This window comes from Lissotriton vulgaris, chromosome 9, assembly GCF_964263255.1.
Source record: "Lissotriton vulgaris chromosome 9, aLisVul1.2, whole genome shotgun sequence".
Lineage (NCBI taxonomy): Eukaryota > Metazoa > Chordata > Amphibia > Caudata > Salamandridae > Lissotriton > Lissotriton vulgaris.
In genome coordinates, this window is record NC_141697.1 from 237,223,059 (window position 1) to 237,367,237 (window position 144,179).

The 144,179-nt window shown below is 44.2% G+C and overlaps 1 protein-coding gene and 1 long non-coding RNA gene across 2 annotated transcripts; one reads left to right on the forward strand and one right to left on the reverse strand.

The window, feature by feature from the left end:
* The first annotated feature begins 7,962 nt into the window (after positions 1 to 7,962).
* On the forward strand, positions 7,963 to 68,936 carry LOC147689887 (uncharacterized). The gene is made up of 4 exons (XM_086939448.1): positions 7,963 to 8,181; positions 10,072 to 10,168; positions 54,142 to 54,197; positions 68,050 to 68,936. The coding sequence occupies exons 1-4, from the start codon at positions 7,963 to 7,965 to the stop codon at positions 68,719 to 68,721; spliced, it is 1,044 nt and encodes a 347-aa protein (XP_086795574.1). The 3' UTR covers positions 68,722 to 68,936.
* A 376-nt stretch (positions 68,937 to 69,312) lies between these two features.
* On the reverse strand, positions 69,313 to 74,031 carry LOC147689888 (uncharacterized). Its single transcript, XR_015299765.1, has 3 exons — positions 73,895 to 74,031; positions 73,404 to 73,851; positions 69,313 to 70,502 (listed from the first exon to the last, which is right to left on the reverse strand). It is a non-coding gene; the product is annotated as an uncharacterized LOC147689888 (long non-coding RNA).
* Positions 74,032 to 144,179: the final 70,148 nt, after the last annotated feature.

Below are 144,179 nucleotides of genomic sequence, written 5' to 3' on the forward strand. Positions count from 1 at the left end.
ACGGAACACTCGTTCATTATCTCAGACACATAATGAAAGTTATCATGGTGCAGATGTTTCAGAGATGCTTCAGGACTGGTCTTAGTCCACAGGGCTGCAGGTTTATATGGCTTCTGGATAGCCTTTCACATGAAATTGTCTACCATTTACCATTCAGGTCTCAATCAGCTGGGCTTACATCTAGTCTGCAAGGTCTGTAAATGCTCATCTCTAATATGGGGTATCCAGCACCTCCCAAGCAGGCCATAGCCAAAGATCTAGGAGTCTTCCCATCCATAGTGGGAGAGCAACTTTAAATCCTGAATTAACACCTCTAATCAATTGGTGCTCCAAAGCTTCTTCTGTCATGGCAGACACAGATGATAATGACAGAGGTTGGCATATGGTTTACATTTATATAAGATGCTTTTAATTTCATCAGACAAAAGGTTAAGTTAAAAGTGAAGTATTGTGAGGTTGTGAAGTTTGTTATACATTTGGATATTTAACATATTTATCTTTGTTCAGCGGGAAAATTGGTTTCTACGGTGAGCTCATGTTCACAAATGGCAGATAAATAGTCAATGAAGTCAGCCAGTCAGTCATAAACACTTTATTCAGTCCAAAGAAGCCATAAAAGTTAGCATCAAATACAGTACCATACATAACATAGTTAAAAGAGAAACATGTTATGTTATGTTATGTTAAAGTGCATTTTTATAGCGCGCGGCTACTCTAAAAGAGTGTCCCGGCGCTTTCCACAGGCAACTTACAGTGTAAAATCAACATAACAGGTAAAACAGAACCCAAAAAAGAAGGAGAAAGGAAACCCACCTAAACAGAATGATTAAAAAGCCAAGTCTTCAAATTCTTCCTGAATTGAAGCAGGTTGGGAGTGCTGCGGAGTGCCAATGGAAGCGCGTTCCACAGCTGGGAGGCCTTAAGGCTGAAAGAGCGCCCCCCAATGCGGGCCTTCCTCACGCGTGGGACCACAGCAGTGAACAGGGATTCTGAACGCAATGAGCGAGCTGGGCGATAGAAGGCTAGTCTTTTCTTCAGGTATCCTGCGCCTGAGCCAAACAGAGCCTTGTGCACCAGCGTCAAAGATTTAAAAACAATCCGCTTCCGGATTGGAAGCCAATGGAGCGTCTGCAGCAACACAGAAGCCCGTGCTCGTCTATGCAGACCAAAGATTGCCCGGGCTGCCGAGTTCTGTGCCACCTGCAGACGCTGAACCAAATAATCCGGGAGGCCTAAGAAAAGGGCGTTAGCGTAGTCTAGCCTGGATCCGATGAGCGCCTGCACCGTAATCCGTCTGTGCTCCGCAGGCAATAAGGGTAGAAACTTGCGGAGCATTCTGAGGATGCCGAAACAGGTGCCGGACAGGCCAAGGATGTGCGCTTTCAGAGAAAGTTTGTTATCAAGCTTAACACCCAAGTTCTTGGCAACCAAGGACGATTGTGCCGGAGGACACATGGCGGCCGGCCACCACTGCCGCCACTCGGGATCGAAGGCACAGCCGAAGAAAAGAACCTCCGACTTGCTGGAGTTGGCCTTCAGACAGTTTTGCTGGAACCAGCTGAAGACCCTGTCCAAGCAGTCCCGGATTCTCTCCCCATCAAATGTCTGATCTTTTTCACATGTGAAGAGGAGTTGTGTGTCATCGGCGTAGGACACGATCTGGGCTCCGTAAGCCTCAACCGCAGCCGCCAGGGGGGACATAAAGATGTTAAATAATGTCGGGCTCAACACAGAGCCCTGTGGAACCCCAACACCCAATGGCGGCATCTCGGCGGAGCTCTGGGAAACCCAGACCGTCTGGCGGCGGCCCTCCAGGAAAGATGTAAACCCTCTGAGCACCGTCCCCCTTAGGCCGATGTCATAAAGCCTGGCGAGCAGCGCCTTATGGGGAACGGTGTCGAAAGCCGCCGACAGGTCCAACATGACTAGCATGGCCTTGCCACCCCCATCCAAGGTCTCCCTGATGATCTCAGAGACCTCCACCAACGCTGTTTCCGTACTGAAATTTGGACGGAAACCGGATTGGGATGGATGGAGCAGATTGTTAGCCTCTAGGAAGTTCGACAAGACACCATGAACATGTTTCTCGGTGATCTTGGCCAGAGCCGGGAGAAGTGAAATTGGCCTATAATTGGCCAAAGCCTCGGCATCAAGACCAGGCTTTTTCAGGAGGGGGATCACCATCGCCCTTTTCCAGGCGCGTGGGACACTCCCCTCACTCAAGGAGGCATTGAGGATCGGGTTGACCAGGGGATTCACCGCTGCCGCCATCCCGGCCAAAAATTTGGCGGGGCAGGGGTCAAGTGGGGAGCCAGATTTAAGACTGGCTAACAAAGTCCGGGACATGTCACTGGAGACAGGTGGAAAGTCCTCCAGGATAGCCATAGGCATGGCCGATGTTCCAAGTCCTGCCCCAAGATCACAGCAACCCTCCTCCGTGCTTTCCGAGAAGGAGGCCTGAATAGCCTTAATCTTGTCGGTGAAGAAGGTGGCAAGATCACGCGCCCACGCATCAGGTGATACAGGCGGAGGTGAATAAGAAGTAGGAGACGTGAACTCCTTCACAATCGTGAAGATCTCCTTACAAGAGTTTGCCGATGCCTCGATCCTCCTGGCAAGGTATTCCCGCTTGGCACCAAGAACATCACGGTGATAGGCCTTCACCGCCGACCTATAGATGAGTTTGGCCTCCCCATCATATTGATGGCGCCAGGCCCGCTCAGCGACCTTACATTGGCTGCGAGCCACACGTAGCGCCTCTGTAAACCAAGGCGCAGATTGCCGTTTCGCCGAGGACCGGGGGGTTGCCTTGGGGGCAAGGTCATCTAACCTCTCAGTCAGCCATCGCTGCAGGGCCTCCGTGTCTCTTTCCGGATCCCCCGAGAGAGAACAAGGATGTTCCGTGGGCGCCTGCTCTAGCATAGCAGGCGTCACTCTGTGTAACGCTCTCGAGGCCGATCTGGGTACCATGGGGGCGCAGGTGTCGAACCGCCCATTCTCTAACACAGAGAACCCGATCAGCCTATGATCTGACCAGAGCACAGGCCACGTTTCAATGTCGACAATAGGGACAGAGGAAAACACTTGATCAAGGGTATGCCCTTTCTCATGTGTAGGCCCCGACACAATGGGTGTCAAGCCAAGCGGAGATGTAATATCCAGCAATCTTGCCCCATCCAGGTCGTCCGTGACATCAAGATGAAAATTGAAGTCGCCTGCCAGCAAGCAATGCTGTGCAGACAACGCCAGCTCCGAGATGGCTGTCTGTAGGTCCTCCCAAAAGGAGCCCACCGGGCCAGGAGGCCTGTAGACCAACAGACCCTTAAGCGCTTGGCCTGGAGACAGTCTTAGCGTGAAAGCAAGGGATTCAGAGCCCCCAATGGGGTTCGCGGGAAGAACTGAACAGGAAATGTTCTTCCTTACCACCACCGCGACTCCGCCCCCCCTGCCCTTAGCTCTGTCTTGGCGAAAGATGTTAGAGGTTGGAGGGATTGCAGAAAAGATATCCGGATTGGACGCCTCTCCCAACCAGGTTTCGGTCAGGAGTAGACAAAGAGGATTATCCCTGACCAATAGATCATAGATGTGCAGAGCATGTCTTCCTACCGACCTTGTATTAAGCAGCAGATAGAGATGCTTCGCAGGCACCTCGGTGGCCCTAAGGGCGCTACATAGCGTCCCCGTGGGCGACCAACCGCAGGCCGGACAGCGTCGTTTACCCTTGTATCGTCCAGGGAAGACTGAGCGGCACTGGCAAGAAGTAGTGCGCAAGGCGCGGAGCGTCGCCGAGGTATAATGGATCATCTTCGCCCACGCCTGACCAAGAGTCCTACGCCGCCCTGCCGCCTCCGGGACGCTGACGGGCGCAGATGGGCAGGACTCCGGCACGACTCAGGCTAAGCGAAGGCGTCCACCTGCGCGTCCCGCTGCGCGTGGGGAGCAACTTTAAATAGGCTCTCCAATGAGCCCTTGGCGCGCGCGACCGGTCCAAAATGGCGGCCGTCGCCGAACAACAATCCCCAAGCAAAGATGGCGCCTGAAATGGAACCCAGGAACCCGGACCCACCAAAGTGGTGGTGCTTTAGAGGCACAGAGGTGCACTTTTTAAATGCGGTAAGGGGAGCGGGGCGCTAGCTGCAGGCAGCAAAGTCTAAAAACAGGGGTAAATAAAGCAAGCAATAACAAAAATAGAAAACGAGGACAGCTTAAAATAACCCAGCGCTAGTGCAGCGCAGTCGCAGCAAAGTGGTAGATGGTGGAGAACGCCACCCCACGAAGGCCCGCCTTAAATAGGCTCTCCAATGAGCCCTTGGCGCGCGCGACCGGTCCAAAATGGCGGCCGTCGCCGAACAACAATCTCCAAGCAAAGATGGCGCCTGAAATGGAACCCAGGAACCCGGACCCACCAAAGTGGTGGTGCTTTAGAGGCACAGAGGTGCACTTTTTAAATGCGGTAAGGGGAGCGGGGCGCTAGCTGCAGGCAGCAAAGTCTAAAAACAGGGGTAAATAAAGCAAGCAAACAAAAGATACAGTTGAAAAGAAAAAAAGAACCTCTGATTTATTTCAGTATTTACTACGAGTCCAGAGAGCAGTTAAAATATAATTTGATATAGCTTGTGTAACTCCCTCGCTTCCCAAGCTATGTAAATAGGCGAGGGCCAAGTCGTTAGACCGAATTCCTGATGCTAGTCATACTGGGTGGAGAAATTGCCTCCTCTGTGCAGCATATAAAGTGGAGAATAATATAACGTGCCTTGTGCTCTAAAATTAAAGACCATCACACAAGCAGAGAGATAGTGATGGAAAAATGGTTTCCATCAGTGCAGGGAAGGCCACCAGAAAATGTACAGTTTTAAGCTGTAATCTAGTCAGCAAGAAGTTGTGGTATCTTGCAAACACTGTGCTGGATGCAATTTGGCACGTGACTGTTTTTGCCAGTCCTATACTGCCCCACCTCCTCTGGGCTAGTAATAAATCTGAAACACCTAAAGCTGTCAGAACATTTCTGATGTACTTAAGCCAGATATATATAGGGTCTTCCGCGCTATGTAGTTAGCCAAAAGTGACCTACAGAAGTGGGCCTCAGGGTTATTCCAGACTCTAAGCCAGAGTAACAAAGGATCTTCTATTTACCCAAGCCCAACTTCTTCACAGCAAAACAATGTTGAAGTAGCTTGCGGAACTGCCAATAACCTTCTTACTCAGCAATTTGGAGGCAGTTACTGTTGGCATAGCCCTAGACACCAGCACCAAAAGTAGCAAAAGGTAAACACTCCTGAAAATACAAAGCAGCTTTTTCACAGGTTTATGCCCCAGATTTTTTTTTAATCTAAAAACAGCATCAATAGAACTTTGAAATTGTTAAACTCTGACGGCCACTAAAAAGTTCCAATTAAAATAAATGATAATAGGCACACCTAAATAAGATAAGTGGGGAACTTTTACGGTCTCTGAGCTACCCAGAGCAAACTTCCTGGTTTTAGCTAGTTTTTGGCCACATTTCATTTGAAATAAATTCGTTCTATTTGCCTTAAGAACCAAATTAGCAAAAGAACTGTTAAAAGCGTTCAACAAGGTTTGAAGGCCATTGGCTGTTCTTGCTATGAGGACTGCATTATCTGCGGAAAGTAGTACAGGGAATTGGCAAATGATTATTTTTGGTAAGTCTTTCCCAGTACCGAAAAATGGTCCTCAATGTCATTGATATGAAAAAGAAAAAGAAAAGGAGCTAAAACTCAGCTAAAACACAGCCTTGCCTTACCCCCATAACAGATGGAATTTTTCGGAGAGATCACCTTCCTTACTATATCGAACTTTTGCTACTGTGTGCACATGGAGCCTGCGGAGCAATGTTATAATTGCAATGTAAACCCCTAATTGTGTCACAATATCCCATAGTGTAGATCAATCCACTGTGTGGAAGGCAAAGTATAATTCCATATAAGCAAGGTGAACACATCCTTGTTTGCCTCTGTAAATTTTTGGACAATAAGTGATACATTCTGTGTCTGCTCTATTGTTCCTAGGCCTCTGTGGAACCCAAATTAAACATTGAAAAGGCCCCACGTTTCCACTGCCCATTTTTCTAGTTTTGCTAAAATTACTCTGCCTAGGATCTTAACTGAACTATCAAAAAAAGAGATAAAATAATAGCAATGGGGCTATCCCTCATCCCGTCTTCTGAAAATAGGGACATTGATTGCCTTAATGAAGTCCTATACAGAAGTACCTATCTGCTTCTTGTTTCTGAGAAAAAAGAATGTTAAGACCTATGGCTTGGTGCCAAATCTTTGCTCCACCTTGAGAAATGGTGGAGATTCTTGCTTGACAGGTCTGGTCCCATTTCATCTTCCCTGAACCACCTTCGGTACCCCCTGGAGCTTGTGAAGTAGATTTCTAACCATCTGAAAATGTAGGAGTTGTTATGTTTATTTTCGATTTGATTTTGAAGGTTTTATAAAGGGCGGACATGACCCTGGCGGGTATCAGCATGCTTTACAGGGGGAAACAGAACAAAAGTATGATGTATGCGGTTATTATGTCCTATGTCCTGTTGTATGCTCATAGACATAAAATACAGAGGCATGTAAAACAAAGTAGGACAACATATGTAATATGGGTCAGATTCATTGTTCATGTAAGTTTTTTCATGAGTAGAAACTTTACATTTTTCTTGAAAGAGGCAGTAGAGGAATTCAGTATGGTTTCTGGGGGTAGTGCATTCCATATCCTTGGGGTGATTCCAGAGAAGGCCCGGTTGTATGTTTTCTATTTGGCAAATCTTTGTGGTTTCAGAAGAAGAGTGCTCGAAACTTCTGGAGGATCTGTCACCACATGAGAGCTCCAGTTTCTGGAACAGATATCTTGGGGTCTTGTGGTGAAGGGCTTTGGGAGTCATGCAAGTGAATGTTAGTTAAACTCTTGCCTCAAATGGTAGTCAATTGAGAGCTCTATGGTCAGGGGAAATATGGCAGTTTCTTTTAGTTCCCATGATGAGTCTGGCAGCTGAATTGATATTTAGTCTGAAGTTGACTATGGCTTCCAACACAATAGCTTGCAGATTAGGTAAATTAAGGTGGCACAGTTTAAGTATTATTCATTTCTTAATCTCCTGCAAACGCTCTCTAGAAATAATTTGCCCTCTTTATTTTGCCACACTGCAGCAAATACACTATGTCTGCTCTTCTAGTTTAAACCTGTGACTACAGCAATAGAAATACCGTCTTCAAAACATGTATTTGTGTACACCAGTACTATGTGAATACCAAGATGTCATTCTGAAAACAGCTGCACTAATTGTAGAATAAATGGTGAATAACTCTTTAAAAACAATGCTGTTAATGCAGAGATATGATTTTTCCATACATTCAGCCTTTAGCAATTTGACCTATTTCGCAAGACAAGTGCTAAACACAGGCCCTACGTCACAGCCTTGGCCATAAACCTTAATGCTATAGTTAAAGACAAGGAGTTTCCCAATTTGGGGTACAAATAAGGATACGGCGGCGAGGAGTGACTGTCCCATTGGAAGACAGTCCAGACATGACACAATCAACAGAGTGATTTAGCAGGCCATAAAATCATCTAAGATATGTGTCTCCAACTAGTAGCTTGTGAGCTACCAGTAGCTGTACAGCTACCTATGAGTAACTCTCCTGTGTTCAATCCAGCCTACTAATATTGAAGCATTTGGTTGGTTGAATCATCATTTCTATACTAAAATTTAAAAGCTAAATCTCAAGATGAAAATGTGCTTATTTTCAGAATTACAGTCATTTCAGATTCTCTAACTTTTTTTACCTGGTGCTGGAAACCCTACCTCAGACACTGATTTGATAACTGCTGACAATATTTGATATGGTGGTCAGTATTACGTCACTAATATTAGTAGCTCAGGATTATTTCCATTTAAACATAAGTAGCTTTTATTACAGAAAGGGTTGGAGACCGCTGATCTAAGACATGTTGGAATCCAAAATCAGAGAGTTCCGATCAGGTTTTTCATTTATCCGACAAGGTTTGGGACAAGTCATTGAATGTATCACAGAAGCCGAAAAGAAAATATTAGAAGCAAACACCACATTTAATGAAGGGAAACAAAAGGAAACTCAACTTTCCGGTAGTGAGGCTTCTCTGGAACTTAGAACTGAGGATGAGGAAGACCGGGGAAGAAGAAATAATGTTTGTTTTTTGGGGTTCCAGGAATCTGACTGGTTGGGGGATCTCCCTATCTTTTTTTAGAAACATTTAAGAGAGAGGGTTTCTGAAGGAAAGCTGTGACAGTGCTTTATCAATGAAAGAGCGCACTAAGCCCTAATCCCTAGACCTCTGACTGGTGTACAGTAATTGTTCGTATTCTGCACTACCGAGATAGGTACACATTGTTAGCAGCGCCCAATATGCCAGAGTCCATACACTATGACTCACTCCGAATTTTCTGACTTTACCATGCATGTCCAGCAGCTATGAACCCTTTGCAGAACCTCAGAATGATTGACATGTGCTATAGGTTGATATACCACCTGACCAAAAAGCCTGGATGTGCTCGAGAGCCACAAGATAATTGGGAGAGACCATCCAATGCTAGCCCCAGGGAGCGCCTTAGGGCCAGACGAGGCAGGGACATATCAACAGGGAGAGGGCTGCCTAGATCACTGCCTCCTCCAGGTTCTTACTCTGAAGAAGCCTCTGCACAGGAAGACCCTAAAAGACCCCAAAATCTGGCGAGCAAGCTTGATGTGGTAGAACTCTGCACACCACGGTCGATGGAGGAGGCTGTTGTCAATGATAAGATGTAGAATCACAAACATGATGGAGACAGCTTCATTGATCGGGTAGATACAATAAGATTACTCTTGGTACAGATAGGAAATATAGATCCCATTGGGGAGGCGATCATAAGCCCTAAACACAATCTTTGGCATGCAATGGGCTTGGAGTGGATTGATCTCCATAATCTTCCCTCTTTTTTAGTGTACTTAAGTGTTTTTGTCTTTTTTTTGTTTTTCTCTGGATGTTCTCAGTAGTCCTCAGAAAACACTTATTGTTTAAACTGTTCACAAGGGTTTGGAGGGAGGGTATGGATTATGGTGGGTTCTTTGGGGGGAAAATACCTAACCATCCTTCTCTCACTACTTATTAATGGTGTTACGCTGTTCACTTTCTTCAAATGGTTCAGGTTAGGAAGTATGGGGCGGTTGAGGGAGTTTTTGTTAAAGTTACTGTACTCTTGTGGTTTGGTTTTTCAGGGCCAAAACGAGCTCTTACATTTCTATATATTCCTGAGTCCACACTATTTGGTAAATTGGCTCATGCAGGAGAATTTATTGGCCTGATGAGCTGCATTTTGGGGAAAGTAAATGGACCTTTAACCATTTTAAAAGAGGTACAGTGCGGGGAAATGTCAAAGGGAATGAAGCAGACATGCTCCTGTAAAGAAGACCTATCTGTTGAGCGATTTTTGTCACTGTTTCAATAAATATGGGTTTAATGCTATCACACACTTGGGATTTGGAAAGGGATCCCATGGGTTTGCTATGAGGATACGCAAGCAACTCCCTCTGGTGATATCACAGACCTGGAGGGATACAGGAGGATGATACAAAATTATATCTGACACCATGACCAACCATTATGATTTGTTTGATCTGCACCCCTCCCCCTTCTCATAATACATTTATGTCCCAAATCCTTTACATTGCCATAGAAGCCCTGCGTGGCCTAATGATCAAAGGAGGCAATTTCAATGGTTTAGTAGATTATACCGGCAAACAATTGGGCCCGTCACCGTTGACAACCATACAATCTCCTCTACATGGCAGGATTTTAACAATTCCATGAGTCTGACTGACATATGGAGTTTTTGCAATCAAGACTTAGGAGGCTACACCTTCTTTGGAACGCATAGATAATTTTCCTGCATCAACCACTTTCTCACACCCACATTCAATGTTCAAGGTATCAATAATGCTGCACGCGAGAGGTTTGCCAGATCACACCTAAAAGTTAGTTTCACTACATTTGGTCCCCCCAACTCTCTATTTAACAACCTTTGAGTGTTTTCTGCCTCAGGTATCAAACATTCCTGAATACTGCATGAACAAATTTCTAGAAGAGCTGAAGCGCTTGGGCGCCAATGTGAAAGAAAAGCTCCAGGAGGCAGCACTCGGTTATCCACTCTGCAGCATTTAATGAGAGAGACGTCTCTTTACCCAAACAAATGTTCTCTTTTTGCAATGATTTATTCTGCTTGGGATGAATATTTGTGTGAATAGTTCTAGTGAAGAAAATGAACGTGGTCCATACCTGAATAACTAATAATTATGTCAGTGAGTTTGGACTACACATTTCCCAACTTAGGCAGGCTGGGCCAGGGGGCACAAAGGACTATGGGTAGGCACTCGGCCTATAGCTCTCTCATCTGCATGCTGCCACTGTTGTACAGCAAGTTCTTAGAGTCTCCACCTCAGCTGCCACTCTCCACCTCCAGTGTCGCCATTTTCTCTTTTATCACAGGCTTCACTTTATTGGAGCTGCTGGAGACACGAGAGCCTGTCACACAGGCCACTCCGTAACCATTGATCCAGAATGTGCACTACATACCAGTCATATCATCCATTGTGGTCGTGTTCAGCGCCATGCCAAGGCTGCCACGTGAGGGGTTTAGCGGTCAGCTACACTGGGCCACGGTGGGGAGCACGGGCTGCGGGTTCAGCAAAAAAAACACACAAATGTTGGAGCTTGCAGCCAAGCGAGGGGGGAAAGTAAAGCAAAACATCACAAGGCGGAAGTTCTGTCCCTCTTCTCTTCCAGTATTGGCTTGGCTCAATGGGGGCTGAGCACTGATTGGGCAAATAACTTGTCGGTTCTGAGGTCAGAATGCTGGGACTACAAAACAGTCACACAAGGTGGCAAACTCAGCTCCGCTGATGATTGCAGAGTTTTTGCCATACTCTGCGCTTTAAGCAGGGGGCGGAGTGGGCAAAACTCTGAGAACTCCGCCAGTGGAGCAGAGTTTACCACCCACCCTTAGTAAAAACACATCTTGCAAAACATAGATGATGGTTCCAAGCAAACTATATGAATAGGGGGATAAGAAAGGCAACCTAGCCTAAAGGGGGATGGAGGGAATATTTATTCACTCTGTGAAGATATAACAAATGAGTTTGTAAGGTATTATGGATCACTTTATGGTAGACTTCCTTCAGGGAGACAAAGGGGTTTCACATCTACCAGTTCTCCATGGGCATATCGAGACTCTGATGTTGAGATGATTGACAAACCCACAAACGTATAGGAGACAGTAAAGGGGATTACACCTACGTTGTTCAGTAAGTCACTTGATCCCAAAGGCTTCCCAGTAAAAAGTTTTCAATGTCAGACTTCACAGTACCAATAACCTATATTAGTAATGTTTGAAGAAATAGTGAGCCTGAGAATGTTCCCTTCAAATCTTTGCCTAGCTCACATTGTTAATACTTGAAAAGTGAGGGTCATCAAAGAAATAATATTCTTACCATCTAATTTCTTGTGTAGATAAAGAGGCCAAACTCCTGGCTAAAATACTTGCTACACTCCTGGGCATGATTATAGATACTTTAATCCATCTGTGTTGTTGAACCTGGCCCTTTCTACAGGGTTATCCCAAAACAATTTGCCTTCCTCTGCCTATTTTTCTGATCTTCTTTTTGTTGGGGTTAGAACTCTGAGCACTTTTCCACTGCTGACCAGTGCTAATGTGCACAGGCTCTCTACCCTAATAAGGCTATGATTGGTTTACACCTGTTTGCCATATTTGATTTACTTGTAAGTCCCTTGTAAAGTGGTCTACCCTATGCCCAAGAACAGTAAAATGAATGCTACTAGTGGGCCTGCAGCACTGCTTGTGCCAACCACAGAAGTAGTCTTTCAAACCTATCTCAGGCCTGCTACTGCAGAGCCTGCATGCGCCGTTTACTGCCACCTTGACTTGCATTTAAAACTGCTTCCCAAGCCTTGAACTCTCTTTTTATTACACATAGGTCACCCCTAAGGCAGGCCCACAGGGTGCTGTGTAAGTAAAAGGTAGGACATGTGCCTTTAAGAGTGGCATGTCCTGGTAGTGACAAATAGCTTATTTCATTTTTTACTGGTGTGAGGCCTACTCCTGCATTAGGCTAGCATTGGGAATTCCCTTATAAACTTTTAAGTGGTGATGTATATAGGAGACAGTAAAGGGGATCACACAGAAGTTGTTGACTAAATCACCCAACCCCAATGGTTTCTCAATCAAATGCTTTCAATGTCAGACTTCACAGTACCAATAACCTATATTGGTAATGTTTGAAGAAGCTGTAAGCATGGGAAGGTTCCCATCAAATCTTTGCCTAGCTCACATTGTTAATATCTTGAAACTTGAGGGCACAGCAGAGAATTAATATTCTTACCATCTAATTTCTTGTATAGATAAAGAGGGCAGAATCCTGGCTAAAATACTTGCTACTCTCCTGGGCATGATTATAGATGCTTTGAGCCATCCATGTTGTTGGACCTGGCCCTTTCTACAGGGTTATCCCAAAACGTTTTGCCTTCCTCCGCCTATTTTCCTCACCTTATTTTTGTTGGTGTTAGATCTCTGGGCACTTTTTCACTGCTAACCAGTGCTAATGTGCACATGCTCACTACTCTAAACAGACTATGTTGGGTTTACACCTGTTTGCCATATTTGATTTGCTTAAACTCTGTTTTTATTACACACAGGTCACCCCTAATACAGGCCCTAGGTAGCCCTCTGGGCAGGGTGAGGTGTAAGTTAAAGGCAGGACATGTGCCTTTATGACTGGCATGAGCCTAATTCGTTTTTCACTGCTGTGAGTTCTCCTCCTTTCATAGGCTTGCATTGGGAATTTCTTTATATACTTTTAAGTGGTAATTCCTTATCTGAAAGGAGTGGCGTTGCCATGTTTGGTATGTTTAAAGTAGTGGTGATAAATCCTACTTACTGGTGTAGTTGTATTAGACAATACTATTTTAAAAAATGTGCCACTTTCAGAAAGTGGATATTTCTCTGTGCTTATGACTCTTTGTGCTTTGCTGTCTGACTCCAATACACGTCAGGCTGGGTGACAGCATACTTTCTAGACAACCACCGCACAGGAAGGATTGGGTACGACAGGGGATACTTCTGCATTCATCTGCATACTTATAGTCTTCCTGGGCTGGGAGAGAGAGAGTTGGTTCACACTTAACATTTGTATAGCTTGTATCCTGTATCCTGCCCACACACAAAGGGATGATTTACCCCCTACCAATCGTCTAAAGCCAGGGCTGAGCTGAAAGCAGGGTCCTCTTCATCTGTGGACAAGAGGGCATTGTCTACAATGTGTAATGTGGCGATCTCCATGCTGCACCAACATCTGAAGCCAGACTGGTAGTCGGGCAGGCTATTGTTAGATTTTATGTGATTCGCTGCTTTTTCATTGATCTTGCTGACGAATGCTAGGTGAGTGATGGGCTGGTAGTTGGCGAGGTCATTAGAGTCTAATGTAGGTTTCTTTAGCAGTAGTGGGATTTGGTCAGTCGTGAGAGACCTGTAGGAAGAGGCATTGAGCAAGAGAGGCATATACAATGGTAAATAAGGGTAAGTAGGGGTAAGTGAGCATTCCCAGAGAAAGCTTTGATGACGCTATCATCGTTCTAAGAAGTGGCTTTTAGGGAATTCAGGATGTCAGCCAGATCTGGGAATGATAGGCCTGAGAAGGTGGCCCATGCAGGATTCCACGAGAAGGGGTGGCTATGAGAGATAAATGCAGGCTTTGTACTGTTGATGTGCAGTTGGACTTTCTGCACTTGTTTAATGAAGGAGAGATTAATGGTATTATACTTTCTCTGTGGAATGGGGAAAAGATGGATCCATCAGAGGGTTTATGCAGTGCTTGATTGTCGTGAACAGTGTTCTGCTGCTGTTGGTGGCTTCATTTATTGTATAGTACTGTGATTTGACTAATGTCTCTGCTTTTTCGACGGAGGTGCTTCCTTATCAAGAGGTCCTGTTTTTCAAACATTTTCTTTCCTGTCTGTGAATGGATCATTTACTGTCAGCTTGGCCTTAAGAATACCTGGGGGCTGATGGTTTTGGGTTGCACTTGCATGTTGTACTTGGGGTCATCGGCGTTCTTATAGCTTTCCAAATAGTTGTTGAAGTTGGTTAATAGGGTATTTGCAATGCATGTGCAGTTGATGTTGTTAGAGCTTAGTTCAAGGATTAGGTTGTCTATGTAGGGGTCTTCGAATGATCTGAAGGTTTAGTCTTCTCTTTCGTGTTGACCATGGTTTGTTGGTAGGATGTGGAGAAGGGAGATATCCATGACAAAATGGTCAGTCCAAATCAAGGGACTGGGTAGTTTGCATTTTAATTTTGGTGATAAAAAGAAGATAGGATCAATGATTTGGCCTTTGGAATGTGTTTGTTGTGTGACATCCTTACCACACTGAGTGTATTGATGAGGTAGAAGAAGGTGTCTCTTGTTTTATTTTAGCTTGCATTGTTGTGCAGGTTGAAAACGCCTAAGAAGGTGGTGTGGACTAGTTGGATGAACAAGGTGATGAGGGGGTCTGTGAATTCAGCAATGGAGTCATTGTACTGTTTGAGAAGCTTGAAGATAAGATGGAATTTGGAAGTCTGAGTTGCAGAGAGAGGGAAAAGGCATGTCAGCAGCATCATGGATTTGATTGCTACTTGCTTACCTAGTGTGCAGGACCAGGTAGACCTATAGATGACAGTGCGGCCTCCTCCCTTCTTATTTGGAAACTGTAATCTGTGGGAAGCAGGATGTCTAAGATGTGAGACCTTGTGGGGAGAACCAATTTTCTACGAAGAATAAGGCACTAACCTTGTGATAGGTGATGAGATCTGTGAGATCTGATGCAAAGAATTCCCAAAGCAGGAATTAATGAGCATGAGTTAGAATATGTGTCTTGTATATTGAGGGTGTATGTTAGTTAGTGTATGTTATGAGTTTGGGTCTATGTATGTTGTAAAGGCTATGTGAGTGTTTGGGTAGTCCCCATCTGGGTGTGACCATGGAGACTGGCTGTATGGGGTTCCTGGGTGAGGCACTTGAATGCAATATTACCTAATAGATTTAATTGAAACAGGGGTTTTAGCCCAACTCCCTTAAATGCCCTAAAATCCCAATCCGGTTATGCCCTTGTCTGTGTTTGCATTTTACTGTGGAGCCTGGGCATAGGATGCCTTCAATAGTTGATTGAAGTAGTGAGAAGGAAGGAAGTGTTGCCACGCCCTAGCAGATGGAGGATGGTAAATACAGTGATGCCATTTTCTGTTTAAATGGATGATGAGGAATGCAGTAATGTCACTTCCTGTGCAGATGGAAGATGGCACATGAAGTCCTCTTGTTTGGCTTTTTCTTTCATAGACAGTTTTGTCATGAAACCACTGATATCACTTCCTGTTCATATGGATGATGGGAAATCGAGTGATGTCACTGGTTTGCAGAGAGTTAATAGTGTACACATTCTAGTTAACTAATTATGAGGATTAATGCGCAAGATTGTGGCTGTCTTTGTCTTTATAAGACTTTGTGAGTCTTCCTAAAAAGAAGTCCAAGGCTGACAAACAAATCTGTGCGAGACAATCATTCCAGGTTAAAGCCTCATGGGTTTATCCAAAAATATGATCATTGAAGAAAGCAAAAATTAATCAATTAGGGATTAGCATGAACAACATATTCAAAGTGTCATATCCCGTTCTACCTGTGCTGCTTGTTCTCCATTATTGTCACTGTTTTCTAGTTAGGCAGGTGTCGGGCTGTTATTTGGAAATGACACGTACTTTAGTTTGAGGCACTGTTCTAAGGTCTGCTGAACTAAGCGGAAAAGCTTGTAACTTCTTTTTGAATAATGGTCTCATGCTGATTAGTGAAAAGCCTCTGTTTCCGCTGATCTCAAGATACCTGATATGCTTACTTGCTGTTTACTTGTTCAAATAATACTTAAAGGCCTCAATTTCCTGTAAAATACGTAGTAATCTCCTGGAAGGCTTCAGGGCCCAATGTGTTTGTTGAGTCAACCTTCTATTACAGCCTTTTAATTCACAGGAAATGCTCAGTAATCTTTTATGAGGTAGAGCTGTGCCCCCTATGAGTGCCGGCCTTAGGTTATGAATCCTGCCTCCTGTGACAAGAATACCCTGGATATCATTGCTTGGATCCGGGGACTTGTAACTCCTCTTGGAACTCCAACCCTTGAAGAGAGCTTCCAACAATCTTGAACCTTGAAACCCAGTTGATCAGACTGTTCCGCCATGCTCCCATTGCCTTGACCATGACCATCCTTTCACCATTTAACGCTCTAGCTTTTCTCAGACTTCAGGTTAGTGCACTAAAGGAGCTCCTTTAGTTTTGTTATCCCCTTTTCTTTTAAGGGCACCCTCAAAATAAGATCAACAGAAAAGAAACGGAGGTCTGAAGATCAATAATATGGCGGGTTAACCTTAACTCCTCATAAGTAATTTGGTACCCAAGTCACAAAAAAGCCCAGGAGACAGAACTAACAAAAGGAAGAGAACGAAAGAGTGATATGTGGTAAGATCCAAGCCCATGTGAACTGGATTGCCATCAATATGTCATTGTGATCAATCTTATCATTTGGTCATCCATCTAGCGGGATGGTATGTCTCTTGATCATAGAGACAGACTACCATTCCAACGGTAATGGGCTGGATCACACCCACAGTCACTTTAGACAGAAAATGAGCAACTAGATAGTTGATCACAAGGCAATCAAGTGCAGTGCAAAACACAAAAAAATGTGGTGAATTAAAATAGGATGATGAGGCTGAGCATGGAGAACATTTTATTAGAATACAGTCTCATCCCCTAATTAAAAGCAGAACAGTGCAAGGGGCAGTTTAAACAAATAACTGCAGAAAAACAGGCCAACATGTTTCAGACAATCAGGAAACTAATCCCCTAGCCGTTCTTCAGGGACTCTGCTCTCAAACTTGACTACTGCATATTAGTGTTGCTAACACCCAGTGAAAATATGGAGTGTGACTAAAAAGATGAAGATTACATGCAACAAGTCATGAAAAAGAGTACCGGTTGGAATGAATACAACCTACTATATACTAATCCTCCGCATCAAGGAATGCAGATGACATCTAAAAGTAATTCAATTAAATAAATATTAACAAATTAACCATAAACATTCTCTTCCTTGTTAAGTTCCTATAATTAAATACTTATTACAAAATATTCCATTTGCTCACCCAGCTCGACCGGGAACTGGACCTCACCTCACCTGGACCATGCTCAGGAAATTGAGGCCTGCTCTGTGAAGGAAAAGCAAAAAGGAGACTATAGAGTAGAGAAATAGAGAACTGCCCATCGTCAGTCAGTCCCTTTGCTTACTCAATTCTCTGTGCCCCTTTTAATGTCCCATCCTGCTCAGATAGATGTCAATTCAAGACATCCAACTGGCCTGTCCACACGAAATCCCACCACCAAAAAGCAAGGCTCACAGTTAAAAAGTGGAACTGAAGCCTGTAAATCATTCGAAAAGCAGAAACCCTAAATGTGTCGAGCAAGGGTAATCTGTATTGGCATGCATAATAAAATATGTCTTATTTTTTTATTTGAATATGTTTATTGCATTTTTTTTTATCATGATACATCCATACACATATGAGAAAATTGAACAGTTATGCGTTGGTACAATTGACGAGGCCATGGCCAATTCAGTCGCCGGTATACATGTAGGAATACATTTGTGAAGAGCAATTTAAAGCAAGTGAGCCTATGTGTTATGACAACTTCATTAGCCACCGGCATAACAAGAAATGAGTATAACAAGAAGAAAATATTAATTTGCGTGAATGGTGATGAAACAAATGTCATTCTCCAATATCCCATCAGGAATTGTTCAGTGCAGATCATAACCTTTGCCTTGGCAGTGTATCAAAGCATGTTGTGTACATTGGCAATACACTATATATCCAAAGCTTTATTACAGAAAAAAAAGAGATTAACAATTATTGAGAACAATCTGAGAAGGTGTGAAAACTAGAGACTGGGCAGTGTGTAATAGCGGAAGTGTGTGTGTGTGTGCTCGTCGTTCTCGGGCCAGGCGGGCAGGGGCAGGCACAAGTCATGTTATGTCAACAGTAGGGATCTAGTCACAAGATCCGTCAGGTGTGCAGGAGGGGGGGGAAGAGGAGGGGATTCTGGGGGGGCAACAGGGGGGGGAAGAAGGAGAGGAGAGAAGACCTCAACCCGAGCTCTGCAAGGGGGGGGGGTGTTAATGCTTAAACAATGCCGCCCTGTAGGCACACCCGGTGGTAAGCCGCCAGGGCGGCATCCCAGTCAAGAGCTATGGGATATTTGCGGAGCCCCGCTGTTTCCTCCTTATGGAGCGCTGTACTTTCCGCCCTTGCCCAATTGTCGAACGAGTTACGCCATTGTATTGGCTGTGGGGGGTGTTATTCTTCCAGAGCTTAGTAATGAGGCGCTTTGAAGTGATTAGCCCCAGGTCTCAGAATCTCTCACGAACTTTTGTCTGTTTCGTTCTCTGAACAACCCCAGCAGGCATGCTTCCCATGTAAGCGGCAGGCTGCCTCCCGTCGCTTTTGCCAGGGTGTCCGACACTGTGGCCCAGTAGAGGTGGAGGGAGGGGCATGCCAAAAGTGCATGTAAGAGTGGCGCATCTACAAGTCCACATCTGGGGCACGCTGTTGTTGTTAACCCGAAGTATCTATTGATCTTGTCGGGGGAGAGATAGGCACGGTGCACAATGTAGTATTGTATAATCTTAAAGCGGGCGTTGCGTGGTATGTGTAGTGTCTGTGCCCATTCCTTGTCTGTCCAGTCATAGCCTCTGTCAGCTGTCCACTTGTCTCGCAGCCGCTGTGACGAGAATTGCGTGTGTGCGTGTAGCACCTGGGCGAGCCAGTGTACCACGAGAGAGCCGTTCCCCATATCGTGGAGGTACTGAATTAGGAGGTGTGTTGGAGGCTCCTCCGTTAGCGCGCCCCAGTCACTCGTCAGTGTGTGTAGGAGCGTCGCATGTGTCAGAAATTGCCCAGCCGGTAGACCCGTGCTGTCCGCTAGAGCTGCAAAAGGTAGCAGGGCGCCATCTTCAAACAAGTCACCCAGGCTCTCTAAGTCCACAGCCGTCCAGTTGCTCAGCGCGTGTTCCGTTAGTGCCCCCCTTCCCAAGGTGTTCCCAGTAGTGGTAGGTTAGGGGCGTATGGATTGGTAGCACTCGTGAGTTTCAGACTCCTCACGTAGCATTTTCTCGCCACCGCGAGGAGTATTCGATCAGGGCAGCGGGTCTTAGTTAAGGGGTGAAATAGCGCCTGTATTTGCGAGTCCGTCATAATCTGGTCAACCGTGGCCGTATCTCCCAAGTTTTTACCACTAAGCCAATAGGCGACCCACTGTAGTTGCGCTGCTATGTAATAAAGTTTATGGTTGGGGACCGACAACCCACCTCACTCTGTCGCCGCGTGCAGGGTCTTCAACGCGACTCTGGGGCGCCCCTTATTTCAGATCAGGCGTCTGGTTAGGGTTTCCAGTTCACGGAAAATGCGAGTAGGGACATATATCGGGAGGTTCGTGTAATAGTATAAACCCGAGGGAGGGCGACCAATAATAAAATATGTCTTATGTAACCCGTGGCACTAATAGAGTCAGTCAGCTGTGCTCTCTTACTTGGGCATTCTAAGTTGGTTGAAAACACGTAGTGACCTGATATCTATAATCATCTTACTGAGCTCAAAAACAAATTGCAATATGGCTCTAAACTCAACCCCACCAAAGCGCTAGTTCGCAGCTGGAAAGTACTCCCTCACCTCCAACTGTAAATTATTGCCACCGGAGCTACAACAGCCTACCTGTCCGTCGTTGCACCAGGTTAATCCCGAGTCTAGGGGGAGGCAATGGACGGCTCAGGATCGGCGTTTAAATAAGACGCTGTCGGGACTGTAAGGCTGCCGCGCCCACAGCCGTGCGATACAGTATATGTAGTGCACCCAAAATAAACAAAATATACATTCATATTCTTTATCATTGTTCCCCAAGCAGGAATTGAATTTGTAGTCATTACCGTATCTCCACAGTTAAAAAGTTAAAAGCGCCAATTCCGTAAAGTCAAAATCGCTGAGCTCTCGCGTGAAGGCCCAGGACTACAAAATGACGTCATAGACCTGACGTATGTAGTTCCTGCAAACAAACTTTATCGAGATGACAAACACATTCTATGCCATCAAAGCGCCAGCTATCCAAGTTGTAAAAAGGTTTAGCAGAGGGAAAGGTCAAGTCATTGTCTTTTCTCTAACGTTAGAATACCACAAATCGGTATAAACAAAGTACATCCTGATCCCCGCCGAGCTCACAAATGACGGGGCAGAACTATAAAGTGACGTAATAGACCTGATGTTTGTATTTCCTACAATCAAACTTTATCGAGATATCAAGCACATTCTATCACACCACAGCGCCAACTCTACAAGTTATAAAAAGTTTTAACCGAGGGAAAGGTCAAGGGTACAATTGTATAAATACCTGGAGATGTCCTTATTGCATCTATATACAGGGGATGCTGATGCATTCTGGTAGATTCTTATCATTACATAGGTAGTCTCCCTTAGACAGAAAACAGCATGTAAACATTCAAAATGAATCATAATACCGATCGAACACCAAATTAGTGTGCATAGTTACAGGTAGCAAGCAACTATCAGGGATGAACATTTCATGCTCAGCCCCTTCAAAATAGATAGATGCTGATCTGTCAAGGTGGATACTCATGACTCAATGTTTATCATGTATGTCTGGAACCTAAACTATGATAGATCATGATGAAAGTTGTTCAATTGCCGTATGTCTCAATGTATAGTGTATGCTGTATGCATAATCAGTCATACCGACAGTCTGTAAATCATCTATTTGCATAGTCCAGTAAAGATACTGAGTCCACTAAACAGTAAATACCCATAAATTGGTGGACAGATGGACTCAGACCATGATTACAGATTTGGACCAAGGTATATCATCATGGAGCCCAAATGTGTCGCTATGAAGCTTGAATATCCATTTCTGCTCTTTGGTGAACAAATTCCTGGAAATGTTACTAATGTGTGACGGTATGAATGGTTTTTCTAGTACAATCCACTGACAGTCTTCTTCTCCATGATTTTTGTCTACAGAGTGTTTCGTAAGACTCGTCGGTGTCTTTTTGCATCGAAACAAACTCTTGTGTTCAAGCATGCTTATACGCTCTTTGCGTGTAGTCATACCTACATATCTTATCGAACAAGGGCAAGTCAGAAGGTAAATCAGATTATCACTATTGCAGTTTGTAAAATAATTTTGTTCCCATGGTTGATCTGTGCTTATGTCTAATGTAGTGGAGTGTTTGGTCTGTGGACAAACGGAACAGCTCCCACAGGGATGGTGTCCAACCACTGCTGGTAGATTCCAAAGGGTACCTATCATTCTTTTAGGCGTATCCTTAGGGCGTCTATGTACCAGCCGGTCACGTATGCTACTCGCCCTTTTGAAAGCAAACAGTGGTGGAGCAATTTTTTCTTTGCTGTGATTTAGGATCTGCCAATGTCGGCGAACTATCTTCTGGATGTTATTTCCTCTCGCACAGAAAGTACTCACGAAAGTCAACCGGTCCATCTGAGGTTTTGGTACTGGAGGCTCAAGTACAGCTTCACGGTTATTATTCTTGGCCCGCTTGAGCGACCGCTTGATCAATGTGTGCGGGTAATGTCTTGCCAAGAGTTGTTGGGACAGACCATTCACATGGTTCTGGAAAGTCCTTTCAGTAGAGCAATTCCTCTGCAAACTGTGAAATTGCCCGTAGGGCAAGTTGTCACAGAGAGCCTTCGGGTGTTGGCTCTCGTACTGTAATAGAGAGTTTCTAGCCAAGGGCTTACGATAAAGTTCACTCTGCAGACCTTCAGGGGTGGCATAGATAGATAAATCAAGGAACAACAGCCTTTATTGATCTCTACAGTAAATTTTAAATATTGATTCCTTGCATTGAGCCATTGATGGAACTCCAAAATCGATTCATGATCTCCTCTCCACACAACCAATACGTCATCACTGTAACTTTTCCATCATCGGATTGATGCGAAAAATGGTTTGGTAGGTGTAAGCACATGTTGTTGTTCGAATGCGTGTACGTAAAGATTCGCCAAATTCGGGGCAAAAAAACGCTGCCCTTACTGGTCCCCGATATTTGAAGATAGATGGTCTCTTCAAAACGGAAGAAGTTGTCTTTCATAGCCAGTTTAGCAAGGGACATAATGAAAGTCTTGTCTAAAGAAAAAAGACTAGTTGCATGAAGCAACACAACGTTGAGGAAAGATAAGAATTTTGGGATTACTTGAGCAGAGACTAAAGAATACGCGCTCATGATTCAAAGCAGGGGTAAGTGCTTAAGGGCCTTCTCACTGACTTGAATATCTTATACTAATTCTTGTTTGGTATATTTAATTAGGGACTCACACCTAGGGCTGATTGTAAGGTATTTATGTATAGTTGTCTGAAATTAATGTGCTCTGCTTGCAGAGTACCGATCTCGACTGAGCAGAGTACCTGGTTTGACTTAAGGAGTATTGCTTGCCACTAGAACTTGAGTGGTCTTACTAAGAAGGATTAACAGCCATTCGCCATTCTTTTAATGTGAGGTCAAGGAACATCAAAACCATCTCTCTCTCTCCAACCCACCACCCCCTCCATGGTTAGTCACTGGTATCAGCCGTCTCTTCCCTCATTAAGGATTAACCTCAAGGGGAACTGGTGGAAGATCTTCACTTTCACAGAAATTCTGTGAATTCAATCAAGTGAGTGGTCCTTGGTAAGACACAAAAAATAATTTGCAAAAGGTTTACATAAGGCATGGCTCTGAAGGAAACCCAAGTAAAGACTTAATACAAATCAGTAATATAGTCTGCTCAGTTGGAAAGGCATAAAGAATATAAGTATAACTCAATAAACAGACAAGAGCAGAATCGTCCTTCTATGGAAACCCAGAAAGAACTGTCTCTTTTCCAAAATAAAACAGCTTTTATAAGGTCCTAGGTACAGAAGTCACACACATTTCATAGTATAATGTGACATAGAAGAGTTAGACTCGCAGTTTTGCGAATACGTAAAATAATCTAGAATCGCCTACTTTGTAATGCATTTAATTGGCAAGGTTATAGCATAACTAATTAAGGAAAGAAATTAACTTTTTTTGTAACACAGCAGCTATATTGGCTTGTTCAGCTAATGAATGACATACTCAGAACATCAATAGGCAACCTTGAAAAGTTAGAAAATAAAGTAACATCCTGTACATTGTTACTTCAATAAAAAACAAATATTACATTGCAGACTTGAAGGATCCAAATTTTACAAGGCCGGACTATACTTACCAATAGTCCAAGGATATATATATATATATATATATATATATATATATATATATATATATATATATATATATATATATATATATATATATATATATATATATATATATATATATATATATATGTATATATATATATATGTATATATATATATATATATATATATATATATATATATATATATATATATAATCACGGAATAATAAGGCAGTCGGCAATTGAGAAGGCCGAATCGTTTATTGAATCAAATACAAGCCCTGACAGGGGAGCCTCGGTCTACACGACCCATGGAGGTGCGCAGAGCAGACTAACGAAACACACATGATACAAAGCATATATACGTTTTACATATTCAGGTTAACACCCTACAAGGAAGTACACAAGTTGTCCGTTAGCCAACAGGAAAACCCATTTAAGGTTCTTAGTATTTGTCAGTGTTCTAAGCTAAAAGCTATTCCGGGGGTAGGTCAGTGAGGTGCCCTTCTCGTCTATCTTAGACCCGGGGAGTACAGGAACGGGCCCTGCTAGAATGTGTGCATCCCACAAGAAGGGCAGGTGTGACCTTGGGTTTCCGTGAGCCATATTCAAAAGAGAAGAGAAGCAGACTGAGCAATGTAGCCAGGTTTCATACCCTGAGCTATACCATGTGACTTTTGCTAAATAGTACATGAATAAAGGGAAACGAAACAAAGTGGCCCTGACTATACCAATAGGTCTGAACGGACCTTCATAAACCTACCATTAAGCTAACATACAATGTTTATTTCTTTACGATTATGAAGGCGTATATGCGGTTATATGGTGCATAGTGGGACAATCATGATTATATATGATTTTATATCTCAACAGACTCCATAGTTGAGGCTACATTTTAAATTATTAATTTAATTTGAATTAAGCTGAGTATGGCCCAGTCACGCTAACTGAAACACGTTACAGTTAAGCATTATTTCCTCATTAATTAATGGGAAATGAAGTCCTGTTGCTTTGCTTTGTCTTTTAAAGATGGTTTTGGTGGGAAAACAGCGATGTCCCTTTCTGTGCAGATGGATCATGGGAGATTGAGTGTTGTCACTTTCTGTGCAAATTGGTGATGGAAAATGCAGTGATGACACTTACAGTAGAGATGCATGATGGGAAATGAGGTATTCTTGCTTTGCTTCTTCTTTAAAATAAAGTTTTGGTGGGAAACCAGTGATGTCACTTCCTGACTAAATGGATTACAGGTAGTCTAGTGATGTCACTTCCTGTGCATGTGGTTGATGTGAGATTCAGTCCTCTTACTTCACTTATTATAAAGATGATTTTTAGCAGGAAACCAATGATATCACTTCTTCTACAGATGGATGATGGAAAATCCAGTGATGTCACTTCTTGTTCAGATGGATGATGGGCAATTAAGTGATGTCACTTCCTGTGCAGATAGATGATGGAAGAACAATCTTTAGTGTATGATTACCTAAAATCATTTACAAATGTAGTACATATTACAATCATAATTTAAAAAAGTAAAAAAATCAGAAAGGATTATAAGAACAGCTGATGGCTTTTACATTGTGAATCAGTGCAATGTTAGATAAGACATAATGCAGAGTGATTAATGGGCAAACTATACAGTAATGATAGTAGAGTTATAGTAGTGTGCAACGTCAGGCTTCGTAGATCGGTGCAATGTTATTAGTACATCTACAAGGTAAGACTTAATGCAGAGTGATTAATGGGCGAGCTGTACAGTAATGATGGTAGAGTTGCAGATAGATGATGGGAAATGCAGTGCTGTCATTTCCTGTGCTGATGGATGATGGAAAAAATGTAATCCATAAGTCAATGCAAGGTTCTAAAGTGATGATGGGCCACATGTGCTTTCAAAATCTCCTGGTCACTTCTGAAACAAGGAACCAAATGTTAGTTTCCTTTATTTTACACGGACAGCATACATCATGAAATCCTATCCTGACAGTCACTGCCATAAATTGTCACATCACTCAAAACATCACCTTAATTTTCCTCTTTTGATTCATGACCGAAGGACGTGTTAACACTTTAAGCAGTTGTAACTAGTGCAACGCCTTCTCAAATGAAAGAATGGTTTTATAAATATTAATTAACACTTGCCATTGGCTAGACAAAAGGAAAGTCATGGTCCTCCTTCCACAGCATTTGTTTACCCTTGTGTAATAGCAGTCGTATTATGTTACTTATGTTATTTCATCTTTCTCACATCCATGTGCTACTAACCACCATTCTCAATGCATCATAGCACATCCTTGAGGATTTAATGAATTTAATAGTCCACAATGCACCAAAAGTCACACCTGCTGTCTCACAGGCAACTGTCTTCTCTCTTACAAGAATCCTGGGACATTTTCCCTGCAATCTTTGTGGCACCTGCGGATTCTCAGAGCATAACACCAATTTCCATCTATGTCTGACTACATCATGGATACAATACCAACACACCAATTGTAATAGCGAGGGGGTGATCTATCTAATCACATGCCTCCCATACTTTGGTACATGGTGATGCCCACATGAAAAAATAAAACATGTTTAATGGAACATAGGAGCAACATAAGATGCTGATGCTCTGCGACAAAAATTATAACAAATTTACTACAGTCAGGCCTTCACAAAAAATTATGTAATGTGGACAATTATTGAAAATTCAAGATCTCTGTACATCATTCCATCATTCATGAACTCAGTTGCTTTCACTACTAAAAGACACCTATTAGGGGCCCCAACGAAGACATTTTTCCTGGGTGTCTCCATCAAATATTTGAGATCATCTTCCTGTATCGCTTAGACTGTTATCAGAATAATCAACAACTTATGTGTATTGACATCACCTAAGCCATACTTCTGTGGTCCAGCCCTACACTACACTGAGACAATATACTATTTGATCTCTAGTACATACTCAAATCTATTTTTCACTTGCTACCTGTATGGCATGACCTTGCAAAACTATGTTTCCCATGGTCATACAGTACTTTCAGAAGGCAGAGTCCCCATTCTCTTTCTCCCCCATTACCCAATTTCCAGTCAAGTTTCTTGTTAACACCTTTTGTGTTTAATATCCCTTATAAAAAGCAATCTCAGTTCTAACATATCACCTTGCTCTTTTTATCTCCCTTTTTCTGCAATTTTTTACTCAGATATGATACCAGGGGCTACATTACCCATGAACACTTTGTCTTTCAATACTGTGCAAATGCCTTCAGAACTACGACCACCAGTCTTTTTTGAGCTTTGCCAGGTGACACACTGCATCTCCTTCACTCTCTTTCAATTCATCCATTTTTGTTTACAGCTGTCATGAAACAGACAGCCTGCCTCCTTACAACCAAGATGCAACTTTAATAACCAGGATTCAGGAATCCCTTCCTTTCCTCTCTCCTCACCCCCACCCCCGCTGTTCACTTGGCTATCTCTTAAAATCTTACAGATATGGTGGTCCTAGACACAAATTTCACACACAATGTTTGATATTATTCCAAATGAATTTTCTCAATTCTTATTCCATGTGCGAAATCAATCGTGTATTGAAAAATTTTTGGAAACAAAAAGGGAAGAAACACACAATAGCCCACAAACAGTTGTTCAGTAAGCACACAAAAGAGATATTCAATTGTTTTAAAAGTAGAGGAGAGAAGACTCTACTGTTTATTTTCAATAAAATTCCTCCTCAACATTACCATACAAAAATAAAAATATGCCGATATTTCAATTCAAAGAAGGGGTTACCAGGAAAAAGTAAAGTGCATAGTGTGAGAGGTTTTGTGCTCGTGTGAAAGAAAGAAAAGACCAAGAGGTCAAGGGGATATCAAGTTACACAATTGTCTTTGAGTCCAAGGCTGAGATAATCCTTGGTTTTGTTCAACAGGAGCCTGCCCTCAATAGTTTATGCAAAGAAAAGTCAATCTTTTTGTCTTTGCGACGGTCAAATCGCTCGGAGCTTCGTATCTTCAGAGGGGGTGAGTGGGCAGGGGCATAGGAGATGCAGGCTCAATGCAGGGGAGATTGTCGACGTTTTGACCCAAGGATACGAAGGGCAGTTTATATCCTCATGGACGGGTCTTCATCAGGACGGGAGGTGAAGGGAAGGGCTAAGTTACATTATAATCATGTAACCCCAGTAGTGTGGGCTGACACCCTTTAATGGTGTGCCATTATGTGAAAGGATCAATTCGATTTATGAAAGCCGTCCAGACGTGCTCTCGAGTACCTCGCTGTGTTGGGCGACGGATGGTGATTGATTAGTCGGTCGAAGGGTATACACGCTTTGTCTCCTCAGTAGAACTGCGTGGCCTATCAGTGGGGCTCTGTCTGTTGGCGACTGCTGGGTTACATGATTATAATGTAACTTAGCCCTTCCCTTCACCTCCCGTCCTGATGTAGGAACTGAAGGGAAGGGAAGGGCTAAGTTACATTATAATCATGTAACCCCAGTAGTGTGGGCTGACACCCTTTAATGGTGTGCCATTATGTGAAAGGATCAATTCGATTTATGAAAGCCGTCCAGACGTGCTCTCGAGTACCTCGCTGTGTTGGGCGACGGATGGTGATTGATTAGTCGGTCGAAGGGTATACACGCTTTGTCTCCTCAGTAGAACTGCGTGGCCTGTCAGTGGGGCTCTGTCTGTTGGCGACTGCTGGGTTACATGATTATAATGTAACTTAGCCCTTCCCTTCACCTCCCGTCCTGATGAAGACCCGTCCATGAGGATATAAACTGCCCTTCGTATCCTTGGGTCGAAACGTCGACAATCTCCCCTGCATTGAGCCTGCATCTCCTATGCCCCTGCCCACTCACCCCCTCTGAAGATACGAAGCTCCGAGCGATTTGACCGTCGCAAAGACAAAAAGATTGACTTTTCTTTGCATAAACTATTGAGGGCAGGCTCCTGTTGAACAAAACCAAGGACTATCTCAGCCTTGGACTCAAAGACAATTGTGTAACTTGATATCCCCTTGACCTCTTGGTCTTTTCTTTCTTTCACACGAGCACAAAACCTCTCACACTATGCACTTTACTTTTTCCTGGTAACCCCTTCTTTGAATTGAAATATCGGCATATTTTTATTTTTGTATGGTAATGTTGAGGAGGAATTTTATTGAAAATAAACAGTAGAGTCTTCTCTCCTCTACTTTTAAAACAATTGAATATCTCTTTTGTGTGCTTACTGAACACCTGTTTTTGGGCTATTGTATGTTTCTTCCCTTTTTGTTTCCAAAAATTTTTCAATACAGGATTGATTTCGCACATGGAATAAGAATTGAGAAAATTAATTTGGAATAATATCAAACATTGTGTGTGAAATTTGTGTCTAGGACCACCATATCTGTAACATTGAATAACCAGGTCCTAGGACTTGTTTTGGGTTATAACTATCTCTTAAAATCGGCAATCATTTTTAAATGTCCCAGGTTCATAAATACACACCCTTGATTGAGGAACATACACTTATTCCATGTTAATCTGTGTGTAGCATATTCATTGGATGTTGTTTCAGAAACTGGGCTAATGAGCTGTGTGCTATTTTATTTGGTTTTGTTCTACTAAATTGAACATTGTTGGCATTTTAAATCCTTGATGGCTACAGTCCTAAATATAGGAATTGAGTTGAGGCTAGGACCCAAATGGAAGTGAGTAAATCTCACCCCTTATTCTCTGATTGCTACAAGTTACAAGGACCAATTTTATTAATGTGTGCAGTTCCTACTATTCACATTCACTGTGTGGCACTGTGTGTACATAACTATTGTACTCACATGGGCATAGTTTCAGTGGTGTAACAAAACTTGAGGGGGCCCACCAGAAAAGTGCACGAATGGGGCCCCCTCTGACAACACTGAGGAGCTCTGCTGACAGGGCATGTGCCTGAAGGAGCCCCCCCGGGAGCTCGGAGCCCCACCATTGGGTGGGCTGCGGCGGCCTTTGTTACTCCCCTGCATAGTTTGGTCAGTAGGATTAGGGTGGGGTTTAAACTTCAAATTTCCCAACAATCACGCTGGCATATAATGCTGAAATATATTATATGACAAGCAGGACACATGAGAGGGGCTTTGGGGAAACAAACTTTACAACGCAGTCACCACATCGCACTACATTTACAACGCACCCATTACATCGCAACATCCTTTACAACGCATGTCACTACAACGCAAACATTACATTGAATGTCACTACAAAGCATGGCATTACAACACATGACACTACAATGCAAGCATTACTTCGCATGTCATTACAACTTATACCATTACAATGCATAGTACCCCTACACTAAACAACACTTACCCTAATGTTGCACCCCCTGGAGTTAGAATAGTAATTTGTACCACTACACTATCCAACACTTACCCTACTGTTGCACCCCCTGGAGTTAGAATAGTCTTTTTTACACCTACACTATCCAACAGTTACCTTAAATGCAATGTAATGGTATGCGTTGTAATGATATGCGTTGTAAAGGTATAATGCGATGTAATGGAATTGTAAATGTAGCTTCAAAAAATGTGTTGTAATGGCATGTAATGTAAATGTATGCGTTCTAAGGGATGTTGCAGTGTAAAAACTGCATTGTAAAGGCATGTGTTGTAAAGGTATGCGTTGTAATATCATACATTCAGGGCTTAGGGGGAAGAGGAAAGGGAGAGGAGTTCAGATTGGTAGAAGTACTACATGAGAAAAACTGAATATTTTGTAAAGAAATTAACATTTTTAGGACTGTCAAAATAGAGATGAGAGTGAGTGTGTTTCTTTGTCAGAGTGGGTATGCAAAAATCCCTGGTGAAATCCTACAAACAGCTCACCATACCTGACTGAAACACTTGTACCTAACTACCCATCAAAAAGTACTTTTATTAAGGGATTGTAACACGCCAAACACAACCCCTAAAGCTACACCCCTGCCTACTCAGTGAGTCGCTTTTATATTCCATGTGATGATCCAGGCACTTTTGTGATGTCAGAAAACTTATTTTAATGAGTACAAGATCACAAAGGCCCATATCCAAACAGCCTCCAATGGTCAGCCCAGCTTCAGCTAGACTGACCTCAACATTCTCATTCCTAGGCAATCCTCAGTAATTCCATAACACCACATCACCTACCCTCACACAATATAACCAATAAGACAATAAACAAGGGAAAAGTTCAAATCAATATTATGTTCATGTTCAGAGGTTCCTAAAATAATATTATTCAAAATGATGTAGTAATCTGAAGCAATGTTTATATTTAGTTTTTCAAGATGGAGGCTTGAGCTCTTAAGAATTTTTATATCCTCTGCAACTGATGGCTCTATCTTATTGTGCCAAATTCCCATAATGGATATCAGCATCCTGACCAAACCAGGCCACTGAAACTCCACTTAGGTGAACTGTTTTAAAGAACAAATAATTTTTCCACAAAAGTTCATAGATTTTTGTGGGAAAATTATACTGAACCCGAGGTAAAATCAGGGTCCCAAATGTAAAAAAGCAAAAACAATATTATAATTTCTAAGGTAATAGGAACTGTAAGAATAAAGTGCTTCATTTAAAAAGGGGAGGAAAGAAGAAAAAAACAGGTTCTGGTAGGGTTTTACCTTTTTTCTGTTCCTACTGCAATCTGAAAAGTAAAAACTAGAAGACAATGAAAAGGAAGGAACAGAACTAGAGAGCCCTGGATGACAAATGGACAAAATAAGACAAGGCAAATATAAAAAATGAAAAAAGGGAGGGAAGTATGGTAGTAGGGATCTGGCAGGGACAAACAAAAACAATGTAACAGGAGGGCATTACAGGTGCAGCAGGGTGGATTGATGGATAGGAGATGAGGAAGAGCAAATGAAGGTTACATGTATGCATGGAGGGAACACACTTGTGAATAGACAACCCCCCCTCTCACTTATGGAGATACGGGGTGGGAGTTCAGTAGAGAATTTCTGTTAGGTTGAGGGAATAGGAGGACCATATAATAGTCAGAGCACAGGTTCAATAAAAAAGGCTAAGGATGGTTCAGGAAAGGCTGGAAACCTAGTATATGCCATTCAAGGTGAAAATTTTGTGAAACCAGATTGTAATCAGAGCCAGTTTAATCAAGATTGATTTCCATACACATCACAAACAATCAACCATCATATGTGGGTGCTTTGTTATTGTGGGAGGCAAGTTTGCCAGCTGTTCATTGCATCAGTGTTGTCCCTTCCCTTGTGGGTTTTATCTTTGAAGCTTTATAAATTGTTCGGATTGTTGGATTTGTTCTGGCACACCACACTGAAATGGGCTTTGGGGAGCAGCCGACGATAGGGAGATATGCCCCTCTGGGAGTTTACGACATGGTGCAGCCCGGGCTTCTTTTAGATTGGGCTGTTTTGGGCTTTAAGCCCATTATATATATGTGGCCATTTTATAAAGCCAATCATCATTTTGTTGGTGGCACAGTGGCTACTAGTGCATAATCAGGAGCCTTTTGTCTGCCTTTCTTGAGGGTAGGTAGTGAAAGTTAGAAAGGAGGATTTTTGTATTACTCACCCCGGGTGCACGGGCTTTGTTACAACACCAGCGGGGCGTGCAGTAAGCAGTATGGTATCAGCAGTCATTGCTTGGCAATGGCACACAGGTAAGCAGAAGGAGCCGCTTAGTAGGAGAGCATCCTGAGAAATGCACAAGGCTTGATCACTGGGAAAGGCCCAAGGTGTTGGCCCTCACTGTTATTTATGGGTGGGGAAGGGGCGGGCCAAGTCCTGGCCGGTAGGGAAGGGGAAGGCCATGTTCACTGAAAGTGACAAGGTGCTTTCAGAAGTGGAAGCTTGCTCCAGAGTGGAGCGTAGTGATGTGAGAGAGGAAGGACATAAACCCTCTGCTGGTGTGAGGGAGGAGGAAAGGTAGCTTGAAGGGGATGAGTTGTCTGCCAGAGGGCAGCAGACAAGAGAGGGGGAGGTGGAAAACATCAAGTCTGGCCTCAACAGTCAGAGGGGGCCAGAAGGAGAAGGGTGGCGAGAGAGAGAGGGGCATATGAGGGAGCAGTGAAATGGCCCAAAGTGTCGTCATCTACAGAGGGGTGGTTAGAGAGGGCCCTCAGAGTCTGCAGTAAAGAAAGAGGGTGGGGCAGAGAAACATGTAGGGGAAAAGAAAGGAGAAGGGAGCGAGCCTGGCAGATTTGCCAGGGGGATAACAATTTTTGGAAGGACACGTTTTGACGTTAATTGTGGCAGCTCTGGAGTGAAGTGATGAGAAGGGCCTGGAGGAGGAGGGGGAGGCCAGAGTGGTGAGAGGTAGTAGGGTGGGGTAAAGCCCCCGGCAAGGAGTTATACCCAGTGCAGTTTAACTGAGAGGGGGCACCGACAAGGAGGGGCGGACAATCAGGGGGACGTGGTAGGAGAGGGTAGCTGTCTTTTGGGTATGGGTTGCAAGAACAGAACAGTGGGCAGGGCATAAAGGCTAGTTAGGATGGTCCCAAGGGAGGAAGCTGGATTTGGGTGTCAGATCAGGGCGAGGAGCAGGGAGAGATGGACCTTAACCACAGCACACTAGAACGGCCTTTTCTTTTTCAGAGACAGCAACAGGACAGACATGCAGACTTGAGAGAGTCTTATGAGGCTCAGAGACCCCAAAGAGAAGTGATGGCAAAGTCTAGGACGGCCAGCTGGATAGTGATGTGGGACAGTGACAAACCTGCCACACGAAGGTCTGGGGTGGCCTCAGTAGTGCAACAAATGGGACGGATCATTGCAGCCCCTTGGACAGGGAGCAGGGCCGTCAAACAGTGTCAGTTGGGTGTTGATATGCGAGGGCATACCATTGCACCCTGTCCTCCCTCATATAGGGCTATCAGAGTGAATCTAAGATGAACGGCAGGTGTGATAGTTGGGCCCTGCCCCCATAGGGAGAGAGGGGCTAGGCGAGGAGCAGGAACAACTGTATCATGACAAAACAAGCCTAGAAGAAGAGGAAGTAGTGGATGATGCACAGGAGGACAAGGGCATTTGGTGGGGAAGGGGTGCTCAGGGGATGTTCACATAATGCACTTGTTCATAGTTCATTGCAGGAATGCGGATGTCAGACAGAACTGGACTGAGCCAGCTTCTGGAGCCCCTCCACAACTGGTTGGGTGGCTGGATGCAAGGAAGAGGCTGACCTTGCCGCCAGAAAACCCGGCCAGGCGGGAAGGAGGCAATACATTACAAAAAGGCAAGGTGTCTGTGGGGTTGAATGCATGGGGGGTGATGACGATAGTGGGGATTTATGTCTGCAAAAAGGATGGTACATAAAAGATGCAGTGGGTGCAAGCTGACACACCAAAGTGGGGGTGAGTAAGGTACTAACGGAGGAGAAGGCTGAAGTGAAAGAAAGCAAGGAGTAGGCAGGGGTGGAAGACACAAGATCAAAGAAGAGTAAAGATATAAAGATGCGAGACTGCCATATATGGGGGTGACCAAGACGCTTGGAGCGAATTTCATGCTAGCAACCAAGGAAAGAATTTGGAAGGGGGAATACGTGGAGATGCTGAAGCTACTCCATAAGGAATTGCTGCCAAATGATGTGTCAAAAGAGGAGGAAGGTGAATTGTCTAGAAGGCCTGGGGTGCCTACAACAATAGAACATTGAACGGCTGCTTTTCTCACTTTTGCAAGCATATATTTCGAAAAATATCCAGAATGGTCTGTACCTCACTTTAAATTTATGGACATTCACAGGACACACATATCACATACCAAGGGTATGCATGAGCACTTTATGACAAGGAGTTTAGGGTAAGGGTGGGCGCATAACTCTGCTACGCGGGTGGAGTTTACGGAATTTTTGCCACCCCGTGCTCCATGTATTGAGATAAAACTCCAGATCCGCCACATTGTGGAGTTTTAATGGCACCCTCTCCTTCTTTTCACAGTTCTGGGGCCAAGGAGGGCGAGAGCTGGGGAGCTTTAGGTGAAGTAAAACTGACCTGCAACACAATTGTGGGGTGGAGTGCAGCCTGTCTCTCAGGATGCAGCAGCAACAGCCTCACTTCCGGTGTCTGCAGATTCACTTTCTGCATCGCTCTTCAGTGGCAGGAGGAGCCAAGAATGGGAGACCACTTTCTTCCTGTCAGAGGGAGTGGTGCAGCCGTGGTCTGCTCACGCCAGCTTGATGTACATGCCCAGCTCTCTGTAATCCGAGGTGGTGGAGGTAAACAAGAGGGACCTGGAGGTGCCCGATCCTGCCATGCTGCTGCTGTCACCGCCCTCACCATGGCCTTCGTATTGCTGCTATACAAATATTTCATGTCTAGTCCCTGCTCATCAAGCCACTGAAGCTAGCCAGGTCACACATAGTGGTAAGTGCAGTGCGTTATTTATGGGCTGTTTGCCAGCTAGATCAAACTGTGCAAGTATTGCCCCCGTGCTGTTTCGGATAGAGCGTAAGTAACAGATGTGGTTTGCACAGTTTATCAGACCAGCACAATTAGTTACACAACCCCCTAAAGTAGCAAAAAGTAACAATGCACTATGAGCACTTCCTAGCTGCCTTTCATGTGTGAACTCTCCAGTCAGTGCAATTAGTGCTGGTGGCTGAACGTTCACATGCAAGGCCAGTGTCTGTAGAGATGCAGAGCAATATTCTGCCCGCACATAGAACTCCACAGAATTTTGCAGAGTTTTTCTTAAACTAAAAACTTTGAGAGCTATGCCCACCCCTAATTTAGGGCAAGGATGGCATGGGACATGGAGGCAAAGTGAGGGGGAAACGGCACTGACATATCAGCAAACAATGGGGTCAGTTAAGTTCTGCAAGATAGCATTCACAACAAGTTTATTACTGTTGGTGTTTGGACCCTTTCAGCCGTGCCTGACCCAAGGGGAGATGGGTACTGCTGCCAAAAGGGAACAATGGGGACATGCTGGGACTGTCATAAAAGCTTGTGTACTACAGGTGATTGTAAGTTCCAGCACAAATGTTGGGCAAGGTATTCAGTAAGACATTCGCTTGTCCAGTGCAAGGGGCCCAGAGAAAACACACAGGGTGAACAAGCAGGACAGTTGAAGCAACACCAAGGGGGCTATAATGGACAACAGGGTAATCCAGTAGCGGGAAACAAGGAATGACGGGAACACATGCAAATGCTCATACGCCAATTTAGGGCAAGCAGCTTGACCATTGGTTAATGGGATATCATGACAAACAGGATGCAAAGTTGTTGAGCAGCTGTTTCCAAGAAGGGTTTCGCTTGGGGTACCTGGGCAGAATTACAAGATGGGCAGACAATTTGAAATCTGTGGCGACCCATAAATAAGTCATTAGGGAAAAGTTGGCAAAAGAAGTGCAGGAGGTCAGAATTGCAGGCCTGTTTGGGCAATGCACTATGCCCAATTTGATTGCTTCACTGATCCGGTGGTGCCCAAAAAAAATTTGAGCAATTTCGGCTAACACAGCACATGTCATGGCTAGAAGGGAACTTGGTTAATGACTTTATCCCAGCTAAGGTTACGTTGGCTTCATATTCCTCAGTGGTTGTGGCTATGGTATTGGTGGAACAAATCAGAAGGGGAGCTGTCATGGTGAAGCGTGACATTAAGTCAGCCTTTTGGCTGTTGTCAGTTCATCCGGAGGATTTTCAGTTGCTAGGCGTACAGTTTGAAGGTCAATGGTAAGTTGATAAGTCTTTACACATGGGATCTGCTATGTGCATGTTCCTGGGTGATATCAATAGGCTACAAACAATCAGTCCAAAAGAATGTGATTGGGATATGCTGATATACTCAGACTCATCTGGGGGGATCGGTTTAGGGCTTTACTGGCAGGGCAGGTGGTGCATAGAAGAATGTCTGGCAGCGTGGGAGCTTGGGTTTAAGGAGCATTGCTTTTCTAGAATTTGTCCCATTATTCGTGGCAGTGACTCTACGGGGGCAGGAGCTTGCACACAGAAATCTTTTATTCAGATTAGATAATTTATCAATTGGACATGTAGTGAGCAGGCGGTTGGCGAGAGATGCTGCTGAAATTTTTTGTGATGTGTTGGTTGAAGCATGATGTTGCCTTCAGAGCAAAGCATGTTCCAGGGGTGCAGAGTGGCATTACAGATCACGTTGTCTCGTTCACTGTGGGAGCGGTTCAAGAGGATGGAAAGAGAGGTAGACAAAGGCAGGACAATGATACCAGCAAACATGTGGACCATAGGAGATGCTGCAATTGGTGGTAGGGTTGCTTGCCGTATCCACTAGAAAAGCTCTCTCTGGCCTAGAAAGAGTTTCGGTGGGAGAGAAAAGTGGTGGTCAGAGCAGTGGGACATGGAAGATAGTGTAGTACACTACATCCTAATGCTGATTGGAAAACGGATTTCTAGATTCACAATAGTGGGAAAGCCAGCAGGCATTGCCTTCATGGGCAAGCTTTTATGAGACGGTATGCCTTCAGCTTGGGAACTGTGAAGGAAAATGTTAGAGGGAATGATCTAGGGAAAGGAGTCACCCGCCTCGGCTGAGAAGGCCTTTATCACTGTGGTTTCTAGGGTAAATGAAAGCAGTGCTCCCGATGATGTACAAGGAAAGGGGAGAATGGGTTATTTTTTGTCTTTCAAGTCAAGGGTGTTTTTTGGGCCGTTCGTGTTTCGGAACTGCTGATTAGAAAAGGTATTCAGGGGTTGGAATAGGTAGATGTGGAAGGCAAGGGAGGTGGGGTGGAATTGCACATTCCACAATTACAAGATGGATCAAAGGGTGCTTGGGAAGAGAGTGAGACTTCAGGTATTCCCCACCAAGGACATGTTTCCGGTATAGTGAGGAGAAAAGTGGTGGGTGTTTAGCAGGGCATCAGGAGGGAAGTCTTTTGTCACAAGGAAGGGAGCCCAGGTGACTGCTTATTAACTTTTGTAGGTCAATCGAAGAACATTGGAAAGCACATTTTTGTAGATTACGTGCGGCCACAGAGGCAGCTTGGAGGGGCTGGGACTGGGACAGGGAAAGAATTATGGCATTGGGGTGTTGATTGTCAGACTGATTACCACAATATGTGCACAGGGTACAAGAATGGGATTTATGAATGGCCGCAATTCAGTATCCCACATTTGTATTCTTTCCAGGTGTGGTAGCTGAGCGAGAAGCAATTCACTTGTCGATATGGATCATGGGACATTCATTTATTGAATGGGCTGAAAGGCATGAACTCCAGAAGGGTCGAGCTAGTAACCTTGGGCTAGATGAAAAGCTTTTTACATAAAAGTGGCATGGAAAAGGTGGTATGAGATGGCCCGAACTTTTACAATCCTTGAATCAGCTATTGAGGGGCACAGGTGTCCTGACATTAATGTATTACATTTATGTGAAAACGATTTATTGGTGTGTAAAGGCCTTGTCCTGTTTAAAGAAATGAAGCGGACTTGCTGGAGATTAGGAGGCAGTGGCAAAGGACATGTGCACAGGGTACAAGAATGGGATTTATGAATGGCCGCAATTCAGTATCCCACATTTGTATTCTTTCCAGGTGTGGTAGCTGAGCGAGAAGCAATTCACTTGTCGATATGGATCATGGGACATTCATTTATTGAATGGGCTGAAAGGCATGAACTCCAGAAGGGTCGAGCTAGTAACCTTGGGCTAGATGAAAAGCTTTTTACATAAAAGTGGCATGGAAAAGGTGGTATGAGATGGCCCGAACTTTTACAATCCTTGAATCAGCTATTGAGGGGCACAGGTGTCCTGACATTAATGTATTACATTTATGTGAAAACGATTTATTGGTGTGTAAAGGCCTTGTCCTGTTTAAAGAAATGAAGCGGACTTGCTGGAGATTAGGAGGCAGTGGCAAAGGACATTTGTCTTCTAGAAGGAATTTATTCTGCGAGCCACCATTGACTAGGCCAGACGAAAGATTAACAGGGATGATAGGCTTTTTTGTAAGGAGAAAAGGCTTGGCAAGGCAGAACATCCAGAGCTCAGATGTGATGCACCAGATTTTTTCAAAGGGGATCGGGTCAATTTATCAAGGTACAGGATACAGCTATATTTGATACTGATAAAAAAGGCACTAGATAAAGCTTTTGCAGGCAGCAGAGATAGGAGAGTTTGCTTAAGTGGGGATCAGAAAAGGTGAGGCGGGAGTAGGCCTTTTCTAAGTGGCGATGGGCAGTTTCAGTTGCCATGGTTACACATTAAGATGATGGTTGTGAACATAGGGAAAGCAGGAAAATGGGGGGTGGTAGTAAAGTAATAAAGTTAAACCTGTACGAAGGAAAGTTAAGAGTTAGGGTACTTAGATAGTTAGATGATACTAGATGTGGATAAAAGTGTTTTTATCGATGTAAATGTTGACAGTTCAAACCCAGGGTAGGAGTTACAGTTGCAAGATAAGGATATTAAGGGGGCAGATATTGTAGGGGTTTAGGAGTAGGGGGAACTAGGTGAAGTACTGTATATGAGCTCTACTTTTGTGAAGCTAAGGACTACAGTGATTTTATGTGAAGTGCACCTGTCTTCAATAAAGCAGACTTTTTCACACAGGAAACAAGCATGTTTCCCAAATTGAGGCGGCGCAATTCCATTTCACTTCATTCTTTGGTCTACTGAGAGGAGCAACAAATCGGAAAGCTGCTAAATCACCAAAGCAGTTACCACTGGTAATATTAAACCAGTTGGCCTACCAACTTGTTCATGGCACATCATTCACTATTATGGTGCTATGACTTTATCAGTTAGAGCAGTAGTAGCGATACTGTTAACCACTGGTGAGGTAACACCACAAGAAGCTGAGCATGAGAACCTGACTGAGCCCTGCATAGTAATTGCAACCCAGTACAAAAAGGAGAAGTGGTCACAGTGGAAATACAGTAGTCACTAAGATCAACATCAGCTTCAATAAATTAATTTCAACAATTTAAATATATTTACATCCACATTTTGATTTACAAAGAATCAAAACGCTTGCTAAGGTGCTCCAAGAAAGAGAGAAATGAGTGCTCAAGGATGTTTTTAGGTGAGGGTTATCGAAAAAGAAAAAGGACAATGTGCAATATTTACATCGTATATTGACAATGACTTGTCCAGCCACATTGTGGGCTATATATGCATGAGAAATCACAGTATTACACAGACACAGTAAATAAATTGCTGTCATCTATAAGTGACTGTAAACCTGGTTCAGGTACAAACAGTGAGATCGTCGACGTTTCAACCCCAATAATTGACAAAGAGAAGTTTGATCCTTAAGGTAGGGTCTTCATCAGAAAGTGAGGAGACATCTTTATTCTACCACACAAGAGTCTGGGTGGATCAACTCGCAGTGATGGGCCTATAAGCTCCTATATCAGGGAGGCGAGTGCTCGCATTTTATTTGCAGATGAATACATGTCAGCATATGATCTTGTGAATGAATTCCTGTGATGCGGGCGAGAGGTTTATTCTCAACTTATTCGGATGCAGCCATGTGCTCCAAGAAAAGGAATTAATCCCAAAAGATCTCCGCACACATTCGAATAATCCGAATCTCTAGATAGTTGATCCACCCAAACTTACAATGAAATGGCAACAACATTTTTACTGACATGCAGTTTTACTGATAAAACTATATAGTGCACAAACGATAACAGGTGTAGGTATGTCCTATGAAAATCTTTGTTTCCATCACACTTCTGAATTACAAAAAATGTGCTTCATTTGTGCTTTTCTAATTGCTGATATATTTTGAAATATTACTATATTTATTCTACAGCTATTTAAATGTTGCGTGTAACACGGTGTGTTAGAATAAAATTACATCCTACAGCCTTTCCTTTCACACTCTCTGTACCAAAGCAAAGATTTTCAGACCGTTAAATTTATAAAATCCTCTAACTTTGCAATCAGAGAAAGAAAAATAAATATCAATCTCAATGTTAAAAGAATAAGCATTTATTTGTCAAAAGTTATAGCCTGACGTTTGTCCTCTTTCTTTGAACACAGAGCACATGTGAATTAATGAAAATAAAATTTGAAGGCATCTTTATTGCTCTTTGCATTTTGAACACCGGCATGATTTATTTTGGGGATGGGCTACAGCAACCCCCGCACACCTGCTTCCAGAGCCTCTGGACACTTATATCAGAAAAAAAAGTTTTTATTCAATTGTAACTCAAAGAAAATACAAAAATGCCTGAGTGGGTGTAGACACCCTTTAAAATATAGAAACCAGAATAAAATGGCCAACAGATTCAGTGAAAGCCTTAGCACTGCAGTAGTCTTGTTCAACTTAAGCTATGTTTACAGTACAAGTCAAAGACAAATACAAAAAAGTTAAACTAAAACAAATATATGACATGTCACAAATGTGGTTCAATATAACATATGAGCAATAGTCTGAGCTGTCTGCTATAAGAAAGAGGTGTAACAGGTTTAAAACATAGGTCACTTTCAAAGTGTATAGGGGTAATACGACACTGCTTCCAGTAAGTGTAAAGGTGACGGAGAAGGGGAACAATCATGGTGTCACTGTGGATTATCAATGTAATGCTGGGCCATTAACTTTTTGCTTAAAAGCACCCTTTGGGTTAGTTAATATTAGTCAAGTGACCATAGATATAATGGCATATTCAGGTTCTCCATTCACAGGCATCTCTACCACAAGTTTAGATAAAAATTGAAGAGATGCAACTTTTAGTAAACCAATATTAATCCTTGAGCTTGTGGTTTTTTTAGACTGCAATGCAAGGGTTATTTGAGGATATTCTCAAGTTTAAAGGATGGTCTATTCAAGCAGAAATATACTGGGAATTTATTGGAAGAGACTTGTGGGATGGTATGTTTTAGGTAGGTTGGGAATTGTGCTAACGCCTGGTTATGTTTGTCCAATATCTCTTCGAGAAATGGCCATTTTGAGCCTTGAATTTAAAACAAAATATTACTAATGAAAAATGCAAGGCAAATTTTGAACCTCATGAGGGTTGTGTTATAGAATCAAACTTAACACATAAAGTTCATCCAATGCCAGTAAGCATTAAGATTTAAAAAACATTTGGATGCATTTTGTATTGATGGTGTAATAATTGTACCTGCTAATAGTTCCAAAAGGGTTATTGTGGTGGTGTTCGACTCTTTGACTCTGTGTGAATCTATGATCACATAATCATAGATTGTCACCCTCTACCAAAGATGGACATGATGTTTGTTGCTATAAGTGGGGGATGTTTCTTCTCAATCATTGACCTCAAGTCTATGTATTATCTGGGTTCCCTAGCTAAAGATTCATATGATTTGATGATGTTTGTAACTTCATTTGGAGCATGTACATATTTGCACTTACCATTTGGGCTAGCTACAATGGCCAGGGTCTTTTAAAAGTGTAATGGAAGTCTTGGTTCTCACAGCGTCTAAGAAGTGTAAACGTTTCAGGGTGATATTCTTATATTGCAAAAGATCAAAAGGTGCACCGCATTCTGTTAGATAAAGTGTTACAAGTATTATTTTGTATTAAGCTATATTTTATCATTTATAAATAATCATAAAAGCAGTTACAAAATTTAAAAAATACATGTGCATGGTGTTAGAAAGACACCAGAGGCCCACTTAGGATGGCGGGCAGATCATCCCCACCGGGCCGGCAGTAGTTACCGCCGGCCCCACGGGGAAAATCCCCCCGCCATCCATGCAGAAATCACATCCCGCCGTATTAAAATGGCTGGGGGGTCAGCGGCGGACGGAAAAGTGTTCTACATTGTTGCGGTGTCTGAAAGTGCACCGCCCGCCACAATGTTAGGAATGCAGGATGCGCCCACCACTGTGGCGGGCGCATCCTAATGGCAACCACGGACCCCCCCCTTATGGGGGGCAGTCCCTTTGTACAACTGGATGCGCCATCCTAATGTGCCCTTAGGTGTTTAAGCAAATCATATTAAAACAATAATTGATACATTAAAGTGCAGAATCTAAAAGCCTACCTCAATTTAAACATAACTGATTTCCTATGTTGTAGAGCAAGCTTAACAAAAGAACACACAGTAAAACAGACAAGGGTTGAGCAGAGCTGTTGAAGAGATAGTAAAGCGAGTCTGCAACTCACCTGCCCTGCTCTCCTTAAAACAAGAAATAAAAGATGTTTAGCAAATGACCCTAAAAATGTAGAAAAGAAGGTAAAATGTAATAAGGTTTGTATCGAGTTGCTCATCACGTAGACAAATAAAAACAGCTGCAGAATCTTCCTTGCCCAGTAGGAAGCATACATTGCTTCAAATTACCCCCAATCTAAATCAGGTTAATATAATCCAATCCCATTTAGAGAGCAGCCAATCTAAATACGACTCTGGAGCCATATTGGTTTGCATTATGGCATGCTCAGAGTTAGATCATTTGTTCAGCTCCACAGCCTCCCTTTCCTGTTGTGTTAGGCCCAAAATGTCAATGTAACCTCTTGTATGTCTTTAGGGCATGGACTCTAGTTTCCCTACCTTAGCGCTGATCTGTTTAACATAGAACAGCCATTGAATGTGGAGTCTCAAATTACAAGTCAGACAATCCTTAATAATCTCCCTGATAAAAGAGGCCTACAGATTTAACTATATTCAGCACTATAACAAGAAAGGGGGGCAAGTTCATATGATGCTTAATAAAGGAGAATGACATCTCCTCATGAATTTCAAAGGCTGGGGACCTGGAATGCAAACCTAACGTTCACCTTCATACTCTATTTTTCTTCAGTTAGAGGGACCGTACACTTTTGCAACCCTAGACACCGCAAAAATTAGTTAGGATTGGTAAGCACTTCAATGTGTACAATTCTAGCAGGAGAGCAATAGCTTTCCTTCATTGGATAAAGCCAAGTTAAAAAGAACTCCCACCACAGTTGGAACTCTTTGGATTCTCCTAGATAGGCACAGATCCCAAGTGCCCCGAGAATCAAAATAAACTCCCAGATATGAAAATCTTGGGGGTTCTAGATATTGGGTTACCTTGGATGGTTAAGCAGTGGGACTTAAGATTGCTTGGACCACAGGCTATGACAAAAGCCTTAGGGCGTTATTATGAGATTGATGGTCCAAAGGATTGCCAAACCCATGGTGGTTCTGCCGCACTGGTGGCCGGACCGCCCTATAACAAGTTGAACATTTGGACCGCCATGGGATCCCTGTTCCCCGGTGGTCTTGACCTAATACTGGCGATGCTGCTGTGGCACCAACAAGCATATTGAGAGTTTCCTCACCGCCACAGTTTTCATGGCGAGGAGCTCATCATAAAAAGTGTTGCAGTGAGGAAAGAAAGGGGGCCTCTGCACCAGGGGATACATACACAGGGGCACATGGTGTGGCCGTGTCTGCATGCACCCCCATATTCGGCAGGGCATTAACTCAACAGTCTATGACGTGCAATGATGTTTCCATTGCGATGCCTCGATATGGATCACGTATGGGCCTTAGCACTGCACTGCCATGAGCCAGCCACCGCAGGACCGCCCAACATGGATTCCTGTTTTAATCAGACGGGCAGATGCATTATGGCTTTGGCAGTGTAGCAGCAGGGCGCTGGCATGGCGGGACACTGCCACACCACCAAAGACATAATACGGCCCTTAGTAAGGTTGGTCTCAAGATCGAGTTGGCCTATAAAGTTAGCAAAGGCATCCAACAACACTTGAAACCATTAGACGGTCTAGCCAACAACACTGTATTGAATATGTGCAGAAGAACTAGAACTGCTCTGTTATCAGCTTTGTGCTTATCCTTGCTATTCCTAATCAAAACAGTTTCAACTCATTATTATATAATGAAAATAACACAGGGGCAGGAAAATGGCATTGTCCTACCCGTTAAACTGTCCACAAGGCTTGGTACATTTCTACACATTCCTGTATCTGACAGCAGTTGTGAGATCAAAATGCAAGGCTCATTGAAATGCAATAATGCCTTTTTTCACCCCCAACTGTTCTAATGTTGTCCAGAGATTAGATGTAACAAAGCTGTCAAAAGTGCAGGTACTTGGATCTAAGCTTATCAGTCATATACTTGCTAATCAAAAGATGTAAGTTTAAACAGTGTTCCATATTGCCTATCACTGCCCTGAAACCATACTACATACCTGAGATTATATTGTCCTGTATCCACACAGTTATGTTATACAAGACCATTCTTCCAACAATGTTTTCCTGGAAGTCTGGGAGGTAGATTGGACAGTAATAAATAGGACTCACAAGGTTCCCTTTTTGAACATGGGAACAATAATTGCATGATGCTATGAGCGAGGGAAACCGGGCTTGCAGGCAGTAGTTATTACGTTTGTTAACAATGGTGCATACAGATTTAAATTTAATTTATAAAGGTCATATATGTATTACAGAGCACAACCACTTGTATGTCTTTTGTCTGACTTAGTAGTCTGTATGGTTTTAGTAAACCCAATTTCAGATACAGTATAGGTAAAAATTTGAAGCAAGCAAAGTGACAATGGCGATTTAACAAACAATTAGAAAGTCAGTAGGAGTCTTGATGTAGTTGACTCGAAATGCATTTGGAAGAGTAGACAGCCGACACATGTTTTGTCATTTGATACAACTTTTTAAGGGCTCACGAATATTCCTACAACAGTGGCTCAAAGTTTTCATCTGTGAGACCCCGTGGAGATTTCTAGGGATCTTACGTGCACTTCGATCATTCAAAAACTTATATCAGAAAAACATTTTTATTCAATTGTAACTCAAAGAATATATAAATATGCTCGATGATCCTCGTATGGTGCATCCAAAGCGAGATTTTCAGGATAAGTAAAAACCCGTATTCTGGTACAATTAGACTCAAAGTTTAGTAATAGTCAGATTGTCATGTTTTCGACACTAGGAATAGTGTTTCTAAACGCCAAGACGTCTGCTACAGTTTATGGCATCATCTGGTATGATGTAGATGAATACGTAATCCAGTTCAAATTATAAGTAAACTCAAGACACGTAATTATTGTTCCAAAGGTCCACTCAGCCGTTAATGAAAGACCCAATCATCTTCATCATACTCTGCACATCGCGTCTTCAAGAAGTGGAGTTTATAAAGGTCCATAAGAACCCCATCCACCAAAGGCGATTTATTACCAGGACTGCTATTCACAGCATCAGTACCTTCCTCCAAAAAGTACTGGATGTTAATCGAAAAAGTGGGAGGTAAATGACAGTACAGTGGATTTTACATTATACAAGTATTAGTAGGCATATGCATGACTGTGAGTATAAACAAGTGCAAAAGAATTAAACGAAGCAAGAGGTAGGGCATTTAGATAATATCATCACTGTGCAAAGGATTGGCCCCACAATTGTCTTGTTAGATGACATTAGGAACGCAGACTGTCCATTTGACAAAAAAATGTCTGTTTATTATTGGAACAGTTTTATGCCCTTGAGAAGATTACTAAAAAAGTTAAGCATTTTGTTTGCTGACCCCAGCATGAAAATGCATTTGAAGAAGTAAAACGGTTTATTGTAAATGCACCAGCAGTTAAACCTTTCAACAATACATGTAAATATATAGTCAAAGTTGATGCTAGGTAAGCTGGTTTAGGGCAGTTTTGTGCCAAATCATTAATACCAAAGAACACTCTGTGCTATTTACATCTTTAACTTTGAAGGGACCAGTGGTAAGGAAGAAAGAGAAGCCCCTGCTTATGTTTGGGCTATTGAGAGATTGAAAATAAATCTATGGGGTAACAAATCATGAATTCTTAATATTCAAGATGGATGGATGAAAAGCAGGAAGGGCATCATCCAGATTATTGTGGCTGGTTTTGAGATTGCAAGAATTTAGATTTCAAATTAGAAACATTTCAGGAAAGGCACATTGTTGTGCAGAATGCAACTCAAGTATGATGATGAATGTAAGGTGATGAATGAACAAAAATGTGTGGTAGCAGCAGTAGATACTATTAGCAATTGTGGAGGGACAGAGTCTGAAAAAGAATGAATTGATGTAAGCAAATCAGATGAGCAATCAGAATGGTAAAAAACCTACCTTGTTTATGGATGGCCATGGAATTTAGAGGTTAATATGACTATATTGAGTCTAGTGCAGGACATGCTAATGTAATATCATTTGTTTACACCTCCTTGTGCTCTCAGAGAGATATTAATCAGTTGTGTGCATTGACAACATCCTGGAGCAAACGCCACAAAGCAGTTGCTTAAGCAACATTATTGGTGGCTATCCACGTATTCAGCTGTTGACGCATATGTGGATCATTGTGAGGAATGTATGCTTTTGGATAAGCATTGCAAGTGTCTAAAGAACCCCTGAGGACAATGAGTACTCTGGGAAAACATTGGTAGAAGGTTTTCATAGATTCTGCAGGACCTTTTAATATTCTTGCACCTAACATGAGATTTTTAATAGTCTTAATCAATAATGTTTCCAAATGGGTGCACTGTTCATTTCTGATCCACACTACCACTGCGATTATTTGAATCATCAAGCATGTTGTTTGTATTGGGGGTATCCCCAAAGTAATTCTTTCAGACAATGAGAAACGATTTGTCCCAGGCAGATGGTGGTATTTGTAAATTTGAACTGTATAAAACAGAGAAAGTGCTCTTATATTGTCCCTCAGACAATAGTCATGTATAGCGCACTAACAAATATATTACTGAAGAGATGAAAACTACTTTAGCATGGAAGATAGATGTAACAAGATATTTGCAGAAATAGAAATGGAGGTATACTAATTCTCCACATCCTGTGACTGTGTTTTCCCTTTTTCATTTGCCGAGAGATAGGAAAGGTCAAACGTTATTGACTCATTCATGGTCATTGAATATAAGTAGTTCAAACTACAATCCAAATTTCTATATTATTCAAGATAGGATATCTTTAAAACAATGTCAAACAGATCATATTCTAATGTGCTGAATAGGACCAGAAAACAAATTAACTATAGGAGATTAGGCTATCATTAAGAAACCAGGAATGGTTCAAGATTGGGTTATCATTTGGGAGCCAGGAATGGTTCAGAAAGGGCAATATATCTTCACATGCAAGAGAAAAAGGTTTCACATAGTGTCGCACTTCTCAAGGACAGAGAATACTGTAATAAAAGCCCTGTGGTGGTGCTTAAACATAGCCAGTAGAAGATGATTATTATGAGAGAAAATACTGTTACAGTTTCATTTTGTTTGACAATACTACATTAGTTATGATTGTGTGAGAGAACAGAGTGGGTCAAGAGCTGCAAACAGTGATGAGAGCGGGCAATATAGTGATGATCGGTTAGCAGTTATTGTCCTGGTCTGAATTTTTTGCTGAAACAGTTTTTAATTATGTCAACATTTATTAAAATCTAGGTACAGAAAACCATGATTTTAATCAATATAGAGAAATGCAAAATAGTAAAAGATCAGTCAAATTGCCAGAGTTATAAAGATTACATGTTATAGAGATGTTCTCAATTAGAACCTGTTTTCCTCTATTATTGCATTATAATGCATGTCTCCCATAGGAACTAAAGTAAAAGATTTTTCCCCTGGGTTGAAGAAAAAATATTTAATTATGAGTCTTATGTATTTACCATTTCAGTCTTACAGTCTATTCATCTAATTTATCCACACTAGTAAGACCATATATTCTGAAACAATGCGAAAGCAACCACATAAAGAAGTTATTGTCCTGGTCTGAATTTTTTGCTGAAACAGTTTTTAATTATGTCAACATTTATTAAAATCTAGGTACAGAAAACCATGATTTTAATCAATATAGAAAAATGCAAAATAGTAAAAGATCATTCAAATTGCCAATGAATTATAAAGATTACATGTTATAGAGATGTTCTCAATTAGAACCTGTTTTCCTCTATTATTGCATTATAATGCATGTCTTCCATAGGAACTAAAGTAAAAGATTTTTCCCCCGGGTTGAAGAAAAAATATTTAATTATGAGTCTTATGTATTTACCATTTCAGTCTTACAGTCTATTCATCTAATTTATCCCCACTAGTAAGACCATATATTCTGAAACACTGCGAAAGCAACCACATAAAGCCTAAAATGTTTAATTGTAAATTGGTTTAATCTACACGATGCTAGTTCCACGGCTTCATGCACCAGCTTCTCCCTGTCTTTGTCTTTGGGTACAGAAGTCCAGATCTTCCCCCAACTGGTCCTCAGGAAATGTATGGGGGCCAGCATTACTGTCCCTTGGAGCAACCCATTTGTCCTGGGCTCAACTGGAACTGAGTTCTAGGTCCTTGTGGGCATCAGGGGCTTGCCCCTTTAACTTGTCCACGGTTGGCACAGTTACAGGATCCAAGCATGTCTTTCATAGCAACCAAAGTAAAAGAGTGTTTCCCCCGGGGTTAAAGAAATATATTTAATTATGATCCTAATCCATTCACCACTTCACACTTACAGTCTATTCATTTACTTTATCCATACTAGTAGGGCAATATATTCTGAAAACACTGTGAACACAGCCACCTAAAACCTAAAAAATCATAATTAACAAGTGATTTAATCTACAAGGAGCTGGTTCCACTGGCTCCTTGTGCCATCTTTACTCCTGGTGTTTGTCTGTGGGCGCAGAAGTCAATATCATCCCCCAACTGATCCTCAGGGAATGTTAAGGGGCCAACCTCACTGGCCCTTTGAGTGACCCACTTGTACTGGGGTCAACTGGAGCAAAGTCTTTCGTCCTTTTGGGCATCAGGGGCATCCTCCTTCCAGTTGTCCATGACTGTCGTAGTTATAGGATCCAATCATGGTTTCAATAGGAACCAAAGTAAAAAAACGCTTCCCCTGGACAAAAGAAAATATTTGTAATTATGATCCTTATCCATTCACCCCTTCACTCAAACAGTCTATTCATCAAATTTATTCAAACTAGAGGGCAATATATTTTGAACAATGTGAACGCAACCACATGAAACCTAAAAAATCCCATATAACCAGTGGTTTGATCTACAAGGATCTGGTTCCACTGGTCTCAGTCTCTGTGTACAGAAGTCCATATCTTCATATCTTCCCACAACTGGTCCTAAGGGAATGTAAGGGGGCCAGCCTCACTGGCTCTTGGAGAGACCCACTTGTCCTGGGGTCCAGTAAGGCAGAGTCCTTGTTCCTTTTGGGCATCAGGGCGTTCTCCTTCCAGTTGTGCATGACTGTCGCAGTTACAGGGTTCAGCAGCAAAAAACACAAAAACCACCAACTGCCATCTCTCTCCCCTTTGTGCAAGAGTTTTTGAAAGGGGTATGGAGGGCTCTACGAGCCAGGAACCTGTGGCCAATCCTAGGGTGCCACATCACCTCTCCACCCCTGTCCCAACCATCCTGTGCAGGATGCTGGGATAGTTCAAGATGGTTGCCTCCAGGAGTCACTGGTCACATCTGATCTTGGGGTCTTAGCTACACCCCTCGCTAAATTCACGGCCAGGGCCTTTTCCACCAAAAAATCGAAAATAAGCTCCCTTCTGTGTCAACTCCAGTTCCTTCTCAGTGACATAACTAAACTTGAGGTGGCCTCCCTGTAAAGTACATGGAGGGGGTCCCCCATGCATCGGACTCAGTAAGGAGATCTCAGGCCAGGTGCCTGCCACCCAAGGGCATGTGCAGCATGGTGCCTCCTGGAACCCAGGATCCCCCGCACAGCGAGGGCTGCGTGGGTTTTTGTTATGCCAATGTTCCTCCTATGTTCAGTGGGCCTGGGCTGTCCCCAGCCCAGTACAGTTTGACGGGTAATTAACAGATTCATATTTTCTTCTCAACCCTTTCCTGCTGAGGAGCTGCGGGAAATACTGCTAATTACTCCTTTTGTTTCGGTAGGCCTTTGTTCCTGCTGCTGGAGAGAAATGTAATGAATTGGTCTAGCAGGGTGACAAAAGGCCTGGGCTTTGGTCCTGAGTTGAGACAGAGAAATATGACAATTCTGAATGACCCATAAAATGTGCATGTATGTTCTTGGGACATTCAAATATGAGTTGGGTGTGCTTTTTCCACCCTAGTTTCATACCCCACAGTACTTGGTGAGCCTAATGGAGAAGAAACTGCACTCTAAGAAAGATTTCCAAGGTTCTTTATAATATAGTGTCACTGCAGAGAAAACAGTAAATCATAATGACTTTACCTATACGTGCCAACTAATATTATATCTATTTCAGGGCAATATCCGATCCTGTAGAGTCCTTCTGCACCCGGTGACCTGTGTACCGTTACCGGGCTGCATACAACAGTAGTTTCACACAAGCAGCCAGCACATGTGTGCCCACGTATGTGCACATGTGTTCATGAGTAATCAATCAAGTCCCCCTTACCCAAGTTGTACCTTACCAGTCTTATGATGAAAGGTGGATACTGGCATTGAACATGTCCAGTCCATTTTCCAAGTGATAACCTTGTGTTTCACACATGTAGTGAGACTCACCCACAGTAAAAAGTCCAAAACTGGCTGACCAAAAAAGCAAACAATGTGGGTGCATTAAGCGGGTGGAACCCATTTTGCAACATGTACACTTTTGACTAAGTGTACTACTTTTCAGTATTCACAAACTGCCCTTTTTGTAATAAGTTACACATTTGTATCCGGCACTACACATGGCCAACCACCGGTGTAGCATTCCTTTGACCTAAAACAACCACCGGTGCAGCAACACCTTCCCAGAATAAAAATGGACGTTCGGACTTACTTCTAAAAGTGCAGATTGCAAAAACCAAAAACCAGTAAACGTTCTCAAATAACATTTTGGAATGAGTTCTGTACTACTGCAAAACTGACTACATAGTGCAGTTTGTGAATCCGGCCCTACAAATGTATATGTTACCTCATTCGAGGGCATTGTGTTTATTTATTCTTTATTCCTATTTGTTTTGTTGTTTGTGAAAAAGGGAGATGTAGTGCCTAGGTAGTGCGTTAATTATGGGAACATGCATTTTGTTGTAAGGATGTTGTTTGATATTCCTGTTCATTAGAACGCTGGTGCGCATTTGCGTTCCAGAGGATCAACTGTATACAACCCGAAGTCAGTGTTCTCCCTTGTGGGTTTTATCTTAAAAACGTGTTAATAAACACTTTCTACTTATCATGCACACCACACTACAGTGACATCATAGACAACAGGCACTTTACTCTTGTTGTCTATTTAATGTCACTCAAGGCTCCTATGAGAAAGATATCCCTCTAATTCACTGTTACCTATCTATCTGACCCTTCAACTCCTATGTTTATTAATATATCACACACCTTCTAAAAAGTGATCCCACGTCTCCGTCGGTCGGAGCACGCCCCACCCTGCAGCGGTGCAGGAAGAACCCGATGATGAAGCATGCCACCATGGGGGCCTTTTGGTGGGTGAGGGTTATTTAAAGAAAAAGGAATTCCTTCCCCTCAGGGAATAACGTTATATCTGGGATGTTATCAGTTGGTACTCTCTAGTGGATTTCTCTTGATTTTTCTATATACATATGTCACTGTCTATAATGGGTCTTGTATTCAAACACAACCAATATTTTGAGTCAATGGATTAGAATGTGTAGATGACTACCTGCAGAAAGAAGGAATGAGAAGGCAATTTAGACGCACATTCTGCTTTTTTAATAATGTCCTGTTCTGTTCAAATAAATGCTACTGAGGGAGTGGCGTAAATTAGCTGACTTACTAATACTGTGGAGTGCATTGATAATCTACACATCATCCTTCATGAAAGGAGCACTGACACAGATGACGTAGGGTCATGACCTTTAAAGTCTGCAGCTGATGATGCCTTTGTCTGGTTTATTGCATGTGAGGCAGTGAGATCCTCTACTTGGAACAGTGCTCTCTATGCATGGCTCATGCACAAATCAAGAAAAATGAATATAATTATTGTAATTAAAATTCTCTGATGGACTATTTTAAACATTAATATCTAGCTCATGCTGATGGGCTATGCCACCGCCTGCTTGCATTAAATTACCATGTGATTCAAACTAATCGTCATGTAATATGCCATCAATAGGGTGTGATCTTGCCCAATGGGCACATATCGCGCTGCCCGCACTGCATATAAATACCAAACTCTCTGCAATGTTTTCAGATTCTTGACTGACTGTCGATTCAGGTAAGAGATGAGCTTTAAGAAAAGGAAACTCTGTGATGTAGGTGCATGTTTAAAGCATGCTGCGCGTTTTAATGCCTTGATACAATTGCATTTATACAAGTATATACATAGTGTCAATAATACTTGTCAAAATGTTTTGGGTATGCTAATCTGTAAAAATGTAATTTTGGAGTTCAGTGTTTTCAAGTTGTAATGCTGTGTGTAAACTAAAAGAAAATGTATGCCCCTTGAGAAACTAGTCAATGCTATTTGTTTTATTGAAATACATTTTGTTGATACAGAAGGTAAAAGGAGAATCAACTGCTGTCACAACACTCTGCTGTGAGCTTAACCATTTCAGGTCCTCGTTAGGTTGTAATTATTTTTCTTGCCTTTTTTTTTACTTATATAGATTTGAAAACAGACCGGGTCACCTTGCTGCCACAGTAGTTCAATATGGCAATATTGTTGTTTGTTTAATATTTTCACCCCTTCCCTTCTAGTGGAGTGCGTCTTGTTGCATCTTGTCATCTATCAATCTGAGGGCTTGTAATCTCCTCTGACATGCTCCACCACTGCAGACCGTTGCCAAAAATAAAGTCTTGGGGCCATATGTATCAAGCAAAATTTCATTCGCAAACTCCGAAATTCGCAGAATTTCGGCGTTTGCGAATGCAATTTTGCCAAATGGAATGTAGGAAGGCAAAATAAGGAATCGCAACATTTGCAATTCCTTATTTTGCGATCGCATTTAAGGAATCGCAAATATTGCGCTTCCTTAAATGCAATGTAAGAAGCACCAAAAAAGTGCAATTGGGCCTTTAGGAAACGCAAATTACCACCAACTTCAAGTTGGTGGTACTTTGCGATTTCTTTGAAAAATGCACTTGTTTTCATTTTTCAAAGTGCCATATAAAGCACATACATGCCCTTACGGCATGTATGTGCGCCATATGTGCACCAATGCTTATTTCAGGGGTGCAACAGGGTGTCCTTTTGACACCCCCGCACCCTTAAAATTGCATTCTCAATTGAGAATGTCTTCCCATTCATTTCTATGGGTCTCTAGGCCCATCGGAATGAATGGAAAGGTATTCCTTAATTGCGAATCGCAATTTGCGATTCACATTTAAGGAATATGTATGATTCACAAAATGTATTGCAAATCCTACATACATAGCATTTTGCGATTCTCAAATAGCGATTCTCAAAAAATCGCTATTTGAGAATCGCAAAATCATTTCTTGACACATATGGCCCTTGGTCCCATAGTTTTTTTAATTGTTTTTCCTTGATCTCGACCTCATTTGCCAACTTCTCCATACTCAGAGGAGAGCTCATATCCTTTGTAGCATGAAGGACATTATCTTCTTATCTTTGGCCCCATGTAGTGAGTAGATGGTTTTAGTGAGGGCTCCTCCTAATTTCACAGATGCACACCTGTTGTATGGATCCTAGTAAAAGTAGTTCGGTACTTGTAGTCAAATAAAGCAAGATAAGATGTGAGATACAGTGATGGCCCAGGTTCACAGAATTTGATTAAGATGATTTTCTGGAATATGAATTCTTGTTTCCTGATTTTTGAGCAGATAATTCAGCCACCAAACTAAATTTCCTCTGCGCATTTTACACAAATGGCAATAAGTATGATTAGGTAACTCATTTTAAATTATTACTAATTAATAGATCGGCACAGTGCAAAGATCAAGTTTCTTTCCCTATTTTTAATTTCCTTAATGAATTTTCGTTCCTTCACAGACCTTTGTTTCTTCTTTGGGGACACAGGACTACAACCTCTAAAGCCATGGACCAATGTAAGTGACTGCTGCTCTTAATTTTAGCTTTTGATCACAATCTCACGCTGTAAATTCTTTGAGGCCTTTAATAGTTCATTGTCAATTTAAATCAACCTCATTAGCTCTAATTAGGTACTCACAATAATAAAGCAATGCAAAATAGATACATTAAAAAATATAAGAAAGTTTTAAAAATATTCACAAGCTAATTTAACAAACATATTATCAGAATCCACCAATATTCTAACTATATTTAATTAATCTGCAATACACTCATTGAAACAGGGTACTAGTGCAGGGTTAGGAGGAAGTGTGCTTACGCAGTATCAACATGAATGTTAATTTACACTGTCGAGCCTTCAGCCTATGCTCACTTCAGCGGGATTGCGGAACCAAAGACTTTAACATGGGCCATGCAGATCAAAGGATAAGTTATCATTGATCTGCGAACTACAGTGCGCAAAAGGCCGGTGTTTGTCCAGTCCAACAGCACAGTATGCCACCTGCTTAAAATTTTTTACATGTAGGAAAGGAGCAACACTTTATTAGAACCGTTTTTCTTAGACTATAAAAAATCAAGTTGCCAATGTATAAAATAAAAAACTGAGATGCACAGGTGCATTCTTGCCAATGCCCCAATCACATTGCATCTGTGAACTCATTGTATTATGTAATTCTGGATTCGTAATGTGCTGTATTTGACCCACAAATCTAATCAATTTCCACTATTTTCATATCACAAATGTAATTGTCAAAGTTGCTGAGGTAGTCCACAAATTGAAAGGAAAGTAGATTGGCCCCACTGGTGAGACTCTTTCTAGCCAGTAGGTTTAGTACTGGTGCCCCATGAAATATGGACATACATACCCCAAATGAAAGAGTATTTGATTCAATGACAAAGCCTCAGCCTCTGATCCCCCTTCCTCTAAATGCCTAAGGAGTATTCTTTCTGGGAACTCAACAGGGCTAAGTTATAGGAGTTGCAGGTACCTCTCTAATAAACTATTCATAACTGTATAATGTCTAATTGTAGCACACTACTTGAAAAGACCAGAGACATCTCACAAAGGACAACTCCTTTGTGATGTCAGAGCACTCTTTGATAATCTATACAATCCCCCCCTTGGAGGCATAAAAGTCCTTCATCTACGCCAGCCACGATTGACAGTGAGTCTGTGTGTGAGTCGTGAGGCGGAAGCCGGGTCTGGTGTGTGCGCTTAGCCTGGAAATATAATTTTAAAATTACTTGCACTTTACTTTCGTTTTCGAATTTTTGAAATCGTGCACTTTTAAAAACTTATTGCTGCTATTCATTTCCCCTGCACTGACCTACCTCATTTCGACCTCGCAGTTGGTCTCTGCCCCCCAGCCCCACCGCAGCCGATTAGGTGCTGCCTGGGCTCGTGATACATTGCGGCCACCATCTTGGGTGAGGAGCAGGCGAGCGGTGCAGTGCTCGGCCCCTTCCGCCCTTGGAGGCATAAAATGGCTACCTCACATAGGAAGCGCAGCGGACTAGCGCAGCGGGCGTGCCGGAAATGCGCTGAAGTTGCCCCTAAATTAAGCCCGTCTGCGCCCGTCCGCGACCACCTGGGACTAGGGGCATGTCATGCTGCCCGGCACATTCATTATCCCAGGGAAATCCTTATGGAAATGAATAAAGGTCAGGGCAATTTGCCGTTGGAGACTTGCAGGCGGGCAAGTAGAAATGGCATTCTGATTGATGACTGTTTTTCGGCTACCCCTGTAAAGAGCCAGGGTAATCCCGGGCCACTTCCCCACCCACTTATAATCCTTTACCTAAACACCCGCTCCCTGGTGAAACACCAGATGGATATCTTCCTTCTGTTATAACTGCGAGGCACAGTGGCTGAAAATCTTCGATCTGTTGAGCCCTGCGAAGTCACAAGAGTTCTGGAGTTACATTAGTCAACTAGGTTGAGGCATAAATCATAGAGAAAACTCCCTTGAGGCATCCGTCTGGGTTTGTCATGTAAAAGCGCTTTATAAGGAAGAAGGATTAACTACCCAGCCATACCACACGATCCCACAAAAAGTGAGCCCGTTCCTAATTACTAATCCAACACCCCCCCCCCCGGAAAAGCTCTAGTGTCCAAAATATAAAAAAAAATTAGACCAAATGGTGCACCGGGCCCAAATGGCCTACCAGGCCACTTGTTTAAATCAAACATCGAATTCTGGTCGGAAAACTTGACCTGTCTTTTTTCTGACTGCTGGCTGTCGGGGGCTGTGCCTGATTCATGGCGAGGCTCGCTCCTGCACCCAATTCACAAGAAAGGGACCAAATCAGACCCAACAAATTACGGCATGATTGCCCTGCTGGACATCGAGGGCAAAGCCTACGCAAGCGCCATCTTGAAAGACCTCACAGACTGGGCAAGTGAAGAAAATCTCCTGCCAGTCTGTCAAACCGGCTTCAGACCAGGATCCTCGACCATAGACAACATCACAGCACTCTCTTACCTAGTCAACCGAGCACGGCTGCGCAAAGCCTCCCTTTGTTCGCCTTCTTCATCGACTATTCCGCTGCATTCAATGGAGTAGACCGCTCCATCTTATGGAGAAAGCTGGCCAATTGGAACATCGAACCCTCCCTGTTAAGAGCAATACAATCTCGGTACCAAAACACCTGGGTAAGAATTAAACTTTCAAACGACTCTGCAACTGACAAGATAGAAACGAATCCTGGTTTAAAACAAGGGTGCGTGCTGGCGCCCCTACTATTCAATTTATACACTGCAGACATGGAGACAGCCCTGCAGGGGGCTGCCCTAGCAACGCCAAAGATCGGGGCAACCAAAATACACTTCATGCAGTATGCGGACGATCTCGTAATTTTGGATCACACAAAAACAGGTCTCCAAAAGGCACTCACCGCTCTGGCAATATACAACAACAGAAACAGGCTGGTAGCAAATCCAACTAAATCAAAAATAGTCATCTTTGGGCATTACCCCCCAAAAAAAAGAGCAAAATGGAGCCTCGGCCATCTAACTTTGGACAGCATTCAGAAATATATATACTTAGGAGTCTCCTTTCATGAATCAGGGTTGTGCGGTACCCACTTAAAGAAAATACAGGGTAAAGGTAAGTCCATCACCTTTGCCCTATGTAAACTACAATCCCTCTTATACAGCCCAACAGCAATGGCCATCCAAAGAGTTCTCAAGGCCAAGTTAATGCCGGCCCTTAATTACGCACAACAGGCGTATCCAGGCAAACTGAATAAGGAGCTGGAAAAAATTTATTGTGGGGCATACAAGAGACTGTACCAACTACCGAAATGCACTAGAAACACTCTAATCCATCTGGAATTCTCCCTCAATCAACAAACTCTGGAAGAGATGGCAGCCCTAAGTAAATATTATTACCTGACTACCGCGGCACGCGACAACACAATGAAGGCCGTCCTGAAACACATATTCATCGAACCTGGGAATCCCTGGTCAGCTACCATCGAAGCAGCCAGGACACAATTGAATCTAGCGATCGAGTCGTGGAACCCAGACCTTGTTAACTACTCGACCATCAAATACACGATAAAGAAGCAAGTGCGCGTATGCTCCCGGGACATGGACTTGAAGTCCCTCACGAAAAGAGCCTTCCATGAGTCCCTATGCCTGCCCCATACCGTGCACAATCCTCGAAACCATCTCACGCAGGCTGTGGGCCTCCCAGCTCTCTGCAAGATTCTTGCTTACAGACTGCACCCCCTGCCGCTGGAAGAACTATATCACCCGGAAAATGCAGGCACAGGTGCTCGAGACTGCAGACTCTGTAATTACAAACGAGAATCACTGGCCCACTTACTATTTTGTTGTCCTGCCCTACGCGCACCCCGCACCCTTTACCTTAGGCCCATTCTTAGGGCCGCTGGGACATGCACAGCCAAGGAAGCAATCTATCATCTATACACCTTGAGCATAGTAAAACAGATGGCTTCATTTGGAAAATGTATACAAAAAACTCGGCACGAACTGCTAGCTGTCAAGGCTACGCAGGAATAGAGACTCCGTCGTGGGATACCTGGTGGCACTCACAGGTCCCCGACTGCGTGTCCCCTCATGAACCATGGGAACTTCTCATAAATGCTTGTCCACAGAAATTTTGTGGTTTTAATTTTTTTTTTCTTAACTTTTATACCTTGGTCTTAATGTAATGGTTTTAAGTAACCAAACAATAAAGTTATTCATTCTTCCTTCTGTTGGACATGGAGAAACCGGATATTCTCCTACTCACCGAGACGTGGTTGACCCCAGATTCCGCCCCTGACATAATAGCAGCCCTCCCACCTAATTATTATATTATTCATGCAGACCGGGACACGGAGAAAGTGGGTGGGGGAGTTGCAGAAATTATCCGCACAAGCTTGGAAGTCACCTCTCTGACCTGCCTAACGTTAGTAAACACTGATAATCTAGTGTTAAAGATCGACTTCTCCCACATGACGATGGCATGTGTTCTCTTGTATAGACCACCCAACTCGATGCCTTCATTTCCCATGGCACTAAGTGATCAAGTTGCTAATTTAGCAGTGGGCCATGCCAGGATTTTCTTAGTAGGTGATCTAAATTACTGGTTCAATGATCCCATGAAAAGCACTCAATCGGCGGAACTGACCGAACTTATGTCCAACTTAAACTTTTCACAATTAGTGTTTTCCCCTACTCACTGCAAGGGCCACATCTTAGAGCAGGTGTGGACCAACACTACATGTGTGACAACTCCAATAACCCTGCCATGCCTTTGGTCTGATCACCTAATCCTCAAATTCAATATATGTTTCAACCTCGCTAGGACTACCACACCGGCAACAGGTGGTCTAGCTAGGAATTGGAACGATTTGGATAAAGCAGCTTTTTTGCAATCACTAGCCAACTCCACTCCCACCCTTCACTCTGATATTAACTCCTCAGAAGCCAATCTGTCAGGCTTGCTACAAGCTGCTAGTGATTTACATGCCCCCTACAAAAAAATTAGACTGGCACGGCGCGCTGATGCCCATAGATGGTTTTCTTCCGATCTAAAATCCAAGAAATCAGCCTTGCGGCAGCTGGAACGTAAATGGCGCCGCGACTATGACCCTGAGTTAAAGACTATCTACTTAAGGGCCAGGAAGGAATACATGAATGCCATTTCCGCTGCGAAGGTGGCTTATTTCTCTTCTCGAGTCGTTAACTCTTCAAACAGATCCAAGGATATTTTTTCTATCCTTAATGAATTAACGAACTTGGATAATGTCCGCCCCAGGATAATTCCTACAGTCTCTCTGTGACTCACTTAATACTTATTTTAGTGAGAAAATTGTAGACATTAAAGCCAGCATCTCCCAGCCTGTGACCCCAATGACTACCAGTATGACAATCAAGAACAGCCCTGGTACTCTTAGCAGTTTTCCACCTATAACCCAGGATCAATTTCAGGAACTATTAACAAGGGTCAAATATGGTGCCCCCTCAGACAGTTGCCCTCCTCACGTCCTGAAAGAGTGTTTTTCCATCCTTCCGGCCCCTGCCCTTACACTCTTAAATGACTCTCTGACTTCCGGTCTAGTTCCTCTAGCCTTCAAGGAAGCTACTGTCATTCCACTTCTGAAAAAACCTGGGGCTGATCCATCTTGTAAGGCAAACTACCGCCCTATTTCTTTATTGCCCTATTTGGCTAAGATACTGGGGGCTCACGTAGCTAAATGTCTCTCCAACTTTTTGGAGGAATCTGGCTGCTTTGACCCCCACCAAGCAGGGTTCCGGCTGGCACACTCAACAGAGTCAGTGGTAACCACAGTCCTGGACACTCTCCGGGACTGTGCTGATAAGCGTTCTCTTCAGGCTCTGGTGCTCCTAGACTTGTCGGCCACTTTCGACACGGTCGATCACAACATCTTGATCGACCGTGTCAGACAGGCCGGCATCAGGGACACGGCGGCCTGCTGGCTGATGTCCTTCCTGGAGAATCGGTCCCAAGCAGTACGCCTCGGAGACCTAGTTGGCTCTAATCAGTCCATCACATGTGGAGTTCCACAGGGCTCCTCCCTGTCACCCTACCTGTTCAATCTCTATATCCTCCCACTGATTCAAGCCCTTAGAGATGAGCAGGTGAGGGTTTTTAACTATGCTGACGACTTACAGCTGCTTTTTACGATTGACAATTCTGAATCTTCCATCTTGCACTTCCAATCGACTATGAGGTTCATCAAAACATGGATGTACCAAAATCAGCTGAAATTAAACCCAGGAAAAACGGATTTGGTCCTCACTGGAGACAGCGCCAAACACTGGGGTCCCCACTATTGGCCATTGGACCTGGGTGCAGCCCAGACCCCCTCACCATCGGCAAAAACGCTTGGGGTCACTGTGGACTGTGACCTTTCATTAAAAACACAAGTGGGCCAGGTGGTCTCTAAATGTTTTTTTCAACTAAAAAAAATCCGAAAGGTTCGGCGTCTTCTCACTTTGGAAGCAATTACCCAAGTTGTGATTGCCACCGTCCTGTCACATCTGGACTATGCGAACTCCATTTATTTAGGTCTCTCCCTCTATTTGTCCAAACGCCTCTGTATGGTACAAAACCATGCTGCCAGACTGATTTTGAACCAACCCAGGTGGCATGCAGCCATTCCCTTACTTATGAAACTCCACTGGCTTCCAGTGAGCCAACGCTGTGCTTTTAAAACAGGATGTATGATCTTTAAATCCCTGTACTGCAAAAGCCCCAAATTCATTGATCAACTCATCACAAAATATGTACCATCACGCAACCTAAGTTCATCCCATCACGGCCTCCTCCAGACGCCCCTCTTTAAACTTAAGCGTTCTAGCGGTCGTGGGTTCACAACATTGGCTCCCTGTCTGTGAAACACCCTCTTGAGATTCGGACCTGTGAAGACCTCCTCTCATTTCGGAAAGCCTTGAAGACCTGGCTGTACAGACAAGCATACCAATAACTCTCCTTCTCACATTTATGACTATGTTACTGTTGATATCAGTGCCACGAAACCAATCGGTGATAGTGCGCTCAATAAATGCCTTATTAACATAACATAACATAACATACAACCAGCAGTATACAAACAGGCGAATAATGTCCCAATGCAATGGCTTCTTCATCAGCTTCCCTTACACACAGACAGTCTGTTTCATGAAGCATATATATCACAGTGAAACAAGTACAGCACAGGATGGAAATAGATGCAAATTAGAAATCTCCTTAAACCTAGTTTGAGCATTAGCATTTTACCTTTTATAAAAGTCCAAAAACTAGCAATTTATTTCAAAGACATATTTCCACTAATCAACCACTTGTTGATACATTTGATTGAATTAAGAGTGTTTTATCCTTTAAATGAGAGTGGACAGTAAATATATTGTCACAAATTGAGCATCCCGAAAAAGTTGGTTTTAGAAAATACTTCACAATTTGTTTAAAATCCATAGAAAATATGGAAGGAGTTGTTTGCTTTGTTGCCCAAAAATAAACTCAAACTTCATAAAAGACATGGTAGCATACCAGCTTATCAAACGTTGGTTAATTTAATAAAATGTCAAATATTTCTGGCACTGCAATGGAATAAGATACATAGAAATTCACATTTCACATCAGTTCTTAATGTAGCTCGGTCTCAAAGATGTATTTATTTATTCAAGAATGTTTCTATAGTGCAACCACCACCCTGATAGAGTCTCTTGCAATGGTCTTTTTAAATTCAATACAGCTATCGAATAATGAAAAAATGTAAAATAGCAGTGCAGTGCACCTGTGTCAGAATTAAAGCATCAACCCACATGATACATTACATAAAATTAAATTAACATAAATATTCTTGTTGACATAGTTGGTAGATAGCCCACAAATATGATAGATCAGCCTTTATGTAGGAAGTTATTGGTCTAAACAAATGTTTCTCCTAGACTTAAGCCATCCATTAGTCATAGTTTACATTTTAACATGTGTTAAAATCTGATGCACATTGTAATGCTTCAAACCCTGACCCCAACTGCTCACATCCTGTTGCTGAGTGTCCTATTAAAGAACGGGGGAAGGTGTAATCTCTATTCAAAGTGACACACTTTAGAGGTTTCATTAAGATGTAAGGAGATGTTTGATGCTTATGTCCTTCTTTATTGTGCCTGTTACCTGTCCACCTTTTCCCACCTACTCCTTCAATCTTAAAATAAACAAAAGCATCATAAACGTTCTAACAGGAAATAGACATGTAAATTACGTGATAACAAATCTACTTCATTGGAAAGTCACATTTGTTGAGAGAAAAGCAAAAAAGTGTTGGGAAAATGCAATCCTAATTCACTATGTTATGGTTGACACATTTTTGCATATGGAGATGTCACTTATAAATGAGGATCTTCTTTCACTTCTGAAAATGTTTCTGCGGTCTTTGTTGTCTTTGTTGTCTAGGTGTGTGTGTGTGCCTAGCGGAAAGTCAGGCCAGATTGGGATAAAAATGAGGCCAACAGCCGCAAAGTCATAGCTTTGTTCTAATTCAAAAACATTTGCATTAACTATACCCCATTTTCCATATGTCTATATGTGTAACGAAGTGTGCAAACATACAGAGCATCTAGAACCTCCATGTTTCATGGCAGTGTAAGTCAAAGGATGTATTTATATGAAAAACATTTTACTGGTGTCCAAAAAACTATTTGACAAACTTTATGTATCCCTCATTCCAAAGTAAATTTACTGTCTTTGATTAAAAAAAATCTTCATGCTTTCATTAAAATAAATAGCTCAATAGAAACAATATCATCATCCAGCAGTTGTACCACTGTTTCAAATATATAATTTTTGTTAAAAACCCCACTTCAGTTCAAATAGTAATTCAATCTGACATTGTCTTTTTAATTTACAGCACAAAAGCAGAAACAGGTAAGACATTGTATTGTATACTTTCTAAGATGGGGTAAATTTGGTGGTAGAATTATTCATGAAAATACATAAAGATTCAAAGGATGCCTTTTTTACCTTCTTCATACAATGTGTAATATAATGCAAAAGGAGATTAGATTTTGACATCACTTTCAACTGCAGACTTACACCTAAATATAGATTTGAATGTCTCCACCCTCTGAGATCAGAGAGTGTACGTTCCTACTAATAACTTTCCATATATATTTTGAGCTCTCTGCCACTGGGGCAGAGCTCTCTTTGATAAAAGGAAGGGGACAATTATTGAAGGTTATTACTTTAAAAAGATTTTAACATCTTTCAATGCAAACTACAAAGATAAAATAATTAAAAATAATAATTTATAACTAGATAACATATAATGTTACAGCATATTAGCTCGACCAAATCCATTTTCATCATATAATTTAAATATATTAATATATATTCATTTTGTAACTATTTGTTTTCACCAAAATAAAAACCCCTACCCTAACCAGCTTTTTATTTTTTGTTAAATATTTAAGATATTAAATAAAAATAAATTTAATAAGGCAACGAAAAAATAATGGAACATTACATAATCCATTTTGCATATTTTTAGTACTAAATTATTTGTTTAATTAAGAAATGTAAATAATTTAATTAGATTAACATTATTTCCCATGGGTCACTATTTTTAATCCTCTGCCTCCTTTGGTTTCTACGAAGTGTGTTACAGCACCAGTGATTGGTGATTTGAGGTAACTAGAAATACCGAAAGGTTGGGTTGAAATACATATAGAACAACCTGTGTTCTGGTCTTTTTTGGTTTAGTACGTTTAGAAGTGAAGTTTGTGAATGGTAATGGTCTTAATCTTCTGTAGGTTTGTGTTTGTATTAGTATGTATCTGTCTAAATTACTCTTTTTTTCTAAAACCCTCCTGTTTAGGAGCAGATATTTCCCATCTTCCAACCACTTCCCATGTTCAGAGATTTCTGCTTCATTGGCAGGGACCACCGCATAGAAAAAATCAGAGAGCCACAGGTGCAGGTCTTCACCTGTAAATAATTAATAGGATTTTGTAGTGTGTGAGTAGTACCACTGTAGTACTATCAAACATACTGCAAAAGGTAGTTTGTGAGCAGATTTCAGTATCATTAATGACTTGGAAGATGGTGGTCACCATAAATGGGACTCCAGAAGATCAGTGACCACAGCAGATTTTTACAATGTCCCCCAAAACCCCATTCTTTGAGTTGAAAAATTATCACCACAGATTTTGGAAGGCCTTCTGAGTACCTTTCAACTATTAGGCCTTTGTTTTTTATTTATGTTATTTATTTAGCTTTCTAGACATGTCCCTTATATTCTTCAGGTTCAGACTTCATATATATATAGTGATGACAATTTCAGTTAGTGCTCTCTTCACTGCTAAATAGTTAATTCATTCCATAATATTCAACCTTCAAATAACCGCCTTGTTAAACAGTCTTCGCAGAATTATCAAATCATCCTTTGCAATTGCATCACTAGATACATCCATTAATCCCTTATTATCTGTTAGGATAGGAGTCCTCAGAAACATTCTCTGTAAAGGTTTTTCCAAACTGTTTGCCGCAGTGCTTGTTAGTAAATATAATTATGCAGAAAACATGCATGGCATGATACTGCCAAGGCTATCAGAGCCAAATCCATCAAATCTTTCTACAAATGTGTTAAAATATAAATGTCAATTCTTTTTTATTCAATTTGCCAATTACCAATTGTATTGTTCAGATGGAGCAAAAACGCATAAAACGAGTACAAAACTCATCTATTCAGTTGAGAATAGCTGTAACCTAACACAAGCACCAGTTGCCTTTCCCCTCTTTTACAATTGGGAATTTGTTAATTCTGCTGACTCTCTGTGGCAATGACACCGTATCTTTAAGCATCAATTAGAGATTGGTGTTACTTGGCCTGGGGAAGATGACATAAAGAGAAGTTGACATCCAAGTACCCAGTGCCCTTTAAAACCCTCCATCAGCCAGTACTGCTCATCTACCTGCCAGCAACATTCCCAGAACTCCAGCCAGCATCCTCCAGTATTGCTCATTCACCATCTGCAAGTATACGCAATGCTTTGGCCAGATTTGCATTTCCCTCATCAGCCAGTATTACTTTTCTACTATCCATCAGTATTGACAATTCTTAACCGAGTATTGTTCATCCCCCATCAGCCAGTATTGCTCATCCACTATCCACGAGCATCTCCAATACTCCAACCAGTATTACTGTAATGGTTATTCCTCAATCACCAGTAATGTTCTTCCAAAATCAGCCAGTATTGCTCACCCCACATCAATGATACTCAGGAAACTAAAATGACCTAACAAAACACTAGTTCAGATCCTGCAGAAGCCATCATAGCTGATATAAGCATATTGAAGTACTTTATAAATTCCCAAAAATGTAACACAAAATAACAGAAATTAAAACTCTCTCCATGGGTATACATAGGGTCTAATTTACAAAGCTATTTGAATATGTAAGTGCACTTTAAACATAAAAGCAGCAATGTTATGTGTACAATCATGTTTGTAATTCACAAACTGGTTTTATAGGCATAAAAAGATTTAGGCACACATAATTTTCCAAGTGAGTAAATCTTCTCCTAAGAATTAGATGTGGAAATACACAGGCACATGCATCAAGAAAAGCTTTTGTGAGTCCTTAATTGCGATTTATTCAGGAAACGCAATTAAGGACTCTCAAAAGCCTATGCTTGTAGGAATCGCTATTAAAATAGCGATTCCTAAAGATTCCTTAATTGCGAGTCATTAAGGAATGGCTTCCTATTCATTCCTATGGGCCTACAGGCCCACATGAATGAATGGGAAATTGCATGTGCAATTTGGGAGTACTCCCAAATTGCGCCTGTAATTTCAAGGGTGCGAAGGTGTCAAAATGACACCCTGTTGCACCCCGGAAATTGTGATGTACACCCATGTTGCGCACACACATGCCCTAAGGGCATGTGTGTGAGAAACCTGAAACCTTGGAAAATGCACTTTAATGAATTTTTCAACGTTTTTGCAAAATACAGACCAGAGTAATTTCTCTGTATTTTGCGGCCCCAAAATATCGACTTTGCTATTTCTAGGTGCTTCTAGCATTGCATTTAAGGAATAGCAAATTGCGATTTCTTAAATGCAATTGCAATTTAAGTAATCGCAATAAATTGCAATTTCTTACATTGCAAGTGCCTAACACAGTGGCTGGGGGGTGGGGGGTTGATGGATGACAATGAAGAAAGCATTTTTAAAATAGGGAACAAAGAACGTACTTAACTGCTGCCCACACTTTCCTGCTCTGTGTCCTCTCTGCAGCACTCATGCTGAAAGAAGCATCAGAATTGGCTTGAGCTGCGTGAATTTGCACTACCATTGGGACTGGTAGCCTGTGCCAACCCAGCATTGCAGCTAGTTTTGAGACAGCTCAGTGCGCTTTGCCGGTTTGGCGTGCCTGAGATGGCCAGTCAAACCATCATGTGCATTGCCCACCATTCCCTCTCGTTACTGCCCTTGTGATGGCCCCAACACCAAGACTAACCCGCCCTTAGAATCAGAAAAATAAACTGTGACTGGCAGGGGGGGGGGGGGGGGGGCAAGCTAATCCGTCATAGCAGAGAAGCTGCAATTGGGAACAAGAAGAGGGGAATCTGGCAGAAAATTGCTGGGGTGTAGCTAAAAGGGCTTCTGACAGGCGAATCATATTTTCCCAAAAGACAAAAACAAATGTGTGCAACTGTACACTGTCCATATGAAATGGATACAGACCTGATTTCTCATGTTCATAAACAAAAAATCACATATATCTTCTATCATTATTTACATGAATCTGTCTGTCAAGACAAGAAGTTGCATGTGTATTCCTAATAATCTTAGTGAATTCCCAAACGATCACGAGTTTCCACCAATAATTATAAGATGCTCAACGGAGTAAACTTCAATTTTTTTTTAACAACTCTCGCACCTTTATTAGTTTTATGTAGAATTAATAATATTCTTCCAATTGAGATACATATACAGGAAACTCTATCATGCTTAGTTTCTAGTTAAATTAAAATTAACAAATAGCAGAGAGAAGAGGCTTCCTGTTACAGCTCATTTCTAATATTTAATAAATGTTGTTAAAGTAAATAGTAAGATATGACATGCCCCTTCTGCACCCATGTTAGCAAACCAGGAGCAAAGTTGAGGACACAGCATTCATAGATGCTCTGCTGATATCTATGTTGTCATATGTGACTTCTGAACTCATTGACAATGTCATCAGTTGTGTCATCAATGGCAACATTGTTGGTGTTACAAAACGTGGGAAATAGTTGCTCTACTAAAATAGATGTAACCTCTTTATGGGAGTAGGAAATTTAAAAAAAACTTAAAAACAAAAAAGCTAAACATTTCATGTAATTTAAGTGATATCATATGCTTCATGTAGATCTGTGAAAATTGTATTTTCTTACATGCTGTTCCCTTCCCAAATCAGGCCCAGTGCTGCATTAAGGCAAATGGGGTCAGTTGCCTTACTGTGCCGCTACAAGATGCCACATAAGAATACGAGTTTATACAAAGAGGCATCAAATATTGCCTTTTTGATATAAGAAAGGGAGCCCAAAAATATGAAAATATCATTTAGACTAAGGATCTGAGAATCCTTGCACTGGAATTGCTGACATGTACAGAAATTGTAGTGGCTCAAATTAGACAGATATATCCTTGTTCTTCATTGGTTCAGTGTTGTGCATGGTATTGCTTCACTGATCATCAGGGAAGTGTGTTGATTGTGTGTCTCTTGTGCATGTGTAATGTACATTCTTCTGTTTGATAAATAACTGTGCTTAACATGAAACAGATTTTGATTAATTTTAGTGAACCAAAAACCGACCATTTCTCCATCTGGTTCTTTTTCTTTTCTCACTAGGGAAAAGAAAGTGAAGGAACATGCGGAGTTCAAAAAGACCAATATGGACAAAAGCAAGACCAAGCGCAAGACAAACCACAGGATAAAGGCTATGGCCAGCAGCAAGGACAAGGAATCAGTCCTGGCAAGGGAAAAGACCAAGAAGCAGGCCAAGGCCATGGCCAGGAGTACGGGAAACAAGGAGCTCAAGGGACATGCTTCGGAGTAGCACAGGGAAAAGGTGAAGCAAAGGACCAGGGAAAAGGCCAGGGATATGGTCAGGGAAAAGACCAGCCAAAAGACCAGGGATATGGTCAGGGAAAAGACCAGCCAAAATACCAGGGATATGATCAGGGAAAAGACCAGCCAAAAGACCAGGGATATGGTCACGGAAACGATTTTGTAAAAGACATGGGGAAAGACCAAGGGAAAGACACAGGAAAAGGTCAGGGAAAAGATCAGGGAAAAGACCAGGAATATGGTCAGGGGAAAGCTGAAGAAAAAGAAATAGGAGGAGGCAAAGCACAAGACCAGTGGCAAAGCTATGGAGAAAAACAAGGAAAGGGCCAAGCAGAAGACAAGCAAAACATTCAAGAATATGGAAAACAAGGACAGGGTCATGAAGAGAGCCAAGGACAGGGATATGATGGAAAGTGCCAGGGTAAAGACAAAGGACAAAAGCAGGGAAAGTAACAAAGGAAGCTTGTATTAGGGGAACACAACATGGAATACTGCAAATAAAAGCCTTAGGCTATTAAGGCATGTTGTACAGAATCTGCATTCAACAAACATCTCTTCAATTAAAGAGCCTAAAACTATGCAATCAAGATCTATCTAGAATTAGGATTTGATATTTTTAAAATGTATACAGTTGCAGTGAATACTTTAAAATAAATGTATGAATCAATTATCACGGTGTCAGTGCATTCTGTGCAAAAAATAAATTTTCATTGATTTGTAAAATCACTCTTTCTACAATTATGTAGAACACTAGAGAAACAAATTACATTGGATGGACTTAACTCCCTTTCAATAGTAGAGAGAACTAAGACTCATCAAAATCACATCCACACTGAGGATTTTAATCCACACACGGGTTGTGTTTGATCTATTGGGAAAGCAATGCTTCGAACAGAGAACTGTAGTTATACAGCTTCTTTTCTTCCATCACCGGATTTTGGTATATGCTTGAATTCAAAGGTCATGGTGGGCTTCTTTCTGTGTCTTTAGGTAACCCCCTACATTTCTATACACAACTCTCTATTGTCTGATGTGATATATTCAGGAGGAAGCTGGTGATAAGATGGGGAGAGTGTAGCAGGATAAAAATAGCAGATTTAAGGAAAGAAGTGCCGAAATGCCAAGAAAATATCAAAAAGGGGGTAAGTAGAGAGAGAGGGAGAGAGAAAGAGATAATGGTAGAAGAAACCCATCTGCCTAGTAGAGTATTTCTGACTACGTTTCTTTGTTTTGAACCCCTTTATTTTTGCCATCTAGTGTGGACAGAGGCCCACTAAACAACTCCCAAACATGCATTGTTTACTATATCTGAGTGATTTCCTCTTGAAATGCAACCCCTGCTATTGTAACATTAGTTTGACTGTTTCACAGAGCCTCACGATTCAATTGGAAATTAGTAAAATATCAATAGCTTACTCTATGAGGCCGCATTAAGCAAAGAGCCACCCTGCATGTTCCCTTTGGGTCAGTTCGAAATTTTGGAGCAGGATACATGTTTCCACACTTCATAATATATGTCATACAATTAAAGTGCTTTCTTGACCCCTGATTGTTGTGTTGAAGTTCTCCTGTTTCAGAAGGATAAAAATAAATAAATAAATGACAATCTCATATTGGCCTGAAATGATAAAATCTGCAATAAGTCATTAGTTTATTGACTTTGTTTTGGCACTCCTGACCGAAGGTTTTCGCATCTGTTCAGGACTCTTAGAAACACTAGCCACATTGTCTAGAAACCTGGAATTAAATGGGAACACTCACAATGCCCAGGTGGAAGGTATGAAAAGGCTTTCTGTACTCAAACATGCCAGTGAAAACCTGTGCCTTCATCTTTTCAAGAAGGGATTTGTTCCAGACTCTATCTCCACTACTCTGTGGAGCATCATGCGGAAAGGCCAACAGAAGCTGAAATGTCTTTGAAGTAGACTCAACTAAACAGGTTAGTGGTAGTTGGAAATGGATGGCAGAAGAGTTTCTCATAGAAGCCTGAAGCCATGCAAGATATTTATTTGAAAAGAGTTCTGAGAGACTCGTTGTAACACTGTACATGCTCCTGAACCAGGAACTACATCACACTGTAGTAAACGGGGGAATATAGACCAAAGGAACTTGTTAGTATTTGCACTGAGATAACCTAATAATAATTTACTATTCCTTCTTATAAAAATCCATGCCATCAGGCCTACTGGCACTTCAGAACTAGTCAGTTAGAAGTAGGAGAAAGACATTGACACCTGGCAGATAGAAGTTACCAAAAGAGACTGCCAGTACTGCGCATAATAATTAACAGGTTAGCAGTTGAGGTCACCTTCACTCAATTGAAAAGACCACTTTTTCAGTCAACTTTCTCTTAGAATCAATCTTTTATTTTCGCTTATTTGTTAGCATGAATTTATAGGATTAGCACATTTACATACAGCAAGTGTTTGAACGAATTTCTGTAATGTATTACACATCAATGTGTTCAGTGGAGACAAATTGATTCGAAGTCCCGTATGAGGAAAGAGCGGGGACTACTTTGAAAGGTTTGTGAGACAACAAGACATTTCACCAAAAGACTGTTAGATACATACTCATAGACAATAATGGACGCTAGACAAACAAAGTACACAGTGATGAAAAACGTGCGCAAGGCTGTTTTTTGTGAAGAAGGGTGCAACGTCAATCAATCAATCAGAAGTTTGTTAAAGCACAACTACTCACCCGTAAGGGTCTCAAGGTGCTAGGGGTGGGGGGTGGGGGGGTGCAGGTTCCATTCCATCAACGTACTGAAGTAATAGGGATCTGCACAATGGTATTTTTTATGTGTCAGGTAACCTAATTACAACATGAACTCCAAGTGGTTATTCAAACACATTTAAGCTAGACCATCGAAATATGCTTCACATTTTCATTCAATTTTCAAAACGATTGGTCAATGTGTTAACAATCAACACAACACACGGTGAAAATAATCCGCAAAATAATCCACAGATTACAACAAACTCATATAACAAGGTCACAACCGTGACTTCAGTTATTTATAATCACAAGGAATCTCAACAGGGTCGACGCATTTCGAATCCCTTTGGCACTTAAAGGATTCTCTTCAGGACCACAAAAAATAAATCTGAAAAAAAAAATAAAAGGAATAGCAGTCAGTCCGATACGACGGGCAATCCTCAACTTACATTCAGGTCAGCACACAAAACAGGCCCTACCTGTGTTCTGTGGTGGGAGTGTTCTTGTTTGGGATTCTGTGTAGAGGAGACAGAGTTTCAAATTATTAGACACTGGAGCCCAAGGGTGCATTTCTAATAGGTCGGAGTCCCAAGGAAATATACTCACTTGGATAGCGGAAGTGTGATTTACAGCGGAGCTTCTTAATGACCAGGTGGTCGCAGGGCGGACGTTTTTTTCTTTTGATTTACTAGAAACCGTGATTGTCATTTTCTATGGGAAAAATGAAGGTACGGTATTTTAAAAGGTGGGAGTGACAAATTTTAAGAGGTGAAAAATGTGGAGGTATGAGTCGGCACAGGTAAAACACTTAACCGCAGGAAGTACCCAACACCGAACTCGGAGGAGCTTTCGTAGTTGCCGCAGTACGAAGTGAAGAGAAGGAGCCTCACGGGGTACGGGTACGTTTGGGATAATTGGCAAGGAGTGAAAATCCAGGTTCTTACCTCGGTTCGAAGTGTTGATCGACTGGGTCGCTTCCTTGAAAGTCGTTGCCGTGTAAAAGTCTCCGGGTTAGCTCTCCTAAATACGAGCGAGCTTCTGAGTTAATAAGGCGCAAGAGCTGTTGGGAAATGTAGTCTAGGTGGGGTGATCTGCAGAAGGCTGAGCGTAGTGCATGGAGTTAGAGCTCAAAACAACAAATTAATGGTTCATGTGGAAATTCATGAGATTTTCTTTCACATACGTGAAAGATAGTTCAGTGAGGGAGATATGTCCAAAGTGAGGATCATGTAAAAGGTCGTATATTGGGACGAAAAATGCAAGTTTGGTCTCGGGCAGCCAATATGTTTATAAGTTGTACAGTTCTGACATCTCATTCAAACCACATACCGTGGTATTAAATTTCAAAATAAGCATTGCTTCCCGTTGTCGTAGTCTGGCCTCCACATCACCTCCTCTCGGGTCAGGTTCGATTTTGGAAATAATTGTCCATTTTAAATCATTTTCCAAATGAAGATGCTCAATCCAATGTTGTACAAGGGGGGCTGTCAGCACTTTTTTCTTAATACGAGATTTGTGCTGACAAATCCTTTGTCGAGCTTCTTGGTTAGTCTTCCCAATGTATAGTTTTTTACATGGGCATAGGATTCCGTAGACGATATTTCTTGTCTTACAGTTAGTAAATTGTTCATGTTTCCATGAGATGCCCTCATGTTGAAACAAATTACCTTCCATGGTGGAGGAACAACAAATACACGTGCCGCATTTGCGGTGGCCACTGATGGGAGGGAGATTCACATATTCTCGTAATGTTGGCTTTTGTGTTTGGGTACTGCTGCCCGCACTATTTGATTTGCTACGCTTTTGTCTTTTTTGAACGCAAATAGTGGTACTTCAGAAAATTGAGTATCGAGATCTTTTAAAAGATGCCAGTTTTGCAAGATGATTTTTTTGAAAAAATTGGATGAAGGGCAATAAGTAGATACACAGACCGTTCGTTTGAGGGGTTTCTTCACTTTTTTTATGAGAAGTTCTTCCCGTGGGGTCCACCATGCTCGTTTGATAGATTGCTGTAATAGTTTTAAGGGGTATCCATCCATTTTCGCTTATTTGTTAGCATGAATTCATAGGATTAGCACATTTACATACAGCAAGTGTTTGAACGAATTTCTGGGACTGCAAATCAATTTGTCTCCACTGAACACATTGATGTGTAATACATTACAGAAATTCGTTCAAACACTTGCTGTATGTAAATGTGCTAATCCTATAAATTCATGCTAACAAATAAGCGAAAATAAAAGATTGATTCTAAGAGAAAGTTGACTGAAAAAGTGGTCTTTTCAATTGAGTGAAGGTGACCTCAATTGCTAACCTGTTAATTAATATGCGCAGTACTGGCAGTCTCTTTTGGTAACTTTGATACTGGCGCAGCCTTACTGCGTTCTCTGCCAAAACCCTTCTTGTTTACTAACCTGGCAGATAGAAGCAACCCTGCCTGTTGGAGGAACACTGGAAGGACTAGTCTTCCTTGAGTTACTCTTATCCTGGCATTTGACTCCAAAATAGAGAGAATCAGAGTCTTAACCTGGCTCACAGAGAGGTTGGGACCAAGCCCGTGTGGGGCAGCGGCCTCCTTGCTGGAAATACTTGCTTTTAGAGAGCCTGAAGTCCATGAAATCCAAGAAGTTCAAGATCAGAAGAGGCAGCTGCCAGTTCAGATCATCACAGTTAACTAGAGCGCATGTAGAACATAGTGCATCAGCTTTGGGGAGCCTTTTTCAACTTCTTCAAAGTGGACTTGGACAGACACAGTGACTATTTAAACATCTTCAGGAAATATATTTTGCGCAAGACGCCATGAAGATTTAAAAGCTACTACTACTGCAAGAGAGCAGCTTACATATCTGAAAGCCTGCAGGACTATCCGTTTAAAGAGATAGTCTGCAGCACAATAGGTTACCACCTTTCATCTAATTTTGAATACTGTCTTTGAACACCTTTGGTGTTAGGGCCCATGCTGTTTGTGAAATGATGACTTTGTTTTCTACCTTTTGCTACCCATCTGTTATTCACAATTTTAAAAAAATTTAAGACGGCGGACAAAAGCTGTGCCACATCATGCTGTTAAACTGTGCTGGCCACTCTGTACTTCCTCCTTTCAAAGCAGTGGTATTTCAATTATGCTCAATTCTGTGAGGGAGTTGAGAAGAGTGGCTTAAGTAGGTGACAGTGGATCTGAAAGTCACAGAAAACATGACACAGTAATTCACAAAATACAGTCAACTGAAGAGGTCTGCAATTAATGTTGTAAATGTTGAGTAAATAAAATCAGGCACAATAGTAGCCAGTGGGCCTGGTTTCCGGGAAGCAAATTGAGGTGGTAGTTTAGGCTCACGGCACACTAGTTCATTATCTCAGACACATATTGAAAGTTATCATGGTGCAGATGTTTCAGAGATGCTTCAGGACTGGTCTTAGTCCACAGGGCTGCAGGTATATATGGCTTCTGGACAGCCTTTCACATGAAATTGTCTACCATTTACCATCCAGGTCTCAATCAGCTGGGCCTGCATCTAGTCTGCAAACTCTGTGAATGCTCATCTATAAAATGGGGTATCCAGCACCTCCCAAGCAGGCCATAGCCAAGGATCTAGGATTCTTCCCATTCATATTGGGATAGCAAGTTTGAATCCTGAATTAACACCTCCAATCAATTGGTGCTCCAAAGCTTCTTCTGTCATGACAGACACTGATGGTAATGACAGAGGTTGGCATATGGTTTACATTTATATAAGATGCTTTTAATTTCATCTGACAAAAGGTTAAGTAAAAAGTGAAGTATTGTGAGGTTGGTTATACATTTGGATAATTAATATTCATATCTTTGTTCAGCTGGCAAATTGGTTTCGACGATGAGCTCCTGTTCACAAATGGCAGATAAATGGTCAATGAAGTCAGTCAGTCAGTCATAACACTGCATTCAGTTCAAAGAAGCCATAAAAGTTAGCATCAAATACAGTACCATACATAACATAGTTAAACGAGAAACATACACATGATACAGTTAAAAAGAAAAAAAAAGAACCTCTGATCTCAGTATTTACTACGAGTCCAGAGAGCAGTTAAAATATAATTGGGTATAGCTTTTGTAACCCCCTCGCTTCACAAGCTTTGTAAATAGGCGAGGGCCAAGACGTTAAACCTAATTCCTGATGCTAGTCATACTGGGTGGAGAAATTGCCTCCTCTGTGCAGCATATAACGTGGAGAATAATATAACGTGCCTTGTGCTCTGAAATTAAAGACCATCACACAGGCAGAGAGACAGTGATGGAAAAATGGTTTCCCTGCAGTTACTGTTGGCATAGCCCTAGACACCAGCACCAAAACTAGCAAAAGGTAAACACTCCTAAAAATACAAAGCAGCTTTTTCACAGGTTTATGTCCCAGATTTTTTTTAAATCTAAAAACAGCATCAACAGGATAGGCCTCTATGGAACCCAAATTAAACATCGAAAAGGCCCCATGTTTCCACTGCCCATTTTTCTAGTTTTGCTAAAATTACTCTGCATAGGATCTTCACTGAACTATCTAAAAAAGAGATGAGATGATAGCAATGGGGCTATCCCTTATCCCTCCTTTTGAAAATAGGGACGATGATTGCCTCAATGAAGTCCTATACTGAAGGACCTATCTTCTTTCTGTTTCAGAGAAAAGAGAATGTTAAGAACTATGGCTTGGTGCCAGACACATGTATGCCTTATGCAAAAACACTTGACAGTCAATTCTTTGCTCCACCTTGAGACATGGTGGAGATTCTCGCTTGACAGGTCTGGTCCCATTTCCTCTTCCCTGAACCACATTCGGTACCTCCTGGAGCTTGTTAAGTAGATTTCTAACCTTCTCAAAATGTAGGAGTTGTTATGTTTATTTTTGACTAGCAGCCCGTCCCGACGTTGTCCGGGTATGAATTTCTGCCGGCCACTAGTATATTGTTTTGTAGGATTTCTTTTTTATAGCATTTCTTATCTGTCACAGGCCTGTGAAACGCTCCGATTCACAGTGCACTGCTGATGCACTTAAGAGTGCACGTTCAGTAGTGTGTGAACTCGAGTTTCCCTACTTTCATTTTCCTTGCAATATTATATAGCGCGAACTCGACAATATGGCATGAGTACAATTTACATTAGTGAAGAACACATTCATTTGTGGTAGGCATGGGGAGACAAAGCATTTTGCCTGGAATCACAGGATGTTGATCTGATGCCGAGATTCGAACGTAGCTCCCCAGCTCTAAAGTTCGCAATTCTAGAACTTGTGGCGGGAGGTGTGTCTAAAAGTGTATGTCGGTGCTGGCCATCAATGAGAGAGACCTGTGCATTTTTCAAATGGGTGGTAAAAAAATATGAGTATGTTTTTTTTTTTAGTATGTTGCTGGAGATGTGGGCCGCCGTGCCACCAATGTACTTACCGGGGGAGGGTAAACACCCACTATTCCGCAACTTTCTTTCCGCATACCATCACTCCGCATACTTTCATTACGAAAGTACCATGACTCCGCAATGCCATTATAATGCATGGCATTACATTTTATATGCTTTTACCACGCATACATTTACAACGAAATTTGTTGTAAATGCATGAATGGTAAAAGCATGTTTTTTTATGTTTGGATAAGGTAAGTATGGGTATAGGGGTATATGTTTTGGGGTACTGAGGTATATGTTTTGGGGTGTTTGGGTATTTTAAGGGTTCAGATATAGTTTTGGGTTATGGGGTAAAGGGGTAGTTTTAGGGTTTAGGGATAGGTATGGGTTTGGGGTATAGGGGTATTTTTAGGGTTCAGGGGTAGGTTTGGGTTTTGGGGTACAGGGGTATTTTAAGGGTTCAGGGCTAGGTTTGGGTTTTGGGGTACAGGGGTATTTTTAGGGTTCAGGGCTAGGTTTGGGTTTTGGGGTACAGGGGTATTTTAGGGTTCAGGGGTAGTTTTGGGTTTTGGGGTACAGGGTTATTTTTAGGGTTCAGGGCTAGGTTTGGGTTTTGGGGTACAGGGATATTTTTAGGGTTCAGGGGTAGGTTTGGGTTTTGGGGTACAGGGGTATTTTAAGGGTTCAGTGCTAGGTTTGGGTTTTGGGGTACAGGGGTATTTTAGGGTTGAGGGGTCGGTTTGGGTTTTGGGGTACTATGGTATTTTTAGGGTTCAGGGCTAGGTTAGGGTTTTGGGCTACAGGGGTATTTTTAGGGTTCAGGGGTAGGTTTGAGTTTTGAGATACAGGGGTATTTATAGGGTTCAGGGCTAGGTTTGGGTTATGGGGTACAGGGATATTTTTAGGGTTTAGGGATAGGTTTATGTTTTGGGGTACAGGATATATTTATAGGGTTAAGATGGGTTAGTGTTTAAGGGTGTTGGGGTATTTTAAGGAGTAAGGGTGGGTTATGATTATGGGGTGCAGGGGTATTTAAAGGGAGCAGGATCGGATTAGCACACAATATGAGACATGGCATGAAGGGCGAAACGTACCACACGCCCCCAGCATTTGTCATGCCCCCAGCACACGCCCACAGCACAACGATTTAGAAAAGGGGGTGGTGATGAACAGAGTGTCTGAATTAAGCAGACCACTCTTACCCAGTCCAAAGATCAGGGCTTGATCCATCACCGTTATTTATCTCACTGCCCCATCCCAGCTCAGAACCTGGCTATATGCAAATCAGTCTGTCCCTGGCCCAGTGCATCATGGGAACAGGGCAGACTAAACTACCAAGCCAATTCTTCACCAGAAAGGAGACAAGCTACCGGGGACCGGTTTCTGGCATTTCAGCCGTCTTCGGCCCGGCTTGCTTGAATCCTGATGGAGCAGTGAGAAAGGGACTCATGTCTGAGCATACCCTGCCACACCTATAGTGGCCAAAAACGATTTAGAAAAGGGGGTGGTGATGAACAGAGTGTCTGAATTAAGCAGACCACTCTTACCCAGTCCAAAGATCAGGGCTTGATCCATCACCGTTATTTATCTCACTGCCCCATCCCAGCTCAGAACCTGGCTATATGCAAATCAGTCTGTCCCTGGCCCAGTGCATCATGGGAACAGGGCAGACTAAACTACCAAGCCAATTCTTCACCAGAAAGGAGACAAGCTACCGGGGACCGGTTTCTGGCATTTCAGCTGTCTTCGGCCCGGCTTGCCTGAATCCTGATGGAGCAGTGAGAAAGGGACTCATGTCTGAGCATACCCTGCCACACCTATAGTGGCCAAAAACGATTTAGAAAAGGGGGTGGTGATGAACAGAGTGTCTGAATTAAGCAGACCACTCTTACCCAGTCCAAAGATCAGGGCTTGATCCATCACCGTTATTTATCTCACTGCCCCATCCCAGCTCAGAACCTGGCTATATGCAAATCAGTCTGTCCCTGGCCCAGTGCATCATGGGAACAGGGCAGACTAAACTACCAAGCCAATTCTTCACCAGAAAGGAGACAAGCTACCGGGGACCGGTTTCTGGCATTTCAGCCGTCTTCGGCCCGGCTTGCTTGAATCCTGATGGAGCAGTGAGAAAGGGACTCATGTCTGAGCATACCCTGCCACACCTATAGTGGCCAAAAACGATTTAGAAAAGGGGGTGGTGATGAACAGAGTGTCTGAATTAAGCAGACCACTCTTACCCAGTCCAAAGATCAGGGCTTGATCCATCACCGTTATTTATCTCACTGCCCCATCCCAGCTCAGAACCTGGCTATATGCAAATCAGTCTGTCCCTGGCCCAGTGCATCATGGGAACAGGGCAGACTAAACTACCAAGCCAATTCTTCATCAGAAAGGAGACAAGCTACCGGGGACCGGTTTCTGGCATTTCAGCCGTCTTCGGCCCGGCTTGCTTGAATCCTGATGGAGCAGTGAGAAAGGGACTCATGTCTGAGCATACCCTGCCACACCTATAGTGGCCAAAAACGATTTAGAAAAGGGGGTGGTGATGAACAGAGTGTCTGAATTAAGCAGACCACTCTTACTCAGTCCAAAGATCAGGGCTTGATCCATCACTGTTATTTATCTCACTGCCCCATCCCAGCTCAGAACCTGGCTATATGCACACACGTCCACAAATGACTACTTTGCTGGCACGGTTCTTTTACTTTTTAAATGTATATGGTGGGCGTCTGCATAGCCAATGTCCTTCTGCTGCAACTGCCCTTTCCAACGCTATATTGGGTGTTGTGATTGGTGCAGTGGTTCTTGATATTACCCGCCTCAAAGGTTTGGGCTCTCACTTTATTATATTAGTAAGGATATGGATTTGATTTTGAAGGTTTTATATAGTGTGGACATGACCCTGGCAGGTATCAGCGTGCTTTACAGGCGGAAACATAGAACAAAAGTATAATGTATGCCGTTATTATGTCCTATGGCCTGCTGTAGATAGTTACAGAGTTGTATGCGCAAAGACATAAAATACAGAGGCATGTAAAACAAAGTAGGACAACATATGTAATGGGGGTCAGATTCGTTGTTCATGTAAGTTTACTCATGAGTTGAATCTTTACATCTTTCTTGAAAGAGGCAGTAGAGGTATTCAGTATGGTTTCTGGGGGCAGTGCATTCCATATCCTTGGGGTGATTCCAGAGAAGGCCCGGTTGTATGATTTCTTTGTGGCAAATCTTTGTGGTTTCAGCAGAAGAGTGCTGGAACTTCTGGAGGATCTGTCACCACATGAGAGCTCCAGTTTCTGGAACAGATATCTTGGGGTCTTGTGGTGAAGGGTTTTGGGAGTCATGCAAGCGAATTTTAGTTAAACTCTTGCTTCAAATGGTAGCCAATTGAGAGCTCTAAAGTCAGGGGAACTATGGCAGTTTCTTTTAGTTCCCATGATGAGCTTGGCAGCTGAATTGATATTTAGTCTGAAGTTGACCATGGCTTCCAACACAATAGCTTGCAGATTAGGTAAATTAAGGTGGCACAGTTTAAGTATTATTCATTTCTTAATCTCCTGCAAACGCTCTCAAGAAATAATTTTCCCTCTGTATTTTGCCACACTGCAGCAAATACACTATGTCTGCTCTTCTACTTTAAACCTGTGACTACAGCAATATAAATACCATCTTCAAAGTATTTGTGTATACCAGTACTATGTTAATACCAAGATGTCATTCTGAAAACAACTCTACTCATTGTAGAATAAATGGTGAATAACTCTTCAAAAACAATGCTGTAAAAATGAAGCTAGACGACAGAACGGTAAGTCCATTGAGAGAATGTTTAGAAAAACTTAATTGTGGGCAAATTGAAAGCCGAATGTGGTGAAGATGGTTGCCCTACCAAAAATACTCATCATGTGTGGCTAAGCATCCTAAAATGGCAGCCACAATCTCCTAGAGCTCTGCTTCCAGACCAAATAATCCTGCATAATGCTGCATGGAAGGAGGTTACAGAGCAATAGGTTGAACTGTGGCATGACTCGCACTCACAGTGGGACGGTTGCAGAACCAATAAGGATGCCCTGGGTGGCAAGAGCCTCACCGGTGTGCAGGAACGGGCCATGGTGAGCCTGCTGGACTGAGACTGGGCAGCTAAGGGCAGTGGTTCTTGTCTTGTGAAAGAAATCCAGTGAAAGGAACTCCAGGTGGGCTCTTGGTATCTGGTGAAAAGAACCCTCAGTATGCCTGGAACAGAGCAGTGTGCAGGACTGAAGGTTTCCAAGAGAGGTGACTGAGGAGCTCCGGTGGCCGGAACTGTACGGGACTGTGAGGCTTAGCTGTTGGGCTGGCCCTGGGTGGCCATGGTGGTGCCATGCACTACTGAGTTTGGCGCTCTTTGTGGGAAAGCCTGGATGGGACCTCGGTGTGGTATTGAGAATCGGTCAGCCCTGGCAGCTGTGCAAATTAGCTCAGACAAAAGGGCATGGTGGAATGGAAACCTTCAAGCAGGCTGTATGTACTAAATAATGGAGAAACAAGTCACAGCCGAAGTGTGATATTATCAGAGATTGAACACTGGAGCTAGGTTTAAGGGAGGCATAGACCAGATGGACTAATTTACTTAGTTCACCTTCACGTTTTGTCATACCATAAACTTAATACACCTTCCTGGTGAGAATTTGCTCATGCCACCCTGGATATAACCTGCTGAGAGAGTACATCCAAAGGGCTGGCAGATTTAATGCAGAGATATGATTTTTCCATACATTCAGCCTTTAGCAATTTGACCTATTTCTCAAGACAAGTGCTAAACTCAGGCCCTGCGTCACAGCCTTGGCCATAAACCTTAATGCTGTACTTAAAGACAAGGAGTTTCCCAATTTGGGGCACAAATAAGGATACAGTGTAGGGGAGTGACTGTCCCATTGGAAGACAGTCCAGACATGACACAATCAACAGAGTGATTTTGCAGGCCATAAAATCATCTAAGACATGTGTCTCCAACGAGTAGCTTGTGAGCTACCAGTAGCTCTACAGCTACCTATGAGTAGCTCTCCTGTGTTCAGCCCAGCCTACTAATATTGAAGCATTTGGTTGGATGAATCATTATATGTATACTAATATTTAAAAGCTAAATCTAAAGATGAAAATGTGCCTATTTTCAGAATTACAGTCATTTCAGATTCTCTAAAAAAAAATTCCCTCGTGCTGGAAACCCTAATTCATACACTGATTTGATAACTGCTGACAATATTTGATATGGTGGTCACTATTACATCACAAATATTAGTAGCTCAGCATTATTTCCATTTAAACATAAGTAGCTTTTATTACAGTAAGGCTTGGGGACCGCTGATCTAAGACATGTCAAATCCAAAATCAGAGAGTTCCGATCAGATGTTTCATTTATCCGACAAGGTTTGGGACAAGTCATTGAATGTATCACAGAAGCAGAAAAGAAAATATTAGGAACAAACACCACACTTAATGAAGGGAAAGAAACGGAAACTCAACTTTCCGGTAGTGAGGCTTCTCTGGAGCTCAGAACTGAGAATGAGGAAGACCGTGTAAGAAGAAATAATGTTTGATTCTTGGGGTTCCTAGAATCTGACTGGTTGGGAGATCTCCCTATCTTTCTTGAGAAATATATAAGAGAGAGGGTTTCTGAAGGAAAGCTGTAACAGTGCTTTATCAATGAAAGAGCGCACTAAGCCCTAATCCCTAGACCTCTGCCTGGTGTCCAGTAATTGTTCGTATTCTGCACTACCGAGGTAGGGACACATTGTTAGCAGCGTCCAATATGCGAGAGTCCATACACTATGACTCACACCGAATTTTCTGACTTTACTAGGCATCTCCAGCATCTATGTGAACCCTTTGCAGAACCTCGGAATGATTGACATTTGCTATAGGCTGATATACCACCTGACCATAAAGCCTGGATGTGCTCGAGAGCTACTAGATAATTGGGAGAGACCATCCAGTGCTAGCCCCAGGGAGCGCCTTAGGGCAGACGAGGCAGGAACATATCAACAGGGAGAGGGCTGTCTAGATCACTGCCTCCTCCAGGTTCTTACTGTGAAGGAGCCTCTGCATAGGAAGACCCTAAAAGACCCCAAAATATGACGAGCAAGCTTGATGCGGTAGAACTCTGCACACCACGGTCGATGGAGGAGGCTGTTGTCAATGATAAGATGTAGAATCACAAACATGATGGAGACAGCTTCATTGATCGGGTAGACACAATAAGATAACTCTTGGTACAGATAGCAAATATAGATCCCATTGGGGAGGCGATCATAAGCCCTAAACACAATTGTTGGCATGCAATGGGCTTGGAGTGGATTGATCTCCATAAACTTTCCTCTTTTTTAGTGTACTTAACTGTTTTTGTCTTTTTTTTTGTTTTTCTCTGGATGGTCTCAGTAGTCCTCAGAAGACACTTATTGTTTAAACTGTTCACAAGGGTTTGGAGGGAGGGTATGGATTATGGTGGGTTCTTTGGGGGGGAAAATACCTAACCATCCTTCTCTCACTACTTATTAATGGTGTTAAGCTGTTCACTTTCTTCAAATGGTTCAGGTTAGGAAGTATGAGGAGGTTGAGGGAGTTTTTGTTAAAGTTACTGTACTCTTGTGGTTTGGTTTTTCAGGGCCAAAACGAGCACTTACATTTCTATATATTCCTGAGTCCACACTATTTGGTAAATTGGCTCATGCAGGAGAATTTATAGGTTTAGACAAAAAGAATGGTGGATTTGCTATTTTGATTCGCACATCAACCTTAGTTCTCATTAGTCATAAACCAAAACAATATCACACATACTGAGCAATATGGAGTGCTGCTTGGCGTTGAATGCACATCCACCTCGGGCATCAAACCGCGACCCCCTTCCCAAAAGTCCGTTTGGAATGGAGGTCCCCACAATATGAAAAAAACACCAGTGCACTTCCAAAACAGTCTCTTTGATCCCCTCGCTATTTTAGCGTTTCATCAATAATCCATGTCCTTGGTCAAAAAGTAAATTTCACAAAACCAGAAGATGTAGAAATTTCAAGCCTTGGGCACAGGCTGTGGACCAAAAAGTGGAAAAATAAAGGCTTGAAATTTCTATATCTTCTGGTTTTGTGAAATTGACTTTTTGACCAAGGACATGGATTATTGATGAAACGCTAAAATAGCGAAGGGATCAAAGAGACTGTTTTGGAAATGCACTGGTGTTTTTTTCATATTGAGAATTTATAGGGCCTGATGAGCTGCATTTTGGGGAATGTAATTGGATCTTTAACCATTTTAAAAGAGGTGCAGTGCGGGAAAATGCCAAAAGGTATGAAGCAGACATGCTACTGTAAAGAAGACCTATCTGTTGAGCGATTATTGTCACTGTTTCAATAAATATGGGTTTAATGCTATCACACACTTGGGATTTGGAAAGGGATCCCATGGGTTTGCTATGAGGATACGCAAGCAACTCCCCCTGGTGATATCACAGACCTGGAGGGATACAGGAGGATGATACAAAATTATGTCTGACACCATGACCAACCATTATGATTTGTTTGATTTGCACCCCTCCCCCTTCTCATAATACATTTATGTCCCAAATCTTTTACATTGCCATAGAAGCCCTGCGTGGCCTTATGATCAAAGGAGGAAATTTCAATGGTTTAGTAGATTATACTGGCGAACAATTTGGCCTGTCACTGGTGACAACCCTACAATCTCCTCTACATGGAAGGATTTTATCAATTCCATGAGTCTGACTGACATATGGAGTTTTTGCAATCGAGACTTAGGAGGCTACACCTTCTTTGGAACGCATAGATCATTTACCTGCATCAACTACTTTCTCACACCCACATTTAAAGTTCATGGTATCAATATTGCTGCATGCAAAAGGTTTGCCAGATCACACCTAAAAGAACTCCTCTTTCATGGTATCTCCCAAACACATCAACACATGTTGAAACTCACTCCCTGGCACCACCAGAAGCAAAAGATATATGAGGTACTGGTGGACGGCATTTCCCGATACTTTGACACTAACCAAGGTTTAGTATATTTTCTTTCAGGTGTTTTGGAGGGCTTATAAAATAATAAGGCAGCCATGAAGGGCAGATAATGAGCTTAAAATGCCATCAGAAAAAAGAGGTTGAAGGAAATCCATTGAATGGAGGGAGTTGTGATGGCACTAATTCGGAATACCAATCTTGCATGTTTGATACTATGCTCCACAAGCTCAATCTAGTGAAAACACAGCTTAAACAAACAAGTAAAGACAAAGTATCATTCCTCAGAATTCCACAGAGTCACCAAGAAACTCCATTAAATTCCGTGGAGTTCTGCATGCAGGCGGAGTATTGCTCGCCCACCCTATTCTTAATGTGTTCCTCACTGCTTGCCCAGGCTGTTTCTATTTTAGGGTTAGTTTCACTACATTTGGTCCCCCCAACTCTCTGTTTAATAACCTTTGTGTGTTTTCTGCCTAAGGTATCAAACATTCCTGAGTACTGCATGAAACATTTCTAGAAGAGCTGAAGCGCTTGGACGCCAATGTGAAAAGAAAGCTCCAGTAGGCAGCTCTCGGTTTTCCACTCTGCAGCGTTTAATGAGAGATGTCTCTTTATCCAAACAAATGTCCTCTTTTTGCAATGATTTATTCTGCTTGGGACGAATCTTTATTTGCTTATAATATATGCGTATAGTTTTAGTGAAAAAAATGAGCGTGGTCCATACCTGACTAACTAATAATTATGTCAGTGAGTTTGGACTACACATTTCCCAACTTAGGCAGGCTGGGCCAGGGGGCACAAAAGGACCATGGGTAGGCACTCGGCCTATAGCTCTCTCACCTGCATGCCGCCACTGTTGTACAGCAAGTTCTTAGAGTCTCCACCTCAGCTGCCACTCTCTACCTCCAGTATCGCCATTTTCTCTTTTTTCACAGGCTTCACTTTATTGGAGCTGCTGGAGACACGCACGCTGTCACACAGGCCACTCCCTAACCATTGATCCAGAATGTGCACTACATACCAGTCATACCATCCATTGTGGTCGTGTTCAGCGCCATGCCATGGCTGCCACGTGAGGGGTTTAGCGGTCAGCTACACTGGGCCCAGGTGGGGAGCACGGGCTGCGGGTTCAGGAAAAGAAACACACAAAAGTTGGAGCTTGCAGCCAAGTGAGGGGGAAAAGTAAAGAAAAACATCATGAGGCGGAAGTTCTGCCCCTCTTCCCTTCCATTATTGGCTTGGCTCAATGGGGCTGAGCACTGATTGGGCAAATAACTTGTCGGTTCAGGGGTCAGAATGCTGGGACTGCAGCTTGACAGCGGTACTCCTGGCAGAGTCTGGGGAGTACAAAACAGTCACACAAGGTGGCAAACTCAGCTCCGCTGATGATTGCAGAGTTTTTGCCAAACTCTGCTCTTTAAGCAGGGTGCGGAGTGGGCAAAACTCTGAGAACTCCGCCAGTGGAGCAGAGTTTACCACCCACCCTTAGTAAAAACACATCTTGCAAAACATAGATGATGGTTCCGAGCAGACTATGTGAATAGGGGGATAGTCAGGCAACGTTTCCCTTTGGGTGGCGCATAGAGATAACAATCCTAGCCACATCATCTACCACCAGGAGGGAATCTTTATTCACTCTATGAAGATATAACAAATGAGTTTGTCAGGTTTTTTGGATCACTTTATAGGAGACGTCATTCAGGGAGACAAAGGGCTTTCAAATCTACCAGTTCTCCATGGGCATATCGAGACTCTGATGTTGAGATGATTGACAAACACACAAATGTATAGGAGACATTAAAGGGGAATACACCTACGTTATTGAGTAAGTCACCTGACCCCAAAGGCTTCCCAGTCAAAAGTTTTCAATGTCAGACTTCACAGTACCAATAACCTATATTGGTAATGTTTGAAGAAGCTGTAAGCATGGGAAGGTTCCCATCAAATCTTTGTCTAGCTCACATTGTTAATATCTTGAAACTTGAGGGCACAGCAGAGAAATAATATGCTTACTAAGCATGGGCGAATTTTGCGAATCTGGCGTTCGCGAATTTGCGTATTTGCGAACTCGCAATGCGCAAAACCTGCAATTTATTTTTGTGTTCGCAAGCGTTTCTGCCAGTTCGCGAGGGTTTTGTACCAGTTCGCAATTGCGAACTTAATTGCCGGCTCGCAACGGTCTTCCACCCCTAACAATCTTTCTCTACTGATGAGGGAAGTCATCCCGAAACCCGAGACTTGTCTCGGGCGATATCCTAAAACCCGGGACATGTATCGGGTCTAGAGATTCATCAGTCCTACAAGTACCGACTTGCACCCACCTGGGTGATCGACTGAAGAACTGCAAGTACCAGAGTCCCGAGGGGCTATCCGGAGGAGGGGCTAGCGGTGTGCTCTCCATTGATGACTAAACACAATATGGCTCCCTTGAGCTTTGGACCGACGGGCTCTTGGAAGATGCACCTGTGTGCCGGTTCTGGCATCGAGGCCTTTGACTGTTGTGTGGCGGCCTTCTCTTCCACCCCTAACAATCTTTCTCTACTGATGAGGGAAGTCATCCCGAAACCCGAGACTTGTCTTGGGCGATATCCTAAAACCCGGGAAATGTATCGGGTCTAGAGATTCATCAGTCCTACAAGTACCGACTTGCACCCACCTGGGTGATCCACTGAAGAACTGCAAGTACCAGAGTCCCGAGGGGCGATCCGGAGGAGGGGCTAGCGGTGTGCTCTCCATTGATGACTAAACACAATATGGCTCCCTTGAGCTTTGGGCCGACGGGCTCTTGGAAGATGCACCTGCGTGCCGGTTCTGGCATCGAGGCCTTTGACTGTTGTGTGGCGGCCTTCTCTTCCACCCCTAACAATCTTTCTCTACTGATGAGGGAAGTCATCCCGAAACCCGAGACTTGTCTCGGGCGATATCCTAAAACCCGGGACATGTATCAGGTCTAGAGATTCATCAGTCCTACAAGTACCGACTTGCACCCACCTGGGTGATCCACTGAAGAACTGCAAGTACCAGAGTCCCGAGGGGCGATCCGGAGGCGGGGCTAGCGGTGTGCTCTCCATTGATGACTAAACACAATATGGCTCCCTTGAGCTTTGGGCCGACGGGCTCTTGGAAGATGCACCTGCGTGCCGGTTCTGGCATCGAGGCCTTTGACTGTTGTGTGGCGGCCTTCTCTTCCACCCCTAACAATCTTTCTCTACTGATGATGGAAGTCATCCCGAAACCCGAGACTTGTCTAGGGCGATATCCTAAAACCCGGGACATGTATCGGGTCTAGAGATTCATCAGTCCTACAAGTACCGACTTGCACCCACCTGGGTGATCCACTGAAGAACTGCAAGTACCCGAGTCCCAAGGGGCGATCCGGAGGAGAGGCTAGCGGTGTGCTCTCCATTGATGACTAAACACAATATGGCTCCCTTGAGCTTTGGGCCGACGGGCTCTTGGAAGATGCACCTGCGTGCCGGTTCTGGCATCAAGGCCTTTGACTGTTGTGTGGCGGCCTTCTCTTCCACCCCTAACAATCTTTCTCTACTGATGAGGGAAGTCATCCCGAAACCCGAGACTTGTCTTGGGCGATATCCTAAAACCCGGGACATGTATCGGGTCTAGAGATTCATCAGTCCTACAAGTACCGACTTGCACCCACCTGGGGGATCCACTGAAGAACTGCAAGTACCAGAGTCCCGAGGGGCGATCCGGAAGAGGGGCTAGCTGTGTGCTCTCCATTGATGACTAAACACAATATGGCTAGCTTGAGCTTTGGGCCGACGGGCTCTTGGAAGATGCACCTGCGTGCTGGTTCTGGCATCGAGGCCTTTGACTGTTGTGTGGCGGCCTTCTCTTCCACCCCTAACAATCTTTCTCTACTGATGAGGGAAGTCATCCCGAAACCCGAGACTTGTCTCGGCGATATCCTAAAACCCGGGACATGTATCAGGTCTAGAGATTCATCAGTCCTACAAGTACCGACTTGCACCCACCTGGGTGATCCACTGAAGAACTGCAAGTACCAGAGTCCTGAGGGGCGATCCGGAGGCGGGGCTAGCGGTGTGCTCTCCATTGATGACTAAACACAATATGGCTCCCTTGAGCTTTGGGCCGACGGGCTCTTGGAAGATGCACCTGCGTGCCGGTTCTGGCTTCGAGGCCTTTGACTGTTGTGTGGCGGCCTTCTCTTCCACCCCTAAAAATCTTTCTCTACTGATGAGGGAAGTCATCCCGAAACCCGAGACTTGTCTCGGGCGATATCCTAAAACCCGGGACATGTATCGGGTCTAGAGATTCATCAGTCCTACAAGTACCGACTTGCACCCACCTGGGTGATCCACTGAAGAACTGAAAGTACCAGAGTCCCGAGGGGCGATCCGGAGGCGGGGCTAGCGGTGTGCTCTCCATTGATGACTAAACACAATATGGCTCCCTTGAGCTTTGGACCGACGGGCTCTTGGAAGATGCACCTGCGTGCGGGTTCTGGCATCGAGGCCTTTGACTGTTGTGTGGCGGCCTTCTCTTCCACCCCTAACAATCTTTCTCTACTGATGAGGGAAGTCATCCCGAAACCCGAGACTTGTCTCGGGCGATATCCTAAAACCCGGGACATATATCGGGTCTAGAGATTCATCAGTCCTACAAGTACCGACTTGCACCCACCTGGGTGATCCACTGAAGAACTGCAAGTACCAGAGTCCTGAGGGGCGATCGGGAGGAGGGGCTAGCGGTGTGCTCTCCATTGATGACTAAACACAATATGGCTCCCTTGAGCTTTGGGCCGACGGGCTCTTGGAAGATGCACCTGCGTGCCGGTTCTGGCATCGAGGCCTTTGACTGTTGTGTGGCGGCCTTCTCTTCCACCCCTAACAATCTTTCTCTACTGATGAGGGAAGTCATCCCGAAACCCGAGACCTGTCTCGGGCGATATCCTAAAACCCGGGACATGTATCGGGTCTAGAGATTCATCAGTCCTACAAATACCGACTTGCACCCACGTGGGTGATCCACTGAAGAACTGCAAGTACCAGAGTCCCGAGGGGCAATCCGGAGGAGAGGCTAGCGGTGTACTCTCCATTGATGACTAAACACAATATGGCTCCCTTGAGCTTTGGGCCGACGGGCTCTTGGAAGATGCACCTGCGTGCCGGTTCTGGCATCGAGGCCTTTGACTGTTGTGTGGCGGCCTTCTCTTCCACCCCTAACAATCTTTCTCTACTGATGAGGGAAGTCATCCCGAAACCCGAGACTTGTCTCGGGCGATATCCTAAAACCCGGGACATGTATCAGGTCTAGAGATTCATCAGTCCTACAAGTACCGACTTGCACCCACCTGGGTGATCCACTGAAGAACTGCAAGTACCAGAGTCCCGAGGGGTGATCCGGAGGCGGGGCTAGTGGTGTGCTCTCCATTGATGACTAAACACAATATGGCTCCCTTGAGCTTTGGGCCGACGGGCTCTTGGAAGATGCACATGCGTGCCGGTTCTGGCATCGAGGCCTTTGACTGTTGTGTGGCGGCCTTCTCTTCCACCCCTAACAATCTTTCTCTACTGATGAGGGAAGTCATCCCGAAACCCGAGACTTGTCTCGGGCGATATCCTAAAACCCGGGACATGTATCGGGTCTAGAGATTCATCAGTCCTACAAGTACCGACTTGCACCCACCTGGGTGATCCACTGAAGAACTGCAAGTACCAGAGTCCCGAGGGGCGATCCGGAGGAGGGGCTAGCGGTGTGCTCTCCATTGATGACTAAACACAATATGGCTCCCTTGAGCTTTGGGCCGACGGGCTATTGGAAGATGCACCTGCGTGCCGGTTCTGGCATCGAGGCCTTTGACTGTTGTGTGGCGGCCTTCTCTTCCACCCCTAACAATCTTTCTCTACTGATGAGGGAAGTCATCCCGAAACCCGAGACTTGTCTCGGGCGATATCCTAAAACCCGGGACATGTATCGGGTCTAGAGATTCATCAGTCCTACAAGTACCGACTTGCACCCACCTGGGTGATCCACTGAAGAACTGCAAGTACCAGAGTCCGGAGGGGCGATCCGGAGGAGGGGCTAGCGGTGTGCTCTCCATTGATGACTAAACACAATATGGCTCCCTTGAGCTTTGGGCCGACGGGTTCTTGGAAGATGCACCTGCGTGCCGGTTCTGGCATCGAGGCCTTTGACTGTTGTGTGGCGGCCTTCTCTTCCACCCCTAACAATCTTTCTCTACTGATGATGGAAGTCATCCCGAAACCCGAGACTTGTCTAGGGCGATATCCTAAAACCCGGGACATGTATCGGGTCTAGAGATTCATCAGTCCTACAAGTACCGACTTGCACCCACCTGGGTGATCGACTGAAGAACTGCAAGTACCAGAGTCCCAAGGGGCGATCCGGAGAAGAGGCTAGCGGTGTGCTCTCCATTGATGACTAAACACAATATGGCTCCCTTGAGCTTTGGGCCAACGGGCTCTTGGAAGATGCACCTGCGTGCCGGTTCTGGCATCGAGGCCTTTGACTGTTGTGTGGCGGCCTTCTCTTCCACCCCTAACAATCTTTCTCTACTGATGAGGGAAGTCATCCCGAAACCCGAGACTTGTCTCGGGCGATATCCTAAAACCCGGGACATATATCGGGTCTAGAGATTCATCAGTCCTACAAGTACCGACTTGCACCCACCTGGGTGATCCACTGAAGAACTGCAAGTACCAGATTCCTGAGGGGCGATCCGGAGGAGGGGTTAGCGGTGTGCTCTCTATTGATGACTAAACACAATATGGCTCCCTTGAGCTTTGGGCCGACGGGCTCTTGGAAGATGCACCTGCATGCCAGTTCTGGCATCGAGGCCTTTGACTGTTGTGTGGCGGCCTTCTCTTCCACCCCTAACAATCTTTCTCTACTGATGAGGGAAGTCATCCCGAAACCCGAGACCTGTCTCGGGCGATATCCTAAAATCCGGGACATGTATCGGGTCTAGAGATTCATCAGTCCTACAAATACCGACTTGCACCCACGTGGGTGATCCACTGAAGAACTGCAAGTACCAGAGTCCCGAGGGGCGATCCGGAGGAGAGGCTAGCGGTGTGCTCTCCATTGATGACTAAACACAATATGGCTCCCTTGAGCTTTGGACCGACGGGCTCTTGGAAGATGCACCTGCGTGCCGGTTCTGGCATCGAGGCCTTTGACTGTTGTGTGGCGGCCTTCTCTTCCACCCCTAACAATCTTTCTCTACTGATGAGGGAAGTCATCCCGAAACCCGAGACTTGTCTCGGGCGATATCCTAAAACCCAGGACATGTATCAGGTCTAGAGATTCATCAGTCCTACAAGTACCGACTTGCACCCACCTGGGTGATCCACTGAAGAACTGCAAGTACCAGAGTCCCGAGGGGCGATCCGGAGGAGGGGCTAGCGGTGTGCTCTCCATTGATGACTAAACACAATATGGCTCCCTTGAGCTTTGGACTGACGGGCTCTTGGAAGATGCACCTGCGTGCCGGTTCTGGCATCGAGGCCTTTGACTGTTGTGTGGCGGCCTTCTCTTCCACCCCTAACAATCTTTCTCTACTGATGATGGAAGTCATCCAGAAACCCGAGACTTGTCTCGGGCGATATCCTAAAACCCGGGACATATATCGGGTCTAGAGATTCATCAGTCCTACAAGTACCGACTTGCACCCACCTGGGTGATCCACTGAAGAACTGCAAGTACCAGAGTCCTGAGGGGCGATCCGGAGGAGGGGCTAGCGGTGTGCTCTCCATTGATGACTAAACACAATATGGCTCCCTTGAGCTTTGGGCCGACGGGCTCTTGGAAGATGCACCTGCGTGCCAGTTCTGGCATCGAGGCCTTTGACTGTTGTGTGGCGGCCTTCTCTTCCACCCCTAACAATCTTTCTCTACTGATGAGGGAAGTCATCCCGAAACCCGAGACCTGTCTCGGGCGATATCCTAAAACCCGGGACATGTATCGGGTCTAGAGATTCATCAGTCCTACAAATACCGACTTGCACCCACGTGGGTGATCCACTGAAGAACTGCAAGTACCAGAGTCCCGAGGGGCGATCCGGAGGAGAGGCTAGCGGTGTGCTCTCCATTGATGACTAAACACAATATGGCTCCCTTGAGCTTTGGGCCGACGGGCTCTTGGAAGATGCACCTGCGTGCCGGTTCTGGCATCGAGGACTTTGACTGTTGTGTGGCAGCCTTCTCTTCCACCCCTAACAATCTTTCTCTACTGATGAGGGAAGTCATCCCAAAACCCGAAACTTGTCTCGGGCGATATCCTAAAACCCGGGACATGTATCGGGTCTAGAGATTCATCAGTCCTACAAGTACCGACTTGCACCCACCTGGGTGATCCACTGAAGAACTGCAAGTACCAGAGTCCCGATGGGCGATCCGGAGGAGGGGCTAGCGGTGTGCTCTCCATTGATGACTAAACACAATATGGCTCCCTTGAGCTTTGGGCCGACGGGCTCTTGGAAGATGCACCTGCGTGCCGGTTCTGGCATCGAGGCCTTTGACTGTTGTGTGGCGGCCTTCTCTTCCACCCCTAACAATCTTTCTCTACTGATGAGGGAAGTCATCCCGAAACCCGAGACTTGTCTCGGGCGATATCCTAAAACCCGGGACAGGTATCGGGTCTAGAGATTCATCAGTCCTACAAGTACCGACTTGCACCCACCTGGGTGATCCACTGAAGAACTGCAAGTACCAGAGTCCCGAGGGGCGATCCGGAGGAGGGGCTAGCGGTGTGCTCTCCATTGATGACTAAACACAATATGGCTCCCTTGAGCTTTGGGCCGACGGGCTCTTGGAAGATGCACCTGCGTGCCGGTTCTGGCATCGAGGCCTTTGACTGTTGTGTGGCGGCCTTCTCTTCCACCCCTAACAATCTTTCTCTACTGATGAGGGAAGTCATCCCGAAACCCGTGACTTGTCTCGGGCGATATCCTAAATCCCGGGACATGTATCGGGTCTAGAGATTCATCAGTCCTACAAGTACCGACTTGCACCCACCTGGGTGATCCACTGAAGAACTGCAAGTACCAGAGTCCCGAGGGGCGATCCGGAGGAGGGGCTAGCGGTGTGCTCTCCATTGATGACTAAACACAATATGGCTCCCTTGAGCTTTGGGCCGACGGGCTCTTGGAAGATGCACCTGCGTGCCGGTTCTGGCATCGAGGCCTTTGACTGTTGTGTGGCGGCCTTCTCTTCCACCCCTAACAATCTTTCTCTACTGATGAGGGAAGTCATCCCAAAACCCGAGACTTGTCTCTGGCGATATCCTAAAACCCGGGACATGTATCGGGTCTAGAGATTCATCAGTCCTACAAGTACCGACTTGCACCCACCTGGGTGATCCACTGAAGAACTGCAAGTACCAGAGTCCCGAGGGGCGATCCGGAGGAGGGGCTAGCGGTGTGCTCTCCATTGATTACTAAACACAATATGGCTCCCTTGAGCTTTGGGCCAACGGGCTCTTGGAAGATGCACCTGCGTGCCAGTTCTGGCATCGAGGCCTTTGACTGTTGTGTGGCGGCCTTCTCTTCCACCCCTAACAATCTTTCTCTACTGATGAGGGAAGTCATCCCGAAACCTGAGACCTGTCTCGGGCGATATCCTAAAACCCGGGACATGTATCGGGTCTAGAGATTCATCAGTCCTACAAATACCGACTTGCACCCACCTGGGTGATCCACTGAAGAACTGCAAGTACCAGAGTCCCGAGGGGCGATCCGGAGGAGAGGCTAGCGGTGTGCTCTCCATTGATGACCAAACGGTCGTGACTATGTTGTTTCTACGTCTGGTTCATCATCACAGGTTCCCAGCACCCTCTGTTTCTCCACTGCCACCCTCTCTTTCACCCATTCCACCCTCTGGTACATCAATGCCACCCTCTGGTTCATCATCACTGTAGATTATGGGGGGGGGGAAGCAAGCACACCTGCCCTGCTTCAACTGACATGAATTAATTTGGGGTTGATTTATTAATGGGTCACTGTTTTAAAATTCCAGTCTGGCACCTTCTTCCTTATCTGTAATTTGCTTTCTGTTACACTGCAATTTTATTTTCCAGGACCTTTGTGGCCTACTTGTAGCTATTCTATGAGCCTGCTGTGAGGGTCAGAGCAGGCTCATACAATTGTTGCAACTAGCACCTGAACTCTGGAGGGGCCAGTCAGGAAGCACTACAGGGAATGGTTACTAATGATGAGTTTGAACTTTTGCACCTGCTGAGTGCTTTCAGTTTTGCAAAACTAATTTTTCTGCAATTTCGCGGGATTCGCGGGGCGCGAATGTGCGCGAGATCGAATTCGGAAGCCGCGAATTCGTGCAAATATGCAATTTGTTTTTTTGCGGCGTGTTTGTTCACAAGGTTTTGTGCGTTTTAGCGAGCCGCTTGTAGCGCAACGGCGCAAAGTTACCCTCACGGTCATTCACGGGCGCGGCCATCTTGTTTGCATGACGTATTTCCGTTTCCGGGCACGATGTGTAATCTCGCAAAGTGTGCGGCTCGCTAGTACAATTTTGCGCGTGTTCGCGAGGAAAATCTCGTGCGAACTTACCCACGCGGTCGTTAACGGGCGCGGCCATCTTGTTTCTCATTCATTGCTATGGTTCTGGGCATGCTTTTTCTATCCTCTCTGATTCTCTGCCATCCTTTGCTTGTTTGAAGTTTTTTTTATCTATTTTACTTATTATCTATCCCTCTATTTTTCTAGCTCTATATTTTTGTGTTTTCTGCTACTTTTGGTTAATTTTAAACTACTTTTTTAAACTCTTTTCTTTTCTTCTTCCCTATTCTATTTTCTTTAATATTTAGCTTCCTTTCTGCCCAGACCATGGTAAAGGGAGCCGGGAAGCATCCCGAGAAGGGGAAGGGTCCCGCACCCCGTGCCCAGCTCCCGTGCGGGTGTTTGATGGGGGAGCAGGTCGCACCCCGGGAGATCTTCAGCCCGGAGGAGGTGGCCGCACTAGTTTATTATGTTCAGCGCCGCCTCCCCAGGACCATCATGGCAGGCGGCAAGATCGCTCGCGGGTACGAGATCCAGGAGCGCCAGAAGCGGTGGGAGAAGGTGTGCCGGGCCATGTACCAACACTCTCGGGTCCGGCGCACCTACAACCAGGCCACCCACCGTTGGACGGATCTCCTGGACCAGGAACGCGATCTGCTCGACCTGCTCGGCCTTGAGATCCCCGGGCTTGGTGAGTAGTAGTAGCTATTTCTTTACTACTCTGTTTTCTCCTGCTCTGTGTGTTATTATATTGCAAATTTTTATTTTTTACCAAGAGCATTAATGCTGCTGATTACATTGTAGGTAAATTATATTTCAAAATGTTCTGTGCCTTTCAGGTGCACTGCTCTCCTTCTCAGTAGCGTTGCTACTATGCTTATTTGTTTTCGATTTTGTGTTCATTTCATTGGCCTGAGAAATTATGTATGAGTGTAGTTTAAAGAACTGCGTAATGCTAGACACTAAGGGTCAGATTTTTAATTACCGGCGCATCCCTGCAAAGTAGCAGGGATGCGCCAGTAATTGTGCGCCACGCCACCACCACCCATGGTACGCCGTATTTACAATGCGGCCCACCATGGGCCCAACGTCACCAAAGTGTTACGCATCTGTGCCGTAAAGGCGGCGCATTGCTCTAGTTGTGTCGCAACGATGGCGCAGCTCCAGCAATGCTCTGGGGTGCCCTATCTCCCCAATGCTGCGTCAAGCCATACGTCTGCTTCAAGCAGGCGCAGGGTTTGATTCACGCATCATTTTCCTCAAAGTGACTGATTGAAATCTTGTAGATTTCCCTCAGCCACTTTTAGGATGCGTTCCTGCGCAGGAACGCCCTCCCTTGCGCCTGAACACCCCCTGATGGCGCAGGGCTTTACAACGTGATGCATCTACCATATGCGTCATGTTGTTAATATACGCCGCACCATGGCGCCTCTTTTGTTCTGCCGCTGCGTCACAAAAGTCACGCAACAATGGAGAAAAAGAGCCGCAAGGGGCTTCTAAATCAGCCCCTACAGACTCAAGTCCAGTCCTTCCTTTGTACACATGGCGATAAGAAGAAATAGTTGTGGTCGATTGATAGTTTGAGTATTTTAATGACTGGTTAATGTAGTAGGAAACTTTTTAGTGTTGTCGCTGATCTGCAATCACGATGGACTTTGTCTGTCACTTCACGTGCTGCGGACTGCTGCCTGCCAGTCCTAGGCGAACCTTTTTAGTATTTTGTTTAGTGAGTTACATAAGAACTTTCCAAGTCGACGGTCCACAAATCAAGCAATACTAATAACGTAGTAGACCACATGAGATCGGTCGATATATCCAGTGGAATAGTTGTCTATCTATTTGCTATTTCGCCAAAATATTTTGTTATTGTTCTTTTGAAATGTTTGATTTGGTTGACGAATATCATCCATGTTTTCTGGTCTTTCTTTCTTTCATGTTGTACATCAGCTCCCCCCAGGGGCAAGAGGACACAGGAGGAGGAGGCTGCTGTTCAACAGGATGCAGGCCAGGATCGGGCAGGCGAGGGCTCCTTTGCTGGCCCCGGTAAGTTTTAATTTTATTTAGGGCTCCCAGTTTTCCGTTTTTACGGATTTATACACATAAATACAGACAGAAAACTATTTTTCCATTATCTGTATTAAAATTTAGAAACGGAAAAATATGAGTAAAACTGTTCATGAATGAGGTCACCTTCTGGCATGTGCTAATCAGCAGTCAGGAAGCACACCTTGGGCGCAAGATAAGCTCCTCTGCTACAATCTACTGGCGTAAAGTGAGTCACTTGCCTCAAAGACAATCACTTGCAGTGCACGTTATGTTAAAGGCAGACGGCCCATTGTCATTCTAAATGTGATAATCATCTGCAGTCAAAATGACAATGGGCTGTCCACGGCCTGTGTGAGGGTGGGGAGGGGTGTTTGCATCCCGTGGAGGTCCAAAGAGAAGTGCGAGCTGGCCCCAATAACATTTTAACTCTTATCACAGCTAAGCCCCCCAGGTGCTCTGATAAACTAACACTGAACAAAGCATGGGCCTTGAGAAAGTGGACACCGGCCCATTTTGCCTGCTGCCACCAGGCCCTGGTGCGGGGTTGCCAGCAGCTGTTTATACAGGAGCTGCAGATTCACGCCTCCAGCAATGGACTCCCAGTGACAGGCATTCCTTCCTGAACTCGATGTCATGAGAGGCAGACAAGGCTCGGTCTGTTCGGGGAATCCCAGGCTTTTCCTCCCCGTGAAGAAAGGTCCCCCTGGGCTCGATCGAGACACAGAGAGTGAGGCTTTCTTCTTTCCACCCCTTGCCATGCTTCATAGACACCTCAAACACAAGCCATAGAGATGTGTTTTCCAGCACCGAGTGTAACGTGCCAACAATGTATTAATTGTCTTGGAGTTCTCACCCCCCCCACCCCACACACACACACACTCAGACACACACACTCAGACACACTGCTCTGCACCGATTGTTCAGGAGAGGGAGGGATCACCCCGTCCTCTAGGTCGGAAGTTGCCCTCTGCCTACGGGCTGTTTCACCCAGGGTAAGCCTTACTGGGGGGTGGGACAGGTGCCCCCCATTAAGGGTGCTGTTGTGTACACGTTAGATCTTACTTGGGAGGGTAGGGGGTGTTGTGTGTACGTTAAACCTCAGTGGGGGTGCCCCTGTTAAGGATGGTGTTGTGTACACGGTAGTACTTACTGGAGGGGGGGCTAATACACCTTCCTCTATCCAATGTGCCCTGAAGCTCCTGCCGGAGAGGGGCTCCCAGTGACTCCCAGGGGTTTCTACTCAGCCCGATAGCCTGGCTTCCAGAGCACCGCATTCTTGGCAGTTTTCCAAACCGTGTGGACATGACTAGAGGCCGTATATTTGTACTGGCTCTAGGTTACACATGCTCCTGCTAGCTCATTTGCATGCTTACCTTACATGCAAGCATGCACGTAGTCCACAGCTGAAGCGGCTGCTATTATCTGGTTGTTTTTGTCAACCCGGTCTCATTTAAAACCTGAGCCACAGTCCTCTGGGTGCGCTAAGGGCTACACACTCACTCTGTGCTCAAAAAGAAGATCTAAACGAAGGTAGGCAACGGAATCCTGTCCAAATGGGCTATAAAGTGGTGATTTGTGGGAGCAGAGCTCACGTGACACTTTAATTAATGGGAGGATCTGCCCCCCCCTCCCCCAAACACACACATAACGGGGCGTAACACTGCACGCTGCCTAAAGGGACGGGGTAGAAATATATTTAAAACAAGCATTTGCAATGCATTAGGTCTCGCATTTACGAGAGTTTAAGTTATTGGCATTGTAAATGACCATGCCTATTTTTTGGTTTTTAAAACATTAATGAAACGCATTGTTAACTACACTGCCAATAGCTTAAACTTGCGTAAATGCGAGACCTTATGCTTTGCAAATCCTTGTTCTTGTGCGGCGCACCAGTCTGCTCCTTTACGACACTTTGCAATAGAGGCAGCTGCCGACTTGACAACCTATGTTATATCATGTTCTCTACGAAATGTGCAGAAAGACAAGCATATAATGAGAGTCACGTCTTGCTCAGTGGTTTATACGTATATGGCACATCCTGCGACTGAGCAGACCCCGTCCAGTGGTATAGGACGCAGCAGCAGTTTTGATCTGGCCAGCAAACATTGGGCCCAACAAGTGGGCTCAATGCACGGCAAACACAGAGCCTCACAAAGAACCGCTTTTATCTTCCATCCACCTCTTTTCATGTAGACGTTCAAAGGCTCAAGCACTAATGGCTCCTCATCAGCTCCCCATTACTTTCAGGTCCATGGGATATGTGTACACATCTGCCCAAGAGGACACTTCACCTGTTGAACTAAGGTCCCGACCTGGTTACCCCTCACTTCTGCAGGACTTGCAGCACCTCGTCTGTGAAGGTGTTGTCACCCAGAACACATTTTTGGGGGCCTGGACTTTAATCCAGAGCAAGAGAGGAACATGCAATGCATTTCTTGTATATTATAGAAGTAGTGCAGCACTAAGTTTACTCAATGCCTTCAACTTCAAGTGTAGAAAGGAATTTTATTTTGCTGTGTTTTCAAGTTTAATAAATGTGGAAAAATACTAGCTGTAGCGTCGTCTTTTGAGTGTGGCAAAAATAAATGTGGATAAATACAGAAAAAATGCCCAAAAATAAATACAGATAAATACAGACGGAAATGGTAAAAAAATAAATAGCATAAAACCGGGAGCCCTAATTTTAATATAGAGTAACTATTATTTCCTAGCGTTCCTCATTCGATTTTTTCTAAATCGTCTTTGATCTTCTTGTAGACTGCATCTAAATTCTTATCCTGCCTCGACTATGACTCCCTGTGGTATTACTAGATTATTCTTCTTAGTCTGTCTGTGTAGCTAACTAAGATTGCACATTTGGCAATTCCATTGGACTCCCATTCTAGTCAGCAATAGCTCTATGCACTGAGTGCAGTCCTCTGGGATTGTCCATAATGTCTTTTCAAGTCTTCTAAATGTTTATGCTTTGACAATTGCCAACAATAAAAAGGTGAATGACCATCAAGAAAGAAAAGGATACTACTTTACTTTTGGTTTGGATAGGAGGACAATCCATTCTACTAGGAGAAATCTGCACAAACAGAACTATGGACACTAAATAATGCATTGCTTAGCTTATCAATTATAATAGGCGCTGTTAGACTTTCCACATACCTCAGTGATAACAGACTTTGTAGTTGAACCCCCAATCTCCTTACTGACTAGATAGTGTGGCAGAGTCATTCAGCTCCCAAAGTCACCGATGATTGATCCCCAATGATGATTATCCAACGCAGGACAAGAGTACGGAGTCAGAGTCAAGAAGTGTCAGAGGCACGGACTCATGCTTGCAAAAATTGCAAAACCTTTAGCTCAGCCACTCTAGTCTGGAGGACCAAAAACCACAGAGTCTATTTAAGTTTAAAAGCTTTATTAAAAGTAAACACATTTATTAAAATCAAGTTTGTCATAAAACTAAACGTTTAACTGAAAATGGAAAAGTGCTTAGTGCTGAAGATTAATTGAACACATTTCTTGTGGTCGAGCCGAGCTCTCACCTGGTTTGAACTTGATCTTGCTTGTGTTCTTAGAAGTCAAGCTTCTGTCTGTTAGGAGAAAAAGTGGTGCGTGTTAAAAATAAAAAGCAAGCATTCATCAGTTGTGCCAAAAAGTGCAGCAAGACAACAGCCTTCCCTGGAAAAATGGACATTTTTATATTAGAGTAGACAGCCACAAATTATTACATTGTTTTCAGTTTTTTTAACATTTCTTTATTCCTAGACCAAATATTATATAGTAGTGAGTGGTGTATTCTAACATTCTTAAATGTACTTTGTAGGTGGAACATCTGGTGGCGGGGCCAGCGCGGAGGTGGTGGTGCTGGATGAGGGGAACACTTCTGGGGAGGATGCGGTGCAAGTGCCGGATGACACCAATGTGCCTGTGAGGGTTCACACGGTGGTGGCGGGCAGAGGTAAGCTATATATTCCTTACTTATTGAGATTGAAGACTGCAGAGTGTGCTATCTGGGGCTCTGGGAGGGGGAGGGGGAGGGGGCGCACCAGCAAGTGCAAGGAGCCTGCGCCCTTTATCTGCACGGGTGTATTATAAATCAACCAGGTAGTAGCCTCCTCTAAATATACTTCGACTTAGCTGTGAAGTTTTTGGCGAGAAGAATCCCAATCAGATCTGAGATTGACTTGATGGATGGGATGAACGAAAAGCGAAAGAAGGGTGTAAGTAAGTGTGGAAGGACGAGAAATTTAATGATGACTGGCAAAGAAGAATGATATGTGTTTGCTTGGTCCCCGAGGTGGCTGGGAAGGAAAGAATATGGTATGGTGCATGGCTGGGTGAATGATGAAGCAAGGTTGAGTGGAAGGAGAACAGCCTGGGTGGGTGAAACAGAAACTGTATGTGTGCATATACTTGAATGGATGGATGCCTGGATCATGGTACTATCTGACTCTTAGATACCATATGTGTATCTAGAGAGAGTAGACGGTCACTGGATGAACTAAGTGTTACTTTGAAGAGCATGTAACACCGCACCCGCACGTCCGTTCCAGTGTAGGAAAGGCAAGGAAAAGAAGTTGTAATTTTGTCCAAATACTACCATGAATAGTAGCAGTAGTTTGTATTGCAACTGCAAGCACAGCATATATCCGGTTATTACGGTGGACACTCCCTACCTCTCTTAATAAGTTTAGTTTAGTAGTAGTACGTCATTCATGTGTGGGTGTATCACTGTTCACTCAATAAAAAGCAAAGCCCCTAAAGTCATCCCATATGTAATCAAATACATCCCATGTGAAGTGATAGATAATCATATTATTTAGCTTCTTCATTTTCCTTTTCTAGTACTCATTTGCACTGTAGGGTGAAAGTTACATTAATTAAGCAGTAGCCCTTTTAACAGAGTATTCTCAGTGCCACCCGTAATAAAAAAGTAAGAGCTTCACCACCTGCATGTACTGGACCGGTACAGTAATGCAAGTCTGTCTCACTCATCATGGTGTGCGTCTGTTTTTCTCGGGTGCAAGTTCACTGCGCTGGCATTATGTCGGCTTGCATAAGATAACGTACCAATTTCCCTAAACAAGAGAGAAGAAGAAGAATAAGACTGGTGTACTGTCATAGTCGACTGTAATGGAAGTCCATGGTGCTCGTAGAATTTGTTCCTTAAACTCCCACTAATGTTCGAGCAAGGATGAAGAAGTGGGAGGTTAGATAGATACTGGGCTCAATAGTTATGTACTGTGCTTTCAAGTTGCTAGTTGTACTGTGACACAACTTTCTGCTCAATCATGTTGCGTTAATCTTAAGGAGCATTGGTTACAGACTATGTCTTTCTTTCTTCATATAGTTGCTCCTTCCAAATCAACAACACCAACAAGGAAGGAGCGGGCTTGATTGGCCGGGCAACGGAGGCTGGATGCCACTGTCGCCGAATATCGGTGGCTGGTGGCCCTGGAGGAGGAGGACATGCAGTCTACTGGTACAACATCCACTGGGACAGCTGCATCCTCCTCCGGGCCCCCACGGGCTGCCAGCCAGTGCAGTGCTCCAGTGGTACGGAGCCGGGCTACCAAAGCCAACCGCCACCGCCGAGCAGCAAAGACAGCAGCTTCCCCCCACAGGAGTTGCAAGGCACGCCAGCCCCGCTCATGCCTCAGAGTGTCCTACCTGGAGCAGGAGGTCCTAACTTATAATACCTTGGTGGAGGGCCTCTGCTCCGACCATGCCACCCTCCACAAGGAGTATGATGCCCTGGCCGCTAAAGTGAACAGCAGCCTGCCGTAGTGTCCCTTGCCCCTTTTTTAGAAACTTTTGGGGGGTGGGAATTGGGAGTTGGGTTGTTTTAGGGACTTTTGAAGGACAATCGTTGGGGTTAGGGAGGGTCTTGCAGGAGATTATTTTGTTAGGGCTACACAAATATACTTTTTGAAACTTTATCTGAGCATACCAGTTTTTTACTGCTTTTGAGTCTAGTTGGTGGGGATTTAACAGTAAGTTTGTTTTCCTGAAACTTAAGTCTGTGTCATTTTCTTCCTTTAAGTGTAAATGGCTAAATGCTTTCAACACTAAGTGCCTCTCACAGAGTAAGTGAATTCAAGAGTCCTAGGACTTTAGTAGTACTACCGTCAATCTCTCGTCTCTCCTAATACTCCATTATACTACCTCCCACCAAACGCTTATCTTACCTGTAATTTGTGTTTGAAAGTAGGGCTAGGCCCAGGGCATGCTCCACGGGAAATGACGATTAAGGTTGGCAATCCTGGGCGGATGAAATGTCCTCATTGCGGTGGTACTAGTGGTGTGACAAAGTGGCCGTTGCATGCCTATGGAAAAAAAGAAAATTAAACCTGGTTTGTCTCTTTATTGGAGCATTACAACGGTACGATAGAGAATATAGCAGGTGACAGTACACTAGAACAGTGCCACAATGTAGCCTAACAAATGATAAAGTATTGAAAGTATAACTAGTACTTGCGTTGAATTTCTTTGACATTGGCTACTACTACTACAAGAAATAGTACTGAAGCTGAGTAAGTCTAGAATATATCCTCGGATTCCTTCACCAGCCTGTTGCTATGACCTTATCCTCCCCAGCAAGTGTGTGGAATTATTGATGTCATTTAGTCACACATCAATCAAAACCACACAGCCCGGGGGAAGAGGGTTAGGGTTTGGAAAATGGATGGGAATGGGGGTTTCTTTTTGGGTAGGTTTTGTTGAGAGAAGAAAAAAAAAGCACAGCATGGACAAACAATAATTGGAGATAAAGAAATCTTTGGGTACAAAGCTAACCATAAATCTTTTAAGTGACATAAAGGAAGTGCATGTACTACTGCATGCATTTTTACTGAAAAGTAAGTAGTACTTTCGACAACCGTAAATGACAGAATGCGACAGTACAGGGCTGCAGCGTTTTCACTTGCCTATCTCTGCACTCAGAGAAACACTTCTTACATTAAATTAGGTTTAAAAAATAGCCGAAGTAAAACCTATAGAATGGCTGTAGGGATCAATTTAGAAGCAGAGAGAGATCCAAGAAATGCAGAGTCACACTCATAGAAGTTAACTGCAATAACATTACTTAAAAAAACATTACAAAAGAATGGATACTGTATCTGTATGTTGTTGTAGTTGTCCTGTTGAATTTGGTAAGTAAGTTGCACGCATCAAACCATTCCTCTTATTAGCGGCACTCCTCCATTCCAGCTGACGCTCCGTCCATCAATGTTGGTGACCAGAAGACACCCTGTCTACTGCCTCCCTGGCGGATGCTGAATTGCAGCTCGCGAATGTGAAGCCTGACTTCATCCTTTTTTTTCCCATTGCACAGACTGAAACCCGGCCTGTAATTATTGATGGAAAAACAGGAAGTGATATTAGAACACCACTGACAAATAAATATAAGGTATGTACGCTGTATAGTGCAAAAAGTCACACTTTGAGTTTCCTAATAGACAGTACACTATTTTTGAAAGTGCGTACTCTGCCTGAGTCTCCTTTTGAAGGATAAATAAGTATGGGCAAATTAATTTAGCGGATATTTCCCCTCAAGCTAGGTGTACTGTAAACTGTGTTTTAGAACAAAATTAGACCTTCCCAGCAGTGCTCCCACACAGACCCTTACTAAAGCCAGTCGCGAAAATGTAGAAGACCCCCAATCAGATCTCAATAAACAAGGCCTAGTAGAAAACTGGTGAGAAAACGTACTTTGAAAGTAAAAGTAGGCCCAAATACCCCCTTACCCACCGTGGAGTGTATTCAAACCACTTGCAAGCAAGCAAAAGTATCCATACCCAGCATCGCTCCAATACTCGCAAACCCCCCCACAAACAGCCCCCCACCGAAACACATGCAATACAAATACTGCTAACCCTAACAAGCTCTAAGTTAAGAATAGTAGGATATGCTTTCTTTAACTATGCCAAATCCCCCTTTCCCACCATGGATTTTCTTCAAATCACTTGCAACCAAAATTACACATTCTCACGAGTGCTCTAAGAAGACCCCAGAACTCAGTTGCAAAAATCTAGAACACCCCGAAACACATGCAATCCTGCTGCTAGGACTAACCCTAACGAACCCTAAGTTACAAAAAGTGTCAAAAGGCTTTTCGGCATGGATTTTGTCCAAACCACTTCTATCCGGTATTAGATCTTCCCAGCAATGCCCCAAGACCAGCCAACCCACCCGCAAAAAACCTCTTTCAATCAAAATATTTTATAGCCAGCAGTGCTCCCAGACCCCAAAACTCACCCACAAACACCTGGAACCCCCCAAAGAGCACCTCAAAGGCAAGCAAGTCAGCAAAAACGCAAAAATAGTTTTTCCTCCAATTTGATCCAAACCACTTTTATCCGGTATTAGAGCTTCCCAGCAATGGCCCCAGAGCCATCAACCCAGGGGAAAACTAGTAGAAGACCCCCAAACAGCCAAAAAGCAAAAGTACAAAAATGGGGACTTACTCATTTTCATGGCAATTTCCAAAATCACTCCGCGCGCGCTCTGAAGCTAGGCCCTAACTCCCCTCTGCCAGCATGGATTTGCTTCAAACCTCTTGCAATCAAAAGTATCAATAGCCAGCAGTGCTCCCAGACCCCAAAACCCACCCACAAACGCCAGGAAGCCCCCCAAACAGGCCCCCGAAAACGCTACATTGAGCGAAATGTCAGAAATAGCTAAAACTTTTTCCTCATGGATTTTGTCCAAACCAGTTTTATCTGGTATTAGACCTTCCCAGCAATGCCCCAAGACCCGCCAACCCACCCGCAAAAAAGCACAACACCCCCAAACAGCCAAAAAGGAAAATCTCATACTTACAAGTAGGCGTCACCAGGCGCTTTATAAACTCCTATAATAATAATAATAATAATAATAATAATAATAATAATAATAATATCGGCCTTCGGTCCAAACGCGCTGTGCAGCTAGGTCATAACTCCCGTTTTCCACTAGGGATTTCCTGAAAAGCAAATGCAATCAAAATTAGACTGTCCCAGCAGTGCTCCCAGACCCCAAAACTCACCCACAAACACCCGGAACCCCCCCAAAGAGCACCTCAAAGGCAAGCAAGTCAGCAAAAACGTAAAAAGAAATTCCGCCTCCGATTTGGTCCAAACCACTTTTATCCGGTATGGGAGCTTCCCAACAATGGCCCCAGAGCCGTCAACCCAGGCGAAAACTAGTAGAAGACCCCCAAACAGCCAAAAAGCTAAAGTACAAAAATGGGGACCTAGTCATTTTCCTGGCAATTTCCAAAATCACTCCGCGCGAGCTGCAGCTAGGCCCTAACTCCCCTCTGCCACCATGGATTTGCTTCAAACCTCTTTCAATCAAAATATTTTATAGCCAGCAGTGCTCCCAGACCCCGAAACCCACCCACAAACACCCGGAAGCCCCCCAAACAGGCCCCTGGAAACACTACATTGTGCAAAATGTCAGAAATAACAAAAAAAAATTCAGCATGGATTTTGAACAAACCACTTCTATACGGTATTAGACCTTCCCAGCAATGCCCCAAGACCCTCCAACCCACCCGCAAAAAAGCACAACACCCCCAAACAGCCAAAAAGGAAAATCTCATACTTACAATATTTATCGGCCTTCGGTCCAAACGCGCTGTGCAGCTAGGTCATAACTCCCGTTTTCCACCACGGATTTCCTGAAAAGCAAATGCAATCAAAATTAGACTGTCCCAGCAGTGCTCCCAGACCCCAAAACTCACCCACAAACGCCCGGAACCCCCCCAAAGAGCACCTCAAAGGCAAGCAAGTCAGCAAAAACTCAAAAAGAAATTCAGCCTCCGATTTGGTCCAAACCACTTTTATCCGGTATGGGAGCTTCCCAACAATAGCCCCAGAGCCGTCAACCCAGGCGAAAACTAGTAGAAGACCCCCAAACAGCCAAAAAGCTAAAGTACAAAAATGGGGACTTAGTCATTTTCCTGGCAATTTCCAAAATCACTCCGCGCGAGCTGCAGCTAGGCCCTAACTCCCCTCTGCCACCATGGATTTGCTTCAAACCTCTTTCAATCAAAATATTTTATAGCCAGCAGTGCTCCCAGACCCCGAAACCCACCCACAAACACCCGGAAGCCCCCCAAACAGGCCCCTGGAAACGCTACATTGTGCAAAATGTCAGAAATAACCAAAAAAAATTCAGCATGGATTTTGTCCAAACCACTTTTATACGGTATTAGACCTTCCCAGCAATGCCCCAAGACCCTTCAACCCACCCGCAAAAAAGCACAACACCCCCAAACAGCCAAAAAGGAAAATCTCATACTTACAATATTCATCGGCCTTCGGTCCAAACGCGCTGTGCAGCTAGGTCATAACTCCCGTTTTCCACCACGGATTTCCTGAAAAGCAAATGCAATCAAAATTAGACTGTCCCAGCAGTGCTTCCAGACCCCAAAACCCACCCACAAACACCCGGAACTCCCCCAAAGAGCACCTCAAAGGCAAGCAAGTCAGCAAAAATGCAAACAATTTTTCGCCTCAGATTTGGTCCAAACCACTTTTTTCCGGTATTCGAGCTTCCCAGCAATGGCCCCAAGACCCGCCAACTCACCCGCAAAGAAGTAGAACACCCCACAAGTGCTTTCTTCATTGGGCGTAATCCAGCCCTCTGCTTTGAGGGAAATAGGAGTCTGGAGGAGGAGGATAGAGGAGCATGTTCTTGTGAACTTGTGAACCTGAGGAATGCAGACTGCGGCACCTTCAAATCAATAAGCAAACAAGTGAAGACAGTTCTGCTGATGGGCTTGTTTTTGTGATTAGGTGATTAAAGGTTTAATTATATTAACTGTGTAAAACAAAGAAAGGCAGACACACAGGAATAAAAGTGAAAAAGGACAAAAAATAAAGTTATTGATTCATTGGCTCATTTTCAGGGCTCGGTGTCAGGGAATAAGAATAAGAATTCGTCCTCATACTCTGCGAATTCAGGCAGGAGTAGGTCAGTGTCACCTAACAGAGAACAAATTCCCTCATCTAAGTTGCTGTCCTCCTCGTCTTTATCCGGCGTTTGTTCTCGTACGTTGTAATCTGGTGGTATGAGGTGCTGATTCATCTTGATCATTGTTAACCTCTCCACGTTTTTGGGTGAGAGGCGGGCCCGTTTGAAAGTTACAATGCCACCAGCAGCACTGAAAACACGTTCAGAAGACACGCTTGCGAGTAGGCAAGACAAGTAGTTTATAGCCAGGTTGGAGATCTGTGCCCACAATTCTTTTTTCCCATGCCAATACGCCAATGGGTCAGCATTAACATAGACCTCTGTTGAGTCATTCAGATAGTCCTTGACCATCGAATCAAGGTTCTCCTCCAAGGTTCCTCCACTTTGCTTACTTTTTGCTGTGACCTTTTGAGAACCAAACCCAAGCCGAGTTAGCCAATCCTCTTCTGCATCCAATGTTACTGTTGTGTCTGGTGCAGATGATCCGGTTGCCGGTGTCTTTAACGGCTGAGAGGTCACTTGTGCCACAGCCACAGGTGCAGAAGTGGATTCTTTTGACTGGGGATGGCCTGCTGATGCTGATGTACTGCCTTTTCCTTCAATTTGCTGCTGTTCTCTTTCAAACCTCTTGGCTGACAATGCTAGCCAACGTTTGTACTTTGTAACATCTTCATCATCAAAAGGAAAGAATGCTCGGCCTGCCAGCGCCTTTTTGTAGCGTGGATCCAGAATAGTAGCACAAATGTAATGCTGTTCTGAGTGGATCATTTTAAGACGTTCATCACCAAGTAGGCGCTCTAATAATTCCTCCGCCAAAAGAAAAGAGTCTTGCTTTTTTTTCATCTTTTTGAAACATTGAAGACACCGCCTTCAGTTGGTGCTCCAGCATGCGCAACAATGGGATAGCTTTTCCCAAATTACAGTCCTCCTTGCTGACTGCACGCGTGAAGACCTCAAAAGGACGAAGCATGTCTGTCAGGCTTTTAACTAGGTTCCATTGCGCCACATCTAGCCTCAGGTCCTTCTGACCTGTACCCAGTGTTAAGAAATAGTGATTGAGTACCGTATACTGCTCATACAGACGCTCAAGCATGTAGAAGGTTGAGTTCCAACGTGTTGGCATCTCCTGGATGAGTGCTTTCACTGGCATTCGACGTTCATGTAGCAGGCTCCTCAGATGCTTCCGGGCCTTAAAAGAATGGCTGAAATGGATGCACATTCTTCGGCAGGTGGCCACTAACTCGCACGCTGGACTGTCTTCATCACTCAAGAATTTTTTAACAACCAGGTTTATACAGTGCGCCAAACACGGCACTCTGAAATAGTGACCCAGCTCCATGGCCTTAACTACATTGGCACCATTATCCATGGAAACATAACCAATCTGGCGTTTTTTGGGGACAGCCAGTGAAAGGCCTTTGTGTTAAACTCATTCAAAATGTTTTCTGCTGTGTGAGGTTTCTCCAAGCCAAACATGGCTAGTGCTGCATGTTTCAGAGCAGCTTTAAAAACTTGGTTCGGGTCAACACCTGCGTTTAGCTTTGCTTTAAACCCTGAAAAAGAGACCCAGTGTGCAGTGATGCACATGTAATGCGCCACTGGTCCACATGTCTGTTGTCAGATGTATAGTGTGAACAGCACTCTTCTGCAAAGCTGCCCCAATCACCTCCAGCACATCTTCATGTAGTGCTGGAACCGCAACTCTGGCAAAATAAAACCCGCTAGGAACCTTCCATTTAGGGCAGAGCGCTGCCACTAATTCTAGAAAACCAACCCCTTCTACAAAAGAAAAAGGGAGAAGGTCCAGAGCTAGCATTTTAGCCAGCTTAGTGTTATACAGAGGCGTCAGTGGGTGGTTGCGTTCATATGGTGCCTCTGAAAACAACATGGTTCTAATGTTGCCCTGGACCATGCATTTACGGGATGATGATGATGATGACTTCTTTGACCCAGTTACGCTCGCTGATGAACTTTTTCGCATTGGTGTCTCACTCTCTCCCACACTCTTAGTGTGGCTCACATGGGGTGTGCTGCTGACAGGGGTACTGGGTGTAAGTGAAGTGTTTGACACGTCTTCCTCCTCCTCGTCATCATCAGATGAAACATCAACGTTTTCTTGACTTGCAATTCGGGCTTCCTTGATCTCCTTTAGGTGCGCAAACCATTGGACAGCGTGCTGTCTCTTAAGATGACCTCTCTGGCCTCCGGTACCATAGTTGCTACCAAAAATACCACGACTAACTGCAAGCTTACAAATGCTACAAACGGCGAAGTTTTCCTTTTTTGGGCAAACACTAAAGAAGTCCCAAACTGCAGATTTGAAATGTCTGTGGGGGCCGGAGGAGGTGGCGGTCATGCTTCTAATGCCAGATGCAGTGGAGGATGTTGTGCACTTTAGTACGTTGTGCACTTTCACCACCACTAATTGAGGTCGAGGTGGATGGAGGTCCCTTCTGGCGAGGAAGAAATATGGAAGCGGTACGTGTTGGTGTCCTAGTTAACTCCAATGATTGTGGTGTTTCCATTGCCTCCTTGTCGACAACATCATCACGCTCAGCAGCCTCTCGGGCTAGGGTCAAAATGTCTGTTTGCTGCATGCCCGCTGGGGCTGCAGTGACCTTTATGATGACTGGGTCGTCATCGTGAGAGTCTTCATCAGCAGCAGTATCCGCCACTTCTTGTTAAGCCTCATCACACTCCATAACTATGAGACTTTGGACGAGCTTCCTTTTACGCTTAACTACCTTTGTCAGATCATGGTGTGCGTCACTCTCAGACGGCCGTGGTGCTGGTTCCCAATTTTGATCCGTATCATCAGAAGGAGGTGTGCTTGAAGAAGATGTAGACACCACTCTTGATCTCTTCCTTGCTAGGGATGTGGAAGACAATGAAGGATCATCAGGAGGAGTGGCTTCCTCAAATGATACCTCGGCTTGATTGTCGATTTCCTGATGTGCCCCTACTTCTGGAGGAACAACAATTGGGGGCACTTGTGACCCTCCATGCACCTCTGCTTGCGCATCTCCTTGCGCTGCCTCTCCTTCCACAAGTACTTGGGCTTGTACTTGCACATGTGGTTGTTGTTGCGGCTGTGGTTGTTCAACACTCGTCAGATGAGTTACAACAACCTGTGTTGATTGAGGGACATTGCTGCTACTTTCTTGCGATGAGCCAACATCACTGGTTGATGGTGATTGAACAACTAGACTAAGTGCCTCTGCAGCACTCAAGGGCTTGGACTTAAGTTGGTGTGGTGGTGCTGGTGGCACTGAGCCCAATGGAGCGGGGGTGCTGCTCCCAGCTTGGTCCCCAGCAGATCCCGCTGCTGCTGCAGGCGTACTTTTTTTTTTTACTCCCATAAAATGTGGCGGGTGGCACACCAGTCTCCTTGGTAACTTGCTTCTTCTGCTCCTTATTGGCAACTTTTTTGCTAGAGGAGCTACGGGGAACTTTTTTGGGGGCCATCTTCTTCAGAGGTCAGAACAGCAGGCCGCAGTTGCACGAGTTGAAGAGTTGTCTGTGGCCAGACGTGACGTCGCGTGACGTTATGCTGCACACACACACCGCTGCAGGACTTCTTCCTGGCACTGGTGGTTCTCTTGAGTCTTGTGCACCTAAAAGCAATGGAAGACAGAGGAACATCAGTTCAGTTATACACCCCAAAAAATCAAAAAACACAGAAAAATCAGCACAATCCCATGCCATCCATGCCCTCCATGATGTTTAAATTCAAGACACCCCACAGAAAGACTAGGCCCATGCACCACTCACTACCCCTGGTGAAAAGGCCACAACAACAGCCCAAAAAAACAAAAAACACAGAAAAATCAGCACAATCCCATGCCATCCATGATGTTTAAATTCAAGACACCCCACAGAAAGACTAGGGCCACTCACCACTCACTACCCCTGGCCATAATGGTTGAAACCTAGGCAAAATGGTTGCAGACCTAAGAACACTGCCTGCATTGAAAATGGCCCCCTGCCTCCCAGCACATGGCCTGCCTGTACCGGCACTCAAAATGGCCCCCACCCACCAGGCCTGTCCCCATGAACACCCCAAAAAATCGAAAAACACAGAAAAATCAGCACAATCCCATGCCATCCATGCCCTCCATGATGTTTAAATTCAAGACACCCTACAGAAAGACAAGGCCCATGCACCACTCACTACCCCTGGTGAAAAGGCTACAACAACAGCCCAAAAAAACGAAAAACACAGAAAAATCAGCACAATCCCATGCCATCCATGATGTTTAAATTCAAGACACCCCACAGAAAGACTAAGTCCATGCACCACTCACTACCCCTGGTGAAAAGGCCACAACAACAGCCCAAAAAAACGAAAAACACAGAAAAATCAGCACAATCCCATGCCATCCATGATGTTTAAATTCAAGACACCCCACAGAAAGACTAGGGCCATGCACCACTCACTACCCCTGGTCATAATGGTTGAAACCTAGGCAAAATGGTTGCAGACCTAAGAACACTGCCTGCATTCAAAATGGCCCCCTGCCTCCCAGCACATGGCCTGCCTGTACCAGCACTCAAAATGGCCCCCACCCACATGGCCTGTCCCCATGAACACCCCAGAAAATCGAAAAACACAGAAAAATCAGCACAATCCCATGCCATCCATGCCCTCCTTGATGTTTAAATTCAAGACACCCCACAGAAAGACTAGGCCGATGCACCACTCACTACCTCTGGTGAAAAGGCCACAACAACAACCCAAAAAAATGAAAAACACAGAAAAATCAGCACAGTCCCATGCCATCCATGATGTTTAGATTCACGACACCCCACAGAAAGACTAGGCCCATGCACCACTCCCTACTCCTGGTGAAAAGGCCACAACAACAGCCCAAAAAAACGAAAAACACAGAAAAATCAGCACAATCCCATGCCATCCATGATGTTTAAATTCAAGATACCCCACAGAAAGACTAGGTCCATGCACCACTCACTACCCCTGGTCATAATGGTTGAAACCTAGGCAAAATGGTTGCAGACCTAAGAACACTGCCTGCATTCAAAATGGCCCCCCGCCTCCCAGCACATGGCCTGCCTGTACCGGCACTCAAAATGGCCCCCACCCACATGGCCTGTCCCCATGAACACCCCAAAACATCGAAAAACACAGAAAAATCAGCACAATCCCATGCCATCCATGCCCCCCATGATGTTTAAATTCAAGACACCCCACAGAAAGACTAGGCTCATGCACCACTCACTACCCCTGGTGAAAAGGCCACAACAGCCCAAAAAAACGTAAAACACAGATAAATCAGCACATTCCCATGCCATCCATGATGATTAAATTCAAGACACCCCACAGAAAGACTAGGGCCATGCACAATTCACTACCCCAGTCCATAATGGTTGAAACCTAGGCAAAATGGTTGCAGACCTAAGAACACTGCCTGCATTTAAAATGGCCCCCTGCCTCCCAGCACATGGCCTGCCTGTACCAGCACTCAAAATGGCCCTCACCCACATGGCCTGTCCCCATGAACACCCCAAAAAATGGAAAAGCACAGAAAAATCAGCACAATCCCATGCCATCCATGCCCTCCATGATGTTTAAATTCAAGACACCCCACAGAAAGACTAGGCCCATTCACCACGCACTACCCCTGGTGAAAAGGCCACAACAACAGCCCAAAAAAATGAAAAACACAGAATAATCATCACAATCCCATGCCATCCATGATGTTTAAATTCAAGACACTCCACAGAAACACTAGGCCAATGCACCACTCACTACCCCTGGTCAAAAGGCCACAACAACAGCCCAAAAAGCGAAAATTCCAAAATTGTAGTTGCAGCAACTGTAATGCCCCAAACAAACTTACTTGTGAAATTTCTAATCCAAAAGTGATCCAAAGAAGGTAAAAAAGGCCTCAAATCCAAATATCCTGCAGCATCCACAAAAAGTATCCTTCCAGGTCAAGAATCCGAATGAAAGTGACCAGCACATGAAGAAAGCACTGGGAGGAGCCTGCTGGACAGGAACAGGGAGTTGGAGACTGTGGGGCAATTCCTTCCTCCCACCCCCCCCCCCAAAAAAAATGGACTCCTTGCAAAATAAAGTGCAGGCAAATGTCAAACTGAGGAGTTATTCTGATGAAAATCATCATTTTCAGAAGGTTTATGCTGCTTGCTGGTGGATTTCTTGTGCAGAATTTCAAATTTTGTAATTTCGTGCGTGCAAGTTTGTTGCTGCTCGCCGCATCAACGTGTTCGCAATTGCGAACTCTCGCGATGCGTGCTGTGCAAGGTGGCAAGCCGCGATTACGTAATCACGGTCGCCAAACTCCCACTTGATCCCGCAGTTAGATCCAAAATGGCGCAGCACTCGCAAAATATCGAGAAAAACAACTCGGCAAACGCTGAATGACGGTAAGTGAACTCCGCACGCCGCAAAATTGTATCACCAAGAAAAAAAAATCCGCTGCGTGCGAATTTGCGGATTTTCGGTAAATTCGCAAGCGTTCGCGGATTGCGAATTTACCAAAAATCCGCAAAATCCGCGAGCGGAACGGATTTTCCGCCCATGCTTAATGCTTACCATCTAATTTCTTGTATAGATAAAGAGGGCAAAATCCTGGCTAAAATACTTGCTACTCTTCTGGGCATGATTATAGATGCTTTGAGCCATCCATGTTGTTGGACCTTGCCCTTTCTACAGGGTTATCCCAAAACGTTTTGCCTTCCTCCGCCTATTTTTCTCACCTTCTTTTTGATGGTGTTAGATCTCCGGTCACTTTTTCACTGCTAACCAGTGCTAATGTGCACATGCTCACTACTCTAAACAGGCTATGATTGGTTTACACCTGTTTGCCATATTTGATTTGCTTATAGGTCCCTTGTAAAGTGGTATACCATATACCCAGGACCTGTAAATGAAATGCTACTAGTGGGCCTGCAGCACTGCTTGTGCCACCCACAGAACTAGTCTTTCAAATTGATCTGCAGAGCCTGCTTGCATAGTATACTGCTACCTTCAGTTGGCATTTAAAAAACTGCTTCCCAAACCTTAAACTCTGTTTTTATTACACACAGGTCATCCCTACTACAGGCCCCAGGTAGCCCTATGGGCAGGGTGAGGGGTAAGGTAAAGGCAGGACATGTGCCTTTATGACTGGCACGCGCCTAATTCGTTTTTCACTGCTGTGAATTCTCCTCCTTTCATAGGCTTGCATTTGGAATTTCCTAATATACTTTAAAGTGGTAATTCCTTATCTGAAAGGAGTGGCGTTGCCATGTTTGGTATGTTTAAAATAGTGGTGATAAATCCTACTTACTGGTGTAGTTGTATTTGGCATTACTATTTTAAAAAATGTGCCACTTTCAGAAAATGGATATTTCTCTGTGCTTATGACTCTTTGTGCTTTGCTGTCTGACTCCAATACACGTCTGGCTGGATGACAGCATACTTTCTAGACAGCCCCCGCACAGGAAGGATTGGGTATGACAGTGGATACTTCTGCATTCATCTGCATACTTATAGTCTTCCTGGACTGGGAGAGAGAGAGTTGGCTCAGACTTAACATTTGTATAGCTTGTATCCTGTATCCTGCCTGCACACAAAGGGAGGATTTACCCCCTACCAATCGTCTAAAGCCAGAGCTGAGCTGAAAGCACGGTCATCTTCATCTGTGGTCAAGAGGGCATTGTCTACAATGTATAATGTGGCGATCTCCATGCTGCACCATCATCTGAAGCCAGACTGGTAGACGTGCAGGCGATTGTTAGATTTCATGTGATATTGCTGCATTTTCATTGATCTTGCCGATGAATGCTAGGTGAGTGATGGGCTGGTAGTTGGCGAGATCATTAGAGTCTAATGTAGGTTTCTTTAGCAGTAGTAGGATTTGGTCAGTCTTGAGAGAAAGCACTGTAGGAAGAGGCATTGAGCAAGAGAGGCTTATACATTGGTAAGGGTAAGTAGGGGTAAGTGAGCATTCCCAGAGAAAGCTTTGATGAAGCTATCATTGTTCTAAGAAGTGGCTTTTAGGGAATTCAGGATGTCTGCCAGATCTGGGAATGATAGGCCTGAGAAGATGGCCCATGCAGGATTCCATGTGAAGGGGTGGGTATGAGAGATAAATGCAGGCTTTGTACTGTTGGTGTGCAGTTGGATCTTCTGCACTTGTTTAATGAAGGAAAGGTTAATGGCATTATACTTTTCTGTGGTATGGGGAAAAGATGGATCCATCAGAGGGTTTATGCAGTGCTTGATTGTCGTGAACAGTGTTCTGCTGCTGCTGGTGGCTTCATTGATTGTATAGTGCTGTGCTTTGACTAATGTCTCTGCTTTTTCGATGGAGGTGCTTCCTTATCAAGAGGTACTATTTTTCTACCATTTTCTTTCCTGTCTGTAAATGGATCATTTACTGTCAGTGTGGCCTTAAGAATACCTGGGGGCTGATTGTTTTGGGTTGCACTTGCTTGTTGTACTTGGGGTCATCGGCATTCATATAGCTTTCCAAATAGTTGTTGAAGTTGGTTAATAGGGTATTTGCAATGCATGTGCAGTTGATGGGGTTAGAGCTTAGTTCAAGGATTAGGTTGTCTATGTAGGGGTCTTTGAAGGATCTGAAGGTTTAGTCTTCTCTTTCGTGTTGATCATGGTTTGTTGGTAGGAAGTGGAGAAGGGAGATATCCATGACAAAATGGTCAGTCCAAATAAAGGGACTGGGCAGTTTGCATTTGAATTTTGGTGATAAAAAGAAGATAGGATCAATGATTTGGCCTTTAGAATGTGTTTGTTGTGTGACATCCTTACCACACTGAGTATATCAATGAGGTAGAAGAAGGTGTCTCTTGTTTTATTTTAGCTTGCATTGTTGTGCAGGTTGAAATCGCCTAAGAAGGTGGTGTGGACTAGTTGGATGAACAAGGTGATGAGGGGATCTGAGAATTCAGCAATGGAGTCATTGTACTGTTTGAGAAGCTTGTAGATAAGATGAAATTTGGAAGTCTGAGTTGCAGAGAGAGGGAAATGGCATGTCAGCAGCATCATGGATTTGATTGCTACTTGCTTGCCTAGTGTGCAGGACCAGGCAGACCTATGGATGACAGTGGGGCCTCCTCCCTTCTAATTTGGAAACTGTAATCTGTGGGAACCAGGATGTCTAAGATGTTAGACCTTGTGGGGAGAACCACTTTTCTACGAAGAAGAAGGCACTAAACTTGTGATAGGCGATGAGATCTGTGAGATCTGATGCATAGAGTACCCAAAACGGGAATTAATGAGCATGAGTTGGAATATTTTTCTTGTATATTTTTCCTGTATACACATACACTATTAGTTAGTGTATGTTTATGAGGTTGGGTCCATGTATGTTCTGAATGCTATGTGAGTGCTTGGGTAGTCCACATCTGGGTGTGACCATGGAGATTGGCTGTATGGGGTTCCTAGGTGAGGCACTTGAATGCAATATTACCTAATAGATTTAATTGAAACAGGGGTTTTAGCCTAACTCTCTTAAATGCCCTAAAATCCCAATCCGGCAATGCCCTTGTCTGTGTTCGCTTTTTAGTGTGGAGCCTGGGCAATAAGATGCCTTCAAAAGTTGATTGAAGTAGTGAGAAGGGAGGAAGTGTTGTCACGTCCTAGCAGATGGAGGATGGTAAATCCAGTGATGTCATTTTCTGTTTGAATGGATGATGAGAAATGCAGTAATGTCACATCCTGTGCAGATGGAAGATGGCATATAAAGTACTCTTGTTTGGCTTTTTCTTTCATAGACAGTTTTGTCATGAAACCACTGATATCACTTCCTGTTCATATGGATGATGGGAAATCGAGTGATGTCCCTGGTTTGCAGAGGGTTAATGGTGTACACACTCTAGTTAACTAATTAAGAGGGTTAATGCGCAAGATTGTGGCTGTCTGTGTCTTTATAAGACTTTGTGAGTCTTCCTAAAAAGAAGTCCAAGGCTGACAAACAAATCTGTGCGAGACAATCATTCCAGGGTAAAGCCTCATGGGTTTATCCAAAAATATGATCCTTGAAGAAAGCAAAAATTAATCAATTAGGGATTAGCATGAACAACATATTCAAAGTGTCATATCCCGTTCTACCTGAGCTGCTTGTTCTCCATTAGTGTCACTGTTTTCTAGTTGGGCAGGTGTCATGTACTCTGCTATTAATTTTTCACAGTTTTCTAGTTAGGCAGGTGTAGGGCTGTTATTTGAAAATGACATGTACTTTAGTTTGAGGCACTGTTCTAAGATCTGCTGAACTAAGCGGAAAAGCTTGTAACTTCTTTTTAAATAAAGGTCTCATGCTGATTAGTGAAAAGCCTCTGTTTCCGCTGATCTCAAGATTACCTGATATGCTTACTTACTGTTTACTTGTTCAATTAATAATGAAAGGTCTCAATTTCCAGTAAAATACCTAGTAATCTCCTGGAAGGCTTCAGGGCCCAATGTGTTTGTTGAGTCAAACTTCTATCACAGCCTTTTAATTCACAGGAAATGCTCAGTAATCTTTTATGAGGTAAAGCTGTGCCCCCTATGAGTGTCACCCTTAGGTTATGAACCCTGCCTCCTGTGACAAGTATACCCTGGATTTCATTGCTTGGATCCGGTGACCAGTAAGTCCTCTTGGAACTCCAACCCTTAATGAGAGCTTCCAACAATCTTGAAACTTGAAACCCAGTTGATCAGACTGCTCCGCCATGCTCCCATTGCCTTGATAATGACCATCTTTTCACCATTTAACTCTCTAGCTATTCTAGTTCATTACACAGACTTCAGGTTAGTGCACTAATGGAGCTCTTTTAGTTATGTTATCCCCTTTTCTTCAAGGGCACCCTCAAAATAAGATCAACGGAAAAAACTGGGGGTCTGAAGGACAATAATATGGCGGGCTAACCTTAAATCCTCATAAGTAAGTTGGTACCCAAGTCACAAAAATGCCCAGGAGACAGAAGTAACAAAAGGAAGAGAATGAAAGAGTGATATGTGGTAAGATCCAAGCCCATGTGAACTGGATTGCCATCAAAATGTCATTGTGATCAATCTTCTTATTTGGTCATCCATCTAGAGGGATGGTATGTCTCTTGATCATAGAGACAGACTACCATTCCAACAGTAATGGGCTGGATCACACCCATAGTCACTTTAAACAGAAAATGAGCAACTAGATAGTTGATCACAAAGAAATTAAGTGCAGTGCAAAACACAAAAAATGTGGTGAATTAAAATAGGATGATGAGGCTGAACATGGAGAACATTTTATTAGAATACAGACTCATCCCCTAATTAAAAGCAGACCAGTGCAAGGGGCAGTTTAAACAAATAACTGCAGACAAAAAAAGGCCAACATGTTTCAGCCAATCAGGAAACGAATCCCTAGGCTTTCTTCAGGGCCTCTGCTCTCAAACGTTGCTACTGCATAAACAAAGTGCTGCTAACACCCAGTGAAAATATGGAGTGTGACTAAAAAGATGAAGATTACATTCAACAAGTCATGGTAACGGTTGGAATGAATACAACCTGCTATATACTAATCCTTCCCATCAAGGAATGCAGATGACATCTAAAAGGAATTCAATTAAATAAAATTAATAAATTAACCATAAGCGCTTTCTTCCTTGTTAAGTTCCTATAATTAAATACTTATTACAAAATATTCCATTTGCTCACCCAGCTCGACTGGGGACTGGACCTCACCTCACCTGGACCATGCTCAGGAAATTGAGGCCCGCTCTGTGAAGAAAAAGCAAAAAGGAGACTATGGAGTAGAGAAATAGAGAACTGCCCATCGTCAGTCCCTTTGCTTACTCAATTCTCTGTGTCCCTTTTAATGTTCCATCCTGCTCAGATAGATGTCAATTCAAGACAGCCAACTGGCCTGTCCCCACGAAATCCCACCACCAAAAAGCAAGGCTTGCAGTTAAAAAGTGGCACTGAAGCCTGTAATTAATTCGAAAAGCAGAAACCCTAATGGTGTCGAGCAAGGGTAATCTGTATTGGCATGCATAATAAAATATGTCTTATCCAACCCGTGGCACTAATGGAGTCAGTCAGCTGTGCTCTCTTACTTGTGCATTCTAAGTTGGTTGATAACACTTAGTGACCTGATATCTATAATCATCATACCGAGCTCAAAAATCAAATTGCTATATGGCTCTAAACTTAACCCCACCAAAGCACTAGTTCGCAGCTGCAAAGTACTCCCTCATAGCCAACTGTAAATTATTGCCACCGGAGCTACGACAGCCTACCTGTCCGTCGTTGCATCAGGTTAATCCCGAGTCTAGGGGGAGGCTACGGACGGCTTAGGATCGGCGTTTAAGTAAGACGCTGTCTGGACTGTACAGCTGCAACGCCCACAACCGTGCAATACAGTATATGTAGTGCACCCACTATAAACAAAATATACATTCATATTCTATATCATTGTTCCCCAAGCGGGAATTGAATTTGTAGTCATTACCGTCTCTCCACAGTTAAAAAGTTAAAAACGCCAAGTCCGTAGAGTCAAAATGGCCGAGCTCCCGCGTGAAGGCCCAGGACTACAAGATGACGTCATAGACCTGACGTTTGTAGTTCCTGAAAACAAACTTTATCGAGATGACAAACACATTCTTTGCCCTCAAAGCGCCAGCTAACCAAGTTGTAAAAAGATTTAGCAGAGGGAAAGGTCAAGTCATTGCCTTTTCTCTAACATTAGAAAACCACAAATCGGTAAAAACAAAGTACATCCTGATCCCTGCAGAGCTCACAAATGGCGATGCAGAATTACAAAGTGACGTAATAGATTTGACGTTTGTAATTCCTACAATCGAACTTTATCGAGATATCAAGCACATTCTATCACATCACAGCGCCAACTCTCCAAGTTATAAAAAGGTTTAACCGGGGGAAAGGTCAAGGGTACAATTGTATAAATACCTGGAGATGTCCTTATTGAATCTATATACAGGGGATGCTGATGCATTCTGGTAGATTCTTATTATTACATAGGCAGTCTCCCTTAGACATCAAACAGCATGTAAACATTCAAAATGAATCATAATACCGATCGAACACCAAATTAGTGTTCATAGTTACAGGTAGCAAGCAACTATCAGGGATGAACATTTCGTGCTCAGCCCCTTCAAAATAGATAGTTGCTGATCTGTCAAGGTGGATACTCATGACTCAATGTTTATCATGTATGTCTGGAACCTAAACTATGATAGATCATGATGAAAGTTGTTCAATTGCCATATGTCTCAATGTATAGTGTATGATGTATGCATAATCAGTCATAGCGATAGTCTGTAAATCAACTATTTGCATAGTCCAGTAAAGATACTGAGTCCACTAAACAGTAAATACCTATAAATTGGTGGATAGATGGACTTAGACCATGATTACAGATTGGACCAAGGTATATCATCATTGAGCCCAAGTGTGTCGCTACGAAGCTTGAATATCCATTTCTGCTCTTTGGTGAACAAATACCTGGAAATGTTACTGATGTGTGACAGTATGAATGATTTTTCTAGTACAGTTCACTGAGAGTCTTCTTCTCCATGATTTTTGTCTACAAAGTGTTTCGTAAGACTCGTCAGTGTCTTTTTGCATCGAAACGAACTATTGTGTTCAAGCAGGCGTATACGCACTTTGCGTGTAGTCATACCAACATATCTTATCGAGCAAGGGCAAGTCAGAAGGTAAATCAGATTATCACTATTGAAGTTTGTAAAATGATTTTGTTCCCATGGTCGATCTGTGCCTATGTCTAATGTAGTGGAGTGTTTGGTCTGTGGACAAACGGAACAGCTCCCACAGGGATGGTGTCCAACCACTGCTGGTAGATTCCAAAGGGTACCTATCATTTTTTAGGCGTATCCTTAGGGCGTGTATGTACCAGCCGGTCACTTATGCTACTCGCCTTTTTGAAAGCAAATCTTCTGGAGGTTATTACCTCTCGTACTGAAAGTACTCACGAAAGTCAACTGGTCCATCAGAGGTTTTGGTACTGGAGGCTCAAGTATGGCTTCATGGTTATTATTCTTGGCCCGCTTGAGCGACCGCTTGATCAATGTGTGTGGGTAATGTCTTGCCAAGAGTTGTTGGGACAGACCCTTCGCACGGTTCTTGAAAGTCCTTTCAGTAGAGCAATTCCTCCGCAAATGGAGAAATTGCCCGTAGGGCAAGTTGTCACGGAGAGCCTTCGGCTGTTGGCTCTCGTACTGTAATAGAGATTTTCTAGCCATGGGCTTACGATAAATTTCACTCTGCAGACCTTCAGGGGTGGCATAGATAGATAAATCAAGGAACAATAGCCTTTCTTTTTTGATCTCTACAGTAAATTTTAAATATGGATTCCTTGCATTGAGCCATTGATGGAACTCCAAAATCGATTCATGATCTCCTCTCCACACTACCAACACGTCATCACTGTAACATTTCCACCATCGGATTGCTGCGAAAAATGAATTGGTAGGTGTAAGCACATGTTGTTGTTTGAATGCGTGTACGTAAAGATTCGCCAAACTCGGCGCAAAAACCCTGCCCTTACTAGTCCCTGATATTTGAAGATAGATGGTATCTTCAAAACGGAAGAAGTTGTCATTCATAGTCAGTTTAGCAAGGGACATAATGAGAGTCTTTGCGTGAAGCAACACATCGTTGAGCAAAGATAAGGATTTCGGGATTACTTGAGCAGAGACTAAAGAATACGCGCTCATGATTCAAAGCAGGGGTAAGTGCTTAAGGGCCTTCTCACTGATTTGAATGTCTTATACTAATTCTTGTTTGGTATATTTATTTAAGGACTCACACCTAGGGTTGATTGTAAGGTGTTTATGTATAGTTGTCTGAAATTAATGTGCTCTTGTTGCAGAGTACCGGTCTCGACTGAAGCAGGCTACCTGGTTTGACTTAAGGAGTATTGCGTGCCACTAGAACTTGAGTGGTCTTACTTGGAAGGATTAACAGCCATTCGCCATTCTTTTAATGTGAGGTCAAGGAACATCAAAACCATCTCTCTCTCTCCAACCCACCGCCCCCTCCATGGTTAGTACTGGTATCAGTCGTCTCTTCCCTCATTAAGGATTAACCTCTAGGGGAACTGGTGGAAGATCTTCGTTTTCACAGAAATCCTGGGAATTCAAGTGAGTGGTCCTTGGTGAGACACAAAATATAATTTGCAAAAGGTTAACATAAGGCATGGCTCTGAAGGAAACCCAAGTAAAGACCTAATACAAATCAGTAATATAGTCTGCTCAGTTGGAAAGGCAAAAAGAATATACATATAACTCAATAAACAGACAAGAGCAGAATCGTCCTTCTATGGAATCCCAGAAAGAACTGTCTCTTTTCCAAAATAAAACAGCTTTTATAAGGTCTTAGGTACAGAAGTCACACACATTTCATGGCATAATGTGACATAGAAGAGTTAGACTAGAAGTTTTGCGAATAGTAAAATAGTCTAGAGTCGCCTACTTTGTAATGCATTTAATTGGCTAGGTTATAGCGTAACTAATTAAGGAAAGAAAATGGAAAGGGGCGACCACTCGGTCCCCCCGAACGTATGGTGGAGTACCCCGATCCCCCCGGGAAGCCATTTTGGGCGGGAGGCGCGTCTCGGCTGGTATGCCCGAAGCGGCGTAGCCGGGGCGCGCTTTTTCCCGCCCAAGAGTGGGTTGTCCTAGACACTGAAGCCGTCAGCCACGCCCCCGGAGGCGGGAGGAGGCGGGTTTACGCCCGCCCAGAGAAGAATAAAAGGAGCAACAATCCAAGGAAGCATCCTCTTGTTCCTGTGCTCTGAAGCTGCACCTCCTCGCTGCACGTGAGCTCGAGACGGAACGAAGAGCCAATTTTGAAATTTCTCTCTTTTCTCTTCTAGCACTGCAAATCGCGTCAGGACCTTTCACCTACGTGGGGAAAATGCCGGGCAAGAGAGTCGCAAAGAAGGTCAGCACCGACCAGATGCTCCGGATGTTGGTGAAGGATATGGCAGAGATGAAGAGAAAAATGGCGGCCAGGGACGGTGCGGGAAGGCCGAAAAGATCCAACCCGGCGGAGGCCCCGGCCGGAAGAAGGAAGAGGGCCAGGAATGGGTCAAATGAGGACGAGGTCCCAGTTCCGGAGGCTCCCCCGGCGAGCCCTCCTAGACCAGCGGAGATTCCCGCGCCGGCTCCTGCCGAGGGCCAGCGGATCCCCGTTGTGGTTACCCCAGTGAACGATGGGGACATGCCCCCGGAGTTGGCCGCCCAGCTGGCGGCATGGTTGGGTAATAGCAGCGGGGGTCCTGTGGCTCCGGGGGACACGGCCGAGGAGGCCAAGCAATTAATAAGGCAGTTGCGGCAGTCACGGGAGGCCGCGAAACCACCTTGTCCGTTTGTTTCCTCGTAGGCTCCGGTAGAGCAACCCGCAGCTGGCACGAGTTCGGCAGCAACGGCGGTTACAGCTTCTGGCGCAGGTAAGCAGCTAATGCCGATTGCGGGGAAGGGGTCTGTACCCTCGAGAAGGGAGAAATTGGCTCAGCATATCCCGATGGAAATCAAGGAACGGATATGAGCTGAGAAATATGTAAACATGTTTTCCTTGCTAACTGATCATTACGAGATTGAGCATGTGAAAGTCCAGAAAGAACTTATGCGTCCGAGTGTTTGGCGCGCAAAAATGGCCGCCTTTAGAGTCGATGAGACAATAGGTAATTGGGGTAGAGCATTTGGCATATTCACTTCAATTATGGGGGAACGGAGACCTGACTTGTTGACCGAGTTACCTGTGTACCAGTCACGTATTATGGAATTTTCTCAGACATATGCGGGCAATGAGTGGTTTTGCTATGATAATATCTTTCGTAAGGCTAAAGAGTTCGACACGTGCCTGACGTGGGATTGTTACAACTCCATTTCTTGGCAAAAAATGGAGAACTCAGGCATGTTAAAGGCGCCATTGTTGGGGGGGGGGGCGGGGTGAGTTTTCCCGCCAACCATCCGGGGCGCCCTTTCGGGCGGGGGCAAGTAATGAGCATCACCCAAGGTCGAGTGGCAATACAGGTAAGAAGGGGGTATGCTGGAACTTTAACAGGGGAAAGTGTACAAGGCCCCAGGGGTCATGCAAGTTTAGGCACGACTGTGGGGGGTGTGGACAGTCCTCGCATCCCGAGACCATGTGCAGAGCCAAAACGGGTGATAACGGAAGTAGGGGAAGCGCCAAACAGGTCTGACATTGTCCGAGGGGCGGCTTTACCTACACCAGTTGATACCATGGCAATGATTCCTTGGCTCAGTGAATACCCTGATCATGTCTCCGCTGGGGTGTTGCGAGACGGTTTTTCCTATGGTTTCCGCATCCCGGTGGGGAATTTTCAGGGTAAAGCGCAGTGTAGGAACCAACTATCGGTCCTACATAATACGGCAGTGGTGCAAGCGAAGATTGGGAAAGAGGTAGCCCGGGGTCGGGTTGCGGGACCATTCAACATGCCACCAGTTCCTAATTTTGTTTGTTCACCCTTGGGAGTGGTCCCCAAGAAGGACTCGGGTGAGTTTAGACTGATACATAATTTGTCAGCCCCGAGAGATTTGTCAGTTAATGATGCGATAGACCCAGAGCTTTGTTCGGTGCGGTACGCATCCTTCGATGATGCAGTCGCCATGTTGAATCGCCTGGGGCCCGGAGCGCTGATGGCCAAATCTGACATCGAGTCCGCGTTCCGGTTGCTCCCGGTACACCCGGACGATCAGCGTCTCCTGGGCTTCATGTTTCAGGGGCGCTATTACATGGATAAATGTATGCCAATGGGCTGTTCCATATCTTGTGCTTATTTTGAAAAATTCAGTTGTTTCCTGCAGTGGGCATTCACAAGAATGACTGGTTTTCAGCATGTTATGCATTATCTTGACGATTTTTTGTTCCTGGGGGCTGCCGGGGACACGGAATGTGCACAGGCTTTAAAAGAATTTTGTGATCTTATGAGGCAGTTTGGTGTGCCATTGGCGCCGGGCAAGACTGTGGGGCCATCAACTTCGCTCGAGTTTCTTGGAATAGAGCTCGATTCCGAAGAAGGTTGCTTCCGGTTGCCAGAAGAAAAGGTGCGGAAATTCAGGGCTTCGCTTGAGGCATGCATTAGGGAAACTAAGGTGAACTTGCATCAATTACAGCAGACTGTGGGTCAGTTGAATTTTGCCCTTAGGATAATGCCAATGGCCCGCCCCTTTTCCCGCTCGATTGCACAAGCCATGGTCGGTCTTAAAGAGGGGCACCGCCTTACGAGGCTCTCGGCTGAGATTCGCCAGGACATGCGCATTTGGTTGGCATTCCTGGCGGATTTCAATGGTCGGGTTGTCTGGACCAAGCCGGCGGTGTCCTCCGAAGAGTTGGGGCTGTGGACAGATTGGGCGGGGAGTATAGGCTTTGGCGCCATATTTGGCAATCACTGGTCGGCGCAAACATGGCCGTCATGGTGGCATGAGTGTGGACTTACAAGTAACATTGCTTTTCTCGAACTGTTCCCTATTCTGGTGGCTTTGATAACATGGCCTGAGGGGTTCAGGGATCACTCTGTGGTGTTCTGGTCTGATAACATGACCGTGGTTGAGTGTATCAATAGTCAGGCAGCACGATGCAAATGGATCCTGAGGTTGCTCAAAGAAATTGTTTTACTATGTATGCAATTGAACGTGCTCTTTAGAGCGAGGCATGTGCCAGGGGTGCTGAATCAGGCCGCTGATGCGCTTTCTCGTTTCCGTATGCAGGCCTTCTGGGGTTTTCTGCCCACAGCGGATCCGGTGGCGGCACCATTTCCCGAAGCTCTCTGGTCTCTCGGTGCCCCGAACTACAAAACCTCGTGGGAGAGAGTTTAGCACCCAGGACAAGGAAGGCATATGAAGGGGCGTTCCGTTCCTATTGGTCCTTTTTGGGTTCTGCTAGGAGGGAGTTTTGGGGCCAGGAGGAATTTGTCATAGAGTTTTTACTGTCATTACGCAGGGCAGGCAAATCGGTGGCTACGGCCCAGAGGCATCGGGCCGCCATTTCCTTCATGGCGCGGGCCCATGGTATCCAGGATCCTACAGCGTCTTTCGTAGTACAGAAAGCGCTGCGGGGGTGGCAACGCCTTGAGGGTCGCAGAGTAGATGAAAGGCACCCGATAGGTCTGGATAGGCTGGCCCTGTTACTGTCCGTACTCCCTGCAACATGTTCATCCCAGTCGGAAACAGTGTTATTCCGGGCCGCTTTTGCATTAGCATTCCATGGGGCTATGCGGGTAAGCAAACTGGTGGCAAGAAACAAGCAGGATACGGGGGTGGTTTGTGCCGAGAGCACATACAAGTAAAAGGGGAGACGATGATTGTCTCGTTTGTCAGGTCCAAGACCGATCAGGGGGCGATTGGGGACAGTGTAGTAGTCCAGCGGATTCCCGGATCGCCCATGTGCCCGGTGGCATGCGTTGAGAAGTACTTGGCGCAGAGGGCGGCATCATGGGGGGGGACATTGCTGAGGCACGCAGATGCCACCCCACTGACAAGGTTTCAGTTCCAGCGGGTGTTTGCAATGGCAATTTCGGCCGCGGGCTTGAACACGGGCGAGTTTGGGACTCATTCCTTCCGGATAGGGGCTGCTACAGAGGCTACAGCCAGGGGTTTGAGTGTGGAAAGAGTGAAACAGTTGGGGCGTTGGTCCTCGAATTGTTACAAAAGGTATGTGCGGTTGCACATGTTGTGAAGCTGATATCATGTACTCACGCTTCTTGTCTTTGTTTGGTTACAGTTTCGCAAACCTACGAGGCGGGGCGGACTGTGCAGTCGACCCGACACCTGGGAACCAGCGGTCAGAGATCACCGGCTGAGAAAAGAGTGGTGTGGGTCGTGGGCCACTCATACGTGAGGCGTGCCGCGGACGTATTCAAAGCAGGTGACATGATTCACACAGCTGGGGAATACGGGTACAGGGTGACCTTCTACCGAAGGGGCGGGCTCTGTATTGACCAGTTTCAACATTTTCTCGAGGGTTTGTTAGGGCGGACAAGGTCACCGCCATCTATACTCATAGTACATCTTGGGGGCAATGATTTGGTGACCACTGGTAGACGACTACTTCTCGAGGCGATACTATCCACAGTAAGTTGGTTGGCGAGAAGAGTTCCAGGGTGCACGATTGCATGGTCCCATATGATTCCACGAAAGGTATGGCGGGGGGCTAATTCAGTGTCTGCTATAAATCATTCTGTGAAAAAGGTGAATAACAAGCTTGGTAGACTGTTCCGTACCAGTACATTGCATTCGATTCCTCATGGTTGTATCGGGGGGACAATATATATCTAGAGGATGGGGTCCATTTGTCCCGAGTGGGGAATTCTTTACTCATAGGAGACCTCGTAGCCTGGTTAAGGAGTTTACAGCATGACCTTTAGGTAGGAGTTTTTTGTGGGGGGTCCGGATAGCCGGTCAACTATCCGGCCTGTGGCGGTAAGGTCATGATCGGTGAGCAGTCATTGGAAGATCCCTAGGGGGGGGCGTCACCCATTACGGATGGGAGCGCCCGGGGGGAGGTGGCCATTGGCCCCTCAACGGGGAGGCGGTCCCTTCTAAAGGACGGGACGCCTAAAGGAAAGGGAAGGCGGTCAAGGCCCCTCCCTGGATAGGAGGGGCTACGGGCCCCTCCTGGGAATTTCCCAGGGCCAGGACATCTGCGACGGCAGATGTGGTAAGTTGTGTGGGGTGGGGAGGGGGGTCTACGCTACCTTCTAGACACCTCACACGAGTCCTCGGACGACCACGTAGATGGCGTCGAGTTAACAGGGGCCCCCGTCAAGACAAGGGAAATTGGTATGGCACATGAGGTGCAGTCCTCTGTGCGGCCGCCCCTCACAAGTGAGGGGGGAGTTCTGGTTTAGGGATCTGACACCGGTTACGACCTTGCCGTTGGCCCTTAACGTTAGGATGTACAATTTCAATTTGAAATGCATTTTGTGAGGATGTTAGTATCGGCTAGGAGAACCTTTGTATTAGATACGTGTTAAGGTTAGCCAAACATCGTAATGTGGATATGAAATTGTACATGATATGAAACTGTTATTTTAATGTTTTGATTTTGTTTCATATTTTAATAAATACGGCCGGGAGGGTAACTCCCTCCCGGCTTCCAAAAGTTCAGAACTGTTTCCGGTTTCCCAATTCTTGGGGATTGTGTTGAGAGGGGGTGGCGGGTATCTCAGCCATATGGAAAGGGGCGACCACTCGGTCCCCCCGAACGTATGGTGGAGTACCCCGATCCCCCCGGGAAGCCATTTTGGGCGGGAGGCGCGTCTCGGCTGGTAGGCCCGAAGCGGCGTAGCCGGGGCGCGCTTTTTCCCGCCCAAGAGTGGGTTGTCCTAGACACTGAAGCCGTCAGCCACGCCCCCGGAGGCGGGAGGAGGCAGGTTTACGCCCGCCCAGAGAAGAATAAAAGGAGCAACAATCCAAGTAAGCATCCTCTTGTTCCTGTGCTCTGAAGCTGCACCTCCTCGCTGCACGTGAGCTCGAGACGGAACGAAGAGCCAATTTTGAACCCACCCACCATCCCCTGAAGACAGCAAGTTGTCGTGGTATAAAGTCGTTTTACGTAGTAGTTGTTTTCTTGCAGGTTGTTTCTGAATAAAGTTTGTGATTTGGTTGCAATAAAGTGGTTGATTCTTTGCAGTATGCTTTATTAAAGACTTTCATCAGAGTGATTAGCATTGTTTTAAAGGTTTTTGATACTTGATCGGTTAAAGTAGGAATGTCTCTTTCTCTTTAGTAATTAATCTTGTCGTATTTATTGTTTGGTCGGGCGGTAAGGTCATGATCGGTGAGCAGTCATTGGAAGATCCCTAGGGGGGGGCATCACCCATTACGGATGGGAGCGCCCGGGGGAGGTGGCCATTGGCCCCTCAACGGGGAGGCGGTCCCTTCTAAAGGACGGGACGCCTAAAGGAAAGGGAAGGCGGTCAAGGCCCCTCCCTGGATAGGAGGGGCTACGGGCCCCTCCTGGGAATTTCCCGGGGCCAGGACATCTGCGACGGCAGATGTGGTAAGTTGTGTGGGGTGGGGAGGGGGGTCTACGCTACCTTCGAGACACCTCACACGAGTCCTCGGACGACCACGTAGATGGTGTCGAGTTAACAGGGGCCCCCGTCAAGACAAGGGAAATTGGTATGGCACATGAGGTGCAGTCCTCTGTGCGGCCGCCCCTCACAAGTGAGGGGGGAGTTCTGGTTTAGGGATCTGACACCGGTTACGACCTTGCCGTTGGCCCTTAACGTTAGGATGTACAATTTCAATTTGAAATGCATTTTGTGAGGATGTTAGTATCGGCTAGGAGAACCTTTGTATTAGATACGTGTTAAGGTTAGCCAAACATCGTAATGTGGATATGAAATTGTACATGATATGAAACTGTTATTTTAATGTTTTGATTTTGTTTCATATTTTAATAAATACGGCCGGGAGGGTAACTCCCTCCCGCCTTCCAAAAGTTCAGAACTGTTTCCGGTTTCCCAATTCTTGGGGATTGTGTTGAGAGGGGGTGGCGGGTATCTCAGCCATATTGCTTTTTTTGTAACACAGCAGCTATATTGGTTTGTTCAGCTAATGAATGACATACTCAGAACATCAAAAGGCAACCTTGAAAAGTTACAAAATAAAGTAACATCCTGTACATTGTTACTTCAATAAAAAACAAATATTACATTGCAGACTCCATAGTTGAGGCTACATTTTAAATTATGAATTTAATTTGAATTAAGCTGAGTATGGCCCAGTCATGCTAACTGAAACACGTTAAAGTTAAGCATTATTTTCTAATTAATTAATGGGAAATGAAGTCTCGTTGCTTTGCTTTATCTTTTAAAGATGGTTTTGGAGGGAAAACAGTGACGTCCCTTTCTGTGCACATGGATCATGGGAGATTGAGTGTTGTCACTTTCTGTGCAAATTGGTGATGGAAAATGCAGTGATGACACTTACAGTAGATATGCATGATGTCACTTCTTGTTCAGATGGAGGATGGGCAATGAAGTGATGTCATTTCCGGTGCAGATAGATAATGGAAGAACAATCTTTAGTGTATGTTTACCTAAAATCATTTACAAATGTAGTACATATTACAATCATAATTAAAAAAAGTTAAAAAATCAGAAAGGATTATAAGAACAGCTGATGGCTTTTACATCGTGAATCAGTGCAATGTTAGATAAGACAAAATGCAGAGTGATTAATAGGCAAACTATACAGTAATGATAGTAGAGTTATAGTGTGCAACATCAGGCTTCGTAGATCGGTGCAATGTTATTAGTACATCTACAAGGTAAGACTTAATGCAGAGTGATTCATTGGCGAGCTATACAGTAATGATGGTAGAGTTGCAGATAGATGATGAGAAATGCAGTGCTGTCATTTCCTGTGCTGATGGACGATGGAAAAAATGTAATCCATAAGACAATGCAAGGTTCTATAGTGATGATGGGCCACATGTGCTATCAAAATCTCCTGGTCACTTCTGAAACAAGGAACCAAATGTTAGTTTCCTTTATTTTACACAGACAGCATACATCATGAAATCCTATCCTGACAGTCACTGCCATAAATAGTCACGGGGAACATCCTTTACAATGCAGATGTTACACCCAAGTTCCCTTACGACGCAACTTTTACAACGCAAGTTGTAACAACGAATTGCGCTGGGGGGTGCTCAAGGATAGTAAATAGTTTAATTTACTATCCAACTCCTTCCCGACTACACACGGGGACTGGAGTTGGAATAGTAAATTAAACTATTCACTATCCAGCCCCAACAACGCAAGTCGTGGTAACGACTTGCGTTGTAAAACATGTCGTCATAAAGTACTGCGATGTAAAACATTGCGTTGTAACGGCATACATCCATCGTCACATCACTCAAAACATCACCTTCATTTTCCTCTTTTGATTCATGACCGAAGGATGTGTTAACACTTTAAGCAGTTGTAACTGGTGCAACGCCTTCTCAAATGAAAGAATGGTTTTATATCTATTAATTAACAGTTGCCATTGGCTAGACAAAAGGAAAGTCATGGTCTTCCTTCCACAGCTTTTGTTTACCCTTGTGTAATAGCAGTCAAATTATGTTACTTATGTTATTTCATCTTTCTTACATCCATGTGCTACTAACCACCATTTCCAACGCATCATAGCACATCCTTGGGGATTTAATGAATGTAATAGTCCACACTACACCAAAAGTCACCCCTGCTGTCTCACAGGCAACTGTCTTCTCTCTTACAGGAGTCACTTGACATTTTCCCTGAAATCTTTGTGGCACCTGCAGATTCTCGGAGCATAACACCAATTTCGATCTATGTCTGACCACATCATGGATCCAATACCAACAAACCAATTATAATAGTGAGGGGGTGATCTATCTAATGACATGCCTCCCATACTTTGGTACATGGTGATGACCACATGAAAAATAAAACATGTTTAATGGAACATAGGAGCAACATAAGATGCTGATGCTCTGTGACAAAAATTATTACAAATTTACTACAGTCGGGCCTTCACAAAAAATTATGTAATGTGGACAATCATTGAAACTTCAAGACCTCCATCATTCATGAACTCGGTTGCTTTCTCTACTAAAAGACACCTATTAGGGACCCCACCGAAGACATTTTTCCTGGGTGTCTCCATCAAATATTTGAGATCATATTTCTGTATCTCTCAGACTGTTATCAGAATAATCAACAACTTATGTGTATTGACATCACCTAAGCCATACTTCTGTGGTCCGGCCCTACACTACACTGAGACAATATACTCTTTGACCTCTAGTACACACTCAAATCTATTTTTCACTTGATACCTGTATGGCATGACCTTGCAAAACTATGTTTCCCATGGTCATACTGTACTTTCAGAAGGCAGAGTCCCCATTTTCTTTCTCCCCATTACCCAATTTTGCAGTCAAGCTTCTTGTTAACACCTTTTGTGTTTAATATCCCTTATAAAAAGCAATCTCATTTCTAACATATCACCCTGCTCTTTTTATTCCCCTTTTTCTGCAATTCTTTACTCAGATATGATACCAGGGGCTACATTACCCATGATCACTTTGTCTTTCAATACTGTGCAAACGCCTTCAGAACCACGACCGCCAGTCTTTTTTTAGCTTTGCCAGGTGACACACTGCATCTCCTTCACTCTCTTTCAATTCATTCATTTTTGTTTACAGCTGTCATGAAACAGGCAGCCTGCCTCTTTACAATCAAGATGCAACTTTAATAACCATGATTCAGGAATCCCTTCCTTTCCTTTCTCATCACCCCCACCCCTGCTGTTCACTTGGCTATCTCTTAAATTCAGCAATAATTTTTATATGTCCCAGGTTCATAAATGCACACCCTTGATTGAGGAACATACACTAATTCCATGTTAATCTGTGTGTAGCATATTCAATGGATATTGTTTCAGAAACTGGGCTAATGATCTGTGTGCTATTTTATTTGGTTTTGTTCTACTAAATTGAACATTGTTGGCATTTTAAATCCTTGATGGCTACAGTCCTAAATACAGGAATTGAGTCCAGGCTAAGACCCACACGGAAGTGAGTAAATCTCACCCCTTATTCTCTGATTGCTACAAGTTACCAGGACCAATTTTATTAATGCGTGCAGTTCCTACTATTCACATTCACTCTGTGGCACTGTATGTACATAACTATTGTACTCACATGGGCATAGTTTCAGTGGTGTAACAAAACTTGAGGGGGTCCACCTGAAAAGGGCACGAATGGGACCCCCTCTGACTACACTCAGGAGCTCTGCTTACAGGGCATGTGCCTGAAGGGGCCCCCTGGAGCTCGGAGCCCCCCACACTGCGGGGGCTGTGGGGGCCTTTGTTACTCCCCTGCATAGTTTGGTCAGTAGGATTAGGGTGGGGTTTAATCTTCAAATTTCCCAACAATCACGTTGGCATATAATGTTGAAATATATTATATGACAAGCAGGACACATGAGAGGGGCTTAGGGGAAACAACCTTTACAACGCATTCACCATATCGCACTACATTTACAACGCAGCCATTACATCGCAACATCCTTTACAACGCATGTCACTATAACGCAACCTTTACATTGAATGTCACTACAATGCATGACATTACAACACATGACACTACAACGCAGGCATTACTTCACAAGTCATTAAAACTTATACCATTACTATGCATAGTACCCTACACTAAACAACATTTACCCTAATGTTGCACCCCCTGGAGTTAGAACAGTATTTTTTATCCCTACACTATCCAACACTTACTCTACTGTTGCACCCCCTGGATTTAGAATAGTCAGTTTTACACCTACACTATCCAACAGTTACCTTAAATGCCTTGGGCTTGGGGGAAGAGGAAAGGGAGAGGAGTTCAGATGGGTAGAAGTACTACATGAGAGAAACTGAATATTTTGTAAAAAAATAACATTTTTAGGACTGTCAAAATAGAGATGAGAGTGAGTGTGTTTCTTTGTCAGAGTGTGCATGCAAAAATCCCTGGTGAAATCCTACAAACAGCTCACCATACCTGACTGAAACACTTGTACCTAACAATTCATCAAAACGTACTTTTATTAAGGGATTGTAACACTCCAAACACAACCCCCAAAGCTACACCCCTGCCTACTCAGTGAGTCTCTTTTATATTCCATGTGATGATCCAGGCACTTTTGTGATGTCAGAAAACTTATTTTAATGAGTACAAGATCACAAAGGCCCATATCCGAACAGCCTCCAATGGTCAGCCCAGAGACTGACCTCAACATTCTCATTCGTAGGCAATCCTCAGTAATTCCATAACACCACATCACCTACCCTCACACAATATAACCAATAGACAATAATACAAACAAGGGAAAAGTACAAATCAATATTATGTTCATGTTCAGAGGTCCCTAAAATAATATCAATCAAAATGATGTAGTAATCTGAAGCAATGTTTATATTTAGTTTTTCAAGATGGAGGCTTGAGCTCTTAAGAATTTTTATAACCTCTGAAACTGACGGCTCTATCTTATTGTGCCAAATTCCCATAATGGATATCAGCATCCTGACCAAACCAGGCCCCTGAAACTCCACTTTGGTGAACTGTTTTAAAGAACAAATAATTTTTTCACAAAAGTTCATAGGGCCCCGATTCACAGAATGAACTTAAGACTCAATCCTAAACTTACTACTTTTGGCATTCACAGAATGCACTTACTACTTTTGGAATTCACAGAATTAACTTACTACTTTTGGTATTCACAGAAGTTAGGATTTTGTCTTAAGTTTGTCTTAAGTCTGTCTTAAGTCTGTCTTAAGTTTGTCTTAAGACAAACTTAAGACAAAATCCTACCTTCTGTGAATTCCAAAAGTAGTAAGTTCATTCTGTGAATGCCAAAATTAGTAAATTCATTCTGTGAATACCAAAATAGTAGTAAGGTTAGGATTGAGTCTTAAGTTCATTCTGTGAATCGGGCCCATAGATTTTTGTGGAAAAATTATACTGGACCCGAGGTAAAACCAAGGGTCCCAAATGTAAAAAAGCAAAAACAATGTTATAATTTCTAAGGTACTAGGAACTGTAAGAATAAAGTGCTTCATTTAAAAAGGAGAGGAAAGAAGAAAAAAACAGGTTCTGGTAGGGTTTTACCTTTTTTCTGTTCCTACTGCAATCTGAAAAGTAAAAACTAGAAGACAATGGAAAGGAAGGAACAGAACTAGAGAGCCCTGGATGACAAATGGGCAAAATAAAGACAAGGCAAATATAAAAAATGAAAAAAGGAAGGGAAGTATGGTAGTAGGGATCTGGCAGGGACAAACAAAAACAGGGTAACAGGAGGGCATTGCAGGTGCAGCAGGGTGGATTGATGGATAGGAGATGAGGAATAGCAAATGAAGGTTACATGTATGCATGGAGGGAACCCACTTGTGAATAGACAACCCCCCCTTTCACTTATGGAGATACGGGGTGGGAGTTCAGTAGAGAATTTCTGTTAGGTTGAGTGATTAGGAGGAGCATATAATAGTCAGAGCACAGGTGGAATAAAACAGGTAAAGGATGGTTCCGGAAAGGCTGTAAACCTAGTATATGCCAGTTTAATCAAGTATGATTTCCATACACATCACAAACAATCAACCATCATATGTGGGTGCTTTGTTATTGTGGGAGGCAAGTTTGCCAGCTGTTCATTGCATCAGTGTTGTCCCTTCCCTTGTGGGTTTTATCTTTGAAGCTTGTTAAATTGTTCGGATTGTTGGATTTGTTCTGGCACACCACACTAAAATGGGCTTTGGGGAGCAGCCCATGATAGGGAGATATGCCCCTCTGGGAGTTTACGACATGGTGCAGCCCGGGCTTCTTTTAGATTGGGCAGTTTTTGGCTTTAAGCCCATTATATATATGTGGCCGTTTTATAAGGCCAATCATCAATTTGTTGGTGGCACAGTGGCCACCAGTGTATAATCAGGAGCCTTTTTTCTGCCTTTCTTGAGGGTAGGTAGTGAAAGTTAGAATGGAGGATTTTTGCATTACTCACCCCGGGTGCACGGGCTTTGGTACAACACCAGTGGGGCGTGCAGTAGGCAGTATGGTATCAGCAGTCATTGCTTGGCAACGGCACACAGGTAAGCAGAAGGAGCCGCTCAGTAGGAGAGCGACCCTGAAAAGTGCACGTGGCTTGATCACTGGGAAAGGCCAAGGGTGTTGGCCCTCACTGTTATTTATGGGTGGGAAAGGGGCGGGCCAAGTCCTGGCCGGTAGGGAAGGGGAAGGCCATGTTCACTGAAAGTGACAAGGTGCTTTCAGAAGTGGAAGCTCGCTCCAGAGTGGAGCGTAGTGAAGTGAGGGAGGAAGGACATAAACCCTCTGCTGGTATGAGGGAGGAGGAAAGGTAGCTTGAAGAGGATGAGTTGTCTGCCAGAGGGAGGGGGAGGTGGAAAACATCAAGTCTGGCATCAACAGTCAGAGGGGGCCAGAAGGAGTAGGAGGGACAGGTGTGGGGAGAGAGAGAGGGGCATATGAGGGAGCAGTGAAATGGCCCAAAGTGTCATCATCTACAGAGGGGTGGTTAGGGAGGGCCCCCAGAGCGCTGCAGGTTTTCTGCAGTAAAGAAAGGGGGTGGGCAGAGAAACATGTAGTGGAAAAGTAAGGATAAGGTAGCGAGCCTGGCAGATTGCCAGGGGGATAACAATTTTTGGAAGGACATGATATGGCGTTAATCGTGGCAGCTCTGGAGTGAAGTGATGAGAAGGGCCTGGAGGAGGAGGGGGAGGCCAGAGTGGTGAGGGGTAGTAGGGTGGGGTGAAGCCCCCGGCAAGGAGTTATACCCAACGCAGTTTAACTGAGAGGGGGCACCGACAAGGAAGGGCGGACAATCAGCGGGACGTGGTAGGAGGGGGTAGCTGTCTTTTGGGTATGGTTTGCAAGAACAGGACAGTGGGCAGGGCATAAAGGCTAGTTAGGATGGTCCGCAGAGAGGGTGTCAGATCAGGGTGAGGAGCAGGGAGCAGGGAGAGATGGACCTTAATCACAGCACACTAGAACATCCTTTTCTTTTTCAGGGACAGCAACATGACAGACATGCAGACTTTAGAGAGTCTTATGAGGCTCACAGACCCCAAGGAGAATAGATGACAAAGTCTAGGGCGGCCAGCTGGATAGTGATGTGGGACAGTGACAAAACTGCCACACGAAGGTCTGGGGTGGCCTCAGTAGTGCAACAAATGGAACGGATCATTGCAGCCCCTTGGACAGGGAGCAGGGGCGTCAAACAGTGTCAGTTGGGTGTTGATATGAGAGGGCATACCATTGCACCCTGTCCTCCCTGATATAGGGCTATCAGAGTGAATCTAAGATGAACGGCAGGTGTGATAGGTGGGCCCTGCCCCCATAGGGAGAGAGGAGCTAGGCAAGGAGCAGGAACAACTGGATCATGACGAAACAAGCCTAGAAGAAGGGAAAGTAGTGGATGATGCACAGGAGGACAAGGGCATTTGGTGGGGGATGAGTGCTCAGGGGATGTTCACATAATGCTCTTGTTCATAGTCCATTGCAGGAATGCGGATGTCAGACAGAATTGGACTGAGTCAGCTTCTGGAGCCCCTCCTCAACTGGTTGGGTGGCTGGATGCAAGGAAGAGGCTGACCTTGCTGCCAGAAAACCGGGCCAGGCGGGAAGGAGGCAAGGCATTACAAAAAGGCAAGGTGTTTGTGGGGTTGAATGCATGGGGGGTGATGAAGATAGTGGGGACTTCTGTCTGCAAAAAGGATGGTACATAAAAGATGCAGTGGGCGCAAGCTGAGACACCAAAGTGGGGGTGAGTAAGGTACTGACGGAGGAGAAGGCTGAAGTGAAAGAAAGCAAGGAGTAGGCAGGGGTGGAAGACACAAGGGCAAAGAAGAGTAAAGACATAAAGATCAAGAGACTGTCATATATGGGGATGACTAAGACGCTTGGAGCAAATTTCATGCTAGCGACCAAGGAAAGAATATGGAAGGGGGAATACGTGGAGATGCTGAAGCTACTCCATAAGGAATTTCTGCCAAATTATGTGTCAAAAGAGGAGGAAGGTGAATTGTCTAGAAGGCCTAGGGTGCCTACAACAATAGTACATTGAACGGCTGCTTTTCTCACTTTTGCAAGCATATATTGCAAAAAATATCCAGAACGGTCTGTACGCCACTTTAAATTTATGGACATTCACAGGACACACTTATCACATACCGTGGGTATGCATGAGCACTAATGACAAGGAGTTTAGGGTAAGGGTGGGCGCATAACTCTGCTACGCGGGTGGAGTTTACGGAATTTCTGCCACCCCGTGCTCCATGTATTGAGATAAAACTCCGGCTCCACCACATTGTGGAGTTTTAATGGCACCCTCCCCTTCTTTTCACAGTTCTGGGGCCAAGGAGGCCGAGTGCTGGGGAGATTTAGGTGAAGAAAAACTGACCTGCAACACAAATGCGGGGTGGAGTGCAGCCTGTCTCTCAGGACGCAGCAGCAACCGCCTCACTTCCGGTGTCTGCAGTTTCACTTTCTGCATTGCTCTTCAGTGGCAGGAGGAGCCAAGAATGGGAGACCGCTTTCTCTCTGTCAGAGGGAGTGGCGCAGCCGTGGTTCGCTCACGCCAGCTTTATGTACATGCCCAGCTCCCTGTAATCCGAGGGGGTGGTGGTAAGCAAGAGGGACCTGGAGGTGCCCGATCCTGCCGTGCTGCTGCGGTCACCGCCCTCACCATGACCTTCGTACTGCTCCTATACAATGCTTTCATGTCCAGTCCCTGCTCATCCAGCCGATGAAGCTATCCAGGTCACACGTAGTGGTAAGTGCAGTGTGTTATTTGTGGGCTGTTGGCCAGGAAGATCAAACTTTGCAAGTATTGCCCCCATGCTGTTTCTGATAGAGCGTAAGTGATTTGCACAGTTTAATCAGACCAGCACAATTAGTTACACAACCCCCAAAAGTAGCAAAAAGTAACAATGCACTATGAGCACTTCCTAGCTGCCTTTCATGTGTGAACTCTCCAGTCAGTGCAATTAGTGCTGGTGGCTGAACGTTCACATGCAAGGCCCGTGTCTGTAGAGAAGCAGAGCAATACTCTGCCCGCACATGGAACTCCACAGAATTTTGCAGAGTTTTTCGGAAACTAAAAACTTTGAGAGCTATGCCCACCCCTAATTTAGGGCATGGATGGCAAGGGACATAGAGGCAAAGTGAGGGGGAAATTACACTGACATATCAGCAAACAATGGGGTCAGTTAAGTTCTGCAAGATAGTATACACAACAAGTTGAGTACTGTTGGTGTTTTGGACCCTTTCAGCTGCGCCTGACCCAAGGGGAGATGGGTACTGCTGCCAAGAGGGAACAATGGGGACATGCTGGGACTGTCATAAAAGCTTGTGTACTACAGGCTACTGTAAGTTCCAGCACAAATGTTGGGCAAGGTATTAATAATAATAATAATAATAAAGGGGTTTATAAAGCGCCTGGTGACGCCATCCCGGCGTGTCCCCGCGCTGTGGAGAGAGCAGCAGAGAAGAAAAAAAGAAAAACAGTGGAAGACCTATAAGGTGTAAAGGTGGGTTTTTAAAAGTTTCCTAAAAATAGGCTCAGTCTCTGCTAATCTGATGTTCAGAGGGAGAGCGTTCCAATTTTTGGCCGCCAACACACGAAAGGAGCGTCCTCCCATTCTGGCCTTATTTATCCGAGGGATTTTAAGAAGACCAGTGCCCATAGAACGAAGTGCTCTGTTGGGTACGTAGGGGATGGCAAGATCCTTCAGGTATTCAGGGGCTTTTCTGAGAGGTTATCCTGTAGCATAGTAGTAGCGCTTTGAACAGGATCCTCTTTTTTATAGGAAGCCAGTGAAGAGTAGCCAAGGTGGGCTTGGAGGCTGCTCTTTTGGGTAACCTGAGGACTAGTCGCGCTGCTGTGTTTTGTAGAACCTGCAGTCTCCTGAGGTTCTTCTCGGTAGTCCCTAACATTAGCACATTGCCGTAATCAATACGGGAGGTGACTAGAGCTTGAGTCATAGTGCGTCTAGCCTCTAAAGGGAGAAGGTCCAGAGTGCGGTTTAAGGTCTTCAGCACCCCAAAACATTTCCCTACTACTTTATGGACATGGCTGTCAAAGGACAGCGTGGGGTCAACCCAGACAGCCAAGTTCTTTGCTTCCTTGCAAGGAGTAGGTAGGGGACCTAAGCAGGGAGGCCACCAGTCCTGAGTCCAACTAGCCGTGCTTCCCCCTATCACAAGAACCTCTGTTTTTGAGCCGTTGAGCTTCAGGCAGTGTTGGTTCATCCAGCCTGCAAGCTCCTGCATACATGTTTTAAAGTTCGCGGCTGCTAAAGTAGGTGCCTGGGATAGGGAGATGAGGAGTTGGGTATCATCGGCGTAAGATACTAATTGTACGCCGTACTATTGGACCACATCCGCCAGCGGGGCCATGTAAAGATTAAACAGGGTGGGGCTCAGGGCGGAGCCCTGAGGTACCCCCTGTTCTAAGGCAATGCTGTCAGAGAGGAGGTTGCCTCTCTGAACCTGGAAGCTGCGGTCTAAGAGGAAAGCTTTAAGCCATCCCAGTGCAGCCTTGGTGACCCCAGCCTGGTTTAGACACTGTAGCAAGATGGAATGTGCTGCAGTGTCGAACGCAGCGCTGAGGTCCAACATAATAAGTGCCATCGTATGACCCTCGTCAGCTCCTGCCCGAAGAGTTTCAGTCGCTCTCAGGAGGGCTGTCTCAGTGGAGTAGTTTGTCCGGAAACCAGACTGAGAACTGTGCAGGGAGTTATTGGCTTCTAAATGAGCCATGAGTTGTTTATTGGCAATTTTTTCGGTCACTTTCGCAAGGTATGGCAGAAGGGAAATAGGTCTCAGGTTTTCCAGGATGTCCTGACTCACATTCAGTAAGGCATTCGCTTGTCCAGTGCAATGGGCCCAGAGAAAACACACAGGGTGAACAAGCAGGACAGTTGAAGCAACACCAAGGGGGCTATAATGGACAACAGGGTAATCCAGTAGCAGGAAACAAGGAATGACGGGGGCACATGCAAATGCTCATACGCCAATTTAGGGCAAGCAGCTTGACCATTGGTTAATGGGATATCATGACAAACAGGATGCGAAGTTGTTGAGCAGCTGTTTCCAAGAAGAGTTTCATTTGGGGTACCTGGGCAGAATTACAAGATGGGCAGACAATTTGAAATCTGTGGCGGCACATAAATAAGTCATTAGGGAAAATTTGGCAAAAGAATTGCAGGCCTGTTTGGGCAATGCACTATGCCCAATTTGATTGCTTCACGGATCCGGTGGTGCCCAAAAAGAATATGAGCAGTTTCGGCTAATACAGCACATGTCATGGCTAGAAGGGAACTTGGTTAATGACTTTATCCCAGGTAAGGTTATGTTGGTTTCATATTCCTCAGTGGTTGTGGCTATGGTATTGGTGGAACAAATCGGAAGGGGTGCTGTCATGGTGAAGCGTGACATTAAGTCAGCCTTTTGGCTGTTGTCAGTTCATCCGGAGGATTTTCAGTTGCTAGGCGTACAGTTTGAAGGTCAATGGTAAGTTGATAAGTCTTTACACATGGGATCTGCTATGTGCATGTTCCTGGGTGATATCAATAGGATACAAACAATCAGTCCAAAAGAATGTGATTGGGATATGCAGATATACTCAGACACATCTGGGGGGATTGGTTTAGGGCTTTACTGGCAGGGCAGGTGGTGCATAGAAGAATGTCTGGCAGCGTGGGAGCTTGGGTGTAAGGAGCATTGCTTGTCTAGAACTCGTCCCATTACTTGTGGCAGTGACTCTACGGGGCAGGAGCTTGCACACAGAAAGGTTTTATTCATATTAGATAATTTATCAATTGGACATGTAGTGAGCAGGTGGTTGGCGAGAGATGCTGGTGAAATTTTTTGTGATGTGTTGGTTGAAGCATGATGTTGCCTTCAGAGCAAAGCATGTTCCAGGGGGCAGAGTGGCATTGCAGATCGCTTTGTCTCGTTCACTGTGGGAGCGGTTCAAGAGGATGGCCAGAGATGCAGACAAAGGCAGGACAATGATACCAGCAAACATGTGGAGCATAGGAGATGCTGCAATTGGTGGTACGGTTGCTTGCCGTATCCACTAGAAAAGCGCTCTCTGGCCTAGAAAGAGTGTCGGTGTGAGAGAAAAGTGGAGGTCAGAGCAGTGGGACATGGAAGAGAGTGAAGTACACTACATCCTCATGCTGATTGGAAAAGGGATTTCTAGATTCACAATAGTGGGAAGGCCAGCAGGCATTGCCTTCATGGGCAAGCTTTTATGAGACGGTATGCCTTCAGCTTGGGAACTGGGAAGAAAAATGTTAGAGGGAATGATCTAGGGAAAGGAGTCACCCGCCTCGGCTGACAAGGCATTCATCACTTTGGTTTCTAGGGAAAATGATAGCAGGGCTCCCGGTGATATACAAGGAAAGGGGAGAATGGATTCTTTTTTCATCTTTCAAGTCATGGATGTTTTTCGGGCCGTTCGTGTTTTGGAACTGTTGATTATAAAAGGTATTCAGGGGTTGGAATAGGTAGATGTGGAAGGCAAGGAGGGTGGGTTGGAATTGCACATTCCGCAATAACAAGACGGATCATAGGGCGCTTGGGAAGAGAGTGAGACTTCAGGTATTCCCCACCAAGGACATGGTTCCGGTACAGTGAGGAGAGAAGTGGTGGGTGTTTAGCAGGGCATCAAGGAGGGAAGTCTTTTGTCACAAGGAAGGGAGCCCAGGTGACTGCTTATTAACTTTTGTAGGTCAATCAAGGAACATTGGAAAGCACTTGGGAAACCTCAGAGGTTTTCGCAACACATTTTTTTAGAATTGGTGCAGCAACAGAGGCAGCTTGGAGGGGCTGGGACTGGGACAGGGAAAGAATTATGGCATTCGGGTGTTGATTGTCAGACTGATTACCACAATATGTGCGCAGGGTACAAGAAGGGGATTTATGAATGGCCGTAATTCAGTATCTCACATTTGTATTCTTTTCAGGTGTGGTAGCTGAGCGAGAAGCAATTCACTTGTCGATATGGATCATGGGACATTCATTTATTGAATGGGCTGAAAAGCATGAACTCCAGAAGGGTCGAGCCTGTAACCTAGGGCTAGATGAAAAGCTATTTACATTGAAGTGGCATGAAAAAGGTGGTATGAGATGGCCCAAACTTTTACAATCCTTGAATAAGCTATTGAGGGGCAATGGTGTCCTGACATTTTTGTATTACATTTATGTGAAAACGATTTATTGGTGTGTAAAGGCCTTGTCCTGTTTAAAGAAATGAAGAGGACATGCTGGAGATTAGGAGGCAGTGGCAAAGGACATTTGTCTTCTAGAAGGAATTTATCCTGCGAGCCACCATTGACTAGGCCCGGCGAAAGATTAACAGGGACGTGAGGCTTTTTTGTAAGTAGAAAAGGTTTGGCAAGGCAGAACATCCAGAGCTCATATGTGATGCACCAGATTTTTTTAGAGGGGATGGGGTCAATTTATCAAGGTACGTGATACAGCTATATTTGATACTGATAAAAAAGGCACTAGATAAAGCTTTTGCAGGTAGCAGAGATAGCTTAAGTGGGGGTCAGAAAAGGTGAGGCGGGAGTAGGCCTTTTCTAAGTGGAGATGGGCAGTTTCAGTTGCCGTGGTTACTCATTAAGATGATGGTTGTGAACATAGGGGAAGCAGGAAAATGGGGGGGTGGTAGTAAAGTAATAAAGTTAAACCTGTACGAAGGAAAGTTAAGAGTTAGGGTACTTAGATAGTTAGATGATACTGGAT

What these genes read in the sequence shown, in the direction of transcription:
- LOC147689887 (XM_086939448.1), top strand. Translation starts at nt 7,963, where the DNA reads ATGTTGGAATCCAAAATCAGAGAGTTCCGATCAGGTTTTTCATTTATC. An exon ending in ACCGGGGAAGAAGAAATAAT is followed by an intron (nt 8,182 to 10,071) that starts GTTTGTTTTTTG and finishes TTTCTGCCTCAG; the next exon opens with GTATCAAACATTCCTGAATA. An exon ending in GCTCCAGGAGGCAGCACTCG is followed by an intron (nt 10,169 to 54,141) that starts GTTATCCACTCT and finishes GTTCCTTCACAG; the next exon opens with ACCTTTGTTTCTTCTTTGGG.